Source organism: Ctenocephalides felis, unplaced genomic scaffold (genome assembly GCF_003426905.1).
Source record: "Ctenocephalides felis isolate EL2017-DRISC unplaced genomic scaffold, ASM342690v1 CF-g0.4_SCAFFOLD_01170, whole genome shotgun sequence".
Classification (NCBI taxonomy): Eukaryota; Metazoa; Arthropoda; class Insecta; order Siphonaptera; family Pulicidae; genus Ctenocephalides; species Ctenocephalides felis.
The window spans coordinates 34,951,125-35,062,379 of record NW_020537324.1 but is presented as its reverse complement, the minus strand read 5'-3'; the positions used below and the strand labels follow the sequence as shown (position 1 = coordinate 35,062,379).

Sequence of the window (111,255 nt, the reverse complement as noted above, 5' to 3'; positions counted from 1 at the left end):
TTGCCTTATCTGTCCGCTTTATCTTCTCCACTCGTCTACAGTACCCCATTTCAAAACTCACCAGATAGATTTCTCGATCTTTCTTACAGTCCATGTCTCTGGTCTGTAAAGATCTATGCAACAAATATAACACTTTATTAGCATCTTCCGCAAGTCGAGTCTCAATTTGCTCGTCTAGAATTTTCTTTTCTATGCCGCGCTTGCATTCCTTGCCCTAATCTCTCTCGTGCAGTATCCGTCTATGGTGAGGATGATTCTCAAGTGCTTGAAGTATGTATGATATATGTATATATAACTAGCTGTAAGTGGAATTCTGTCTTAAGGCAATTAAGGCATCGTGCCTTAAGGCAAATTGCTGGAACTTCCCGTACCAAAAATTATTATTTTTTTAAAAACGTTTAACATTTTTGAAAAAAATTTACTTTGAAAAAATAAGATTTTTGAGAAACTATAGATTGGACAAAAAATTACTTTTTTTTGAAAAAAAAAAAAAAAAAAATAAATAAATTTTTTTTTTTTTTTTGAAAAAAATTTTTTTTTCTTTATTTTGACATATTGTGAAAGATCTGAACTTTTTTTCAAAGCAATCGTACTGCTTTAACTGCATAGGGACAAAATATGAAGCGCGTAAGCGCCGCGTCGCTGTCTAACGCATAAGCATTGGTACGGAACCCATAGGAATGTTAACAAAATGTATACTTATTGTTAAAATCTCTATAAAATATCTGATAATTTGATGTGCATATGTCTAATGATCATTTTTGACCGCCAAATGGCTCATTTTGTTTACTTTTTCCTCTATATCTCCGAAACCGCTAGACCTACCTTCATAAAAATTTTATCGATTCTTCATCTTGTCAATACAAGTGAAATGTTTTTTGAATTATTCAAATCGAATGCTCCGTTCTCTTAAAAACTGAGTTACCGTTTTCGGCACTTTTTGCCCCGTATCTTCGGAACGGCTAGACCTGCCTACGCCAAAAACTAATCAGCACGTCTCCTTATCAATACGAATGTTTTTTGAATTATTCAAATCGGTTGATCCGTGTTCCCGAAATCGTCGACGAAAATTTGTATCCGCACATACATACACACACGCACATACATACATACATACATACACACACACACACACATACATCCATTTTTTCTAAAGTATGCCAAAATGTTCAGAAACCTTTGAAACGTAAAGATATATAAAAATTTTCATTTTCGATTTTTTTGCGATTACTATAACTTGCCCTACGGGAAGTTAATAAATAAAACACTCCAATTGAGTGATACTGCCAACGGATCGGAAAATTATGCGATCACTTTAAACAAATTTTAGAAAGAAACTTTTGTTAAAAATAATTATAAGCTGAATTGATAGTGTCTAAGATTCTTGTCTTCAAAGTCCACTGAAAAAGACATTGGCTAAAAATTGTTTCAGTATACAATGAGGCGAATTTTGGGGTCAACAATGTGTTGAAATCGAAATATAACCTTTTTTCAGGACTTGGATAATTAAAAGACTGATTAAATTGGTTATTACTTTATCTGGCGATTCGGGACAATATTTACCAATTTAATAATTATTTATTGATTTTGAGGTAACGTTTCAACTAAGATAATATATAAATCAGTCAACATCAGTCAGTAAATTTAAATTCTGAAAGTTCACTTTTATATCATCAGTTAGTAAGAAGTAATATTGTGTATAATTACACATTTATAACATCATCACGGACCGCAGATTCTGAAAATAAAATTTTGTATTCGTTTTTAATATATTAATTATTCATTAATAATTATTAAAATAAAGTCATCCTACATCGGAATCAGATTGAAAATGAATGTATAAAAATATTTTATACTATCATTAAAATAGTAATAATATATATTCCATGATATAACTTGTTGTTTGATCACAATAACTACTACGTTCAATTTAATGTTATTGTTTGATAACTCGGTTTTTTATAACTAAAAATAGCATTCTAATTAGTTTCTTCTCATAACAATCAAAACATATCGAGCACGAGTACTTCAATTTTGTAAATTTGTTTGTTCTGATAATACGGATTATAAATATATAAATCATTTTCCAACAGAAAAGGTATCGGAAAAAACATCTCGTAATCTTCGGAAGATAAGTAATACTTGAGATTATTATGATACTGATTTAGGTTATGGGAATTTGGAAAAGATAAATGGATTAAATAAAACAAAGACGTAGTACATATTTTATATTTCAATTTATTCACTCGTATTTTTTTTTAAATTTATTTGAAATCGTTTATCAACTGACTATTTTTTTTTTCAATCTTATATTCAGCGGTAGTTTATTCAACTGTTGCAAGTGAATTAGTAAAACATTTTAACCACAGGAATTTGTTATCGGCTTGGTGAATTGTCCTTGTTGGCGTGTAACTTGGAGCGTTTAAGATTTGCCTCGGGATTTTATTTTGAGTACATTGGATTATGTTCAAGTTACAGTACCCCAAAGTTGAAATCCGTAGGTTCACACGGGTTTGATCACCTTCTTATAAATTAAAATTTCGTAGTAAATTCATAATTCTGAATTTCTATTTAGGAGCTAATAATAAACAGATAAACATAATGCATTTCTTTTTACTTCACCTAATATTTACAATTTTATTTACAACATAAATATACAATATTGAATTGTATAGCATTAAGATCTTAAACTAAATTCATAAACTTGAATTATAGAAAGTACCTGGTTTATCGTCACCAGAAGTATTTTTCTATGTCTTTGTTTGTAACAAATTGTTATCAGTTTGACCTGTGCGATGTTATTTTAGTTGGAGGCTTTCTTGGTTTTGGGTCATTATAAATTCATTTTATTAATATTTTATCAAACAGTTGCTGAAGGAATATTGCATTTAGGATTAACAGTTTGATATCATTAGAACTAATAGTTTGATACATTTATAAACAAAGTTTTGTCCAAAATTTACAAGTTATTATCATCTCAAATAAAATTATGGTTAGTTTATAAAATGCACGCCAATGTTTTATAAGATCAATGGTAATACCAGAGATAAAAATCTTTGGTTGTATAAATTCGCGTGAAAATTCGTAAGAAGATATAGTGTTTTTGCTAAAATGAAACTGTTTGTACTTGCTCTTTTTGTGGCTGTAGCATCAGCTGCTCCACCAGCCAGTGGTAAATATTTATAACAATCTCAATACAACTGTTATTGTAATTTTAATGGTGATTTTTAATTATTCTTTTTATTGTTTAAGAACCCCAAGTATTGGGTTTTCCCGATGGATTCCCACGAGTTGTAGGTGGACACACTGCCAATGAGCATCAATTCCCATGGCAAGTATCCCTCCAAAGATTTGGAAGTCACTTCTGCGGTGGTTCCATCATCAATTCTGAATGGGTTCTTACTGCTGCTCATTGCATCAGTGGCACTTCCGGATTCGATGTAAGTAACTCATCTTTTTTAAATTCAATTCCATTGCTCTAAATACTAATGATTTCAAGAAATTACTTTAAAAATTATAAATATAGATGAATAATTCAAATTCTCCACAAAATTATATTTATTGCAATTTAAAGGGCTATATTAATTTTTACAGAAAGAAAATTAAGTTATTTTAAGATAATGATTTTTATTTAATGTATAGAAAAAATTCAAATTTTGTTAAGTAATAGTGCATAGTATTTTTAATTTGATTACAGTCATTAGCTATTATTGAGCTATAGCTTGCCTGCAAAAAATCATTTTCACAGCTGCTTTGTTGCATATATTAAACAATAAGTAGTTTTCTAATGATCTAAATATAGATTCATTAATTTTAAATTTATGACGAAATATATCATAGATGATCAAATATTTTAGTGACTATAAATGATCGCCAGCTCTGGTTTGAATTAATATTTATATTAATCAAATATATAATTTTTTGATGTAATATTATGATTTCAGGCCGTAGTAGGAAAACACGATCTTTCAAAAACTGAAGCTACTGAACAGCGATCTGCCTTCAAGAGAACCATTGTGCACAAATCTTATGCTGGAGGCGTCAATCCTTATGACATCGCTTTGGTAAATTATATTTTATTAAACAAAAAATAAGCATAAAATCAAAGTTCTATAAAAAAAACTATAAAAATATTCTAGATCCAAGTTGCCACACCATTCAAGCTGAACGAAAACGTTAAAGCTGTTAAGCTTCCAACTAAAGATGAGGCTCACTCAGGACAAGTTACTTTGTCTGGATGGGGATCTACTTCTACTTCCAGCTTCCCCAGCTACCCCAATAAGCTACAGGTAAATATATATATATATATATATATATATATATATATACAGGGCCGGTCCTGGGGTCTTCAGCGCCCGCATGCAAAATTTGTTCTTGCGCCCCCCCAATAATTTTAACTGTTTTAACGGTTTATCATTAAAAGTATATAAATATTTACGTACATTTTTTCAATTAATTTTTAATCGTAAGAAAAAATTAGATATAATTTAAAAGCGTATAAAATACATGGATTTTAAATTTATTTACAAAATCGTGACAATTCACGGGTTGATCGTAATCAAACATTTTTAAATTTCCAAGTATTTCTAACATATGTGTAATATTAATGTTTGGGTTTTAAACATTAATAACACTTGAGCATTTTACTTATTTATTGTGCGATTTATTCTGTTAAGCAAATCGAGCAAAAAAACTAGTCTTTCATTTTTAATATAACTCTCGTATTTCACGTAGGATTTTTTAAATTTTATTTTAATTTATTTTTTCAGTATTTACAATATTAAAATGTGCATCGTAAACTTCTCCTTATTGATATCGTAGAGGCCGAATTGATTCATTATTAGATTCAGAGTATTTTAACGTAATTTAAAAGTATTGTCAAAGATCAGTAAAAGATGCAAAGAAATCACATATTTCCTGAATATTGAAAAAAAATCTGATTGTATTTGTATCTGTATTATTTTTGCATAGTTAATAATTAAATTTAGAGTATGGGCACCACTAGATATAAAAAAAGCTCAACGATTTTTGTTCCAAAGTCATTTTTGTATTTTTTTTCATAACACTAACAACGCATGTCTTCAACGTTCAAAGTTCATCAGATGCGAAACATTTCAAACAAAAACAAAAGTTACAATTCAATTTCTCGGAATAAACAATCCATTTTCTAAGCACTGATCCCCATTTTCCATTTTTTCTATTATAATTAGTATATATTTCTTTAATAAGTACCGTTTCAAATAAATCAGCTCGTAATTTTTCATCAATAACGCCCAATAGTTAAATTAAACTTTCGTAGGTTTGCGCTTAGGGGATGTACACTAAATAATGTTTTTTCGATTTCACGTTAACTTCAAACGAAGAGAAAATGTAATAAGTACATTAAACAATAAGCAAAACAATAATTTACTAACTTGTAGAGTTAATAATCGGTTAATTGTCTCTACTGTATCACATTGCAAACTGAATATGCTTTTTGTGTCTCCGTATCCATAGTTAAGTCAGATTGTTTATTATAAACAATTTAAATAAAAAATAAAAAAATAATAATATATTATAAATTTCCGAATCTCGTTTTGGCGCCCCCTAAGGCGTGCGCCCGCATTTTTTGCATGCTTACTATTACTCGGTTATCCATGCGGGTTTACCGCATCACTCGGTTATCCATCTGAGGCAATATGATAGTTTGTTAGCGATTACGGCCAATAAAATTATTCCACGGCATTTTTTCAAAGAAACATTTTTCTGTCAATTTTATATTTTTTAAATGAAATACTTACGAATAAGAAGACCGGCCGATCTTGACCAAAAACTAATCAAAATTTTTTGAATGGTTTTTAAATTCGTTTCAGAATCGTTTTAGGATGTTTTGCACAAACATAAACTTCTCCTTGAGGAACTAACTAAATTTTGTAATATTTTTATGGCAAATTTATATAATACTTTTTTCATTATAATTCTTTAATTGCTTCTAAAATTATACGAGATAATATCACGATTTCTGGATGTACAAGTTTGTTCAAAAGTGCGTCAAGTTGCTGTTAGGTCACTATAAATACATTTATGTACCCCCAACATATAAAATGTATAAGATTTCAAATAGGTACTAAGTTTCTATTTTTGATTTATTAAAAAAGTTTGAAATTTTCAATACTGTCTAACAATTATACGACCTCAATACTTTGTTTTACGGATTAATGTAGTATGAGGGACCATGAGGAAGATGTGAATAATATATATTAATCATATTAAAGCCTTGGTCATTAATTTTTTTCATGATTGTTGTTTATTGAACAAAAGTATGAGTTTTTAACTGGTTTAATTTCTTTTTAGACCGTTGACAAACCAATCGTACCATACCCCGAATGTGAAAAGGCTCTAGGAGGAGCAGGATCTACTCCATTGCACCCAACAAACTTGTGCACTGGACCCTTGACTGGTGGAGTTAGCGCTTGCTCTGGAGATTCAGGTGGCCCACTTGTACAATATAACGGAAGCGAGGTCAGTAATTTTAGAATAAAATTTTTAATCGATATTCATAGTCAAAAGATATTTAATTAAGAAGCACATTGCAAACAAGTTCCAGAAAAAGAGGAATCTTGTTATATGCAGCCCCATTAAATTTTGATGTAATCAAAATTCTTTTTAAGTAAATAATGTTTAACGTTAATAATGTTATATGATGATCTGATACGCGTTTATAGTTAAAACCAAGTTCAAAATATTAAATAAAAAATGAATATTCATTAAAATACACCACTAAACCCATTTAATTACATTATATTACCTGTCTGATTTTGATTGAGTTTTTAACTCGTGTTTGTACCAGAAAAAAAGGTCATTTATAAATTCAGGGAACGCAATATAGTCTAATGTGAGATAGTTTTATTATGTAAGTTATTAAAAAATTTTGTTTCTTTACTGTAGGCTACACTTTTGGGTGTTGTGTCCTGGGGCTACATTCCTTGCGGTGGTGTTGGATACCCATCAGTTTACACCAGGGTCTCTGCTTATGTGGACTGGATCAAACAAAATGCCCAATAGATTCAACAACTACGAAATTTATTCAAAATTTTAATCTCACACGTAACGAATTAATGACTTTCTGATTAGAAGATTTTTTGTACATAAAACTTATTTTTGACCTTTGTTATTTTTAAATAAATTATATACACATATGTAACGATTTTTAAATTTTTGTTGAATTTCATTACAGATATTTAAACACTTTTTAACCTGAAAATTTAATTCGTTTTTAAAGTGAAAATTTAGGGTGCTTCACGTGAAATCACTATGATTTTTGTGGCATTCGATTATTTCCAAGATAATTTATTGACCCTGCGTACATTTTGATATTGCCTTTTTTTCATCATACTATAGGAAAATTTAATAAAGTTTATCAAAATTGACCAGGCTTCTTCAGTAACTTTGCATTACTTATATTTGATAATTTAAATAAAATCAAGAAGTTATAAAATCAGTATAAATAGATTAAAATTTAATTAAGAGAAAAATCTTTTTATAGTGTATGCAGATAACTGCAGAACTGAAAATACAATCATAATGATAATGTGTAAGAGAAGAAAATGATCCATTAATGCTTAAAAATTATACATGTTGGAGAAAGAAATAATAAATAACAAATAGGAATAAATTTCAGACATAATGTTATTGGGCCAGCTAACTAGTCGCGGGTTTGCTGGTTTGATTTCAGCCACGACCAAGGCCGACATCAGGTAGCTTTGATATCAAATTTCCGTTTGAGGTCTTAAATCTTAATATGATCCCTATTGCTGCGAATAAATCATGCCAAAATGTCAACAAATCCTTCGAGTATAGTTGATTAGCTACAATTGGATTGGACAACTTGGGTTGCCATCCTTTCAAAAAGCCTATGGGTTGCCATCCTTTCAAAAAGCCTTGGGTTGCCATCCTTTCAAAGGTTGCCATCCTTTCAAACTAACATATACTGAATGTTCTAGTATGACATATTGTAATTAAAAGTATAACAAAAAAATAAAATAACTTAATAAAATCCTACTTAAGTACTTGATATTCAACAAATTTGTACATATTTCTATTTTTCATTTTACTCATTTTATGACCTTTTATATTCTCAATATATCATTATTGGCTATGTGCGAAGGCATGGAAGGGGAAGTCAAATCGACCGAAGCGTTCGTAGTGGCTAACTTGGAGCACTAAAAGGGGCTATTATAAACAAAATTTTAAACAACAACACATAAAATATTTATTTATTTCAAATTTAAATAAGATAATTAAAAATGAGCCACCATAGCTGTTCTGTAGTGGGCTGTAGAAATACCAGCAGAAAAAGTGACTGCAAATTCTATACATTTTCTACAGCTAAGTGGAAAGAAAATCAACGGGAAAAGTGGATCGCAGCGGTTAGAAGAATAAAGTAAGTATCATAACCTTATTGTTATAAAAATACAATTCGGAGTATTATGAATAGTTGTAAAATTGTTATGTTTAGCAAAAAGAAAAATTATAAGTCAATAAATTGTTGTATTATCAAAATTTAATGCTTACTAAAAAAATTGTTTTGTAAAACAATGTAATTAATACAAGCCTGAAATAATGAAAAATACATATTTATATATTGTATATTGATTATGTATAACTATTATCTATATATTAATTACATTTTATTATATAATAATTGTAATTTTATGATTAAAAGAAAAATAAAAGTTATCACATAGCGAAAAAATGTTTATTTTGCAAACAGTTTAATTAATACAATGCTGAAATAATGCGAAATATATATTTGTAGTGTTGATGGATCACCGTGGGTTCCCAAGCATTTGCAGTGAATCGGTCGAGGTATTGAGTCCTACCTACTTGTCAACAATATTTCCTTCAATAAGTTAATTTCGAAAAGTTAATGTAGTTTTTTTCCTGCAATTTTATTTGATGGGTCTTGTCTTTATAATAATGTCTAAATTATGCCTTTATAATAATGTCTAAGTCTTTAGTTTGACCAAAAAATTGAATAAATTAATTTACTATTTACTTATTCTATTGATAAAATATTATTTATCATTATTATATTGTTTTTATTAAGAACTATTCCGAGTTTATGACATAAGCTTTGAGGCACTTAACCTTACAAATATTTACTGCATTTCTTTAATTAATTAATCATTATACTTAACAATGTTTTAAGTACGTTGAAGTAAATTTAATAATTTCAATAAACATTCAGCGTTCACATTATTACTGTATCTTGTTTATTATTATTTATAACAATTATTTAATATCTTTTTTCTTTAACAAACATGTAAAACCCATGAAAACCACACACTGATAACCCCAATTAGTTCATATTTATTACGGCGCTGCATGGGCGCTGCAGTCACGCTCGGAGCGAATAGAGTTTTTCATATGTTTGCGTACTGATATTAAAAAAAATCTACATTATTCTTTACGTATTTAGGAAATAATTCTTATAGTAATTTTAATTTTATATTAATAAGGTAATTTATATTAATAATCAAAATATGATACGACTCCCAAATTCTGAAATATTTAAAATGCAAATTATTGCCAGATTTTAGAATTCATACCTTGGCAGTGGTTTGCCAGTTAGGCTTCAATGGTAAACCTCATGTCTAGTTTTAGTTTTATAGAAGTAGAAGTCAGCACTGTAGTTAAATACTGCCGCTTTGTAAGCAATGTTGATTTGATGAGTCATAATCATATTTGGTAGTGAGGCTGTTGATTTGACTAGTTCCAATATTATGTGAACAGTTTTATTTTTCTTGTTTTGTGATGTGTGGTGTAATGATGTGTATGTAAAATCATAAAATTGTGATTCTTAAAAAGGAAAATTTGTAATTAAATATCACATCGTAATTTTCATAGTTTGCAACTCTTTTGGGTAATCGATCAATGTGGATAAACTTGGCAAATGCAATAACAAATAATGAAATAACGTGGTAATTACATCACAAACAATGACGTGTTGGTGGTGAGTTTTTTTTTTGTTCAATGTTGAAACAAATTATGTATTTTGTTAATTAACACCCTATGCGTCGAAATAAAATATTGTGAAATTTGTTCTGAACCCATGCGGTTTTCTAACCTAACATTATATAATTTTTGTTCAGAATGTTGTTTTGTTTGTTTTTTCAATTATTGTGCAGTGTTTATAAAGCTCATTTTGTTATCAAAACTATACTACTTTTAATACATTCAACTTATTTTGACGCATTGGGAGTTAATTAATTAAATAATATATAAACATATCATTATATATACTGGCATGTGCGGCCACGCTTTGCTGCGGCTTTTATTATGAACAATTGCATTGAAATTTCAATCTGATCGATAAAATCAGCAATGCTTCAATGCTAATGATAAGAATGTTGTAAGTTTTGTATAAATATTCATATAAAATTTACTATAAATAGCAATGTGACTTTTTTACTTATAAATGTGTTGCACCCTATGTAGCATAATTATTATTTCGTTTAGTAAGTTTTTTTTATAACATTTTAACATATTTATGACGAGGTATTTTGGAATAGTTTTATAGGTTGCATTTCAATGAGCATTTTCAATGGCCTTCATATGTGTGTTTTAGAAACCTTACAACCTATAAGCTTTTGAACTGAAACTTTTCTTACTTCGTATTTTTAGATGGTAACCCAATGTTAACCATCTATATTTTACAATTTTATATCATTAGAATTTATCTAATAGGGCTGATATTTTTTATTGGTGCAGAAATTCCGGGTGAGAGCTCTTTTCACTTGGAAACATATTGTTTTCTGTATTCCAAATGAAAATTGTTGTCACTGTTGCCTCACAACAGGCTGCTCGAAGTGAGTATCGAACCCGGGACCTCTGAATCAAGTCCCATCGCTCCCGCATATCAATTCAGTGCATAATTTATCTTTGTTTTTGTTTTTAACATGATATTGGTATGTACTAGTATTGACTTGTCCTATAAAGTCAACGATTATTACATAATTAAAATAAACATATGCTATCAAACAATTCAAAATTCTGATTATTCTAAGCAGAAGTGTCTTATCTTTTATTGTAAATTAATTTGAAAATATATTATAATCATCGTCAAATAATAATATGAATTATAAATTTAAATAATTAGAAACAATTTATAATTTTCCTTTCAGTTCATGTCTGATGCATAATAGTGCCTTTTGTCATAATAATGAGAGAGATCAAATATAATTTTCAAATTGCGTATTTTGAGAGAATGAAACTTTTATAAGTGAGCACTCAAAAACCAGCAATTGGTTTATCAAAGTTATATCAATAGTTTTCAATTCTGCACTAAAACTGCACATTTTTTCCATAAGTCTATACATTGTGTTTTTGTAAATCATAACTGATAATGTAATTGATAGCATTTAAACTACAAATTCTTACTAGTATTTCAATTAGTATGTATTTTAAATAATATTTTAACTAATACTTCATTCAATAAAATCTGTATCGATTTATTCTGAATAACCCATCTAATTATGTTGGTTAAAGATGATAAGCAATTTTTAGAAGCCACCAAGGAGATTTTTTTTTTATCTCACTGTAATTTGGGCGCAAAATTTTAGTAATCGTCAATGATAGTTTTGATCTTAAACTACTAGAAATAGACAATTTAAGTTTTTTTTTCAAATACTTTCGTTAAATTATTAATAGTATACATGTGAGGTGTATCAAAGACATATTGTGATGCCTATTATGTATATTATATTATTGAAATAATTTTAAATATCTGCACTTTATAATTAGGATTGCGTATAAAGATGTTCTATATTTGTGCAAAAGTAAAGGACACCAAAACTTTTTCAAAAATTAAAATGCATGATTTTTAAATTAATTTATTTTATTCCCGTCGTTAAATATCCATTTTTTACTAACACAATAATTATTACATCACATATATGGTGATCAGAATAATTACGATATATAGAATATAATATTATTATTTAGTGTTTTCCTTAATCCAATCCAAGTATCCAGAAACTCTCGTATAAACTGAAGGTCTGTTCAAAGACCCACAAGGAATGTAACCCCAAGATACAATACCCAGGAGTGTAGCCTATAACAATAATAATTAATTTATAAATTATTCAAAAATACATTGAGTATAAATTTTTAGAGAGATTACCTCATTTCCGTTGTATTGCACCAGGGGTCCGCCGGAGTCTCCGGAGCATGCACTGACTCCGCCGGTTAAAGGTCCGGTGCAGATATTCAAGGGATGGAGCGGAGATGCTCCGGGACCTCCCAAAACCTTTTCGCACTCAGCATAAGATACAATTGGTTTGTTCACGGTCTAACATCAAATCGTATATTGATTATCAAGCACAATCTAATAGATTTTATTTCATTACCTGCAAGAGATTTGGATATGTAGGGAAACTAGTAGACGATGTAGAACCCCAACCGGATAATGTAACCTGCCCTGAGTGAGGTTCATCTCTCAATGGCAATTTCACAGCCTGCACGGCTTCATTAAATTTAAATGGTGGATCCACTTCAATCTGATTTAGTAATAAAAATTTTAACTTTAATTTATTAAACAAATATATTTTTTACGTACCACTGCAATATCATAAGGACCAACGCTTCCTCCGTATGATTTGTGCACAAAGGTTCTCTTGAAGGCAGAACGTTGTTCAGTCGACTCGGTCTTGGACAGATCATGTTTTCCTGCTACCGCCTAAGAGAAGTATTTTAGCACAATCTTGGCACTTGTTATTGCATTACTTTTTTGAATAACTGAGTTTACATCGTACCTCAAATCCATTTATACCCATGATGCAATGTCCTGCGGTTATCACCCATTTGGAGTTGTATATGATGCTGCCAAACATCTGCAAGGACACTTGCCACGGGAATTGATGTGGGTCCGCGGTGTGGCCGCCAACCACTCTCGGAAAACCGTCAGGAAAACCGATTACATCCTCATCTAAAATGTCAAATATTAGATTTTTCAATGTAATAATGATAATGACAATAATTTTTTTGACTGCCTAAATATGAATTTTTGTCTGCCTAAATATTCTTACCCGGAGCAGCTGTAGCCGCTGCTACAAACAAAAAGGCTAATATAACTTTCATTTTTTAAATCTTGCTGTGATGGGAAACTAGTAGACGATGTAGAACCCCAACCGGATAATGTAACCTGCCCTGAGTGAGGTTCATCTCTCAATGGCAATTTCACAGCCTGCACGGCTTCATTAAATTTAAATGGTGGATCCACTTCAATCTGATTTAGTAATAAAAATTTTAACTTTAATTTATTAAACAAATATATTTTTTACGTACCACTGCAATATCATAAGGACCAACGCTTCCTCCGTATGATTTGTGCACAAAGGTTCTCTTGAAGGCAGAACGTTGTTCAGTCGACTCGGTCTTGGACAGATCATGTTTTCCTGCTACCGCCTAAGAGAAGTATTTTAGCACAATCTTGGCACTTGTTATTGCATTACTTTTTTGAATAACTGAGTTTACATCGTACCTCAAATCCATTTATACCCATGATGCAATGTCCTGCGGTTATCACCCATTTGGAGTTGTATATGATGCTGCCAAACATCTGCAAGGACACTTGCCACGGGAATTGATGTGGGTCCGCGGTGTGGCCGCCAACCACTCTCGGAAAACCGTCAGGAAAACCGATTACATCCTCATCTAAAATGTCAAATATTAGATTTTTCAATGTAATAATGATAATGACAATAATTTTTTTGACTGCCTAAATATGAATTTTTGTCTGCCTAAATATTCTTACCCGGAGCAGCTGTAGCCGCTGCTACAAACAAAAAGGCTAATATAACTTTCATTTTTTAAATCTTGCTGTGATATGATTTGTTTGCATTAAAATCGCGGTATTTATAATAAAATGCATCGTGCGACTTTTGATTCATGCGTGAGATCGTATCTTCACCAGACGAACGATTAGATACTGACCTGCGCATTGTCTGGACCGTCTACTAATGTTTTCGAAGATTCCTGCCGATCTTCTTTATCAAATATTTAATAGGTAATTAAAAACATCGTGATAAATTATGCATATTTTTAACATTATTTATATATCAATAAGCCGATATTATATCAGATAATAAAAAAAAATAAAATATATAAGATAAATTGGTTAGGCTTTAGAATCAACTTTAATCATTTACATACACTTAACTTCCATTATTACAAGGGAGACTTAGGTACAAGTCAATAAACTTATCTATTGTTTTAGTCAATTAAAAATTAACTAAAATTAGGGATAAGACTTTTTGATATTCTTATATACTTTATTGATATTCTTGGATATAATTTATTGGAAGATTTTACATATTTATTATTTATAAATAATTTAGTTTTATGGGTTGGAAAATAAATGGTCATTTAAGTTCCACAAGGAAGCAATATCCCATATTCTCGAAATTTTGATGTTGAAATTTGCGTACCTATATGTTTCATGTTAACACATAAAATAACAAGAAGAATCTTTTATAGGATTATAAGTTTTCCTGAATGATTTGGCATACCAACTTATTTTACCTTTATTGGTATTTTGTGTTTAAACTTGATTAGTTTGTAATATATTGACAAATAGAAGGTCTACTAAGTCTTTGTTCTAATTTAAGTCAATTTAAAAAATTATTTGAATAAATATATGATATCAATATTAAATCCGATTCTTTTATCACTATTCCCTTTCTTATCTATGATCGAATTAATAATCAGTATGAACTAAAGTAGCCTTATAATGAACTGCTATGTCCAGCGCAAAATAAGTGCTCAAACTTAGATGGGTATATATGTGAAGGTCTAAGCGAACATAGCCGACGACAATCGCGGACTCTCCCGATTGATTATAACATTTAATGCAATGTAATGTCTATGCAGCCAACTCATACTACTACTCAACATAAATGACTAGTAACATTAATTGAATTTGAATGAATGTTACAAAATCGTTATGTTCTAAATCAGCACCATTAAAGGCACTGTTTAGAAAATAAAGCTATTATAAAATATTTTCATGTTTGAAGTAAAACTTTTTTAGGCGCGACTGTGGTGTAAATCCATACAAATGCAACGGAAGTGCGTTACGGCCGAGTCAAGTTTCAATGATTCGTCATTTGCTCTAGATGATATCATTTCTATACGGGTCAATTGTGATTAGTCGTCTTGTATGTGAAAAGTGATCTGTAGTGGTATGCGTACCGATATCAGCATAAGAAAATCGGCATAGATAAATAAACATTTTAAAGTTATATTGTAGAACAAATCTATATTTAATGAAATATGCCAAAATTAGAAAAATATTTTATTTATTGAAAATAATAAAACAAATTAAATATTTTTTCCGCGAACTAAACGTAAGTTTATTGATTATAAATTATTTATATATTAATTGTAGTTTCTATGAATCTTTAAAGTAATTAAAATGGAAAATATTTTTTAGGCAAGACAGATATTACAGCGTTTCAAAGAATGAGATTATATCGCCAGCGAAAAAGTATGAATGTATGTTAATTTTAATTACATGAAGTTTTTCAAACACAATTAGATGATGAGTGAAGTTGCGAAAACAATATTTGTTTAGGCGTTGTTTAACATAATCCACTGTGTGAACAAATATTATAGAATTTATTAATCAGTAATTACTTCATTTCTCTAATGAAGGTTCATTTCTAAATGCTAATTACAATGACAAACCGATCATGTCATAGAATAATTGTTTTTAAATATTATACATATTTTAATGCCTTTATAATTATATAATTCATAATTTATCATTATATAAATGTGTATAATGGTCGACACTAATAAATGTGTGCATTACGAATGTTACCATATGACTGGTGAACATTATTCAAAATTAGTATATGACGATTTATTTTTACTTAAATGCCATCTTGTACAGTAGCAAACAAGTTTTACTTCAATCGCGTGTAAAACTAACGCGCACTTTTTTTTGTTTGATGTTTGACCTGCAGCATCAATACAAGTCTGAGTACGAGTCACAACTGATTCTGTACATCACAAGGTTGCAATTTTGTGAATGAATTCAGGAGATGGTGAAACGTGAACCGGGATTTATGGGTAGCATCATTTAGCCCCGCACTATCACAGGGACGTACGACTTTACCTGGATCAAAATTTGTCGGGCCAGTGGATAGGACGCAGGGGGCCAATCGAGTTTCCAGCACGCTCTCCAGACCTTACACCACTGGATTTCTTCTTGTGGGGCACAGTAAAAGACGAGGTGTAAAAACGTAAACCACGTAACCTAGACATTCTTTGGAATGAGATTCAAGCAGTGTGTAGAGAAATCTCATTGAAGGTTTTGATACGATGTACAGAATCAGTGGTGACTCGTACTCAGAGTTGTATTGATTATGCAGGTCACCAATTTATACAGTATTAACATTTGTTATTTATGTTTCATTTAAATTGGACTTTCAGTTTTCTATTTTCCTAAAATTTAACTTTGTAGACTGGTAAATAAATTTTCTATGAAAGTTCAAAATGTGTATACATTTTTTTGAAGCACCCTGTAAATATATGTATATATATATATATATATATATATATATATTATCTTGTGTTTATTGGATGTATAAATATGATATTTTAACCCTCCGTCGGTCGGCGTGATCTGGCCAGACTTTTTTCGACTTCAATTAAAAAAATAAAATACTTCTAGTAATCCTATCGACTTGAACTTTCTTGACTTTTCCTAAAATTTCATTAGGTGTCGATCAATGAAAAAATCAGGACAAAAAAATGTACAGAAGGATAATTATAAGAATATTAACTTTTTTATACTTCGAACGGTCGGAAAGGTCTGTCTAGACCACCTATACATTTGTAGGAAATATACGCTTTTTGATATATGTAAACCAGTATTTTGTCTTTTTTCATGGTATTTTCTATTCAAACTGCGTTGTATATATTCTTTGCTATGTGTTGTAACATGAATGTTAGTATTTTCATGACGAGAGTTCTTGGAAAACCTATCAAACTTATTGGTAATCACAAATACTGAAAATCGGATGAGTAATGCGCACATTATCAACAATTTTTCTACCCGTAGTACTGCATTCAAATTTTTTTGGCAAACCTGTAGTGAAATTATATTTTCAACTTGAATTTTACAGCTTATTTCAAAGGCGACGCACCTCATTTCGTTTTCATTTGAATTTCACATTCATTTCGAAGGAGCCAAAAAAGAATAAATATTGTTTTCCATTGATATAAAACAGACAAATAAAAATAATAAAAAAGCAACGATTTTTTTATATTCTTTGATTTTTTTTATATAATATAATATAATATATATATATATATATATATATATATTATAAGCAAGCTCAACACATGCAAAAGATAGTAAGAAAAAAAAATCAAAACTATAAATATTTACTACTAATAATCGTTAATATATAAGACACCAAAAACTCATTTATCCCATATAAATGCATGTAAAATGAATGGTGGTCCAGCCAGACCTTTCCGACCGTTCGAAGGTGAAAAAATATCCGACCGACGGAGGGTTAAATATCCTTTATTTCTAATCCCGTGCTACTTTTATTCATGGGTATTTCATGGGTAAACAACTCTCTCAAGTTGTTGAAATGTTTTATTTTGATTTGCAAGATAAAATTGTTACAATAGTTTTGATAATGACTTCTGCATATTGTTATATCATATAATAAATGAGTATTATTCAGAACAAGTTTCTATTTATATGATTAAATATTCATGGATCAAATATACCTTTGTGTTGAAACAATAGTATAAGTGTTAAAGTAACATAAATTTCGTGTCTTAAATTACTAAATTAAAACTATTTTCCAAAATAACAAATATTTTTGTTCGATACAATAAAACTTTAAATGTAAAAAGATTTTAGTTTTTAAAAAACTATTATAATTTAGAAGTAAATGAAATTGTAATATTGTTTGTATTTCCTTTTTTACTAATGACATTTTTGACGCTCTTAGGTATATTCCTGCAAATTTTGCTTAATGCATAAATTTTATAGAAATAATTTTCAATATAATAGATGTAGTAATTTTGACTATGTTAACAAAACTGATTTTATAAACAAAATGTTGTTGTTGCGCGATCTTGTTAAATTTCTCTTGTTCTAAAATTATAGATACATATAGAATTAAAACTATATTACAAATTATATACAACTGAGACTGGGTTAAAATTATAGATTGGAAAAATTTTAAGCGAAGACAGAGGAGCAATTGTTCTATTATATTAAATGTAACCGAAATTTGCAATTAGGGTTTCGCGTTAGTGAAAAATGAAAACCTAATTTTAGAATGTAGTTTATTTTAGTTTAATAGAAAAATTGTGTCAGATGAATTAAGTTGATGCTGAAATTAATAAAAAGTAATTTTGTTTTTTGTTTTTAGTAACTATTGAATAAAATAAAATTTGCTACTTTATTATAATTCAGTTAATTTGTATATTATGTAGAAGGCTAAATGTTATTAGAGGCCAATAATAATAAAGTAAAACAAATCATTATATACTAACCAACATAAAAATACATTTAGAAATATAAAATTAAATGCATTATATTCAATTTCTACATTTTTATTAATTTTATAAAAATTGATTCACAAATAAAAAATTATTTATGCAATATCATAGAATATTATTATTTAGTATTCTCCTCAATCCAATCCAAGTATCCAGAAACTCTCGTATAAACTGACGGTTTGTTCAAAGATCCGCACGGGATGTAACCCCAGGATACAATACCCAACAGTGTAGTCTGTAATGATAACCCTTGAATTAAGACCCAGAAAAACCAAAATGACTGATGTTTTATAATTATTCTGAAGTTTTAGAGAGATTACCTCATTTCCGTTGTATTGCACCAGGGGTCCGCCAGAGTCTCCGGAGCATGCGCTGACTCCGCCGGTTAAGGGTCCGGTGCAGATATTCAAGGGATGGAGTGGAGATGCTCCGGGACCTCCCAAAACCTTTTCGCACTCGGCATAAGATACAATTGGTTTGTTCACGGCCTAACAACAAATCGTATATTGGTTATCGTGCACAATCTAATAGATACCAATTTATTACCTGCAGAAGATTTGGATATGTGGGAAAAATAGTAGTCGAGGTAGATCCCCAACCGGATAAAGTCACCTGCCCTGAATGAGGTTCATCTCTCAAAGACAACTTCACAGCCTGCACGGCTTCATTAAATTTAAATGGTGGATCCACTTCAATCTGAAAAAGTAATCTTATTTATAACTAATAAAATCTTATTTATAAAACAAATTTATTTTTTACGTACCACTGCAATATCATAAGGACCGACGCTTCCTCCGTACGATTTGTGCACAAAGGTTCTCTTAAAGGCAGAACGTTGTTCAGTCGACTCGGTCTTGGACAGATCATGTTTTCCTGCTACCGCCTAAGAAAAGAAGCATAATCTTGGCACTTGTTATTGCATTACTTGCTTGAATAACTAATCTTACAACGTACCTCAAATCCATTTATGCCCATGATGCAATGCCCAGCGGTTATCACCCATTTGGAATTGTATATGATGCCGCCGCAAAAGTGGCTGCCAAACATCTGCAAGGACACTTGCCACGGGAATTGATGTAGGTCCGCTGTGTGGCCGCCAACCACTCTCGGAAAACCGTCAGGAAAACCGATTACATCCTCGTCTGAAAAGTTAATCATTCAATTTTTTAATGTAACTATGAATGTTGGAATAAATAACTATTTCATAGCTACAATTTTGGAAATGAATAATCGACTGCTTAAGTTTTCTTACCTGGTGCAGCTGTAACCGCAGCTACCAATAAAAAGGCTAATATAATTTTCATTTTTCAAATCTTGCTGTGATATGAATTGTTTTCATTGAAAACGCGGTATTTATAATAAAATGAATCGTGCAACTTTTTTTGATGCGTGAGATCGTATCTTCACCAGACGAACGATTAGATACTGACCTGCGTCTGGACCGTCTTATGTTTTGACTGTAGTCCTAACTCAAATGTAGCAGAGGATTAGTTTAGTATAAATATATATATATATATATATATATATATATAAACTATAACTATATATTTTTATATTTATATCTGTATCGAATATGATTATTATCTCTACTTAATCTATAAAATATTGTATAAGTACGTTGATTATCGACATTTTACTACGGCTATACATTTCTGTATTGCTTTCTGTATTAAAGTTTGTTTTCAAAATTTCAATGTAAATTTTATTTTGGCCAATAATTTTCAAATTATGAAGTCATTTGATGTTGCACATATGCAATATTCCTCTCTTTTGTTTGATATATTATTTAATATTTCCGCAAATCTAATATTTCTACAACTATTACTTTGAAAAGATAATTAACGATGTAAAAATACTATTACTTTGTTAGTTATTTCATAAATAATTTGCAATTTATTTTAAATTACTGTTCATAATCCTTTCAAGATACAAAGTCCTTTAGAAGTTGAGAATTCAAGAAAATTAAAATCAATATGTTATCCCTAATGAAAAGTTATAACTTTTAATTAAATATTTCGTTTCTAGCAATCTATTTAATATAGTATTCTTTGTGACTGCATTTAATTAAATTTATTTGTTATTCTTAAACTTGAGCAAGTTTTTATCATTACACTAAACATTTCTCCGAAGCAGAAAAATCTCGGTATTTTACAATATAATTAATGGCGGATGTGTAAATATTATTTATTTTGCTCTTGAATAAACCATATTTGTAACTTTTCAATTCACATTCATATTTATATATGTTTTATTAGCTGTTGCGATGATGTAAATTAACTACGTCAATTTAAAAGGCAGCATAATGGTTGGACTAAATGTATTTGATAAATTTATTATTACATTTTCTGTAATTCTGATATTTTTATTGATACAGCAATTCAGAGTAAGGGTTTTTTTACATGGAAACATATTGCTATCTTTATCTATATTTCCAGTGAAAATTGATATAACTACTGCCTTATATAAGGCTGCCCAAGGCAGGGGTTGAAGCTTTTGATTGGAATCCTATAGTTCTCATCTTGTAATTGAACACAATATAGTAATAAAAACATACAAATAGCTTTGACCGTTCTTCGATTATTGCTGTATTATAATTGTTAACCAAATTAATAACTTCCCGTAAGATAGTTCTAGTAATGGGCCGAAAATCGAAAATGAAAATTTCCGTGCGTGTGTGTGTCTTGTATGTCCACATTTTTTTGTCCAAGTTTTCGGGCGCACGGATCAACCGATTTGAATGGTTCAAAAAACATTCGATCCCTATTTATAGGGAGATGTGCTGATCAGTTTTTGGCAAAGGCATGTACGGAGATACGAGGCAAAGAGTGCAGAAAATACAAATCGAGTTTTTGAGAGAACGGAGTATCCGATTTGAATGTTCTAAAAAACATTCAGTTTGTAAAGATTGAAAGAAGAGGTGATTAGTTTTTATCAAAGGCAGGTCCAGCTATTTCGAAAATACAGAGCTAGATGTGCAAAAAATGACAGTTTTTGAGAGAACTAAGCGTCCGATTTGAATTATTCAAAGAACACTTTCTGCTTGTTTCAACAAAATAATTAATTGCTTTTGGAAAAAAATGTTTTTAATATTTTTTTTCAAAAGATTTTTATTTAATTTTTTTTTGTGTATCGAAAATAATTCAGATTTTAATTTTCATTCTGTTCTAATATACTTTAAATAAGTAATTTCAACTTTGCAATTCAGTTTATAATTCTTAAAAATATTAAACAATATTACAATATTTAAAAAAACCTATTTGAAAACACTTAATATTCCTCGATCATTTCGTTACGGTGCGGGAAGTTCCAGCAATTTGCCTAAAGGCACGATGCCATATACCACTAGTTGTTAGTTATTTCACAAATAACTATAGTTATTTAGGGAAAATTTTTGCAAAAACTGTACAAACAATACGCAATTAAACTAAGTTTATAAACGTGAGAAATATATTTCATAGAATATTTTATATGAAGTTTTGTATTATTAATTTATTGCTGCTTATTTGAATTATTAATTAATTTTGCTGCTTAAAAATAAGATTATTATATGATTCATATAATGCCGGGTAATATGTAAACAATGCACATTCTTTGTCTTCGCGATATGCAATTTGATTGGAGATAAGTATAAATTTAAAAATGATTGAAACGCATAATATAGTAGATAAGTGATTCATTCTTAGTACTTGATTTTATATAAATAGGAGAATGTGCCCACTTTCCTCATATACGACAGTTATTAACAAACATGAAACTTTATGTTTTTACATTGATCATCGCAGCCGCTGTTGCTGCACCAACAAACGGTAAGTTTTTGAATAATATTTAATCACATCTTATTTTAATCAACTTATATTTTTAGTTTTCTTCATTAATGTGTTTTATGTGAAGTTTGTGGAATAATATTTTGAAATGGTAATAAAATAAATAAAATTAAACTAGTGGTGCAAGGCATCGTGCCTCAAGAGAAATTGCTAGAACTTCCCGTACCAAAATTTAAATTTGTTAAAAACCTTAAAAAAATTATGAAATGTTTGAAAAAAAAAGATTTTTGTTAATTGTTCATTTTTTTAATGAACCTGACATTTTTTACATTTGAAATTTTTTGAAACATTCGAACATTTTTGATCGATCAAACTATCGCGCCAAAATGTTGAGAATCTTTTGAAACGCAAAGATATATAAGACTTTTCATTTTCGTTTTTTGCGAATACTATAACTTACTCTACTGGAAGTTAATTATGTATTAATAAATTATAAAAGACATTATTATTATTATTTGATGACTATGGATCAGAATTTGATTAAACATTTTTTAGTTCTTATATTGTATTGTATTTTCATATCTTTGATAAAATCTCTCATTTATACTTTTTACTTTTTCTTAGAAATCGATTGGATTGGCTTTCCCGAAGGTTTTCCTCGTGTAGTTGGTGGCCAGACTGCCAAACCTCACCAGTTCCCCTGGCAGGTTTCCCTGCAAAGGTCCGGAAAGCATTTGTGCGGCGGTTCCATCTTGAACGACAGGTGGGTCTTGACTGCCGCGCACTGCATAAGCGGAACTGAAAATTACGAGGTAAGACATATTTTTGTCAAAAAGAAAATTTATTTTTATTGTAATGTCGTTTTCGCCATAACATCTATTTTCCAATATAAATGAATATTTAGTTATTTATTTTTGAGCTATTGCTAACATTATATATTTCATTAATATTTCTATTTTATTATATTAATATTTATTTAAAATTCGAGTTTAACTCAGCTCCCAGACCTGTTTTAAGACAGACTACTCATTATTATTTATTTGAATTGACTGATAATTAATTTGTGTAGGCTGTAGTCGGAAAACACGATTTGTCGAAAAGCGAATCATCTGAGCAACGTTGCGCCTACAAGAGGACCATCGTCCACTCGTCCTTCACTGGAAGGGTGGGTCCTTACGATGTCGCTTTGGTAAGTTTTTCATTTTATATATAACATAATCGAGTTCTCATTGATAACGATTCGATCATTGTTCTGTAACTAATCCTATGCTATGTTAATACGTTAACATACTTTATATTCAACAGTAAAAGTTTTTATCAAACAAATTTATTTTGTGAATTGCTTCACTCACATAGTTACCGACCCCTTATATTGTATGATTATGCTTATGGTTTATAATATTTATAATAATTAAGTAGAGTAGTATTAGATTTATATTGCATAATTTAAAATAATAGAAACTCATTATCACTTACGTGATATTCATTGAATTAAATAATCATTAAACTATTTTTGTTACATGAATAAGCGTCTAAAATTTAAAATAATCAAGTTATGCTTCTAAATGGTTTAATAAATAATCAAATCGATGAATTTTATTTAAAATAGTTATGTACATGTTGAATATAAACACTTTTAAAAGTACATATTAATTGTATTAAGAAATTAAAATAGTAGATACATATTATTTAACTACAATGCTATCATGAATATGACAATATATTAGGAATGTGAATATATAATATATTGCAATGTTTACAAAATTGGATCAATATCTTGAATACTTTTCATAATAGTAATAACAATAAACTGTAAATAACTAATTTATAAATGTATATAATTGTTGATTGACTTTTTTTATTTTTTGATAAATCAGATGGCTTGTTAATTATAGCATACTTTATATCATTTAAGATTGAATTAGAAACACCTTTCAAATTGAACGATAATGTAAAGCCAATCAGACTTCCATTGAAAGATGAAGCACATTCTGGACAAGTGACGCTTTCTGGTTGGGGATCTACTTCAACTACCATCTTCCCCACTTACCCAAATGAACTACAGGTAATGAATTATATTATATGTTAATAGTTTTTGTTCATGCTAATTAATATTTCTAATATTTCAGTATGTTGACAAACCGATTGTTCCATATACTGATTGCGAAAATGCTATGGGCGGACCAGGAGCATCTCCTCTTGATCCTTTGAACATCTGCACTGGTCCCTTGACTGGTGGCATCAGTGCTTGCTCTGGTGATTCTGGTGGTCCACTTGTTCAATACAATGGCGACGATGTGAGTTATTATTCTTCAATTAATGGTCATGCAGGTTTTTAATAGTTTGTTAAATTTTCTTCATTATTTTCATGAAGGTTTTCATTTTCATTTTTTGTTTTATAATGAATAGTTTTAATACTAAAACATACATTGGCATCAAACATATTCAATCTTTACGGTGATTGAAACATTGAAACTTAGTGAGGTCTTCTGCGCTGCCTTTCTGAAAGTTAGTATCAAACTTTCTTTCATGTTTCAGTATTTTATATAAGTAACGTAAATTTGTCAACTTTTTTTGTTCGAAACTCATACCCATATCATAAACAATTTTGCGACACCAAAATCAATTCGATGGTACATTTACTTTTATATCAATTTCCACAAAAAGACACATAATACTCAGAAAAAATGATCAATTTTTAATCACGCAAAATAAAAGAAATAATATAAACTATATTCAAGAATCACATGTAATTACAAATTAAAAAATAGTGATCGGACTTGAAGATGAAATAAGAAAGAAATAAACAATTTTTACTTCTCAATTCTAACATTCCTACAGGATATTTCTTTCACACATCATTAGCTAAGCTTTATAATCTAATCATAATTGTTTTATCGCTCACAGTTCATAACTATAAGAATATTACAATCCTATTTCAGTTTTTTATAGCAAATCTTGATAAGTATCTATAAATGTCTGATTCGTATTAGTGTTTTGCGGACTACATGAATTATGTTCATTTTGCCACTTAATTGAATATTAATCAATTTTAATATAATATACTACCGTTTCATATTCATGAATTTTACTGACATTGTCTTACTTAAAGGTTACTTTACTGGGTGTAGTTTCTTGGGGCTATATCCCATGCGGATCTCGCAACAGACCATCCGTTTATACAAGAGTTTCTGGTTACTTAGATTGGATAAGCGAAAATACTAAATGAATTATTTTGACATAATTATATTATAAATAAGTTTAGTAATAATAATTAATAATTTAGTACAATAATTTTCTACTGCATTAAAATATATTTTTCTGTAATATGAATTCGTTTTTTTATTAACTAAAATAATGGCAAACTTTAATGTATATAGTTTTTAATTACCAAGAAAGACAGGAAATGAAGATTATTAGTGCTTATAGTTTCAAAAGATAATTATTACATTCTAATTATATTGACAGAGATTAGAACAGTAATTTTCAAAGTGGTCCATATGGATTCCCAGGGATCCATGTCAAGATTCAGGTGTCTATGGTAGTAGATACACAATACACCACGTTAATATCAATTTACTTGTATATTTCTATTTTTAGTAAATAGTCATATACAATATTTATAAATAAAACTTAAAACTAAATACTAATACTGTTCATTTTAAAAAAATGTGTAAGTTGTAGCATAAGTCGCATTCGATTTGTGGTCGCAATATGGTTGAACTTGTAAAAACCCAACATGCTGACTACTGGAAGACATGGCAATATTCGATGGCGATTGTCAATCGAAAGATAACTAGTGGTGCATGGCATCGTGCCTTGAGACAAATTGCTGGAACTTCCCATACCATGAAATATTTGAGGAGTTTGAATGTTTTCAAATAGATTATTATAAATATTTTAACTTATAAATCGGACGACGGCGTTTATACGCATTTACATAAAAAGTAAGTAAACAGAACTTAATCAAGCGGATTTAAGATGAAAGACTATCATATTTCTAAGGATTAATTCAAGAATTTTAGCTAGAATAGAAATTAAATTCTGAATTATTTAGAGATTCTAAAAAAATGCTTCTTTACACTCTCGTCACAAGCAAAATGTTTTTTGAACTATGCAAATCAGACGCTTCGTTCTCTCAAAAACTGCCATATTGCACTGTTAACTTCGTATCACGTAAAAAGCTGGACCTGTTTTTGTCAAAATTATTTTCCAAAAACTAATCAGCCCATCTCCTGATTCATAAGAATCAAAAGTTTTTTTGAATCATTTCAATCGGTTGATCCATGCGCCCAAAATCGTGAAAATATTGTACCCGCACAAAACACACACACATACATCAATTTTTCAACCTCTGAAAAGTAATAAAATGCCAAAAAGAGTACGCGTAAGGTTCACACGCGATTAAAGTAAACTTATTTGCCAGTGTACAAGATGGCAATTAAGTTAAAATAAATACATCGTATAACAATTTTGAATAATGTTTATTAGTAATATGGTAACACTCGTGATCACATATTTATTACTGTCAACCATTATACACATTTATATAATGAGAAATTATAATTTATATATTTATAATATTGTAATTAAAGTCATACTTCAGATATGACATGATCGGTTTGTCATTGTAATTAGCATTTAGATATGAACCTTCATTAAAGAAATGAAGTAATTGCTGATTAATAAATTCTATAATATTCGCTCACACAGTGGATTATGTTAAGCAACGCCTAAACAAATATTGTTTTCGGAACTTCACTCATCATGTAATTGTGTTTGAAGAACTTCATGTAATTAAAATTACCATACATTCATTGACAGCTTGTATTTTTTTTTACTTTTTCGCTGGCGATATAATCTCATTCTTGAACAGCTGTAATATGTCTCACCTAAAAAATATTTTCCATTTTATAACTTCAAAGATTCATACAAACTACGAATAATATATAAATAATTTCTAATCAATAAACTTACGTTTAGTACACAAATGTTTAATTTGTTTTATTATTAGGAACAGGGTAAAATATTCTTCTGATTCAGGCATTTTTTATTAAATCTACATTTGTATTATGATGTAACTTTAAAACGTTTATTTATCTATGCCGATTTTGATTGAGTTGATATCGGTACGCATACAGCGTTGATGCCGGTACGCATACAACGACAGATCTCTATTCACATACGCGACGACTAATCACAATCGACCCGTATAGAAATGATATAATCTAGAGCGAATGACGCGTTATTGGCACCCGACTCTTATCTTATCCTATCTGCCTTAACGCACTTCCGTTGCATTTGTACGAATTTACATCCTAGTTGCGCCTAAAGAAGTTTTACTTCAAAAATATTTAGGATTTTTGGGCGATTACTGTAACTCACCCTAAGGGAAGTAAATGAATGATTTAATAGTTGATCTCCTAACAAAAAATATGTAGACTGGACCCGGAAATGGGAAATTAACCCTTTCGACTCAGATGCTGCAAGTGGAAAGTGTTAAACTTCACAAAATTGTGGTCAAATGTTGATGGTTAAATATTTACTTTTTGCTTACTTTATTACACAACAAAATAGTTTTTTGAATTATTCAAATTACAGAAACTGCTATTTTTCGCACATCAGAGCTCTGTAACTCTGAAATGGTTGGACATGCCTTTGCCAAAAACGAATCAGCACGTCTCTTTATCAATAGGAATCGAATGGTTTTTGAATCATTGAAACTAGTTAAACCGTGTTCCCGAAATTGTCGGCGAAAATTTGTTTCTGAACACACACACACATAAATTCATTTTTTTTTTAAGGTATGCCAAAATGTTCAGAGACCTCTGAAACATTAAGATATATAAAAAAAATTTGATTTGCCCTACAGGAGGTTGATTAATTGCTGTATTCATGCTTGCTTTTCTTGTTCTTTCTTCCTATAAATTTATAAATTGTATGGAACATACAATAGGAATATATGTATTCAACATTCCATAGGATAAATTATTGAAATCGTCCAAAATCGAAATTGAAAATATTTGCATATCTTTACGTTTCAGGTTTCTGAACACTTTGGCATACCTTAAAAAAATGAATGTGTGTGTGCGTGTGTATTTTTGTATGGATACAATTTTTCGTTCTTGATTTCGGGCGCACGGATAATCAACCGATTCGAATAATTCAAAAAACATAGGCTTTCTAATACTGATGGGGAAATGTGCTGATTAGTTTTCGGCAGAGACAAGTCCAGCTATTTCGGGGTTACAGAGCTGATGTGCGAAAAATGACAGTTTTTTTAATTTGAATGATTCAAAAAACCTTCTTCTTGTGTTGACGAAACTATTGTGTTTGGTGAAAGCAATTTTTTTTATATTATTTTTTTATTTTCCAAAAAAAATTTTTTTTGAATTTTAATTACAGCTAAAATTTTAAAGCTCACTTATAAAATTGAAATAAATAATTTTAACTTTGCAATTTAGTTTATAATTCTTAGAAAAGACAAAATCCTTTTATTCCAATAACTCTCCTTCAATAAATTCTGTTCATTTACTTTTCATGTAAACTTATTAAATGTTATCATCCAGTTTATGTTCCCTTACATCTTGTCTATAAAATACGATTAATAAACATTTTATTACAATATATTTGAATACATTTAATATTCTTCGAAAATTTCATTATGGTACGGGAAGTTGCTGCAATTTGCCTTAAGGCACGATGCCATGCACTAATAGTTAATTATATGCATCAGAAAGCATATAATTAAGCAAAGCAAAAAATTTATGAAGTATGTTCAGTTTTATGATTAGGTTTAATTGAATATAATGAAATATATTTAATAAAATATTTGGTTGATTTGATAAGAATAACATTATGCAAAATTGGTGAAAACACAAATACTTTTAATAATATAAATGAAAACACTTCATATACTGCTATTTAATTTTATTCATTTTCTTTAAAACTAATTCATGAATAATACTAATATATAACAAATGTCATAGAATATCATTATTTAGTATTCTCCTTAATCCAATCCAAGTATCCAGAAACTCTCGTATAAACTGATGGTCTGTTCAATGATCCGCAAGGAATGTAACCCCAAGACACAATACCCAAAAGCGTTGCCTATAATGATAAATCATGAATAAAAACTTTGTAATTATTTAAAATTTTTAAAGAGCTTACCTCATTTCCGTTGTATTGCACCAGGGGTCCGCCAGAGTCTCCGGAGCATGCGCTGACTCCGCCGGTTAAGGGTCCGGTGCAGATATTCAAGGGATGGAGTGGAGATGCTCCGGGACCTCCCAAAACCTTTTCGCACTCGGCATAAGATACAATTGGTTTGTTAACGGTCTAACGACAAATAATATATTGGTTATCACGCACAATCTAATAGTTTTCATTTCATTACCTGCAAAAGATTTGGATATGTAGGAAAACTAGTGGTCGATGTAGATCCCCATCCGGATAATGTCACCTGCCCTGAATGAGGTTCATCTCTCAAAGGCAACTTTACAGCCTGCACGGCTTCATTAAATTTAAATGGTGGATCCACTTCAATCTGATTTAGAAATATTAGTTATAACTTATGAAATCTCATTTATAAACAATCATATTTTTTACGTACCACTGCAATATCATAAGGACCAACGCTACCTCCGTACGACTTGTGCACAAAGGTTTTCTTGAAGGCAGAACGTTGTTCTGTCGACTCGGTCTTGGACAGATCATGTTTTCCTGCTACCGCCTAAAAGAAGAATTTAGCATAATCTTAGCACTTGTTATTGCATTGCTTGCTTGAATAACTAAGCTTACGACGTACCTCAAATCCATTTATACCCATGATGCAATGTCCAGCGGTTATCACCCATTTGGAGTTGTATATGATGCCGCCGCAAAAGTGGCTGCCAAACATCTGCAAGGACACTTGCCACGGGAATTGATGTGGGTCCGCGGTGTGGCCGCCAACCACTCTTCGGAAACCGTCAGGAAAACCGATTACATCCTCGTCTGTGAAATTAATGATTCGATTTTTTAATGTAACTATGAAGCTTGGAATGAATTTAATTGCAACTATTCAATAGCTACAATTTTAGAAATGAATGATTGACAGCTTAAGTTTTCTTACCTGGTGCAGCTGTAGCCGCTGCCACCAATAAAAAGGCTAATATAACTTTCATTTTTTAAATCTTATTGTGATATGATTTGTTTTCATTGAAATCGCGCTATTTATAATAAAATGCATCGTGTGAATTTTGATTCATGCGTGAGATCGTATCTTAACCAGACAAATGATTAGATACTGACCTGCGCTTCGTCTGGACCGTCTACTCTAATATTTTGATTAGTCAAAAATGTATTCGAAAAATATTTTGATTTAAAAAAAATAATATAATTTGTATTCAAATTTATATCTAATACGATTTTTATCTCTATTGAAATCAATCAATAAAATATTGCATAGATTGATTGTAGATTAGCTATTACTGAGAAAATAAACTTTTTTATGTCTACAATATTAGTATTTTTTCTGTAACAAATTTTGAATAGTATTTTTTAGAAAAAAATTGGACTATGAAGTAAATTGTAAAATTTTATGAGCTGTTGTAAACTTATGTTTTAACATAACACGCGGCTTTGGCTTGTCTCTATTTGATGAATTTATAATTGCATGTTATGTATTTATATTAATGTCGGAGCGGTTATTTTTAACTTCCCGAAGGAGAAGCTTATGTTTTCATCAAAAAACCCGATTCGCTAATTTTATGTTTTCTCGACGTTTCAAGCCATTCTGAATCGAATGAGACCAAATTTGAAAAAAGTATGTGTGTGTGTGTATGTATGTGAACAGATTTTTTGCCGTAAATCGACGTTTTCTCGAAAACGGCTGGGCCGATTTCAAAAATTGAAAAGCCATTCGATGTATCTCGACGAGGACTATCGTTTGTCAGTATTGTGAGACGATCGGCCGAGCCGTTTCTTTATAAAAAGCAGACGATTTGTATTATTATTTTTTTGACGGTAGATACTATAGTCTTCTAGATCATACTAAAATATTACGTTCCTGCGACAATTGGTTTAACTTTGAAAATTCGTCAAAGTTTGCAAAAATTGGTATCGTTTTTTTGGCATTTGTCAAAATTAGACCTTTCATCGATGTTTTCTCAAAAACGCCTGAACCGATTTGAGAAATTTAAAAGCCATTTGATGTATTTCGATGAGGACTACCGTTTCTTTGTAATTTGAAAAAATGTGTTAAACATTTCGTCCACATTTGAGATCATCCTACCGAACCGATTTTAAAAAAAATTAGTGATTATATTTAGGTGAAAATCTACCGAGCCGTTTTCTTGTAATTAACTGTTGAAAAAAAAATTTAATCCGATTTTTATGGATTTTTTTTAAGCGATATATATCATGGTCTTATAAAACTTAACTAAAACTAGTTCTTTTGACGTTAGCTAAAATTAAAATTAGACGATTTACTTGGTATAACAATATAGTACTTAGTCTTAATAAACATACTAAACCATACCGGTTTAAATATAATAATAATTGTTGATTTATGAGAAGTTGCTTTTTGAAAATACTCCGAGTTAACGTGTTCGTTCTTTTTCAATTATGTGTAATAAATCTACTCATAAATTAATTTATATATCGGAAAGTTCATGTAACTTGCCTCAAGGCAAAATACCAATACCAACTAGTTATTTTATTATTGATGTCTATATTTTGCTATCACTACTGCTTGATATCAGGCAGCTTAAAACACATGCCGAATTGGAGCTTCTGATAGCGAATTTACTAGCTCTAACAATAATTAGTCACGAGAATGCCAATATTTTTAACTAAATGCATATATTGTTAAAAACAGACAAACAACTTTGTACCATTATTGCCGGTTATTGTTAACTGTAATATAATTGGTAACCAAATTTTTAAAAGGCAATTCAGGATATATAACAACAATTATTCCGTTAGTTATTTCATAAATAACTAGTAATTATAATTGATGAATTTAGGAAAAACTGTTCAATGTTAGCTTTTTAAGTAATATTGCAACATGAGAAATATATTTCATTTCTAATATGATAAATATATTTTAAAAAATATATTGTTTATGAAAATTTGTACTATTAATCTTATTTATGCTGCTCAAAAATAAGATTAGTTTATATGATTCATATAATGTCGGGTAATATGTAAACAATGTATATTCTTTGTCTTTGCGGTGTGCAATTGATTGTAGATAAGTCTGAATCTAAAAATGATTGAAACGCATAATATAGTAGATAAGTGATTCATTCTTGGTACTTGATTCTATATAAATAGGAGAATGTGCCCACTTTCCTCATATACCACAATTACTTACCACAATTAATAACAAATATGAAACTTTACGTTTTTACATTGCTCATCGCAGCCGCTGCTGCTGCACCAACAAACGGCAAGTTTTTGAATAATATTTAACCACATCTTATTTTAATCAACTAATATTTATAGTTTTGTACATCAATGTGTTTTATGTGAAGTTTGTGAAATAATATTTTGGAATTGTAATATAATAATTAAAATTAAACTAGTGGTGCATGGCATCGTGCCGTAAGGGAAATTGCTGGTATACTTCCCTTACCGAATATTCGTTAAAAACAAACAAACAAAATTTTACGAAATCTTTGAAAAAAAATTTTTTTTGAGAATTTTTATATTTTTTTAAAAATCAGTTTTTTCAAAGGTTCAGACATTTTTTTTACATTTTGATTTTTTTTTACAGAAACGCACACATACACATACATCTATTTTTTTTGGAGTATGGCAAAATGTTCAGAAACCTTTGAAACGCAAAGATATAAGAATTTTTAATTTCGATTTTATTGCGAATACTGTAACATACTCTACGGGAAGTTAATTATAAATTAATGAATTATAACAGACAATTTTATTATTATTTGTTAACTATGGATCAGAATTGGGCGATTAAATATTATCGAGGTTTTATATCTTTATATTTTGTATTGTAATGTAGTTTTTATATTTTTGATAAATTCTCTCATGTATACTTTTAACTTTTTCTTAGAAATCGATTGGATTGGCTTTCCCGAAGGTTTTCCTCGTGTAGTTGGTGGCCAGACTGCCAAACCTCACCAGTTCCCCTGGCAGGTTTCCCTGCAAAGGTCCGGAAAGCATTTGTGCGGCGGTTCCATCTTGAACGACAGGTGGGTCTTGACAGCCGCGCACTGCATCAGCGGAACTGAAAACTACGAGGTAAGACATTTTTTCGTCACAAAGAAAATTTATTTCTTTTGTAATATTGCTCCTGGTATAACATTTATTTAATACAACAATATAAATGAATATCTTATGGTTAGTTACTGTACATGTCTCAGAGAAACCAGTTCAATTAGTTTTTGAATGCTCACATTACAAAATTTATTAATATTTTTTATTTTAATATATTGATATTTCTTAATAATTTATTAAAATATATTAAAAAGTAAAATAAATATTGAATATTTGTTTAATTATATTAATATAATATTAAAATGTTAGCTAATAAGCCAAACATAAATAAAAAGTAGACAATAATGAATATTTATTCTATACGACTTGACACTGGACATGTCGTCTTCAGAAGTTTTAAAATAGTTTGCAATAAATATAGAACTAACATTATTCTAAAAAAATATATACTATTCAAAGAAGAGCACATAAAAAAGAATAAAACTTTGTTATCGATATAGTTAAAGTAAAATAAAACTATAACAATTAAAATTAAAAATTATAAAATTAAATATATTCATTATTAATACGATGTTATCATGTTAGTATATTAGTAGGATTTATAAGTAATTTATTTGACCATTTATATCATTGTTACAAACAAATCCTTGGAAAATATTAATTTCATATTATATCATTGAAATTTATATTGGGCGAGTTTGACTTTGAGGTATATTACAAAAATATAAAACCAAAACCGTAATATCATAACAAATAACACATATCAAAGAAACGACTATCTGTCTATGTTCAGTAAAAATTCCAGCTAATTTGTTTTTCTAGGAATGTATCTTTTTTCAAAAAATTGGTAACCTGTTTTTTTACCCCATAGGCGGGGTAAATTCGGACAGGGGCAAACAGGTCCAATATTTTAATTTTAATTTTGAAGTATTTTTACAAAATAATTAATACATCATTCAACTCAAGCAAAATATAAATTTATGGGTGCATTTTTACATAGAGAACACTGTAATTAACTTTGATCTGGTATTTTTTCAGAAATAATCCACGTCGTAAGAATCTTGATGGTGTTTGGTTATATATGTTTTTCCCTCAACTTTCAAATATTGTAGTTAAATTTTTTTAACATTACTGGTTTTTGGTATATATATATATATATATATATATATATATATATATATATATAAACCCCGTCCTACCCTGTGTTTTAAATGAGTATGTAGAACCATATAATTTTTGTACTAATGTACATTTGTAATTGATACAACTTAAATATTTATTATTATACTTAAACGCGATGCTAACCTAGTAAATATCAAATAATCTGGCTTTTTGGTTTATTTTTTTACTTTGTACATTAGTCATATATACTTTATAAGTGAATTTTAAAATTTTATTTTATTTGATTGTATTTATAGCGCACCATATATTTTTTTGTCAATTATGTTATAAAATTGGTTAAAAGGGAAATTGTTTGCCTTACTGATCTGGTTTAAAAGTATATTTTCTTAAATAACTAATATTCGGTGCTGTCTCAAAACGAATAGAATGAGACGAGATAAATCTAAAAGATGGGATTTCATTTAGAATGATCTGTATACAGTTCGCTAATTTTAGCTTAATATCAAAATTAAAATATTTGTTATTATTATAGGAACGTTCTATTTTGTTATATTTAACAATTATATTACAAAGTAGTACTTAAATCATTTTTGAAGCATTCTATTCAGAATAGTAGCTGTTATATGAATATAATGCTGTTATATTTTGCAAACTTATATTTGTGTTATTAATTAACGCAAAAGCCAATTGTATGAATATTAAATTCGATTTGAATTAATTGATAATTAATTTGTGTAGGCTGTAGTCGGAAAACACGATTTGTCGAAAAGCGAATCATCTGAGCAACGTTGCGCCTACAAGAGGACCATCGTCCACTCGTCCTTCACTGGAAGGGTGGGTCCTTACGATGTCGCTTTGGTAAGTTTTTCATTTTATATATTACATAATTCAGTTCTTATTCATAATGATTCGATTATCGTTCTGTAACTAATCATATATTCTGTCAATACCTTCACATACCTAATTTGCAACAGTAACAGTTCTTATCAAAGAAATTCATTTCGTGAATTGCTTCACTCAAATAGTTATCTCTCCCCTTATATTGTAAGAATATGTTCATGATATTTATAATAATTTAGAGTAGAACTAGAGCCTAGTATATATAATAGAGAGTAATAGGAAAACTTATCACTTACGAGATAATCAAATCACTTTTTGTATCATTGAACTATTTTTGTTACTTCGTATAAGTGCGTTTGTATATTATATTTTCATAGTTTTCCATACCTAATTCATATTTTCTAACAAATTAAATATGATGATATTGAAGTGAAATATTGTTTGCAACTGTGTTATTTTATTCGATATAATTTAATTTTGCTTATTTCAAATAAATTTAAACAACCACTTTACGCTTATAAATTTTTCAATAATTAATCAAATCAATGAATTTACAAAAATTTTGTAAAAAATATTTATGTACATGTTGAATAACACGTAAACACTATTAAATAATACACTAATAAAAATACAGTTTAATTGTATTAGGAAATTCAAATAGTAGGTATAATTTAACTACAATGCTATTATGAATATGACGATATATTATGAATGTGAATATATAATATATTGCAATTCTTATAGAATTGGATCAACATCATGAATACTTTACATAATTGTTTTAACAATAAACTGTAAATAACTTACAAATGTACTTGTATATAATTATTGGCTGATTTTAAGTCTGTTTTAATTTTTTAATGAATCAAATGTCCTGTTGATTATCGCATACATTATTTCATTTAAGATTGAGTTAGCAACACCTTTCAAATTTAACGACAATGTGAAGCCAATCAGACTTCCATTGAAAGACGAAGCACATTCTGGACAAGTGACGCTTTCTGGTTGGGGATCTACTTCAACTACCATCTTCCCCACTTATCCAAATGAACTACAGGTATTGAATTATTTTATATGCCAATAGTATTATATTCAGTTTTTTGTTTATGCTAATGAATATTTCTAATATTTCAGTATGTTGACAAACCGATTGTTCCATACACTGATTGCGAAAATGCTATGGGCGGACCAGGAGCATCTCCTCTCGATCCTTTGAACATCTGCACTGGTCCCTTGACTGGTGGCATCAGTGCTTGCTCTGGTGATTCTGGTGGTCCACTTGTTCAATACAATGGCGATGACGTGAGTTATTATTCTTCTATTAACAGTCATGCAAGTTTTTAATTGCTTGTTAAATGTTCTTCATATTTTTTTTGGAGGTTTTCATTTTTATTTTTTGTTTTATAATGAATAGTAAAACATGCTAAAACATACATTGGCATCAAACATATTCAATCTTTACGGTGATTGAAACATTGAAACTTAGTGAGGTCTTTCTGCACTACCTTTCTGAAAGTTAGAATCAAACGTTATTTCATGTTTCAGTATTTTATATAAGTTAAGTAAATTTGCCAACTTTTTTTTATTCCAAACTCATACCCATATTATAAACAATTTTGCGACACCAAAATCAATTCGATGCTACATTCACTTTTATATCAATTCCCACAAAAAGACACATAATACTCAGAAAAAATGATCAATTTTTAATCATGCGAAATAAAAGTAATAATATAAACTACATGCAAAAATCACATGTAATTACAATTTTTTTTAAAAAAAGTGATATGAATATCTTGATCGGACTCAAAGTGAATAATTCTTGCTTTTCAATTCTAACATTCCTACAAGAATTATTACAATTATTTTACACATTACTAGTAAAGCTTATAATCTATTCATAATGGTTCATAATTATGAATATATTACAACTCTATTCCAATTTTTTTCAACAATTTTTGACTTATTACCTAAAAATATCTCATTCTGATTACTTATTAATCTTAGTCTTATTCATATTAGTATTTTGCGGAAATATGAATTATTTCATGTTTGTCACTTCATTGCATTTCAATCGATTTTAATAACACATATTACTGTTTCATAATCATTGAATTTTACTGACTTTGTCTTACTTAAAGGTTATCTTACTGGGTGTAGTTTCTTGGGGCTATATCCCATGCGGATCTCGCAACAGACCATCCGTTTATACAAGAGTTTCTGGTTACTTAGATTGGATAAGCGAAAATACTAAATGAATTATTTCGATATAATTGTATTATAATTTAGTTTAGTAATAATGATTAATAATTTAGTAAGATAATTTTCTACTGCATTAAAATATATTTTTTGTAATATGAATTGGTCTTTTAATTTATTAAAACTTGTTGACTTTAACATATCTACAGTTTTATTGAATAATAGAAAAATATAATTTATTATAATTATGAACCTTTTAAGGTTTTACGCTAATATTTTATTTGATCTCACAAGTTTTATGGGAAAATGAAAAATATAAAATAATCCGTCTATTTGAATATTCAATGAGTCGCATTTAATATAATGTTTGCGTAAAAAAATCATAATAACAAAGTAGCAATCAATGGAATATTTTATTAGACCTTTTATGAATTTTGTTATTGAACAATTTAGATTTATGAGGTTTTTTGATTTATCAACGGATTTGTGAGTTCTGATTTATAAGAATATAAATGTTATAATTTTATATTAACAATTTTATTTAAAACATATATAATATTATAATTTTTCTCAATCCTGAGAACAGTGTTATATTGAGCAAAATCATTTGCTTGAAGTACATTCTGAAACCTTGAAATAGCTTTAAATAGTTACTAAAATAGCATACTTATTCACCAGCTTTCTTATACACTTCACCAAAAATTTTTGGTCAAATGTTAAAGATTTATTTTAATAACTATTGTAATGGGGTAGGGTTAGAATCAATGAATGAACACAGTTTCAACACTACCGTCACTTTATTTTCGGGTATGTAGGTACAGAATACGGAAAGAACAGATATAAATATATATAGTCACTAAGTCAGTAGTTATGCTACAGTACACAAAGAGTAAAATTAACAAAGTCAGAGTTACTTTAACACTAAGAGTTTCGCTTTAATTCACAAAGTTCAAAAAATTATTAAATGCTTCTGCATTCAACTACACTAAGTCCGAAATTATTTAAATGCTTCTGCATTCAAAATCACTAAGTCCAAAATTATTTAAATGCTTCTGCATTCAAAATCACTAGAAAAGTATTAAATGTATCTACACTTAATAACTTTTCAACCGTTTTTGTTAATCTTAACAAAATAATTCTAATATCTTAAGCCAACTTGTTAAGTTTGCTGATGCAGTCAGAACAAGTTCCTTAAGGTATTAGGGCAAACGCGACTAAACACTTTTGACAAATTTCTTAATTTTCTATGACCTTATATACTAATTGAGCTTCTCCTACTCCTGTAGTGGGGTTGATTTCTTGGCGAGGGTGGTGGTTCCTTCGTATCCTTTCGGAGGTCGTCGTCGGTTCATCTCGCCAAAATCTTCGGGGGATGAGACGGTCATTGGTCTATGATGAACTCATCTCGCTTGAGGTCATCGATAATTGGCTATGACAAATTTCTCCTTCGGTGATGTCGAATGTGTATATATGATTATCTTTCTCACACCCTCGCTTGAGTCACAGGGCAAAAGTCGTATCGAGCTATCTTTTATCTTCCTTTTACTTGCGTTGACTCACAGGCTTGGGATGCTTCGTGCAAATTACACAACTCTTTCATCTCTCTCTAACGTTGTGCTGGTTTGAACGCGCTGAGGTCATCGAGCGCCCTAGGATCCTCCGTCCTTATCGCGTGTATGCCAGAGCGTATGCTGCATCGTGCTTTCACGCGAGACCCTTCGTTTATCGTTGTATGCGTAAAACTTTCACTTTGGTGACGTCACGCGTATTCTCGTGCGTTGTTGACAAAATATTTACGTACAGCGAATTTTGTAAATAGATTACGAATATTTTGTAAATACATTTCGAATGTTGTAAAATATACGAATGTTTGTATACTTCGATGTTGTAAATATTACGAATGTTTAGTAAATACATTTCGAATGTTTGTAAATATATTACGAAATGTTTGTTAAAATAATAATTGTTACATGACTAATATTAATTAAATATAGAATGTTACAGACTCCCCCTATGGACCTACAGTCGTCTCGGCGGAGAGTCCATACATAAAACATTCTATTGGGTCGTAGTCCTCTTCTTGGGTCGACCGCGCTTTCTTATCGGAATCACAGGTATGATGTTTTCATTACCTAAGAAAGGTGATAGGGCAGATGTGTGGAATGTGCCTATGATTTCGTCTGTATTATCAGGGCGTCCTACTTCATAGCTGGTAGGTCCTCTCTGTTGTAATATGATATACGGTCCGTCGCGTCGTGGAGCGAGTTTTGACGTGAAACCTCTCTTCGCGTTGCTCAGTGTATGCGTGGCTACCCATACTCTGTCTCCTGGACTGTATGCTTGACCAGACCGCCGTTCTTTGTCCGCATATTTCTTTCTCATATCTTGCTGCTTTTCTTGGGTCTCTCGTACCTGTTTGAAAGTGTCAGCCATCTTAAGTAGATACGGTGTGATGTCTGGTATGGGGTTTTCTTTCTCGATGATCGCCCTGAGATCTCTGTAGACATCGTCTGTTGTTCGAAGTTCGCGCGCCAGATTTAAGTATGCCGGGGTATACCCCGTACTCTTGCATATGGCTGAGTTCATCGCGAATCTTATCGCAGGTAACTTCCCTGGCCAAGTCGTGTGTTTCTCACCCACTAAGATGGCTAGTTGAGGTTTTAGATCGCGGTTGCGTCTCTCCACTGGATTGGCTTGTGGGTGGTACACCGGAATAAGGTGCTGTTTGATCCCTAGGCAGTGCGTCGTATGCTGCATGACTGCACTCACAAACTGAGATCCGTTGTCACTGATAAGCCTTCTTGGGAACCCGAACCGCAAGAAAACTTCATCCACTAGTGTTTTCGCACATTCTTGAGCTGTTGCATTTTCAGTGCGAAGAGCTCCACCCATCTGGTCGTTGGGTCTTCGACGATGAATATCCATTTCAGGTCTTCTTCCGACGCTGGTAGAGGTCCAAATAGGTCTATGGCGATGACTTCAAACCTTTGTTGTAGCGGCGGTGTCTGTATCAATCCCGCCGGCTTCTGATTCGTGGCTTTGTACCGCTGGCACTCCACGCAATCCTTTAAGTGAGCCGTCACGTCGCGTCGCATGCTTGTCCAATAGTACCTTTGGCTGATTCGTCCTATTGTGCGTTCAATACCAGTGTGTCCTGCAGTTGAGGCGTTGTGGTATTCGTGCAGAATATCTTTAACTTCCTGTGCCGGGACTACCAGCTGTGGTTCCTCCGCGTCAGAGTCTGGATTGTACCTGTATAATACCCCTTGATACATTAGGTATCCTCGTTCTGTCCACCTTTGGTAGTCCTGCCGGTCTTCGGTCGTTTCAAACGCATTGATTATTTCTTGCAATTTGCTGTCCTCAAATTGACCCCGTCTTGTTTCAGCCGCACTTCTGCTTGGGTAATTGATTGAAACCAATCCAATCCGTGCGGATGTTACTTCTTGATTTTCGATGTTCGGTCGGGACAACGTGTCTGCTACTACGTTAATCCTTCCCGGGGTGTAGTCAATTTGCAGGTTGTACTGCTGCAGTAGTAATGCCCATCGCGCCAGTCGACCACTGGGCGATTGTAGGGTCATTAACCATTTTAGAGGCCTGTGATCGGTGGCTACCGTTATCTTGGCCCCTTCGATGTACCCACGGAACTTGTTAACGGCCCATACCACCGCCAGTGCTTCGCGTTCCGTGGTGCTGTAATTCCTTTCAGCCGGCGTCAATAGGCGACTTGCATACTCTACCGGCCTTTCGTCGGCGCCTTCTCCTTGTAGTAATACTCCCCCTAGAGCATAGCTGCTTGCGTCGGTCTGCAGGATGTATGGTTTCATCTCGTCTGTCTGCCTCAGGATAGGGCTCGGCATTAATGCTTCCTTGAAGAGATCACCGTTCGAGGGTAGCTGCTGCACCTTCCATCGATCTTCTTCTGGAACTGGATGTCCCTTATTTTTGCGCTGACTCAGCTCCTTGGCGCTCAGAGAGGCTATGTGAATTGTAGGGATGATCATTACCGAGCGAAAACAGGTGTCGAACAGCGCGTCCAAAGTGTGCTGTTCATCCTTCTTCTCCGTTGGCGTAGCTGAGCGCAAACAGGCATCGAACAGCGCGTCTAGTACCTGTCGATCATCTGTTTCATCCGTGTCCATTCTTCTTGTGTTGGTGCCGGAACGCTCATGGCAGCCTCGTTAACATGCTCTGCATCCCGTGTTACTTCGACTGTCCCGAAAATTTCATCCTTTGCTGCGAAAGGGTACTTTTGCGTCTGGTCCGAAAAGTTCCATGTGCGGTGCTTCATGTCTAGCACGAGACCGGCTTTGTGCAAGAAATCCATGCCTAGCAGGCTGTAGTTTCCTCTCGCTTCCGGAATCACGACAAATTCCGTTGGCACTGGTCTGTCTTCTAGCCGCACAATGGTCGTTGTCTTTAATATGGGTCGAAGCTTCGACTCTCCATCAGCCATCGTCATTGTCATCATTGACGGTTCAAATTGATGGTTCGTTGACTGCAGTAATTTGTATAGAGTCTCTCCCGCGATGCTCTTTTCTGCGCCGGTGTCCACAAGTGCGTAACCCATTACGCCTTGGATTTGTGCTTTAATAACGGGCCTGGAGCAAGGATCTTGAGCCGCAGTTCCTCCTGGTTGGCGGTTCCATTTCAGATCACGCTTCTTTACCCAGGCCAGGCGTCTAGGGCAGAATTCTTTTAAGTGCCCGTTCTTCTTGCAGTAGCTGCATTTTCCTGGCTCTTGCGTGGTCAGGCTGAAGAATCCGACTCTTTGCGTTGTTGCTGTCTGTGCGGTTGTTGGGGGAGAGCAGACCGGACACTTGCTGCGGATAACCCCTGCCTTGCCGCATCCATAGCAGTAAATTCTCGCTTCGCTGCGAGTTTCTGGCTCCTCTTTCTTAGGAGTCTGCTTGGTCCCTTGGCGTTTGCGACATTCCGTGACCGTGTGTCCAGTGTGGCCGCAAAAAGAGCAAGTTTTTCGTCTTCCCGCCGGATTACTCTCTCCCTGTTCTGCCTCGGAAAGGTTAGCTTCCACGTCGCGAGCTCTTTGAAGCAGTTCATCAAATGTAGTGACCGTTGTCCGTGGGATGCGTTCACGGATCCGCATATGCAGTAGTCCGTAAAGCATATCAAGCTGTATATCTGTCGCGATATCGTATGGCAACTGCGCCAGCAGTGCCCTCTTTTGGCAAACGAATAAGTCGGTACTCACCTTCTTTTCTTGACGAGTGCCAAAAAAATCTATATAGACGCTGTGCGGGGGTTTACTTGGGGCAAACGACGTCCTTATTAAGTGAATCGCCTCGTCGAACGTATTGGCCTCCGACTTCACACCTTCCCACCACGTAGCCGCCGTGTCCTCGAGAAGTAGTGGTAGCCCCTTTAGCGCATTCTCATCCGAGATGCCTTCCACGTCTTTGTACAAGACGATGGTAGTTGTGAAATCTTTCACCTTTTCAGGAACCCGCGTTCCGTTGAACCTGGCCGTGCACCTGGCAAAGCTGCCAGACACCAAGTCCGTCCGTGTGTTTTGTGTGCTTATCACTCCGATCAGTCGCTGCAACATCTCTTCTGACATGGTAACTGCCATTTTTCCGTTTCTGGCCACTCGGTTGGGCGCCAGTTTGTAATGGGGTAGGGTTAGAATCAATGAATGAACACAGTTTCAACACTACCGTCACTTTATTTTCGGGTATGTAGGTACAGAATACGGAAAGAACAGATATAAATATATATAGTCACTAAGTCAGTTATGCTACACGTACACAAAGAGTAAAATTAACAAAGTCAGAGTTACTTTATTACACTAAGAGTTTACACAGCTTTCGACTTAAATGCCTCCGCATTTAATTCACAAAGTTCAAAAAATTATTAAATGCTTCTGCATTCAACTACACTAAGTCCGAAATTATTTAAATGCTTCTGCATTCAAAATCACTAAGTCCAAAATTATTTAAATGCTTCTGCATTCAAAATCACTAGAAAAGTATTAAATGTATCTACACTTAATAACTTTTCAACCGTTTTTGTTAATCTTAACAAAATAATTCTAATATCTTAAGCCAACTTGTTAAGTTTGCTGATGCAGTCAGAACAAGTTCCTTAAGGTATTAGGGCAAACGCGACTAAACACTTTTGACAAATTTCTTAATTTTCTATGACCTTATATACTAATTGAGCTTCTCCTACTCCTGTAGTGGGGTTGATTTCTTGGCGAGGGTGGTGGTTCCTTCGTATCCTTTCGGAGGTCGTCGTCGGTTCATCTCGCCAAAATCTTCGGGGGATGAGACGGTCATTGGTCTATGATGAACTCATCTCGCTTGAGGTCATCGATAATTGGCTATGACAAATTTCTCCTTCGGTGATGTCGAATGTGTATATATGATTATCTTTCTCACACCCTCGCTTGAGTCACAGGGCAAAAGTCGTATCGAGCTATCTTTTATCTTCCTTTTACTTGCGTTGACTCACAGGCTTGGGATGCTTCGTGCAAATTACACAACTCTTTCATCTCTCTCTAACGTTGTGCTGGTTTGAACGCGCTGAGGTCATCGAGCGCCCTAGGATCCTCCGTCCTTATCGCGTGTATGCCAGAGCGTATGCTGCATCGTGCTTTCACGCGAGACCCTTCGTTTATCGTTGTATGCGTAAAACTTTCACTTTGGTGACGTCACGCGTATTCTCGTGCGTTGTTGACAAAATATTTACGTACAGCGAATTTTGTAAATAGATTACGAATATTTTGTAAATACATTTCGAATGTTTGTAAATATATTACGAATGTTTAGTAAATACATTTCGAATGTTTGTAAATATATTACGAATGTTTAGTAAATACATTTCGAATGTTTGTAAATATATTACGAAATGTTTGTTAAAATAATAATTGTTACATGACTAATATTAATTAAATATAGAATGTTACACTATAAATTTATCAGGATATATCATGAGTTGTAACATTATTTTAAGAAAATATTTTTAAGTAAAACTAAGCCTTTCGAAAATGCAAAAATATTGTGCTTACATCAATTTTTTTTTAGAATGATACAACACTAACTAGAGAAATCTGAAATATAAATTAATTGTAAAAACTGTTTCAATTACTGTTTTCAAATGTTTTTGATGAGTTCAATGATAAATTACAGGTGCAAGAACCAAACTCTTTGTATTACACTTTTAGAAAATCTAAATCAATTATGCTTCAAAATGAAAATTCTAATCACAAATTTTTTTTGCAAAAATTACAATTTGTCATAGAATTTGGAAATTCCCATGGGCCACATTTATCTAATCAAGTCCAAATAAATTACTAGACTTATCTGAATGATACATCACAAAATGTAAAGATTTGATATTAGCTGATGCGAAATCTCTTTCAAACTAGAATTTCCAATAAGGTAAAATATACTACAGTGATCGCGCAATTTTAATTTCGGAATCATCAGATAACCGTTATCTGGCAGCAGCAACTCTTAATCCGTTAATAAATCGATAAGACAAGGGCATGTTTTGCAATAATTTTCTTAGATAAGCCTAGAAAAATAATATAAATAATGAGGGAAATATCCAAACTAAGCATAGTAGTATCAAATACTCTACAACATGAAACTGTTTGTCTTCGTCTTGTTAGTGGCTGCTGCCACCGCAGCTCCAGCCAGCGGTAAGTTAAAATCATTAAATAATTATTTAATTGACTTGAAATATAGAATATTATTATAAATTAATAAAATGGATCAATTTTCTCGGTTTATTAAATAATGCATTTTTATGCGTTGTTGTCACTTTTTTAGTAGTAAGTATTTTTGAAATATTTATTAATTAAATAATTACTGTAGTTAATTGTTTCAAAAATATAAGTTTTTTTTAAATTACGTATGTTCGTATGATCGCTCTCAATAGATTGATTATAGAGTATTTTTTTAACAATATTTTAAGTTTTTTCTAATATTTGTTCAGATCATACTATTTGGATTAAATTAAATACTAATAAATTCAATTTTTTTATTTGTTATTACCAATATACTAGTTGTAAATTACTCATACAATTGGCATATTAAAACCATAACGTGAAATATAAAATTTGCATAATAAATTATTTTTGTGCTTTTTTAATATATTTACCTGATAATATATAAAATACAAATATATAAACCTCAAACGCACTAGGCCAAATTAAAATAAAAAGCTTTTTCTTAAATCATTCTTTTTTCCTACATTTCGATATAAGAGGTTTTGTCATCATCAGTGATAATTAAAAATTTGAGACTCACATTATTACATTACTCCGCAATCAGTACTAACATATGTGGTTACAATTGTCAGTAATCAGAGATTTTGATAACTGTGAGTTTTTCAATATTTTTCTGATGGACACATCTCTTGCATCGGATTTTTCGATTTTTTTCAGAAATATTGCATTTTATTTGTATATATAATATAATTTATTAATTTAGAAATATGAACAAACAACACTCTTTTTTGCACTATTTATTAAATAATAATTTCACCAACGTTTCGAGACTAGGTTTGTGTTATTATCAGTTTGTTATAAATTTAAAATCTAAAATATGGAAACCTATATTAGCATTATGTGTTATCCGTTACAAGTCGTTGACTGTACTGAACTGAATTCTCTATCAAGGTCAAATAGATAAGTCATGGAATATCAAGTAGGGAAGAGAAGGAATAGGGCCCAGTTGACAGATGTCGCTAGGAGAAATATAATTTATGTTTTATGTAAAATATCTAATAAATCTTTCAGAAATTGAGGTGGTCGGCTTCCCCGATGGCTTCCCACGTGTTGTAGGTGGTCACACCGCCAGCGAGCACCAATTCCCATGGCAGGTATCTTTGCAAAGAAACAAAGACCACTTCTGCGGTGGTTCAGTACTCAATGAAAAGTGGGTTGTCACTGCCGCTCACTGCATCAGTGGTACTTTTGGATTTGAGGTGATTAAAATGTTGATATTTTTTATGAGAAAAAATATTGCGAAAATATAAATTATCAATTTTTATAAAACTATTAATTTTGATAATTTATAGGGGAAAAGTCACAACCATACCAATTAAGTATATCATAAAAAATAACACAAATCAAACAAACAACTATCTGACTATGTTCAGTAAAATTCCAAGCTAGGAAAGTGGGTTGTCACTGCCGCTCACTGCATCAGTGGTACTTTTGGATTTGAGGTGATTAAATGTTGATATTTTTTATGAGAAAAAATTATTGCGAAAATATAAAATTATCAATTTTTATAAAACTATTAATTTTGATAATTTATAGGGGAAAAGTCACAACCATACCAATTAAGTATATCATAAAAAATAACACAAATCAAACAAACAACTATCTGACTATGTTCAGTAAAATTCCAAGCTAATTAATCATTGTATAACTGTGTTTTTTTCGTTTTTTTAAATAGTCACCTGACCTTTTACCCCAAAGACGACGTAAAATGGGTTGGCCAATAAGGTGGCAAACGGGTCTAATGTCTTATTTCTAATTTAAAAGCAATTTTACGAAATAATATCTACATTATTCAACCAATGCAAAATGTAAATTTCATGGATACATTTTTTACAGAGATCACACTGTATCTAACCTTGATCGAGTATTTTGCCAATTATTTGAAATAATCATCAGCAGAGTTCGAATATTTATTGATTTAATTTATCTTCTGTTGCTTTTTTCAAAATAATTTACTTTTTTATTTACTATTTTTTATTGTTTATACTTTTACTAAAGTAAATGTTCAGAAGGTTTTACCCCACTCACATATAAGTTTTAATAGAAGCTATATAAAAAAACTGTTGAATCCAACTTAAAATTGATAATACATCTTATAAAATAATTAAATAACGTATAATTAAAATTATATAAGGTTTCGTAAACTAAACAAAAGTGCTCACAATAAAAAAAAACTAACATCAGAGAAAATACTTTTGTTATGGATTTTCAAACATCGCCCTTTATCTTGAGATAGCAACGTCGCAAAAGTCTATGTGAAGGCTGGTTATTCTTCTTTTTCCCTTCACTTTCAAATATCGTTGTTAAACAATTCTTAACTTCACTTGATTTTTTGATATGGGTGTTGGACTTTTTTACCCGCGGACCTTTGAGCCCCGCTCTACCCCATATATATGTATTGTAATTTTGTATGTTTATTGATAATTGAAAAAATTTTATTATCATTTCAACATTATGATATTTTATTCAATTTTTTAGGCTGTAGCCGGAAAACACGATTTGTCTAAATCTGAATCCACTGAACAACGTTCAGCCTTCAAGAGGACCATCGTGCACAAATCTTATTCTGGAGGTGTTGGCCCATACGATATTGCTTTGGTAAGATTTTTTTTAAATATCACTACCGTATACAAATAATTGAATAAAGTCTAAATAATAACATATTATTGTGATCCTTAGATTGAATTGGCAACTCCATTCAAATTGAACTCTGCCGTTCAAGCCGTTAAACTGCCAAGTAGAGATGAAGCACACTCTGGCCAAGTTACTTTGTCCGGATGGGGATCAACATCTACTTCCAATTTCCCATCTTACCCCAACCTTTTACAGGTACGTTGAAATTATTTAAAGTTTAAAACATTAAAAATAAAGTTATTTTTTATACCTAAGTTAATAAATATAAAGATTTATTATTTTATTTTATCGTAGACCGTTGACAAACCAATTGTATCTTATGCCGAATGTGAGAAAGTATTGGGAGGTCCTGGAGCCTCACCACTTCACCCCTTGAACCTCTGCACTGGACCCTTGACCGGTGGAGTAAGCGCTTGCTCTGGTGACTCTGGCGGCCCACTTGTACAATATAATGGAAATGAGGTCAGTATAATGATATTTTTTGTAACAAATTTTGATACGTGATAACACATAGTAAAATAGAATATGTTATTCTTGTAAAACTACTTGTTCACTTATAAAAATATTTTTTATTGAAATTGAGAAACTTTGTTTTACTTAATCTGTTAATATTATGCGTAAACTCTATTTCAGGCTACACTTTTGGGAGTTGTATCATGGGGATACATTCCATGCGGATCCAGGGATAGGCCTTCTGTTTACACAAGGGTCTCTGGTTACTTGGATTGGATTAAAGAAAACTCACAATAAGTCTTTTACGAATTTAAATTATATGTCTGATATCTTTTTTCAATAACATTAATAATAATTATGCATGATCTGTACTAACAACTAACAACCATTTTCATTACTTTCCAATAAACAATTAACAATTATAAAGTTTTGTTCTTTGACAATTCATGTAATGAATATATATATACATATATATATATATATATATATATATATATTATATATATATATATATTCTACTGAAGATATACATACAACATACACACACACACACATATATATATTTATATATATATATATATATATATATATACAGGGCCGGTCCTGCCTTGCATGCGATGCATGCAAAAAATGCGGGCGCACGCCTTAGGGGGCGCCAAAACGAGTTACGGAAATTAAATTTATAATATAATATTTATATTTTTTTATATAAAATCTAGAATTATTTATATAAAATCTAAAATACCTAATAAATTATAATAAACAATCTAACTTAACTAGGGAAAGCATATTTATTTTGCAATGTGATATCAGTAGAAACAATTAACCGATTAATAATTCTGCAAATTAGTAAATAACAATTCTGTTTATTGCTTAATCTACTTATTCAATTTTTTCTTTGTTTGAAGTTACCGTGGAATCGAAACAGAAATTTTCTAATGTTCAATCCCATAAGCGCAAATCTGCAAAAGATTAAATTAATTGTTGGGCATTTAGTTTTAGTTCAGAAACGGAACTTGTTAAAAAATATAAACAAATTATAATCGGAAAAATAAAAAATGGGGAGTCAGTGCTTAGAAAATGACATGTTTATTACAAGTTTTGTCGCAAATGTTTCGCATCTGATGAATTTTAAATGTTGAAGACATGCGTGGATAGGGTTATGAATGGAAAATATGAAAAATGAAAGCAAAATTTACTTTGGAACGAAAATCTTAAGGCTTTTTTTATACCTAGTGGTGACCATACTCTAAATTTAATAATTATTAACTATGCAGAAATAATACATATCAAATATAATAAGTTTTTTTTCCAATATAGTTCAAGAAATGTGTAATTTCTTTGCATTTTTTACTGATTTTTGGACAATACTTTTAAAATACGTTAAAAATTTAACTTTAAAAACAAAACTGAATATGACGGCTTTTACGATATCAATAAAAAGAAGTTTACGACGAAAAATTAAATTAAATTAAAATTTAAAAATCCAACATGAAATACGAGTGTTATGATTGAAAATGAAATACTAGTTTTCTCAAATATTAATATTGCACATACATTAAAAATAATTAAGAATTTAAAAATATTTGATTATAACCCCCGAATAGCCTCAATTCTTTAAATAAATTTAAAATCAATATATTTTATACGCTATTAGATTATATTTTATTTTTTTGCACTAAATCCAGAATAATTACAAATTATTTTTTTTATTTCACTTAATATTTTTGTTAAATTAAAGTTATAGAATTTAAGAAATGCATTTCAGAAATAGGATTTATTATTTTGATATCAAGATCTTATTTCTGAAATGCATTTCTTAAATTCTATAACTTTAATCTAACAAAAATATCAATTTTTTTGCTATGGTAGTCGAATTTACATCTTATAACCAATCTACTACATATTGAATATTACTAAAATGTGAAATTATGACAAGGATTGCTTTATTTATTGATATCGAAAATAATAAATAAAGAATAATTAAAAATAATTTTTTAAAAAATATCTAAAAATTTATATAATTTCAATGATAAACTGTTAAAACGCTGAAAATTAATAGAGGAGGGGGGGCGCTAGAAAAAAAGTTGCATGCGGGCGCTAAGGACCCCAGGACCGGCCCTGTATATATATATATAATATATATACATATGTTATATATATACATGTTGTATATATATCTTCTGTGGACTACAAAAGCAACGAATATTAAAGTCTAACAGTTGAACGTTTAATATTCGTTTCTTTTGTAGTCTACTGAAGATATATACATACAACATAAGTTAGACTCTAACTTATGTGAAAATGAAACAGATAAATAAAGACTTACATGTTAATTGAAATATTCATAATTATTCAACGATAATAATGCATTATTACCGAACAGATAAATAAAACCAACATATTATGAAACTGATAAATAAAACTGGTATAAAAAGAAGTAATATGGTGTAAAGACTTAATTAATAATTATGATCGAATGAATAAAAACATTCCAATTTACATGTAAGTCTTTACACCATATTAGTTTCATTTATGTGTTTCATTGTCGCATAGGTCATACGTCAAAACGTATGAAAATAATAAAGATTTTATTAAATTAAAGGAATAGGAATTTTCAGCCGAGTATATACAACTAACACTTCTTAAGGGGCACACCTAGTGTGACAACCTAAAAAAGATCATTTATGGGTATTAAAAAATAATAAAACTAGTGAATCGATTTATTTAAAATTTTTGAGGGTATATTTATACATGTCTTGAGAATACACAGTAAAATGTTTGAAATAAAATATTAAATATTTTTGAAATGACATGCAATCTCCGGCGGCGCCAAAAAAAAGGTCCTCCACTGCTGCAATGATTGCAGTCTTCTCCGTTGATAAAACATAATAAAAACTAGTGGGGTGCATGGCATCGTGTCTTAAGGCAAATTGCTGGAACTTCTCGTACCAAAAATTATTTTTTTTTAAAAAGATTAACATTATTAAAAAAAATTAGATTTTTAAGAAACTATAAATTTTTGACAAAAATTTACTTTTTTTTGAAAAAAAAAAACTTTTTGAAGAAAAATTTATTAACTTCCCGTAGGTAAACATGAAAATGTTTATATATCTTTACGTTTCAAAACCTTCTGAACATTTTGGCATACCTTAGAAAAAATGGATGTATGTGTCAGTGTGTATGTATGTGTGTGTGTATGTGTGTGTGTGCAGATACAAATTTTCGTCGACGATTTCGGGAACACGTATAAAGCGGTTTGAATAATTCAAAAAAACATTCAATTCGTATTGATAAGGAAACATGTTGATTAGTTTTTGACGAAGGCAGGTTTAGCCGTTCCGAAGATATAGAGCAAAAAATGCCATAAACGGTAACTCAGTTTTTAAGAGAACGGAGCGTCCGATTTGAATAATTCAAAAAACATTTTACTTGTATTAACAAGATGAATAACTGATCAAACTTTCATAAAGGCAGGTCTAGCGGTTTCGGAGATCTGGTAAAAAAAAATTAAAAAAATGCTATTTGGCGGTCAAAAATGATCATTAGACATATGCACGTTAAATTATCAGATATTTTATAGAGATTTTAACAATAAGTATAAATTATGTTTACATTCCTATGGGTTCCGTGCCAATGTTTATCCGTTAGATGGCGACGCAGCGATTACGCGCTTCGATATTTCGTCTCTATGCAGTTAAAGCAGTACGATTGCTTTGAAAAAAAGTTTAGAATTTTCAAAATATTTCAAAATAAATTTTTCTTCAAAAAGTCTTTTTTTCAAAAAAAAGTAAGTTTTTGTCAAAAATTTATAGTTTCTCAAAAATCTAATTTTTTCAGAGTATTTTTTTTCAAAAATGTTAACCTTTTTAAAAAAAAAATCATTTTTGGTACGAGGAGTTCCAGCAATTTGCCTTAAGGCACTATAAACACGGGGTATTCTAATATTGTCTAGGGGCACTATGCCATGCGCCCCACTAGTTTTGAAATATTTTGGTACTGCTTTAACTGCATAGAGACGAAATATCGAAGTGCGTAAGCGCCGCGACGCCGTCTAACGGATGAATATTGGTAGGGAACCCATAGGAATGTAAACAAAATTAATACTTATTGTTAAAATCTCTATAAAATATCTGATAATTTGATGTGCATATGTCTAAAGATCATTTTTGACCGCCAAATGATTCGATTCTGATTGGATTCTGACTAAAGTTCTAATATACTTTAAACAAATAATTTCAACTTTGCAGTTTATATAATTCTTATAAATATTAGACAATGTAACAGTAGGTATGTATAATAATCTATTTGAAAACATTTCATTATATTCTTCGAACATTTCGTTACGGTACGGAAAGTTCCAGCAATTTGCCTTAAGGCTATACACCACTAGTTTTATACTTATACTATATTTATACTTTTTATATTCGTATAGGTATTGTAATGGGAGCTTTAAAAAATTAATTGTGAAATTTATGATTTTATTTAAAGCTCATAAAGATCGACTTATCCATAATATCCTTAAAAACACTTAAAAGTAGTATCTTCGATTACACCACTAGTTATTTTATGTCTGTACGTTTACGTTTGGTTTATATTTTAACTTCTTTACAATTACCACCAATATTTAAATTTTGATAATTACCTATAATAATTATAGTCTATTATTACTTTTTGATACCATTATGAAAAGAAAAAATGTTATCACACGCATCATTTTTTTTACAAAATAACAGTTGCAGATAGTTATTTTTTATGGAGATACATAGTTCACATCTGTTAAATTAGTAATTAATTAAAACAAACAATTTATATTTTTACAATAAGTTAATTAATACAATTCAATGACAAGGAAAAAGATCAAATCAATTAAAAATTATAATATACAACATCAATCGAAGTTTCTTATTAAAAACGACAAAAATAATTGTGTGGTTACCTAATCGCGACTTGTCAATAATAAAACTAAAACCGTGTTTGAATTTTTATCATTCGAGAAGTTAGTAAAAGAACATACATGTCAATTTTATATTATTCATTTATTTCGTTGGTTGCACTGCTTAGATTTTCTGGTGCGCCGAGAGATGTACAACGTAATCGCCATTTTGCGTACAGTTGTTTCGAAGTGTGTTTCAAAGTTATTAACAAACGTTAAAAATGAGTACTAAAACGTTATTAAAAGGATCCCAAACGGAAGTCGATTGTCTAGTAAAGTTTTTATTTTATTGTGCATTCATAAAGCTATTTCTACAAATGTTTCAAATACTTTTCGTTTTTTTCACAGAATACCACAAATATACTCGTGAAGCCTGAACTAGCTTTCAAATCGGAAACTAATTCTATGACCTTAACTAGACAGTTATTTGCAGTTTCAATTAGTGCTATATGTTATCTGCGAAAGATTTATTCAAAGGAATATTTTCGCCCTCGTAAAATTGGAACCTTGACGATGCATATGTTGCAAAATGTCAAATCGGACCCAAAAATAACGAGATTTCTTAAGTGGGTTAAAGGATGCTTTGATGCAATGAAAAAAGGATATGTAATTATATATTGTATATGTATAATGTGTATATGTCGCAAAATATAATTTGGTTTTATAATCTATTGAAGTTGCGAGACATCATTGTCGCTGTACAACCGCCCGGACAAGAAGACATTGGTAAAGCGTTGGAGAGTTATACGTTTAGAATAAAATATAGTGACGCTTGCAATTTTGAAAGTAATACAACGTTCGCCAATAGCCGGTAAGAATTAAAATTTATTATATATACATATATGTGGGTATTAATTTTTTTTTGTTGATATATTATTTGAAGTATTGTAATCATAATAATCGCGCATACTATCAATAAAGAACCATAATTTAAAAAAAAAAAATATTTTACAATCCATACGTATTGGCGATAATCTTAGAGTTAAAAACAGAAACTTCAGTAATCCATGGTATCAGAATATGGTAATGCACTACACTAACAATGAGAAATATAGACATTAATATTGTAACTAATATAATATTTCACAGAATACTAACAATAAAAATATCACAAATAGTAAATGTGCAATATATGTGTTATCTGTAAACTTAGTACACATAATATATGTTATATCTTGCCCTGATTGTAAAATGAATTTTTAAGAAAAATTTGTTTTTTATTGATTTATGCCCTTTGATATCTGAGCTTTTGCCTTTTGAGTTATGAGACTTTGTTAATACATATGTTAACATCAAATGAAAATATAAATATACATTAGGTTGGTCCTTATTATGAACATTTTCGAATTTTCTTGCTCCCAGGGGCTCAAATTGATAAAAAAATTTTAGCTTTTAATATTAACTTTTAGATAGTGCGCAATTAAATCAAAGTTTCGTATGGAATTAGCATGAAAAAAATTCAAAAATTTTAAAAATGTTTTTTAGATATAGTTTGTTAGATATATACACACACACATATATATATATATATATATATATATATATATATATATATATACAAAAGACAAAATTCTTTTCTTGTTAATATTCAATTTCGTGAGTTATTGTAATGGGCGCTTTTAAATTTTTTTGTAACCAATATATAATGCAATATAATTACTTTTTAAGAGAATTTAAGTTGAGTTACTTTAAAAATAAAAGAATTGACTGATCTGCATTCTATTAATATTTTAATATAACATAAATCTTGTAGTACACACACTACATGTATTTAATATTTATTACTTCTAGCAAATATTTAAAAATAAAGTCACTTACATTTTGCGATTCAAAAAATTGGTACCAAAGAAAAATGTTTAATATATTGCTCAAATTATTAGTTAATTATGTGAATTATTTTAGTATTTGTAAGAAGTAATAGTATTTTTTTATAAAATACATCTATTTAGAACATAAAAAATGATACAATATTCATGAATATATGTGAATATATGTAATAATAAAAAAAAATAGTTGTAAAATTTATTATTTTATTTAAGGCTCATAAAGATCGACTCATCCAAAATATCTGCAAAAACACTTGAAAGTGATATCTTCGATTGTTTATACAATTGCTTAGAAATTGTAAAAAATATGCCAGAATTACCGAAGGGTTGCTCATTAGCCATGATGTTAACATACTATGATGGTAAATTGTTATATATTTATTTAGTATTTATTTTTATTTAAAACTCTCGAACTTTAAAATCTATTTTTTTAATAGGAACTCCTGATGAGTATCAACCACCTGGTTTTAAGGCTTGCTCATATCAAGCATTTGAGTATCCACCAGATCTTTATAATATAGAAGTTGGTAAATGCTTCACGCCATACCATTCTATTAGTATGGGAGCGATTGCTAAGGTAATTAATTTTAAAAATATTGTAGTTATATAGCTTTTATTGCAAATGTTCTTCAATTTCTGAATTATATTACTGTTTTAGTGTTTTAATATTTTCAATAAATATTTTTTTTAGTTTGTAGATGTAGATATTCATACCTCGGATGCTGGTAAACAGACAAATGAAAATTGTGAAGTTGTGGAAAACTCTCAAACGGAAAATATATGCAACACGTCGGAGGCCGCTGTGAGTGTTTTTAAACATAAGTCAAAATTTACAATTATAGTCAATATATTCTATAAAAATTTGATGCAATAATAAATATATTTCAGAATATGACAGGCATTGGTGGATCTAAAAGTCCAGAAGTTATGATGCAGTTAAATACAATGACTGAAGATATGGGTATTTATCATGATACTTCTCTTGATGCTGTGGTAAGCATATATTTGCTTTTGTTGTAACCACATAAATTTGCAAATTTTTAATGAAATTAAAAAATGACATTTCTCGAACATTAAGTTTTAGTATTACAATATATTTTGTGATTTTAAGTTTCTTATTTTTAGATAAATAGGTACATATATGTATACTATATATGTATTTAATATAATAAAATATAACTGAAATAATTAATATTTAGTGAGTAATATATTTAGTATATAATAATAATAATTTGTTTGCAATGAAAAACAAATATTTATTAAATAAATCAATTCATTCAAGTGATAATATTCTCTATGAATTAATGTAAAGCACTGCTTTACATTTTGTGCTCAAAAACGTAGTTATATAACTTCTTGGCGAGGTGATTTCAAATTAAAGGCATTGAGATACTATCAATTATTCGTATAATGAAGAATGATGTGCCAAATAAAAATTTTACATATATGGCAGCATTTTAATGAGAAATTGGAATTTTTCATTTCATTTTCTTTTTTATGTTTATTGATATAGTTAAATAATAATTGATATATAGTTTAGAAATGCTAGACAAGAAAAAAGCCAATTTTGATATTTATGCATATTATATATATATATTTGTAGATGTTTTCTCCGGTTACAAATCGCCAACCCCGACCAATCTATGCAAATTCTTGCTCAATGATTCCATCAGCAGTCAGCAAAGCTACTAATCTAACAAACTTCCATAATAAAACAATTAATATTGTAGAGCGGGACGTGCAGAGGTCTCCTATGGATACCAATTATACCTATGATAATAAAAATAAAGCTACTCCTTCAGATGTCGTCATGGATAATGACAAAGGTACGAAGTTCATAATATGATTTGAAGGTGGTTAATTATTATCTATGCTTCTCTATAATTGAAATTAAAAATTTGTTCAAAAATATTAGATTCGTTAAAATATTGGACAAATTGTTATAATAATGGCTTATGTTATGGTTTAAATATTTATTAACTTTCTATATAACTATAGATAGCGATAACATATATGAGGATGTGAAAATATTATGCGTTTGCGAGAACAATGATGAACACGCTGTTATGGTGAGTTTAAATTACTTAATTCAATGTGCTGAATTTTTGCATTTTTCACTAATATCTAAAATATTTTGAGAAACTTTAGTAAAAAAACAAGTAGTTTTTAATTTTTTAAGTTCAACAAAAAAGGTACTATTATTATTTATAGCAGCAAATTGTCTTTTATTAAAAGCTATTTTATATTATTTTAAGCTGACCATTTTTTAATTTTTATTTTATTGAATTATTTTTTAAATAGATTAATGATTTTATACAGAGTGCGTCGGGGCACAAAGTTTTAATTTGATTGACAGTAATTGTACTGTCTTCTAAACCAAAAGAACTCTATCACAACCCTCAACTATTAAATCACGATTAGTAAAATTTCCAGTTAACTATTCCCTAATTATAAAAATATGTTTCCAATGTCTTATTTTCAATGCTAGAGGTATATTGCACAGTTAAATTCTCCATTATTCAACTAATGACAAATATAAATTTCATGGGCGTTTTTACATAGAACACATTGTATATAACCCTGATTTTGCCCAAAATAATTATAATCATAGTAACTAATAATTTGATTTATCTCTTGTAAAATTGCTTATTTTAACTTAATTTATTTTTGTATTTACTATTTTTTTATTATTTACATCTTTAGAAATAATTACCAATTGATGGCAGATTACACAACTTATGTTTTCTACTTTAACATAGTTTCATCAAAATATTCCATACTTTACTTGTTTTTGAGATAATGCTGGTGAATCTTTTTACTCGTAATCCTTTAAGCATTGCTTATAGGGTATTATAAATAATATAAACCTCTTTCCGGACAGATAAAAAACTTTTCATCGATTATTTTATAAACAACTTAAAACTATTAATAATTCAAAATAACCTATTTTTATGATTTTTAGTATAAGAATTTATTTTATTACTTCAAACTTTAGATATTATGTTGTGGGTGCAATTTTTGGAGCCACGGAGCTTGCTATGGATTCCTATCGCGTCTTCCGGCAGACTATGTCCACATCTGTTGCATTTGCAATGATAATCATTCGCGTATTTGTAACGATGAAATGATTATGGCACTAACTAGCAAACATGATAGAATCGTGAGTATTTATATTGAACAATGATATACTGGATTTTGTATATAAAAAAGTATATAATAAAACAAAATTGAGACGTATGTAAAAATTAATAAAAAGTAAAATAATAGAATAATAATTGTATAATTTCTTCTATAAGTATTTATAATATGTATTGTTTTTAGTGTTTAGCCTTCTTGCGAAGAATATTGGCTTTCTGCAAAGATCGTGTTCAATTCTCTTTAGATGGGATGGTACGAGAGCTTGGGATTCCTGAAAATTTTCATAGTGAATTATTCGCTCGAATTGATCAATTCGGAATTCTTAGACCAGTTTCACCAAAACAACAATCAATGACGTAATACAAATAATAATACAAATTCTTTATACTAAATTTATTATATGTAATTATTCATTAATATATTGTTTGTTGAACTACAGGGTCAAAAGAACAGTCAAAAAGAGGGCCCTCGCTCCTTTTTTGAAACAATATTTTCGAGATGGCGAACTTTCAGAAACAGCAAAAAATACGGACTCATGTGTTGATAACTCTCTTCGTGATATACCGGGTAATATATAATATCTCACGTTATACCCATTTGGCCGTTCCCTACAAAAATATGTATTTTGGATTGCAAATTTCAAATTGTTTTTTCGCAAAGGTGTGAAATGGTGTTTGTGAGATATATAAAAATTTTAGCTTGAAACTTATCTATAAAAATTCTGTTAATACACGAAATAAATCAACGTTTTCATTAAGAAGATATCATAGAAAATGTTAACATTTTCTAATTACCTAATTAGGTCTGCAAATATTTAAAAATACGAGCTAATCAATCTGTTTTCAAATTATAGTTAAGTGTCAGTATTTCAATGAAAAAGTCAACTAAGTATTTATTAAATAAATAATTAATGATAATAATTATAATTATAAGTTCAGTTATCCAATTATTCGTAATAAAATCTTACTAATTAGGAAAATAAGAATATAAATTTGTGATACTATTTTTTTATTATATACTTATAAAATTTTTTTAGGTGGTGCTGCGCCTAAAAGAAAACCAACAAACGAGTCTGATGTTCCGCAAATGTCGTCTGTGAATGCTAATAAGGAGCCACTAGCAAAACGGAGAAGGAAAGTTTCTGACGGATATTAGATATATATTTATATCAGATATATATTACAAACAGGATATATTGCGGAAGAATATATCTTCATTTCAATATATTTTCATTTAATCGCTAGTAAAATTATTATTATCAAAATTTTGATGAAAAATTTAATGAAAAATAATGATAGCAAAACATTTCAGAGTATAATAACATTATTTTTTATATTTCCACTAAAAAAATCCACATAAAATAAATATTTTTTTTTTACAATTTTGTAATACTTACTTACATTTTAGTATTAGGATATATGTTGAATTGACAGTTTTAATTTTATAATGAAGTTTGATTTAATTTTCAATAATTTATTTGATTTGTTATACATTTGCTTTTTATATTGAGAATATAATATTTACGAATATATATAATAATACAATACAATTGTTATTATTACTTGATTCGCCTATATGTTAACAAAAATATTATAAATTACCAAAATCAATTGACTGTTACTTAAGTAACAATATATGCAAAAATTATTCCAGGTATAAAACTTTTAAAAATTTTAGAAAGAATTATGATGTTTAACAAAAATTCATCGACACAATTGATGAACAACGAACAAGTTCATAAATGCGTAAACTTTTCAAAGCAAGAGCATGCGCAAATAATGTTTAGATTATCGGTTGGCAAGGTAACAATATTTTGTATTTTTGAGGGTCAATTGACATTTTTGAATAATATTTAACAATAATTATACTTGTATAAAATGACTGAATTTGCATTAGTTTGGGAAGATAGAGAAATTCGTTTTGACATTCCCTACTCGTAAGTAAGATAGATATTCGCTCTACCGCCTACATCGTATATTTTTATTTAATACTAATTAGTTAATATGTATTACTTTCAAAGTCGTTAAAATAAAAACTGGCATTTAATTTATTAATTTCAAATAATCAACAATCTCAATGAAAAAATGATTATAACCGTTTTGGACTATTACGCACAGAGCATTTTTATTACTATTTATATATATATATATTTTTTTTTAATTTCAATAATTATTACAACTGCTAATTTATTAACATCAAGTAATATTGATAAATAATAATATAAATTTAAATTATTCATTATAGTCTCCTTTTTATTGATATTATTTAAATTACTACAATTGGAATTATATTATACTTTTGTAACATAATATTTTGGGCATTTCCACAGCATTCTTAAATTAAGATCCGGTGAAAAATTGGTAGATCGAATGGATGCTGTTGAAGATTCTAAAGGAAATAGCGGAGATAAGGGACGTTTGTTAATAACAAATATCAGATTAATGTGGCATTCTCATGCTACACCTCGTGTTAATTTGAGTGAGCCTTTTTGTGTATATAATGCTCAGAAATAGTTTTTGTTTAATTAATTAATTCGTTATGTTTAATTGCAGCTATAGGATATAACTGCATAATTAACATGAGTATCAAAACAGTTATATCAAAACTAAGAGCAACGACAGATGCTCTGCATATAATGGCTGCTAATGGGTCTTCCAAATTTGAATTTATTTTTACAGATATTAGTTTATTGGACAAAAAACATTTTTCTTTAGTGATTGGTGTTCATAAGTAAGTTAAATAATTTTAATTTTTTAAAGAATGATAGCTCATGATCGAAGTCATGGTGTGAGAATACATATTTTCACAACTTTTAGTCCACGTTGCATTCCTGCATTTTCTTCCTAATTTCTTGGTTCGATTTAATTTCCTTTTGTTTCCACATTTGTATCCAACATAGAAATAGACTGTTTTCTTATACTTTCCATACTTGGGTGAAACATCCGTACCTGTTAAAATGCTTCCAAGCATAAATTCATTCATGGTGTAAGTTTAAAATATGTATTTGTTAACGCCTAAATAAATGATGGTTTATTTTCATTAATCGGAAATTTAGTGATACCTGATTCCGATTTTTAGCACAACATAATTAAAACAAAAATTAAAATTAAAAAACAAAACAAAATGTTTAATTGAAACAGCTGCATGTGCAATCTCATTATTTTAAGTGGGAAATTAAAGAAACTGGGAAATATAGAAGAGAACTTCGATTTATATTATTATAATTATATAAACTGTCTTGAAATATCGCTTAAAGATAATGAATTCGTTCCCTAATGTAATATATTATATACATATGTATAAAATTATTATTAATCCATTAACAATTATTATTATTATTAATCCATTAACCATTATTAAGAGCCTACACGTCGACAAAAATGTACAGAGACTTGAAATTAAGAGCATCCATTCTAAATAGTGGAGCTCTATCAGTCTTAAAAAATGAGCAAGTGTATCAAAAAGTAAATGGTGTTTGGAATCTTTCGAGCGACCAGGGTAATTTAGGAACATTTCTAATAACAAACATTAGAATAGTTTGGTATGCAGATCTAAACGAATGCTTCAATATCACATTGCCATATATGCAAATAGTTACGGTAATAAATTAATTGTGAATTGATATAATGTGTTGATATAAAAACTAACAGTATCTATTTATAATAAGATCCAAGTCCGCGATAGTAAATTTGGTCCAGCTTTAGTCATTATCGTTTCGGAGCAGAGTGGAGGATATTTATTAGGATTCAGAATTGATCCAGAGGATAGACTTGGAGCAGTCTATAAAGAATTAATTTCACTACACTCTGTATATAGCCAAAACCCTATATTTGGTGTAGAGTATTCGTTGAAAGATCAAGTAAAGTATAACGTATACTTAAATAACATATAAGTATATTATTATTAGAAATTAATTGAAACGGTATTAATTTATAGGTTTTCAGTCCACCGCCTGCTGATCCAAATTTTGAAGATGTACAGGAATTAGATAAATCTAAAGATACTCCATCTACACTAACTACGTACATAGCTGAAGGAGAGCATTCTGTTGATCGCGTTCCAATTTACAGCAAGGATTTGGGTTTGGCCATAGAAACTCCAAGAAATGGATATACAATAAAAAGTCTTTGGGAAGTTATGCCATCTTCTTCATAATTACGTTGAAGACTGCATGCCCACCGGTGAATCACAACGCAACTACATTACTACCATAGATAAATAAACATAAATTACTGCTCCGGTCAATGGTGCGTTTTGGGCCTGAACTTTTTTACTGTGCTCCGATTTGCATGAGACTTTGGAATTTGGATCATCTTATCCTTAAGAGCAAAAGTCAAAACAATTTGGACTCCGCCACCACCTCCCGAAGGAATGACACCCCTTCTCAATGGTGTAATTTTACTTTTCCAAAATAACGTCGGATATCGATAGAAGAAATAATTATAAGAAAAAAATGTTTCATAATATTCAAATATTTTTGGCGGTTTTTTCGTTTTTTTTTTGCAAATATCTTCAAAAATATATCTTTCAACGAGAATCATGTAATGAAAAAAATTATCTCAATTAAAATCTTAGTAATTTGGCGTTTTATACAGTGTTCTAGGAAGCAAAGACCAAAGTCGTTTTTTGTTATATTCAAAGGCTTCTAACGGCGAGGTGTTACATTTTATATATTCCGGTGGAATGGGGTTTTATAGTGCTCAAAATAAGCTTTAAAATAAGTGCTTTTACAAGTTTTTCGCTTGTACAATGATAAAGCTATCATGCAAATAAAAGGCATATGCAATGTTTTTTTTTTCATTTCAATCATATGATTAAATGAGCATCATTTCCACCAAAATCATAATTATTCACATTCCATCTAGAATTAACTTCATAATAGAGATCTTGATGAATTTTAGTGGATTCACTACTTTAGTACAAACTCACAGTTTTATGAAAATATTTTTTTTCGATTTTTGTAAAAATCCAACTTATTTTTCATTATATCTCAAAAAATAAAAGATACGTATAAAAGTATAGAAATCAGAGGCCTTTTTCTGGTTTATTATATCGTTTTGTATTATTTTTTTTTCACACAAAAATTGACCAGAACTATGCAAATTTATAATAAAACAGAGCCCTTTTAATTACCTTCTAAATGGTATATTACAAATTGTGATGGAGTCAGAATTAAAGGAGTTATGACCCAAAAACTAAACGCATTTTTGTCAAATTGTGACCATATTTGTAACAATGTGTAAGTACGCAGTATTAGGTACCACCAGTAGTAGAAGACTTATGTATATGATGTTTATGATAAATTCTGATTTCTTATTCTATAATTAAATAATTTTTAAATATGTAATCATAAAAATTAACTGTTATATTTAAGGGTAGTTTTGAGATTTGAAAAAATTATAGATATGGGAATTACCATGTATATGTACTTAAATCTTTTTATGTCATACCAAAATAAATTTTTATAAAAATATACCTACTTATAGAAGTTTTTTTTAACTCAAAAGTGGTTTGCAAGGGTTGTAGGATTTTCAAGAGATTAAACAAGATTTTATTGTAAGGTAAATGTATTAGAAAACACTTTAGAGTTTGAGAGTTTAGAGTTTTCTTGCGATTAAATGTCTCAATGTCAATTTATACATAAAGCGACCTTGGCGGGTAGCGTTGGCATTAAGCCCCCCCCCCCTGGGGAAAGGAGGCGGATTGCAAATTGTTTTTTTTTTTTAACTTAAGTGTAAATTTAGCCTATTTCCAAAACTTTGTGCAAATCGGAGTACAGTAAAAAAAATTCAGAGGTTAACCCTTTTTTTACTCTCCAATTACTGCACTATACCGGACCGCGTGTCTACCGGTGGGAACATATATTATCTAGTCTTATTATGCCTCGATGAACATAGTTCCTATTAAAATTACAGCAGTCTGTTCGACAATTATCAGACTCAGTGAACTCTAGTAGAATGGTGGAAAAATTCTACGCAATTTTTTATATCACAGCACATATCGAATTTATGGATATATTTTTCTGTTGAAAAAATCAATTTACTTAAAAATGTAATAACATGTTATTTATGTAGTTGTGACTACATAGCTTCTAGAAGTTGTTTAAAAAAAATCTGTTTTTGTTTATGCTAAATAATTATATCAGAGGGAACAATGTCTTTGATATGTTTTTGTTTTAAAGTCTTCTAACTTCAATAAAACTATAAATCAAGTATACACATAGTTTTTCTTTAAAATATTATCTAAGCTTTATGCAACTAACAAGTTTCTTTCCTTATGTAAAAATTTGAAAGGTTTTACTTGAATTCGACATGAACTCTTCAGTCAAAGTTGAACACATGATCCTGAATATTGAATGAAGAAGTATCAAAATCCCAACCGGTACCGCAAAAAAATTAATACACTACTGAAGTGAAGAGGTAGAGGTATGCAAAATCTAAACAAATATACTATTTCATAAATAATTTATTTTTCTATTAATATTCTTTGCATTTAAACATAAATTAGTGTACAAAAATTATGATATTCCAATGATCACATTAGTTTTTATTTTATAAAAAAGATATGTTTCTCCATATTTTTAATGATTTTGGCTCCACCGATAAATCATTGCTGTTTTTTGTCAACATCTTGCATAATTATAGGTTTTCTTTTTTTTAGTATTTGGCCTCCAGTGAATCCTAATACTCCACATCCCATTGCTGCTGCTCCACCAACTTTGAAACCAGCTATTAGGCCAATAGGACCACCAACACAAGTGCCAATTAAGGCACCTGCTAATGGATAAAAGGCAGGTTTGAATTTGGCAGCGAGAGCAAGGTGCCTAAGGTAATACGTTTATTCATTATAATATAGACATAAAACATGTCATGTTACGATATATATATATATATTTTGAAATATGTGAGTTTGGTGTTGATATATATTTAGATGAGTTATTTAGAATCGGGCAATAACACCAAGTAAAGAAAAAAAAAACTAAAGTAGTTTTTAAATACTTTATTTATCCATACGTTTCGGTCTTCATCGAGACCGTCATTCAGTGGAAAAAGAATTAATTATACAAATATATATATATATATATATATATATATATATATATATATTAGGAATATTTATATACCTCGCTCCCTGATTTATATTTTCTTGAGCATTTTCAATATTATTCTCTACAACGTTGACATGTTCACCTTGTCTATGGACAACAGAATTCAATTCTGTAAATAATTCTTGTATTTCTTGCACTTCATTTTGTAAATCTTCCATAGAAGTGTAGTACTTTTCTAATTTCTCGATTTCTTCCTCGGCTTCAAGATTACTTTCAGAATTTTTAATTATTTGCAATTTCTCAGTAGATTGTTCTGCAAATTCTTGTGAAGCTGCACTCTGCAAACTTCCATGTTCATTAATTGATGATACACTGTCTTCAAAGTAAATTATTCAGGAATTATAAAATAGTATATTTCATATATGTTTAGTTTTTGAAAAAAATATTTGAGAGCTAATCAAAATGAATAAACACATACACAATATTTTTCTAAATTTAATTGCAGTGCTATTTTTATTAATAATAGTAAACTAAGAATAGAATTATATATATATATATATATATATATATATATATTGAAATATCAGAGTTCTAACATTCCTTTTTACTTTAATTTATACAAACTTTCACCTATATGTCCATTCATGTTACTTCTTGACTGCTAATAGATATAAAGCAGTTTTTTACAATCCTAAGAGAATCATATTTGTACATTATATTTGTATTTTAAACACTATTAATCACTTCAAATACTTTTTTTAATCATAATTATGTTGACTTGATTGTTTTCATTCTCATTTAATTACAGAAATAATCATTTCAAAACCCTGCTAATTTGGCTTTGATAATTATTTTGTATTCAATATATAATTTCATTGGTACTAGAAACATTTTAAAGTAAAAATTAAAATAATCTAACTATAAAGTATTTACCATAATATTCATTTATTGCTGCTTTAGCACATTGAATCGACTTCTCCGTGCTTTTATCAAATTTTGCATGATCGCTTTCTGTTACTTGCTCTTTAATCATTTCAATTTCATACAGGGTTTGTTTAAGTTGCTTGATTACTCGAGAAGCATTAACTTGTTCCTTCTTAACTTTTTCATTATCTCCGACAGCATTATACTTCAATATATTATCTTTGTGTTTATTTAATATATCAACATGATGGGGAACAATAACATCATTAAATTTAATTAAAGATACTTCAACGCGTTTTATTGATAATTTTGATGGTTCAGCCATATTTTGAAGCAAATTGAACACAAAAAATAAATTTGAAAAAAAATTATGTCCTAAATCACTAGAAATAAATTTAAATTGCTATATACGCATGATAAATGACAAATGAATTCTAGATATTTTTAGAAAGCAAAATAATTGATAATTCTAATTAGATGAAAATATAACGTTATAGCAATTAATATTTAATGAACGCATTGTGTGTGTAAAAATAAACACTACACAAAACGATTTAAGTTTGAGTTTAAATTTTTCAGTCACTCATTGAAATTGTTTGTCTAACAAATAAACTTTTGCTTTGCATTGTATTTGACACTTTGGGAGGTTTATGTCCCTGCTTCAGCTGCAGACAAAGAAATCAATAGATGTCGCGACTACAATTCTCAGGAAACTGAATTGTACAATGCTTATTAACTTAACGAAGAAGTTTATGTTTTCATCAAAAAATCCGATTCGCTAATTTTATGTTTTCTCGACGTTTCAAGCCATTCTGAATCGAATGAGACCAAATTTGGAAAAAGTATGTGTGTGTGTGTGTGTGTGCGTGTGCACCAATAGATTTTTTGCCGTAAATCGCCGTTTTCTCGAAAACGGCTGGACCGATTTCAAAAATTTAAAAGCCATTCGATGTATCTCGATGAGGACTATTGTTTGTCACTTTTGTGCGACGATCGGCCAAGCCGTTTCTTTGTAAATAGCAGAGAAATGAAAAGTTTTTTGTCCACGTTTTAGCCCGCAATTCTGAATCGATTTTGAAAATTCAAAAATCGTCCGAAAGATATTGGTTGGGAATCGACCTAATTAGTTTTTGGTAGAGATCGGCCGGGCCGTTTTCTTGCTGCCTGTTGATGTTTGATACTAAATGCTCTGTGTCTACTATGTTTATGTATATATATGTTTGTCTTTTGTTTTTATGTAAAAACAAGTGATTGTTAATGATATTTGTAATGCATGTGATTAGTTAAAGAATATATAATCAGTCAGTCTGTTTTTATCCTTCTGCATTATTATTCACATAAACTTTTAATATAAATTCTACACTGCCATGTTTTTATAGTATGACCAGATTTTTAAAAATTAATCTGCACGATTTCCAACTGATATCTTGCAAATGGTTTTTTAATTTTTTATACAGGTTCAAGATTTTTGAATAAATTTGCACTTGTTCACATAAATTAATAAGTATAAAGATAACGATAAATATACGCTTGTTCATTATACAACGCTTCAGCATAAAACTGGAATCGTGAGTTCTTATCGAGTTTTATCAAATGGATTTATAATTTTAGATATCAGCGTCGACGAAAAGTAGAATTTTGACTCACTCCTTTCCCTTCTTCCTTATTTCAATTTTGGTATTAAACCATTCAGAATGACTTAAAACGTCATTTAGAACTATAAAATTGGCAAATCAGCTTCTCTGCCGAAAGCATAAACTTCTATCCTGTAGGAAGTTGTTAAAAATTTGAAAACATCTATTTATAATGAAATATATATATACATTATGCATCAAAAAGCATTGCATATCAGAAAATATAGGGAAGTTGGGACATGCAAATATCGATATTAATTAAGAATTAAAAGCGACGAGAATTTTTTTCAGATCCGACTTTTAGCTGACTAATGTCATGTGTGCCTAGCCTTAAATTTTATGTTAGTTGACAGTTGACATGCCGGTCATATTATGAGATACGTTGCTTGTCAGTTTGCTTTGGTTAAATGAAAGACAAATGAACAAATATAAATGGTTATAATACATTTGTTTATATCACTGTTAATTACTTAGATTATCATTGAGTATTCTTCATTATGAATTCCGCAAAAGACAGTAATGATGGAGTTGACACAAAGAGAAAATGCTATGAAAATATCACCCCACATAAAATAGCGGTGCTAATATTTATAAGAGAATATTGTAATTTAATACAAAGTAAGCATTAATATATTTATCTAATTGAAAAACATCTAATGCCATAATATTTTTTAGCAAATGCAGATCAACCTTTAAGCCCAAAATGCAGAAGAGCGTTCAATATGCTTATTCTTAAATTAATTCAAGTATGTAGTGATTTTTTATAGTATTTTAAAATTATGTTCAATGATTGTTAATTTAGATACATAGTAATCGTGTATATTTATAATTGCAGTGTCCTGATATGGTGTTTAGAGATTTCTGCTCTTTACTGACTGCTAGTAAAAACAATTTACATCCGGATCACATAAAACTCTTTCATAAGGAAATAATGAAGATTTACACATGTAATGTGGAAAAATTATTGGATATTAGTTTAATGCTTGATAAGTTAATAGTGGATCCTTTAAATAGTACTGCAACATGTATTATAAATAAAAGCAGCTGTTTAGGTAAGCATTCTTTAAATTTAATACAGTAGAAGGCCTCTAGTCTGGCACACACCAGTCCGGAATGTTCGATAGTCTGGCATTTTTCTAAAAAATTCGTTTCTCTTTAAAAACTTGCCTTCATAGCAAATAAAAACGCTCGAGGACTATTAGAACTTTTATGGGGTGGTTTGAAATACTAGAAATAACTAGAAATCATCAAATTTTTATTTTTTGTCACAGTTTTTTGTCTCGTCGGACTAAAGGATTTTTACTACATGTAAACTTTATTTTTATTTATTTTTTTTTTATTTATTTATTTGATATAATTCGTTCATACTGTATTTCAGTCAGACAATTGTTCTGGTATGAGAGATCACAGCAATTATAACAAAAATAAATCTAAATTTTATGTAACAGACTTACATTAAGACATCTATATATTTTTACTTATTAATATTATATACACAAATATACACAGAACGCTTGCGTACATTCATACGTACTTATACTTAATTGTAATTAATATTTTAACAGAACAGAAGAAATATAGTATTTAAAATAAGGAATTTTATCTCATTTATTTCATTTATCTCTTATGCAATTTTTCAATTTGATTTTGAAATTGTTTAGGTCAGTCATTTGTTCGTCCGGTAGTTTATTGTCTTTAGTTCGTCCGGTAGTTTATTGTAAAGGCTGCTTGCTTACTTCTCCGAGGACTTGCGAGTCCTTATCTAGTTTTTGCATGTTTCTTGTGAAAGTTTCGGTTTTGTCTCGTTTGATGGTTATGTATACTTAAACTTAAATTATAGTTATACGTAAACTTAAATAGTTTATTCTGTGTATTTTAGTTTTTTCTACAAATAAAGTTTATTTTCTTGAATTATTGTGAAGATTAAAATTTATAATTAAGATTTTTTAAATTAATTGCACCAAATTCTGAAATTAAAAACTAGAATATTGCCTTTCCAATAATATTGATATTTTAAATGTAAGTATATAAAAATAAAAGCACTTATATATGAGTATGAACAAATTAAATTCTTATTTTCTTATATGGAACATGAACTGTCTTGAAATATTTCAACGTATAGATAAAAATAGTAAATTATATGCTCTCATGCTAGAATTGATTTACACAATGCTTTTATAGTAATTAATAAACTTTGTTTTCAATTTATAGTTCATATTACTCTTGTTACTGAGAGTGAGCAGATTTTTTATTACGAGTTCAATTTTGTATCTTAATGTTGTATTACATTACATTTGACATACATTTACATTTGATAATTTAGAATTTTAATCATGATTTATAAAATTTAATATACATTCTTATTGATTTTTTTTTCTTAAATGTTTTATTTCTGATGTCCACTTAACATATTTAATGATATTTTTCAGGATTGTATATGCGAAGGATTATTCTAGCACTAGATCGAATGAGTTTTCACAAAGTCATTGAACTCAAAAGAGCTTTTGAATCTTATATTGAACGTAATCAAAATCAATTGAATGTGCAACAAGATGATATGGACATTGAAGAAGACTGTAATATTCCAAATACTGAAGAACGATTAAGGTATTTCTGAATTAAATAATGTAGAACAAACCTTATTGCAAATTATACATTTTTTTTTGCAAAGTTCATAAAATGAAAACTTATTCATTAATTTTAAGTAATTAAGACTCTATTTATATGAGACTTCTATTTGATTTCATTTTATTTTAAATTGACTTCTTTAATAATTACTGAGCTTAACAAGTTTTGTATCAATCAGTATAACTCTTTTTACCTTTTCAGTGAGAAGGTCTTATGGTCTCGAAGACAAAGTGATTTATTTCTTGCTCAACAATCCAACCTCATGTTACATAATGAGAAAGAAGCTCTAGATCCTAAAATAATTAAAACTAAAGTTGATGAATTTCTTTCATATGATAAAGACTATGCTGAAGCAGTAAATATCATAAATATATTGATTAAGCTTTAATATTTTTGAACTATTAATAATAAAAATGAATATTTTTAGCATTTCTTAAACTATCTCAACTCTCTTCGAGTTCGTGAATATTGTGGAGCAATGAATAATCTATATCATTGTTTTGATCGGGGAGCCGTTAATGAAGACAGGATAAGAGAGAGCCGTGGTTTTCGATACTCTGCATTGAATTTAGCTATGTTACATGCTGATTTTAATCATAGGTAAAAATAAAGTTTTAACCTTTTATTCCAACTACTATTATTATTTTTAATATATGACTTGCAGAATGCTTCTATGTGTTACAACAAATGCTTTCTAGGTGTTACAACATAGTTCAAATTTAAAAGGATATCATTCAGCAAAAATCATTAATAAGCATATACAAATGAAACTTGAAATGATTGATATTTACATGAAAGTTGATTGACTTTTTAAATTTATATTGCTCAAAAATATTTAATTTTTTTTATAAACAGAAGGCATTCATAGTTTAAAGACAAAATATTTCTTTTTGTAGTGTATTAAAAATGTAATGAAAATAACTAACAATAATTGTTGTTGATCAAAAGTAAAATATTCAACATAATTGCCAATGTATCAAATGAACTTTTGAAATTTTGTAATATAATTAGTATATTTTAAGAAACTCTTTTTTTTTGTTCATTACTAAGAATTAATATAGTAACTTATTTGGAGAGCTCTTCCATAAATAATTTCTTTGTTCAATTTGACGGTTGTGCTTGCAACGCCTTTATTAATTAAATTAGGTGGATTTAATTAAAAATCAATCATTTACAATTCAATAATGATTTTATTAGACATCGAAATTATTTGATACATTTTTGTTTATGTTTAAAATATTATGAAACAATCTAAATTGGAGCTAATTTTCTCCATTATTATATATCTGATAGAGGAGGATGTCATCCATAATTGTAACTGAAAGAATTAGAAAGAAACATTCAGTTAATTATGAAGAACTGAAGGGCATGATTTCTAACTAACATTTTTTGTATAGTTTTTGAAATTTAAAAATTGTAACATGTTTAAATTACAAAAAAAATCATCATTGAGTTTTATCAAATGACTAGATTTTGTGAAAAGCAACCGAACTGAATGTTAGCAAATTTTTTAAAGTTAAATATTATAAAATAAAATTTTGCATGTTTTTTTTACATGTATAAGTAATTGAAACAGTTATGTTTTTGACTTTGTGATTATTTGTTTTTTTTAGTATTTTGTACAAAATTCTGGACAAGTTGTTTACAAATCTATCAACATTGATGTATATGTAACACATATGAATTATTTTTAGAGAAAGTACTTTAAAAGCTATTAAAGAATGCATCATGCTAGCCCAAGAATGCAATGATAATGTTTGTTTGCAGTTGGCTCTAGTATGTCTTGCTCAACACAATTATCTTGACAATAGCAAGGTAAAAAATAGATATTCTATGAAAAAACAACTTTTCTGATTTATTTAAAAACGTATTTATTTTTAGTATAATATATTTATTATTCATTATAATATAAATTTTCAGGCCCATGAGAATTTACTTCAGAAAGCTGTTACCAGATGCTTAGATTTATCATTGAGCCAAACGGCTAGTCTTGCCATGCAAAGTAGAGTACAAAGTTTGGCCTTTTCAGGATCGATGCCTTTTGCTCTGATGGAGGTATGTTATTATTTAATAAGTCATTATTCAATATATAAATCAAGCTAACAAGAATCTGTCTTGAATCGGTTTGTAACTGCCTTGATTCAGTTTTGTAGTGTAAATCTAGTTTTCTATTATATAAAGTTAAAAAATATTAAGTTCATTGTGTCATCTTTTTTAGACTATTTCTAATAATTTTTAATACCTTTCATAACAATAAATACTTGTGAGATTGTGAGGTACATGAAAAGTAAGTTTGCATTATTAGATTTCTTTTTAAAAATATATTTTCAATTTGAAAACTTGATGTGTTTATTATCTTTCCAAGTTTATGTTTTTCCTAGAAAATCCGATTCGCTAACTTTGTTTTCTCAAGGTTTCAAGTAATTCTGAATTGTTTGAGGCCATATTTGAAAAAAGTATGTGTGTGAGTGAGTCAATTTATGATCTTTTGTCGTCGTTTTCTTAAAAAGGGCTAAACCGATTCTAAAAGTTTAACTAGCAGTTATGGTATCGTGCCTTGAGGCAAATTGCTGAATTGCCATAGCGTAACGAAATGTTCAAGAAATATTAAATGTTTTCAAATAAATTATTATAAATACTGTAATATTGTCTAATATTTATAAGAATTATATAAACTGAATTACAAAGATAAAATTATTCACAAAGTATATAAGTGGGCTATAGATCTTTAAATAGAATTAAAATTGAAATCTGAATTAGGGTAGGGCGGGGCTAGTTGAGCAAATTTTTACTTAAACGGACGTAGCTTCTCAATGAAAAGTCTCAATAAATTGGTATACGGCTTGATGGATTTGTTGTTTATCGCTTAACAAAAGTGTTAATACTATTTTTTGGTAATAAGTAAAATTTAAAAGCTACAGCTGTTTAAATGCAAAAAGTCAAGTATGCTCAATGTACCCCATAGGTGGGGCATGTTGAGCACTAAGAAAATATAATGAAATTATAGGTTCAATGTCGATTAGTGATGAAATAAAATAAGTTTTTAATAACCAGCTCTAAATTTATAGTCTTTATTGACAGAGAAAACAAATCTTATAGTAATTTTCTTTGAATAATTAACCAAAATTAGAATCAACAAAACAATATCGTATCTTAGGAATTATTTTACCATTATATCTAGAATTTTTGTTCAAAATCATTATTTCTTTATATTATTACTCATAGACTTAGCTTAAATCTTAAAATTAATAATAAATTCCTGGAAGTTAATGGTAATTGTCTTAGTGACAGAACAAGTTTAGCAACTATGCTCAACTAACCCCAACTCGGAATTTCAAAATAAAAGTGAGTTTATAAAAAAAACGTGAGAATTATACCCAGAATCTCTGTACATATTAAAAGTTCTATAATTATATAGAAGAATAACATTTACCTCATTAAAAATAAATAACATTTGACTAAACCAGACGAAAACTCGTGCTGAATGACTTTTTTACTTTTTGGTCTCAAAATAAACAAAACGGCCGTGAGCCTCACTCATTTGTCCAGCGGCCACTAGCAATCGCGGGATGTTTATTTCTCCCAAACCTCTATCTTTCCGCCATATAATGCCTAAACGGACGGTGATTAGTTTTCGAGATATTTCGATTGCTCAACTTGCCCCTATGCTCAACTAGCCCCGCCCTAACCTATTTTCGAAATACAAAAAAAAAAAAATTTTGAAAAAAAAAATTTAAATAAAACCCTTTTTCTAAAGCAATTTTTTCGTCAAAACAAGCAGAAAGTTTTTTGAATCATTCAAATTGGATGCTTATTTCTCTCAAAAACTGCCATTTTTTGCACATTTAGCTCTGAATCTTCGAAATGGCTGGACCTGCCTTTGCTAAAAACTAATCACCACTTCTCCCATTTATTACAAATTGCATATTTTTTGGATGATTCAAATCGGATTTCTCGCTAAAACCCGATTTCTATTTTTTGCACTCTTTGCTCCGTATCTCCGTAACGACTGGACCTGTCTTTGCAAAAAACTAATCAGCTCATCTCCCTATCAATAAAAATTGAATGTTTTTTTAACTATTCAAACACACACACACACCAATCCATTTTTTCTGAGGTATGCCAAAAGGTTCAGAAACCTCTGATACGTGAAGATATGCAAAAATTTTCATTTTTGATTTTCGGTCCGTTACTATAACTTACCCTACGGGAAATTAAAAACCGTTTCATGTAACTCGATATGGATTAGCGTTTATCAATTATGCGCGACGACCGGCCGAGCCGCTTTATTGTAATTTGCAGAAAAGTGTGATTTTTTGTTCACGTTTTAGTCCACAATTCTAAACCCATTTTGTAAATTCAAAAACTGTTCGAAAGATATCAGTTGGCTTTTTCATTTCTCATCTATTCATTTTCTAATCAAACTTATTCGAGGGCGCCTCATTAATATTTTTATTGATATATCATGTTTAAAATAAAAATTATGAAATTGATAAGCTTTTTTTGGAGAAATCATTTTGGAAAAAACTTTGTTGAGGTAAATCTTACATATAAAACGCTTTAAAATGGTTTTAAATAGTTTCTATTTTATTTCGGGAATTATTATAATATATTGATTGTTATTTTGTGTTAATTTAATTATTTCTTGGTTCGTAAAATGAATTCTATATGATAAAACTGAACCTAAACTAAAATATCTGACAATTTGGTGTGCTTAGGTTCATTGATCATATTTGAACACTAATTGGCATTTCCTTCACGGGTAAGGGTAAGTTATAGTAATTCGAGAAATTAAACGTAAATGCAATTGACTATAAATATTTACGTTTCAAAACCTTCTTAACATTTTGGCATACCTTAGGAAAAATGGATGTATGCATGTGTATTTGCGGTTACGAATCAACCATTGGAATGATTCAATTGTCGGGAAGATGTCCTGATTAGTTTTTAGTAAAGACAGGTTTACCCATTTCGGAATAGGAGGCAAAATGATAAAAAATAGCTATTCATTTTTTAGGGAGCTTCATTCTCTATCCGATTGAAAAGTTCAAAACACATTTTACTTGTGCAACGAAATGAAGAATTGACTAAATTTTTGCGTTTTTGATGATACAAAAAAGTGCCATTTGGTGGTTAATAATGATCAATTTTACACACCAAATTATCAGATTTTTTACAAAAATTTTATTAATCAGTACAAATTTGGTTTTCATTTTTAACTTCTCGCGGGGTAAGTTATAGTAGTCGCAAATAAATCGAAAATATTTTTTTTGCATATCTTTACGTTTTAAAGGTTCCTAAACATCTGTGGCTTAGAAAAAATGGAAGTTTATAAGTGCGAATACTAATTTTCATCCACGGTTTCGAAAGCACGGATCAACCGATTTGCATGATCCAAGAAACATTCGATTCCTACTGATAGGGAAATTCGTTTTTTGAGAGAACGGAGCGTCCGATTTGAAAGATTCAAATCTCTCTCATTTACTCAAATTTACTCATATTGACGAAATGAAGAATTAACTAATTTTTGGGAAGGCTGGTTTAGTGGTTATGAAGATCCAGAAAAAAGTTATAAAAATAACACTTGGTGGTGAAAAATAATCATTGGACATACGCACATCAAATTATCAGATACTTTAAAATAAGTACAAATTTTGTTAACATTGCTTTGCAAAAAAAAAAAACAAAAAAAATCCTTCGGGAAGTTAATAAAAAGTGCTTCTTCGGGAAGTTAATAATAAGTCAGCCCTAGTAGATAATTTCTAATAACGAAGTAATCAAATATGAAAGGATCAACAGTCGGGTTACCATCTACAAAAATACGACATAAGGAAAAGATTCATGGCATAAGGTTCTGATTTCTATTTGTACTTTTTGCTTCGTATTTTTGAAACAGCTGGACCAGCCTTAGCGAAAAACTAATCAGAATCATTGGGATCGAACATACATACACACATACACATTTTGAGGTATACCAAAATGTTCAGAAGGACTTAAAACGTGAAGATAAGAAAAAAATACCATTTTCGATTCATTTACGATTAATATAACTTACCCTACGCAAAGTTAAAAAATTATATTTAAATCATTTTAAAAAAAATCAATTAAAAAAGTAATATTTTGTCTATTAAAATGGGCGCCTGAAGTGATAGGGCCTAGGGCTGCAGAGAGCTTAATCCGCCACTGCCTAAAACTAATTAGTATCATTCCAACCAATCGAAATACATCGATTGACTTGTAAATTTTTGAAATCGGTTCAAGCGTTTTTTCAAACTTCTATGCCGATTTTTAATCAAACTTCTTACTTTGACAATCGCCAAAAAAACGATACTAATTTTTGCAAACTTTGAAGAATTTTTAAAATTAAACGATTTGTCGTATGGCCGTAATATTTTAGGATGATCTATAAGACTATGGTATCTACCGTAAAAAAAAATTATAAAAATTGTCGAAATTTCTTTTTTAACACTTTATTACAAGAAAACGCCCCGGCTGTTATTTACCAAAAACTAATCAGGTCGATTTCCCAACATCTTTCGAACGGTTTTTGATTTGTCAAAATCTATTGGAATTGCGGCCTAAAACGTGGTCGATTTTTTTTTCACTTTTCTGCTATTTATAAAGAAACGGCTTGGCTGATCGTAGCGCAAAATTGATAAACGCTATTCCTCATCGAGATACATCGAATGTCTTTTAAATTTTTGAAATCGGTCCAGCCGTTTTTGAGAAACCGTCGAAACGGCAAAAAATCTGTTTACATACACAAATACTTTTTCCAAATTTTGGTCTCATTCGATTCAGAGTGGCTCGTCTAGAAAACATAATTTTAGCGAATCGGATTTTTTTATGAAAACGAACTTCTCCTTTCGGATGTTACCACTAATCTGAGCAGCTTTTTAAAATTACAATTGTAATTGTATTCTTTAAAAAATACATTGTTTTCCATATGCTTGCTTTTAATTGATATTAATATAAAATTAACCATTTACAAAAAATATTAGTTAATGAATGAAAATTATTTTGATTATACTTTTTTTTCTTAAATAAATTTTATTTGCAGATAATGCGTAAAAGTGATTTACTAAACTGTCAAAATTCAATGGTAGATTTAATGAGTAATAGTTACTCGCAAAAGACAGCTCTGTGGCAATTATATGGAAAGACTGATATGGCAAATATATTTTCCCAACTATTATTACATCTAAATACAAGTTATATGACTCAAGGAAGTTATCCTTATAATGGTGAAGGTATGTATATGAGTATCAACAATTTAAAATAATAGTAATGCAAATACGTTTTAATGTATTTTAAATTTTTATTTTTAAAGTATTCTGATTACAGGTGTTTGTATTGCCATATGTAGGGCCGCGAGTTCTTTGCCATATCATCATGCTAACCTTGTTCTGGAGCATGCTCGTGATAGATGTCGGAGGGAACCTTTAACTTCAAGCTGGATGCAAATGCAATCGGTTTTATGTTTTGAGCATCACGTGCATTCAGGTAATATTGGAACTTATAAATTAAATATTTAGTACCTTTGTTTCTAAATATGTTTCTAAGGCTGTATTTTCAAAAAAAATGTTGTAGGAAATTTGATTCTTATTTTTTCCAATTAGTTTGTTTTCTACAAAAATTCAGATTTATTAATTTTTATGTTTTTTATTGCTTATTTCAGTTATTTTGAGTCATTTAACAACTGGAATAAGTTTCTAAAACGGCTTCACCGATTTAATATATTTAAACGCCATTTGAAAAAACTTATTTAGGACTCGCGTTGATTGGTTTTGCGCGACAATCAGCCCGAGCCGCGTCTTTATAAATAGCGATTAAGTGCAAATTTTTTCAGTCGTTTCGTATGTCTTCGCCGAAAATTCTGAAGGTATTTTGAAAAAATCTTTAGACATAAAATTGACAGATACTAACAACGCTGGTCTTTCGTCTTCAGAAATTTTGAACATATTCAGGAATCCAATTTAAAACCTGACAATTTTTTTGAGTTTATCATAAGTTTTGTTGTCTATTTTAGATCAATGGCAAGATGCAGATATTAGTTCAAATCTATTGGTACCTTTGAATATGTGGGAAAGTTTAGTAAATAAGGCTAAATTAAATATATTTTATGTAGATTTACCTACTGCAAATTTTTATATCAACCAAATTATAGATAATTGTGAAAGCGATATAGAACTAAAGAACTTTGTTGAATACAAAGTCAGAGCTTTGAGGCTCAGTGCGCAAGTGGAATGCAATTCTTTTTATATGCTTGGCGAAACTATTGCAAAACTAAATTGTGCACTTGTGTTATCTTGTAGCAACTACTTAGATTTTAATTCTGCAATGATAGAAATGAAAATTGCATCAATACAGCTAGAAATGAACTTACCAAATCAGGCCTTAAAAATAATAAACAGAGTTATACCATGTGTGCTTGCGAACGGATGCAATTTTGATATAGCCAGATCATTACTGTTATTCACCAAATGTACTATTGCATCTGCTATAATGGAGAACACCACATCTAAAGATTATACATTACGTAAATGTGCAAATATGTTAGACAAAGTGATGTACTATCTACAATTAGATAATGCTTATAGCAAAATTAGAGACATTTTATATCTTCAAGCAATTTTGTATGATGAAATTAATCTTATTAATGAAAGTTTTATGCTTTTGCCAGAAAAGCTTGCTACAATATATCCTTTGGGAATATTCTGATATATATCATATATATATATATATATATATATATATATAATATATATATATATATATAAAATTCTTCTGTAACAACGTAAGTTTCATAATTCCTCCTAAACTATAATTCGGATTTTCATGAATCTTCCTGAAGTTTGTTCGGGAAATTTTTTAGAATGTTTTGATTCATAGAAGTATAGTTAGATTGTAGAAATAAATGGAAAAAATTACAAAAAACCGCTTATCATTGTTTGCCCTTGAAAATATTTGAAGCTTAGTTTGACATTAAAAACAATTGAAGACTGTTAAAAACAATTGAAGACTGTCATTTGCCAAACATTTCTGTTCACTTATAGGCTAAGGCAATATTAAAATATCATAAATTCATGATTATGATAAGGGAAATATAATGTCTACATTATTAATGCCGAAAAGCAGTTGAGATGTGCCAAAACTGATGCAATAATATAACATGCATGTGACAAGTGATGCAGTCTGCGCATGCGTCTGACGCGCACGGCGAATCGTTTTCTCAACGTACGCGTAATCATTTTGTCTGCGCACTTTGCGAACAGATTCGCCGTACGAATTCGTGCAAAGGAGACGAGCCATAAGTGATTGCGCTCAAAAATATTAAATTTGCAGTCGTTTTGCCTTACTATACAAAGTCACAATACAAAAAAAATTATTTAGAAGTTTCATTGTGTCAAAAATTCATATTATTGTCATTGGGTACGGAATATTTACTCAATGGAGCGCTTTCGGTCTGAACTTTTTTTACTGTTTTCCATTTCGTTTGGAATTTTGGAACTAGGTTCATCTTACTCTTCACAAGTGAAAACAATTCAGACTCCTTTACCACTTCTCGGGTGGATGACATTTCTTTTCAGTGGTGTAATTTTACTTTTTTCAAAATAACGACTAATCGATACGTTGGGTATCGATAAAAGAACTAATTATAGAGAAAAATGTGTTTATAAGTTTTTCAAAAAAACAAATACTTTTCAAGTTACTGGCTACTGAAATTTGTTTTTGCGTTTTTCATCATTTTTTGCTAATATCTTCAAAAAATACATTTAACGAAAATCATGTAATGAACAAAATTATATATCAATTAAAATCTTACTAAATCGCTATTTTATAGTGTTTTAGGAACATTATTAGGCTTATATAATATGAAAATCGTTTTTTTTTGTGTCTGTCCGCTTCTACGCCACCGGATGACTGTGCCCCACCCCCCCGCGCGAGTTATACTCTCACTCGCCCTGAGATCCGAGAGAGTTTCGCACATTCTGTGGGCAATCCTCTCATTACATTGCGATCGCAGTGTTTGAGAGGTCCGCATATCCGTGATCCGGAGGACGCGTCGCCTAAATGTTCCAGGGGTTTAATTAAAATTTAATTAAGTGAAAATGTAGTTTTTTACATGTTTGAACCGACTTTATACAAGTTTTTACGGGTAGATGGCTACTTATAAGTTATAATTTTTTCCATTTATAACTCTCGCTGTGCAATACTGCTGATAAGTTATATATTTTTTACAACTTATACGCACGCTGTGCTGTACTGCATCGTAATTATTAATAATTAAATCCCGCAATATCTAACATTTTTCACTCACTTATATTATTGAAAGTGTTAATTATTTCATTTGAATTAATATACTACTCAAATATTTGGTAGTTTTACTTATAAAAAAATTAAAGTCCTCAAATCTTGTGTTGCTTTGATAAGTTATATATTTTTTACAACTTATACGCACGCTGTGCTTACTGCATCGTAATTATTAATAATTAAATCCCGCAATATCTACATTTTTCACTCACTATATTATTGAAAGTGTTAATTATTTCATTTGAATTAATATACTACTTCAAATATTGGTCAGTTTTACTTAAAAAAAATTAAAGTCCTCAAATCTTGTGTTGCTTTTTTCTTTTGCACAGGGAAATTTTATTAATATTAATATATCCCCTATTTTTATTCGCCTAATTATATACATTAATATTCCCTACCATATTTACGCTACATCTCCTACCTTACTTTTCACTACCTTACTAACTTTACACTACCTTAACCTAATGCGTACCTACGTTTAAAAACTGATATTCTTACCTTGCTTTACCCTCTCCATGGCTCGAACCTGCGACCCCGTCCACTCCAGTGACTCCCCTCCCACCCCGCGCCGCCACAACGATCAACATTAAGACCCTGCTACAAACTAGGTGATATTGTATATTTAAACGAAAAAAAAACTAACAGGCCATATGGCCAAAAAAAAGTTGGTTGGTATGGACTGTGTTGGCGTAGTTGGTAGAGTGATGGCTTCGTGCCAAAAGGTACCGAGTTCTAATCATACCTCAGGACAAAAACAGCAGTGATGTTTCACGTTGTGGTATTTACTTATGGTTGAATAACACCAATTTATATTTAGATATAACAAACTAACAAGTCACTAAGGCCGAAAAACTTCAGTTTGATGTGGCCTGTGCTGGCGTAATTTGTAGAGTGGTGCCTTCGTACCAAAGGGTACCGAGTTCGAACCACGCCTCAGACAAAAACAGTGTGTTGTTTCACGTTGTAGTATTACTTCTTATTGGTGAATAACATAAAGTTGATATTTAGATATAACATACTAACAGTCATACGGCCGAAAAAAAGGGGAGTTGATGTGGCCTGTGCTGGCGTAATTGGTAAGCCTGATGGCTTCATACCCAAAGGGTACCGAGTTCGATTCATCCCTCAGAACACAGACAGAAAATAGCCGAATTTGGTCGAAAATAGTTCGAATTTGGAACGCCGGGTATGCTCTCTCGATCGAGAGGAGAGTAGTGAAACCCGCAGCATCCCGAAACAGGGGGGAGATGGGAATATTAAATAGGGTGTGTGGGGTTTGCAAACGCGCCCTCCCCCCGTGGTCCTACCCACAAAAAAAGGAGGGGGAGCCAGGATTCCGCGCGACGACCGAGCCTGGATTAAAAAACTGGGTGAGTCGGTGTGCGAATCCCCCTCTCGCACCCCGAGTGCCGTGAGGGGGAAATGTGTTGTGTAACGGTTGCTAGGCAAAGAAATTCGCGAAATAATTTTGATGAAAATTTTGTGTTAACGGTTACATAGTAACGATTGCTAGGCAAAGAATCGCAAAATAATCAACAATTTTACTGAAAATTTTGTTTTAGCGGTTACATAGTAACGGTTGCTAGGCAAAGAAATTCGCGAAATTTTGCTAAAAATTTTGTGTTAACGGTTACATAGTAACGGTTGCTAGGCAAAGAATCGCAAAATAGTTTTGCTGGAAATTTAGTGTTATCGGTTACATAGTAACGGTTGCTAGGCAAAGAAGTTCGCGAAATTTTGCTAAAAATTTTGTGTTAACGGTTACATAGTAACGGTTGCTAGGCAAAGAATCGCAAAATAGTTTTGCTGGAAATTTAGTGTTAGCGGTTACATAGTAACGGTTGCTAGGCAAAGAATCGCAAAATAGTTTTGCTGGAAATTTTGTGTTAGCGGTTACATAGTAACGGTTGCTAGGCAAAGAATCGCAAAATAAACAATTTTACTGAAAATTTGTGGTAACGGTTGCTAGGCAAAGAATCGCAACAATTTTACTGAAAATTTGTGTTAGCGGTTACATAGTAACGGTTGCTAGGCAAAGAAATCGCGAAATTTTGCTAAAAATTTTGTGTTAACGGTTACATAGTAACGGTTGCTAGGCAAAGAATCGCAAAATATTTTGCTGGAAATTTAGTGTTAGCGGTTACATAGTAACGGTTGCTAGGCAAAGAATCGCAAAATAGTTTTGCTGGAAATTTTGTGTTAGCGGTTACATAGTAACGGTTGCTAGGCAAAGAATCGCAAAATAAACAATTTTACTGAAAATTTTGTGGTAACGGTTGCTAGGCAAAGAATCGCAAAAAAATCTTGCTGGAAATTTTGTGTTAGCGGTTAACGGTTACATAGTAACGGTTGCTAGGCAAAAATGCTAGGCTTTGGCAACGGTTTAAACCGTATTTTTTGTTGCCATAGCAACCCCTTTACCGCTATCTCTGTCAGTTCCTTTCTTTTCTTTTCCCTCTCACCCCTCTTCTCTGTGCTCCCTTCATTTCCTCCTCACACATCCCCGGAGACTCGCACACCGACCCCCCGTAATACACCCAGTTTTTTAACGATAGAGACCGAGGGAGCGTACTTGGGGTTCCAAATTCGAACGGATATGATACCGTGCATCTGTCGTTCCACAACGTTTTACGTTTTGTGTCCGGAGGTATGAGTCGAAATCGGCACCCTTTGGGTATTAGACCATAATGCTACGAATTACGCCAGAACAGGCCACATCGACTGTGGTTTTTTTCGGTCTTATGACTTGTTAGTTTGATATATCTAAATATTTACTTCATGTTTTTTAACATTAAGTAAATACCACCACATCAACAACATTACTGTTTTTTGTCCTGAGGTATGATTCGAACTCGGTACCCTTTTGGTACGAAGCCACCACTCTACCAACCACGCCAGCACAGGCCACATCGACTCCGGTTTGTTTTGGGTATATGACTTGTTAGTTTGTTATATCTAAATATTTACTTTATATTATTCAACATAAGGTAAATATCACTACGTCAACAACACTACTGTTTTTTTTTTCCTTATGGTATGATTCGAACTCGGTATTCTTTTGGTACGAAGCCACCACTCTACCAATTACGCCAGCACAGGCCACATCGGCTCCGCTTTTTTTCGGTCTTCTGACTTGTTAGTTTGTTATATCTAAATATTAACTTTATGTTATTCAACAATAAGTAAATACCACAACGTGAACAACACTACTGTTTTTTGTCCTGATGTATGATTCGAACTCGGTACCCTTTTGGTATGAAGCCACCACTCTACCAACTACGCCAGCACAGACCACATCGGCTCTGCTTTTTCGGCCTTATTACTTGTTAGTTTGCTATATCTAAATATTAACTTTATGTTATTCAACAATAAGTAAATACCACAACGTGAACAACACTACATTTTTTTGTCCTGAGGTGTTAAGGCGCAAAGCTTAAAAATTACTTCAACGTCTAACTGGGTGTTGTCGTTCTACTTTTCCTAACCACTACACTTTTAAAAATATGTTCTATAATTGAACTATTGGTGTGATCGGTGATTATTCAAGTAAAAGGCGACGTTTGATATTAATATGTTTATTATAAAAAAATATGTTGAATATAATGGCATCAGATAGATGGTGTTTCTAAACTCAGCCCTAAACTTATACTGAATAAAAATTATTAAAAATTGAAATTAACAATATTAGCCCCGCCCGTAAGAGGCGGGTTACATTAATTTATAAATCTAAGGGGGATGATTCTTAGGCTTATTTCAAGTCATTTTGCAGACACATAAAAAAAACTATCAACACATAAATAACATAAAAATTAAAAATATCTTATGTTACTAATGCATTTTGCACTTGATGTGTGAAATGAGATACAGACAGTCGTCTGCATCGCCAGGCGACAGGCTATCGTACCAGAATACGAGACGATACGATACCCTTACAAAAAATAGTTCGGATTACCACTATTAGAAATCCTTAACATGAGGTATGATTCGAACTCGGTACCCTTTTGGTACGAAGCCATCACTCTACCAATTATGCCATCACAGGCCACATCGACTCTATATTTTTACTTTAATTAACCTAAAACTTATAACTATAATTTATGACTTGAGTCATCATAAGTAGTTCTGACTGGTTATGAACCATTCACATTTTATGTGCATATGATTTTGGTATTTTGGTTTAACCCATGATAAAAAAAATTCTTAGTGAATATGAAGTAATAGTAAAAATATTTAAACTCAAATTAAAAAAACTGACTTGATTTAACTTTTTTTTAAATTTCTAACACAATCTTTGTATAATGATGTATATAAAGACTTTAATTTTAAATATAAAATTTTATTATGTTATTAAAAATCAATTTTGTACAGCTTATTTATATAAATTAAATTAGTGGTTCAGTCTTACAGCCACTTTAAATTTACCTAATAATACATGCATACTGTTCGTCCATTCTTGATATGATAATAATTATTCGTATATAATAAAACTTGTAAAACAAAGCCTCTAAATTAAAATGTTATATATATATATATATATATATATATATATATATATTGAATTTAAATATCTTGATATTCATCAGCACAATGAGGTTCTACGTGACCTAAAGAAAAAAATAAAACATATTAAGGATAAATAGTATATAGTATATGTACTTGTATATCATAAACTTGAATAAATTTAGAACATTTAAAAAAATTAAATGATTATATTTATAGAAGGTAAAAATTCATGCAACTATGTAATATTAACAATCTATATAATAATGTTTTACGTGAAGACAAGTAATGTAATAAAAAATCGCTATTTTCTATGATTCCAGGCCATATCAATAGGTATCAAACCCAAAATAAATGAACAAACTATTTTAGACTAACTATAAGTTCTATTTTAGTCCAGTCATTATAGTAAGTTTACCTCGGAATTCGAGATACCCAGCTGTAAGTCTGCAAATACTTGTATTTTGACACTAACAAGTTGTCTCAAAACCTACATATGATAGCGTGTATCTACCATATGTAGGTTTTGAGACAACGTTTTAGTGTTAATACAATCGAACTCAAACATATAATAAACAATTATTTATATAATAACTAATACTATAGACAAAATCGAGTTTCATACCAGCGTTCAATATATTATAAATTCTTAAAAAAAATTGTAAAAACTAAAATATACATGTAAAACTAACCCCGATGAATGTTATATCTATCTGATGATGTTAAGAAAGGTGAATATGCGTTTGAATCGCCACTAGTTGAACTTTCACCAAGTTCCATTCGGCCATCTGGAAAGAATCCAGTTGTGAGAAATAAATATATCTCAATTTGTACAACGGAATTTAAAAATTTAAATGTACATATTTAGTAAGTGTAGCTTCGATTAGATTAAGTGGTAACCTGGTATAATATAATATACATATTGCATAAGGTGACCATACGTCCCAATTTGGCCGGGACAGTCCAGAAATTCCACCTTGTGCCCCGAGTTTTCTAAGAGCAATATTTTGCTCTTACATGATAATAAAATTTTTAACTTTAATCAAATATCTGAAAATGTTACGTACAAATGGTATGCTTATATGAAATAAAATGATATGAATGAGAAAATTGCCGTATACAAAATTCCCAAGACGGGTCAAAATAGCTTCTCACATTAATAATTTCGAATTTTTATTTTCAATTTAAAAAAAAAACATGAAAATGAATTTTTCAAAATGAATGAAATTATGAAAAAAATTAAACAAAATTTTATAAAAAAATTAAAAGCCAAAGTTCTTAGTCAGTAATTTTGATTTAAAAAACTTGATTTATTTAATCGCTATTTTATTCTAAGTTTTCTGTATATTTACAATTATTATGCAAAAACGTTAAATTACAAATTAAAATTAATTTTTATGAAAAAATAAAAAGTAGATCTCCATGAATTTAAAAAAAAATCAAGTCGAAAAATAAAAAAATCAAGATAATAATTAAAACTGGTACAATATAAATAAATAGCGATTTGAAACAAATCATAAGATAATTTAAATAAATCATAATATAATTATATCCAACATCGAAATGCGACAGGTACTCAAAAGCATGTTGCGCGGTTTAAATTGGTTTTTGATAACATCAATCAAATAAACCATAAAGGTATGTATAAATATAATTTCTAATGCTAATTTTAGATTTGTGCTATTTGTGTCCCTTTGGAGTTTTTATCGCGCAAACTAATTCTCGCATTTTGTAAGTGAGATGAAAAGAAATATAATGAAATGCACTGATGCTAAACTAAAAAAATGTAATGTGACATGCAAACGTCTTAATGTTAATTTGATGTGAGTAAATATGTACATATAATAAAATTTAGAGCTATATATTTCTAAATTACAAATCACAATCTATTATTAGAAACATGGTTAATAGCAATTCAAATTTGATATTAATTTTAATATACTAGCATGCTTCACGATTAAATGATAAATTTCAACAGAGATCATGTAGATCTTCAGTGAACTTTTTTAAACTTAAGAAGATTTTAAGCAACTAATGATAGTTACTGTTAACCCATGCTTATTCTAAAATTTACACCTATTCCAGGAAATATGCAAGCAAAAACTTCACAGTGTTCTAAAATATTGAACATAATATTAATCAATGGATATATATATGAATTCTACAATACATTGTAATTTTACATATTGAACAACAGCTACTACAAAAGAACAGTTATTTAAATAAAAATAATACAGCATGATCACTAGCCTTCTACAGCCATTTCCGCTTTTGAACGATCTCTTGTTATATAAACAGCAGTTAACAAGAAGAATAAACCGTCAAGAACTTCCACAAAACTGGTAGTGAAGAGAGCGTATTGCATTGAACGAAAATTTGGTCCATCCTAAAATGTAAATTCATTCAGTCATTAATGTAAAAATATGAAAGTACTCAGAGTACTATATAGACCATGTAAAGAGTATAAACATAAATGATGGAGTTCGAACATTTTTCTAAGGATAATGCAACAAAACGAATCATTAAAAATAGTCTTACAGTAAGTAAACATTGCTATAATAAATATTGTGTGTAATAATCTTGAAAAAGATTAGTTCACAAATAATGTTCAGCTGCTATACTAACTATATCCTTCATTTGATTAGACACAAACTTTGAAAAAGCAAAAATACTGAAGTAAAATTGAAGATTAGAATTTAAAATTAATTTCTTATCGATACTGATTGACATCAGGTTGAAAATTATGCAATTATTGATATATAAATTATAAATTAACAGTTTTGTCTTAAAGTTACTCTATTATGAATTAAATTATATTAACATGTATGTATAAAACATGAATGTAGGACTTTATCAAATACATTACATATTCATAAAAATCTTATAAAAGCAATATATAATGATTAATTAATAACCATTTACGATGATCTATTACTTACCAAACTATAATCAGATGAATTATAATTACTATATTTTTCTACCAATGAAATTTTATCAATGCTTGATTCACTTTGTGTATTTAATAATAACGCTGATGCAGTAATAGCTACACCCGATGGACTAAGCAAGGGTTTTAACGCCTCAGAAATCTGTAAATAATAAATATTTACAATAATAAATATAAAGTAAGCCTTTTATAATAAGAATAGCAAATGTACTAACAATCTCAAGTGTTTTTCGAGCAAATTTCATATGCAACGACAGGTATATCACACAAAATGACATCTTTAAAAATAATATTACATTAAGTACTACAGTATATGTGATGATAACTATCAACGTAATATAACTATAGCTTTATATAGCTATATATACATATATATTTTGTAGAGCTTTCAACAAAAAATCCAAAAATAAAACATTTACTTACTTAAGAAGAAACGTGCACAAGCGAATCGATTAGAGAACCACAATGGAAACCGCAGAGGAAAGAACAATATAAAATTAAATGAAATAAATGAAAGAATTATAAAGAAACGAAATGAAAAGGCATAACTGCAAACAAAATGAAATTAAAAACGCACAATCATAATAAAGCTCTTACTTGAACAGAAAATGGCGGACACGACACGATACAAAACGTGTCAAACGCCATATTGTTTGGGCCGCGAGATGCACTTTTTGGCCACCATGAGAAGGCACGGTGTTTTCACTGATAGTCCATGGCATGGTTTTTACTTAATTCAAACATGTCAAAAAATCTACAATTTTTAATCATTTCAATCTGGTTAAAAATTCAAAGTCTATAGTCCATGGGTATTCACTCAATTCAAACATGTTGAAAAATCAAAGTGTGTTGCCAATTCATGGTCTTTCACTTAATTCAAACATGTCAAAACATCTACATTTTTCACTTAATTCCATCTTATTGAAAAATCATAGTTTACAGTCTTAGTGACTACAATGCAATTATGTGGGAAGTATCAACGAATAAAAATATTAGAAGACATTTAAATCTAATTAAGACCAATGTGTGGAAAATTAAATCTTTTGATGGAAGTGCCAAGGAAATAGCCTTGAATTGCAAACCTATTATTTTAGAATACGCCAAGGAGCACTGATTGAGAGCGTAACCAAGGCTTGTGGTGTCAGAATGAATCGTAAGCATGGCATGAATCAAAGGCAACCTGCGCTCTGGAGCAATAAATAAATCAGCTTTCTTCATGAAGAATGTCATAGGAAAAAAAGAATCGCTCAGCGAGGCTATTGTCTTCCAAACTCTAGTAATGGAATACAAACAGGCATGTGAGCAACTAAATAAAGCTATCCAGTATAAATAGATGCTGAATAAAATTGCTGGACGAAGTCGAAGAAAACCCATGAGAAAGGCCTCAAAGGCTCTACACGACAACCTGATTTATACTACCAAGTAACACATGTTGACCTAAATAGTATTCCACCTATAACACTGCAAGAATTGATGGAAGCTTGCCATTGGGTTGGAAATCAAGCACCGGGATCAGATGAAATTCTCAAAATCTCTTTAAAAGCATCCATATTGACATCTCCGACAATATTCCTCGGTGCCTATAATGCTTGTTTAAAAGGAGGTTTTCCATGAAAATGGATACAGCAAAGATTAGTGCTTCTTTCCAAAGGAAGAAAACCACCAGATGAAACATCAGTTTACCATTCGATATACAAGCTAGATACAACGGGTAAAATTTTCAAAAGTTGATCTACTATTAGCAGACAATCAGTATGGTTTTCATAAAGGTTTTAGTTGATATTATACCGGTATTGAATCCGACATACCCAGAGAAAAAAAAACAGTCTGAGGTGTATAAATGCATTTCCTTTGACATACATAAGTAACAAAAAAAAACAAAAACATACATCAATTTTTCATAAGGTATGTCAACATGTTCAGGAACCTCTTACACATAAAAAAATGCAGAAATTTTTATTTTGGATTTTTGGGAAATTAAAAATTTTAGTCAAAATTTATTTATTATAATTAGCGATTAAATAGCTTTCTCAAAAAATCGTAAAGCACTATCGGATTTTATGTTAGGCAGTTTTGTGCAAACATTAATAATAATTTTTGCATTTGATTATGAAAATATAACTATTTGATATATGGGGACTCTTAAAAGCATTAATTACTTTCAGCCTAGAGCAATTGAGATATTTTATTTTTAACTGTAAATATTCCTGTTAGCTGCAGTAGTAATTACAATTTGAAAAAAAAAAACAATTAGAAACAAATTCACATAAACAATTATGCTAAATTTGTTTAATTATCAATATTGAACATATTTACACAATTCAAAATTATAATAGATTACTGTCTATATAGAATACAAAAATATTAAATAAAAATTACCGAATTCAAGTACAGTAAAGTTAATCATAGGACAAGTCGCATTATAAATTTTTGATACATATTTTTTCATATACTTTCCCAGATTTCCATAACTGTACTATGTCCATACCAATATGGATCTTGTCTAACAAGGGTAGTTCAACATTTACATATTCTTCTAAACACTCTAATTTAATGACCAAACTACCAGATTGATTCACTTCCTTACTTCCTATATATTCAAATTCAACAAATCGTTTTTGATTTAATTCTTGCAATGCTTCAGAAAACTGCATACCAAAATCTTCAGTATCTTCTCCCAAGTGAATCACAACATAATTTGACGAAAAAGGAATACTTCTATTGCAGTCTGAACAGGATACCTTTTCCTGATCTGAATAAAACATAAATCAGAGAAGTTATAAATATGAAACAAACAGTAAATAGTAACAGTAAAAGTAAAAGTAAAAAGTACATAACTAATACATTAGATATATATATATATATATATATATTTTATGATACGAGTGAAACGAATATTAAATGTTAAATATGAACAATACAACACTCAGATTTTTAACATACACTTTATTTGGTAATTACAGACGTTTCGAGACCATGGTATGCCTTCTTCAGTGTAATTTTATATTCCATGAAAAAGACTTATTTGAACGAAGCATGGCAGAATCAATGTTAATAGTTCGGACTAACAATAGCGTAAATCTGAGAACCGACACAAAAACTTTACATGACTCTTATATAAACATCATTAATAATTTATATTTTTTTTTTCATTTTATTTTATTATTCTCTTCAATAAATTAATCTGTTTTCACATTTTTTGATTTTATTATAATAATTTATTTTATTATAATAATACTCATCCTGTTTCTTCATCTCGATACTTAAGATTTGTTTAAAATATTTCATATGTTTTAGTACTGTGTCAAGCTTTGCAAGTGATAGTTCGTGTTATTTGTATTTTCAAAAATTAAATGTAATTTAAATAAAATATTAAAGAATGTGTAGTACATAAGTAACTGTTTTTGAAATTACACTGAAGATGAGGCATACCATGGTCTCGAAACATCTGTAATTACCAAATAAAATGTGTGTTAAAAATGTGAGTGTTGTATTGTTTATATTTAACATTTAATATATATATATATATATATATATATCAGAATTTTTTGTTCGACTTTGATATATATATATATATATATATATATATATATATTTTATTGATATTTTTTTTTTTTAATAAATTGATAAGAGTTTCTTTTCCAAACAATTAATCCAATAAATAAAAAACAATAAGTTTTTTTTGTAGATGTTTAATTACGACGTTTCGGAAGTAGGTACTAGGTTCATCAAGTTCATCTGTTCAGAACAATATTTAAATATAGAATAACAATATTAATGATGATGATTACAGAATATTTTTTTTTATAAAGGAAAGGATTATAAACTTTTTTTTTTAAAGAATGAAGCATGAAAAAAGAAAAATATGAGAAGCAAAAATTATTTATCTACAATATTGATTTATATATCCATATCACTATTTTTATATGCATGTAGCACTATGAAAAATTTACTGAACTCAAAATATTATTTGATGGTTTGCAGCCCAATCGTCAAATTAAAAGATAAAGCTGCAAAAATACTTCAAATATGTATCAACGTCGACAAAACTATCAATGTATATATATTAGGTTAGTTTATAGAAATAAGTTCTTACCACATGGATTTTTTAATTTAAATGTACTATGTATATGCTCTGGTAGCATTTCTTTAAACCCAAATGATATTACTCCACAATCTTCACACTCAGATTCCTCAAACTCTAAATCAACATTGGCAGTTTTCTGATAATCAATTAGTCTGCAATTTTGACTCTTATTACAGTTGGTATCTCAGATTAATAATTTATTAATTACATAATATTTTATTCAATTATTTAGAAATCAAAATAACTCATATTACTAATCAAAATGACAAATATTTATAAAAGACATGAATCAACAAATAGATCTACAGTAATTAACAGTATTAAGCTTAAGTAACGCGAAAGAAACAATTTCAGACACATTTAAACCATTGATTCAAAAAAAATGAGCATGAGCTCAACTATTATTTTATGTTATTCTTAGCATTTATAAAAAGATAGCAACTCCTTAGGGTATAATAACAAATTTGCATAAATGTAATCAAAATAATATTTAAGTTAAAGTAGTGAACAAAACCCAAAAATCCATATAGTGTAATAAATATTATTAAATTTGTTCAGTTATATTACGTGATGGAAATAAAAATTCTCTTCTATTTAATAGATATAAAAGTTAAGACATATCCTTGGAAGTTTTGAAATTTTCGAGCCCTAATTCTAAATATAACTAAGTAACTCAACAAGTGATACCTTTCATTGTGCCATGAGTGTAATTTGTGAACTTCATACCAAATTTCATCTTGCATTATAAAATTGCATGGATGACAATAATATCTATGTGATACATCTACTAATGATAAATTATTTTTATGAATAGAGCTCATTAAATGAGATTTTATAGAAGTAGCATCATTACAAACATCAATATCATGTTCACAAATAGTACATAAATATTTATTGCTATGCGTAATTCTGAAAATAATTAAACATATTGAAAATACATCAAACATATTTTATGGTAATAACAATATAGACACTTACCTGAAAAAAACTTTGTTGTATTTATTTTCTTTTTCTACTAGTTCCCATGAATTTAGAATGCCTTCTCTAAAAAAATTAGGTTCTTTATCTGAACAACACATGTTTTGAATACTTGTGATGATATTTGTGTTATCTACATTATCCGGAATATGTAATAAATCTCGATTACTTGAATGATCTTTTATGTGAATCTTTTCTTTATCAACTATATTATTATCTAGTAAATTGTTATCATTACTAGTACTAGAAGAAGTTGTCTGTTCCGCACAGAAAGGTTCAATTTTGTTTTCTCACTTACATCACCCTGTTCCATAATAGTTTCTTCGCCGCTTGGATAATTAATTTCAGAAGTTTTCAAATCAAGTTTTGTTTGAAAATTGCTAGCTGATTGTGTCGGGGTACTTTCATGCTCAATATTCGATTTTAAACCAGGGTCACAATCAAATATGTCAATTTTTGTACTACTGACCTTCGCACATGTTGGAATTTCCCAAAATTTGCATTTTGTTTCAAATAACCAAAGTGGATTTGATTTGATTTCTTGTGGTATTACTTTGAATGCTTTATTTATAATATTTTTTAAAAAATGACCACCAGTAGGAATTGCACTACATTTCTTTTGGCCTAATGCATTGACAGTAAGAAGGTTGCAAAAGTCAATATGAGCAGGTGATTCAAAATGTAAATGCATTTTATTTAATTGTGCTGGTATTACTTGATGGCAAGCCTTGCAATAAACAGTTTTATCAGTACAAGGAAATATAAAATCTCTATTAGAATAGATATTATAGTCAATGTCTTCTTTCAGGAACAAACTAATTAAATTGATAAAAGAATTTAACATATTCAGTTTGTCTTTCTTTGTTATTTCGTTTCTGTGTTTTACTCCTTTTAAATGAGTCCAAACTTGCTCTCTTTTTGGTATATGAACTCTACATAGAAGACAATTAAAGTAAATATTTGTATTATATATAGCCAGACTATTCATGGGATGCAGTGCATTCATTTCCATTTCCAGTGCGTTTATCTCAATTGATAAATCAGAATTAACAACTGAAATTGTTAAAGTTACATTTATATAAAAAAAGACTGCAATAATGAAATATAAATTAAATTTTAATACTAGAAATGATCTATTACACAGATCCAAAAAATAAAATAAGTTGTCTGTATTGTGTGTGCGACATATTTTCTGCTGTTGAACACGAATGCCGAGTCAAAACTGAAACAGATCTAAAATTTTCTCTACATGATAATTAAAAATTTATAATTTCGTATTCTGACCCATTTTTTCTTTAAAATGGCATGGACAACGGATTTCTACAATGCTTTTTTAAATCTCTGTTGTGAATCCTGTTGTAGCTTAATTTGCAAACATATTTAAAAAAAATATATAAATAAGTTTGCAGATTACCTAGGGCCAATGGGGAATAAATATGATTGGAAATTACTGCAGCAATTTGCAAACTTAACAGAGATGAAAAAGCGTTGCAGAAATTCATCGCATTGACAAGAAAACTATAAAAATTTTAGGATTTTAATTATTATGTAGAAAAATTTCTAGGCCGGAGTATTGTCGTTTTTTTTAGTTTAACCCCCCATTTCGATTTTAAATCAGCAGTAAAAATATGAAACATATGTCACACTTCCAATATTTTGTTAATTTCCCTAGAACTTCTGGAAAAGTGATAATAATCTCAATGCTAAACATATTTTTAAAAAATATCTAACAATTGTAAGGCAACATTCATATACTAAAATACTCATATAGTTTTGTTTATAAACCTATAGTTTTTTTTGAATATCCTACAAATTGTTTAATCAAAAATATAATTTAGATTCCATATGCTTATCTCAGATTTATTTTCTTTTCAAATTCGTTAATACTTTCGTTAAGTAAATTCATTGTTAATTTTAAAACCCTTCAAATATGAGAAAAATTATGTAAACAAAAACTTTGGCTATTTATTTTATAGTTCGATTTTATACTCTTGATTGTGTTTATGACAATAACAAATTTAAATTTATAGTTTTACTCATAGATAAAATAAGAGGCTTTTATTAAAATCTACTGAATATGTTTTATTTAATTTTTTCTATGCAGATATCTTCAATTTAAAAATAACGCATATTTGCAATAAACTTGAATATTTTTTTAGAAAATAGTTCAAAAATATTTAATTCTATTATATATAATATCTTATTTTTTTTAATTTAATGGTAATAGTGATGACAAAAAGCAAAATGGTTAGGAGCGTAGCAGTGCCACAGCTATACTATCGAGGCCAGTAGAAAACAAGAAAATAATGATATTAAAACAGTACTAAACATATTGAATATATTAATTAATTGAAAAAGTTCACGTTTTAAAAAACTGCTGTGGTAAAATCGCAAAAAGATGAAGAAGGGCAATTAAAAAATATTTACATTGTTAAGATAGCAGAAGGAAACTATTTGAAAATAGTTTAAAAAATTTTCTTAGAAAAATCCACATTTGGCAATATTATTTTGAAATAGATAAATAGATAATGATCGACTAATAATTGATTGATAATGTAATAACAAAGACATTAGAGAATATTTCTTTCTATCACATTTGTTTATGAAATATGCCACTCATTTTCATACTAATTGAATAGAAATTATCAATTTTAAATATGTTCCAAAAAAATAAGACTACAGAAATCGTTTATACTGAACTGTAGTATAATAAAACAAATTACTTTAAAACATACCATTTTCTTCTTTTGTTTTGCAAACTTGATTGCATGCTGGTACAATGTTGAAATGTTCATGCATGTTTATATCAGCCAAAGATCCAAACAATTTTATTTTGCATATTGGGCATTCTTTTTCAATAAAGTTTCTAAATATATAAATATGCACCTGTATTAAAACTAACAATCAACAAAATACAAATATTTCTATAACATTCAGATCTACTCACAAATTTTTATGAAATTGTGAATCTGCATGAGCCCTAAATGCTGGAGCTTCATAAAAAATCCGCTTACAAAACAGACAGCAAAAGATATCATTGATTTTCAAATTTAAAGAGGTGAATGTATTTGTATGTCGTTTTGATGAAGAATGATCCAATACATTGCAAAAATGTAAAAACTTATTGCACGTCAGGCAATAATAATGCTGATTATATATCCTAAAATATAAAAATTATAAAAACTGAACATTTCTCCTGTATGAAAAAAATTTAGACTATACCATCACAGCTATGGATATTAACAACATAACTTTGAAAGTAATGGAAGTAATTTGATCAAGTCAAGCTAAACTATTCTTAAGTAAGCGATCCACATCTCTTAAAAGCTTCTCAACATAAAATATGAAAAATAATTCACACTCAAAATTGGAAAGAATTACAAGGAATACAGAAAGTTCAAAGTGCATATTGAAATGATTGTAAGCTTTACAATTAGCAAGTGTTATTGAGTAATGGTTAAATTAATAATCCATCTAGCATTCTTAAACTAAAGAAATATAAAAGATTCTCAACATAAAATATGCAAAATAATTCACACTGATTAAATTGAAGGAATGACAAGGAAGACAGAAAGTTCAAAGTGCATACTACGATAAATTTAAGCTTTACAGTTAGCAAGTGTTAGAAGGAAAAGGTTAAATTAAGATTCCATCTTGCATTCTTAAATTATAGAAAATAATAATCCATGTGATTTCATTAGAACTAGAATTTTCAGAACATTATAAACAAAACTTTCTAGACAATCAAACAAATATCTATATTATATAACCATTTCCACATATAAATTATAAAGAATAACAAGACATGCTTACTGTAAAATAGTATCTCTGCTGGATTCATTATTAACCAAATTAATTTCCATTTTGGAATTAGTAGCAGTGTCATTGCAATCCTGTTGGGATTTTATCCCTTTTTCTATTTTCTCTTTTCTAATTTCTTGGATCAAGTGTTTTTTATGGAATAAAGATAATTTATTCAAAATTCTTCTTGGATAGTTTTTTTCCAGAAGCTTTTTTTCTAAATAGCCTAGTTTCAATATATCTTGGTTATCTGATGTATAATTGGAAAACTTACAAACATCTTTATCTTGCAATGTCAACTCATTAGTTTTCAACCTATTCCATTTTGCAATATCATTTAAAAGATCATTATACAATCTCGATGATCTATGACTGTCAAATAAAAAATGTCCATTCCATGTAAAGTATCAAAAGGCAACACCAGGCTGCATGCCGAACAATAGATTTCAGTCATAGAATGTGGCCAAGTAATGTATTTATTTCTATAATCACTTCTTTGATTTGTCCAGAATTTAGAAAAGACATTCAAAGATGCAATTTTAAAATGATCTGATATATTTGCCAGATGTCTTTGTGTTTTAATATGATCAAATAGACTTTGCTCATTTGGAGATTCTTGTCTGCAAATCAAACATGTATAACCAAAATTGAAGTTTTTTATTATTGCTGACCCATTGAAATAATGCAAATTAGTTAGATTAAAATATTCCTTCTCAGTAAAGCTTGGATATTCCTGCTTAATTTGTTGAAGAGCTAAAAAAAATATATATTGTGATAAAGAATAAATTATAAAAAATGTGCTTCATTACAATAAGTAAGGTTAGTGAGACCCGACAATATGAACATGAACAAATATGTTTGATGAACATAACATAACACAAGCTGTAATATAGCAAGGAACAAGTATGATAAATTTAAAACATCAACTTATTTCATCTTAGAACAATAGAATTTATTCAATTGATTAAATAAACTTAAAATACATGCATTTTGAGATATATGTTATTATACACTTACTAGACTTACTACATTCTAAACCATTCACTGAACTGGTATTGGATATACTTAAATTGGTAAAATCATTCAATTCAGCTGCAACATCTTTACACCAAATCTGCTCAAGTGATTTCAATTTCTCAGAAAACTGTTGTAAGTTATGCCGCAATTCATTATTGAAAATAGTTTTGTCAGCGTTATACTTATCATGAAATAATGTAATGGTGTTATCCAGATTCCGAATATCCTGAATAAGCTTTGTTGTTATATCCATGCTGCAAAGGAAAAAATATCAACTAATGTGCAAATAACATTTTAAATGTAACAGAAAAAATATACTTCGTAATTATGAGTTTCTAACACTTCTATTCGATACAAATATATACTATAATACTCTATTCGACAACATAAAAAAATTAGTTTATTAATTACATTATCTCTTTCTTATCTTCAACTGTTTTGGAATATCTTTTGTTAATGTTTATTATTATAATAACTTCACTGTTCTGACATGACAAATGAGCCACGTTCACTCCGATAAAAGTTTGCTTCTATTCATCTATGGTTTTGAGCTTTTATGCTTATTTATCTATGGTTTTGAGTTATAAATAAATAAACATTTCTTGGCTAGGTATTTTGATTTCTAATATGAAATATTTATATTCTACGGTTTTGAGAAGAGTAGGTATAAATGAGATTAAAAATTTGCATAAATAACCCAGTAAACACCGAGCGGCGGTAGTAATCTGAAATCCACATTGATTATTATATATGGGTGTCATAGCGCTGAAGGCACGCTTGTGGATTTCGGGTTGCTGCCGACGTCACATCACACGGTGTTTACTGGGAATAAATAGACGCAAACGTAGATAAATAAAAAAAACATGTACGCAAAATAAAATAAAATCACTTGATAAAAATTTTCATTCGTGCTCCTGTCCATCTAGAGCCAGCAATGTCGGCCTTATGACAAAAAACATTATCATGTATTGGCTATGTGCGAAGGCATGGAAGGGGAAGTCAAATCGACCGAAGCGTTCGTAGTGGCTAACTTGGAGCACTAAAAGGGGCTATTATAAACAAAATTTTAAACAAAAACACATAAAATATTTATTTATTTCAAATTTAAATAAGATAATTAAAAATGAGCCACCATAGCTGTTCTGTAGTGGGCTGTAGAAATACCAGCAGAAAAAGTGACTGCAAATTCTATACATTTTCTACAGCTAAGTGGAAAGAAAATCAACGGGAAAAGTGGATCGCAGCGGTTAAAGAATAAAGTAAGTATCATAACCTTATTGTTATAAAAATACAATTCGGAGTATTATGAATAGTTGTAAAATTGTTATGTTTAGCAAAAAGAAAAATTATAAGTCAATAAATTGTTGTATTATCAAAATTTAATGCTTACTAAAAAAATTGTTTTGTAAAACAATGTAATTAATACAAGCCTGAAATAATGAAAAATACATATTTATATATTGTATATTGATTATGTATAACTATTATCTATATATTAATTAAATTTTATTATATAATAATTGTAATTTTATGATTAAAAGAAAAATAAAAGTTATCACATAGCGAAAAAATGTTTATTTTGCAAACAGTTTAATTAATACAATGCTGAAATAATGCGAAATATATATTTGTAGTGTTGATGGATCACCGTGGGTTCCCAAGCATTTGCAGTGAATCGGTCGAGGTATTGAGTCCTACCTACTTGTCAACAATATTTCCTTCAATAAGTTAATTTCGAAAAGTTAATGTAGTTTTTTTCCTGCAATTTTATTTGATGGGTCTTGTCTTTATAATAATGTCTAAATTATGCCTTTATAATAATGTCTAAGTCTTTAGTTTGACCAAAAAATTGAATAAATTAATTTACTATTTACTTATTCTATTGATAAAATATTATTTATCATTATTATATTGTTTTTATTAAGAACTATTCCGAGTTTATGACATAAGCTTTGAGGCACTTAACCTTACAAATATTTACTGCATTTCTTTAATTAATTAATCATTATACTTAACAATGTTTTAAGTACGTTGAAGTAAATTTAATAATTTCAATAAACATTCAGCGTTCACATTATTACTGTATCTTGTTTATTATTATTTATAACAATTATTTAATATCTTTTTTCTTTAACAAACATGTAAAACCCATGAAAACCACACACTGATAACCCCAATTAGTTCATATTTATTACGGCGCTGCATGAGCGCTGCAGTCACGCTCGGAGCGAATATATTAATAAGTTGAAAAGTGTATAAGTTATTCTAGTAGATTAGATATGATATATATTTAAACCGGCAGTATGTTTGTTGATTTATATTTCGATTTAATTGTATATTTATTCCCAGTAAACACCGAGCGGCGGTAGCATGTGACATAGCTGAAGGCAAGCTTGTGGATTTTGCCGCTCAAATCACACGGTGTTTACTGGGTTATGTTTTATGTTTTATGTTTATTTATCTATGTCTAGTATATTTTTGTTATTATTGTATTATTATAAAACATAATACAATTGTAATACCAAATTTAGTTTCAAATACCCAAATAACTAAAAATCATTAATTTTCATTTCAAATTTTGCGCTATTCAAGAATTAGAAATATTTTTAATAGAATACAAAATAGATATAATGTTGATCTCAGAAACCCACTTTACAAATTTAAACTATTTCAAATTAAACAAATATAATTTTCACAATATTAATCATCCGGATGGAACAGCTCACGGTGGAACTGCTATAATAATAAGAAAAAACATCAAACATTACCAAAACAAATCTGTCAATTTTATACAAGCCACATCACTAACAATTCAACAACAAACTGAAAAAATTTTCGGAACACTTCAGAGAAAATTCATTGCGGGATGAGACTTTAATGCGAAGCATACCTTTTTGGGGATCTCGATTGGCAAATCCAAGAGGGAACAAACTTTATAAAACCGTCCAGTAACACGGGCTAACGACCCTGTCCACTGGCGAGCGCACATACTGGCCAAGTGATCTGCGCAAATTACCCGATCCATTGGATTTCTGCGTCTTGAAAGGTATAGCAAATGAACACATTCAGGCTAAATCTTATCTTGATCTAAGTTCTGACCACACACCAATAATAGTCACCTACAGTACAAAAATTTTAGAAGACAAGAAAAATGACTTTTTAACTAATAAGTATACAAACTGGGAATTATTCCGAAACATTATAGAGCAAAATCTTAACTGTAATATACCATTGAAAAACAAGCATGACCTGAAAAATGTTGTTGATAAATTTAGTGCAATTGTAATAGATGCAGCTAGAAAAAGTACCCTCCCACAAATCATAAAGAAAATCCATACCTGCTCCATAGACACCAAAGCTCTTATTGCAGAGAAAAGAAGGCTAAGAAAAATATGGCAGCTAATCTCCACAAGACAAAACGCAATTGAACAGAATGTATAAATTGATTAAATAACAGATAACAACGTTCAAAAACGACCAATTTCAAAACTTTTTATCCCATTTAACAGTATCAGATCATTCGAAAAACGGAAAGCCACAAAAAACTTAAAACGTCCTGCCATCACTATGCCTCCAATTAGAAAACCGGATAACACTTGGGCACGCAGTAATTTAGAAAAAGCAGAATATTTCTTGACTTACTTCAAGGAAGTTTTTACGCCAAATTCTTCAAAATCCTCGGAACAAAAAGAAAAATTTATTTTTGATTCTTTGAAAGAAGTTCAGTCAAATTTTTCATCAAACATCATAATCAAAGTTCCAGAAATTACAAATGAAATCCAAAGAGCAAAATCTGCAAAAGCACCTGGCGTTGACAACATTAATATTAACATACTTAAAGAACTTTCCTACAAAGCCTACCGTTTCATAACAATCCTGTTTAATGGTATAATAAGACCTAAATCATATCCCGATCAATGAAAAATGCTAAAATCATAATTATTCCGAAGCCTGGTAGAAATCCGAATAAAGTCCAAAGTTACAGACCAATTAGTTTACTTCCAACGTTATCCAAAATATTTGAGAAGGTCCTAATTAGTAAAATAAAACCCTTTATTTATGATAGCAACGTTATCCATGAGCATCAATTTGGATTTTTGAAAAAACATGGCACACCAGAGCAAATTCATAGAATTGTCGACAATATAAACAAGGCTTACCAAAACAAGAACTACTGTTCAGCTGTTTTCCTCGATATTAGTCAGGCATTTGATAAGGTGTGGCACTCCGGCCTACTTTACAAAATCAAAAATGCATTACCGTTTGATATATACCTAATCATAAAGTCCTACCTGAAAGGTAGAACATTCTTCGTTAGTGTAAGGGATGAAACATCCTCATTACATCCTGTCAGATCGGGAGTGCCTCAAGGTAGTGTCGTTGGGCCACTATTATACCTCATATACACTGCGGACCTACCACAGAATGATGACATTTTGACAGCAACAAATGCGGACGACACAGGCATACTGGCAACACATGAAGATCTCATAATCACATCAAAAATGCTGCAAGATCATCTTGACCTGATACAAAAATGGTTAAGCTTGTGGAGAATAGAAGTTAACAGCAGCAAGTCAAAACACATCACTTTTACTCTTTGCAAAAGGACTTGTCCTGCAGCAAAAAATTATAGATCAAACAGATACAGTCAAATATCTAGGTTTACACTTGGATAAGAGGCTAACCTGGAAAGAACACATTAAGTAAAAGAGAAAGCAGCTTGAAGAAACCAGAAGAAGATATTATTGGCTCCTCGGACGAAAATCAAAATTTGACACGCATAATAAAATTTACTTCTGGCGCCATCACGTCTGAGCGGAGGATCCTTTAAGTATCCCTTCTGAACGTGAAAATCAGGAGAGAGAAACGTCTATATGTCCATATTCTAATATAGTCTAGGCATAGATAAAAGAAGAGTATACTCATAGATAAGTAAACAAATTAATAAGAGTATACTAGATAAAAGAAGAGCGTCTAGGACATTATCATTATACGAGTATACTCTTCTTTTATCTATGGGCATTATTTTAATTATTTTAAAATTAATGATAAAAGAAATAATTTTTATAAAGCCTTCATTAATATAATATCTATTATAATTAAAATATCTCTATCTTTATATAACTCTTCAGTATTCTTTGTCTTCAATTTCTTTATAATATTTCTTTATTTTTCTTTTAAATTTATCGTTATCATTGGTCATCTTAATATCGTTTGGCAATTCATGATTTACTTGATATCAAAAAAGTCTTTCTATTGATAGATGTAATTTCTTGTGATATAATAAATTAAAAGGTTTTATGGAGTGGGTAGTAGATTACATAAATGATGCTGCTGATAGTTATGCTGCCATTTATGATTTTTTTCAAAGTAATGGTGTTGTAGATTACAAAGTTCAATGCAATTATGGTGGTGTACCGTATGCTACTGACGAATATGTACATTCGTCACAGAATGGTATCTAAAATTTACTGAAAAACCACACAGAAAACCGTGGTAATCAGACTCTGCACCGAACACTAAGCTACCTTCATGTTCATCATGTATATCAACAATGTATTGCAAAATCCTTTTAACATTAGTACGCACTTCTCCTGCGTTATAATTTGCCAACTCATCAGGTCTAAAAATTCACCTGGTGCTCTGATTGGGTTAATTTCGTGAAAAACTGGTGCTTCATATTCATCACGTTGAGAGAAATATGTCCTATCATCAAAATGCCTATATTCCTCTCCAAATCAAAATATTTTATGCTCTTTCCAGTCCAGATCCTCACCTTCCTGTAATTCCTGTAGAAGATTTTCTTCTACCTGCTGCTTCTCTTCTGCACTATGCCGATTGGCACAACTCTTCTATTAAATTAAATGAGCTAATTGCAACTATTATCTAGAATCTCTTTTTTGTCTAAACTATTTGCTATCCTCTTTTTTAATGATTCAAAGCGTTTGTCTGAACAACAATCTTTAGCAAACTTCAAAATACTCAAGACCAAATCAACTTTTCACCATCGCCAGTACTTTGAGTATCCTTGCTGCTCTCCTGATCTAATCAAATTTTTTTTTTTTTTTTTTTTTTTTTGTTACAATTTATTTTTGTTAATCAAGACTTTAATGTCTTATTTACAAAATTGATATGAGCAAAAAAAATACAAAAACAACAAAAAATGCAATACATTGAATATAAAATGAAAAAAGTTAAAATAAAAATTAAATTAAAACAGTAATACAAAAATAATAACATAAATGAACGATGACGTGATGATGTATGCCGCGTACTACGTCAGGACGCGTGCAGACATTGGGCTAGGTGTTTGGTAGATCGGAAGGCCATTTCTTGCTCAATCTTCTTATCGGTCTCTGAATCGCTTGAATTGTAGGATTTGTATGCTGGATTAATTTGTTGTTGAAAGATGAACTTCTAATCTTGATCATTTCGTTGACTGTTGAGATTTTCAAATCCTTATGTAGGCAAAAATTCGAAATATACCAAGGCGCATTAGTAAGGATACGCAGAATTTTATTCTGGCACCTTTGAATGATGTTTATGTTAGATTTGCATGAGCAACCCCATAGTTCGATTCCATAAGTCCAAATGGGCACTATGATAGTTTTATACAAAAGTACCTTGTTATCGAGAGAGATTTCAGATTTCCTCCCAAAAAGCCAGTAAAAATCTTTTATTTTCAGTTGGATTTGTTTCTTTTTATATTCAATGTGCGTTCTCCATGTCAATTTCGAATCAATGTGCATGCCTAAATATTTAACAGAATTGCATAGTGGAATTATTGAATTGTTCATGATGATAGGTGGACTGTTGTGATGTTTTAGAGAAACAATTATGTGCTGAGATTTTTCGATATTGATTTTGATATTCCAATCTAAAAACCATTTTTCGAGACTAGATAAATAATTTTGTAACTGACAAGTTGCTGTTCTAATATCGGAATTGCATGAAATAATTGCTATGTCATCGGCGTAAGTGCATATGGTTAGAAGATCATCTGTGGGCATATCGTTTGTGAAAAGAAGATAAAGTACAGGGCTTAGCACACTGCCCTGTGGTACCCCGCATTCTATATTTCTGATGCTCGAAGTCACATCTTTAATTTTGATTCTAAATTTTCTATTAAGCAAATATGAGCTTAAGATATTGAAGTAGTTTGGAAAAGTTGTTTTGATTTTATATAGGAGTCCTGAGTGCCAAACCTTATCAAAAGCCTGACTGACATCTAAGAATACGGCTACGCTGTGTTCCTTTCTATTCATGGCTTCAAGAATACGAGACACCGTTCTGTTGCATTGTTGAATTGTAGAGTGATTTTTTCTGAAGCCAAACTGATGGTGAGGAATCCAACTATCATTCGGATGATCTTCTGACAATCTCTGCAACAAAAGTCTCTCTAAAATTTTCGATAATATCGATAAAAGACTGATAGGACGGTATGAACTAGCAGTGTGATGGTTTTTGTTTGGTTTAGCGATCATAATAATTTCTGCAGTCTTCCACGCTGTGGGCCAATAATTGTATTGAAGTATGGCGTTGAAAATATTTGTTATATATAAAATACCTTTTGTAGGCAATTCTTTTAACATCTTTGGAGTAATTTTATCCATACCCGGCGAAGATCTATTTTTTATCCTTTTTATTTCACATAAGACATCATTTGGTGAAAAATGTCCTAACGGTGTAGAATGTATGGGTTGATTTACGAAATTGTTAATTAAATTATTCTGGGAAATATTTCGAGCGCTAAAAATGCTACTTAGATGATCAGCAAATGCCTCCGCTTTTTCTTCGTTGCTTTTTGCCCAAATGAATCCGTTTTGGTTGGTTATTTTCAGAGGAGGGTTTTGTTGTAGGGGTTTACTTTTGTTTCTGATTGGTTTCCATATGGAATTATCGTACCTATTTAGCTGCAATATATACGACCTGAATGTACAATTCTTCCATTCTTTCATTTTTTTCCTCAGCGTGTTATTGAGATGATTAAGCGATGTCTTATCCGTTGGTAGATGAGAATGTTGCCAGGTACGTCTTGCTCTTCGTTTCTGTGCAATTAGCTTCTTAATCTCTTGCGGAATTATTAGATTATCATTTCTTGGAATAATGTTCGGGGTGATCTGCTTGGTTGTTTCACGTACAATCTCAGAAAAATAATCTATATTATTTTCTATATCAATAACGCTTGTAGGCCTAGATTTTGGAAATAATTTTGAATCAAGTATGGATTTGAATTGAATCCAGTTAGAAAGATTGTTGTGTAGAATATGATTGTTGATAACTGGAGTAGGAAATGTGCTAAACGTCACAAGTATTGGAGAATGATCTGAAGAGAGATCGTAACTAGATTCAATATTGAGATTTGAAAGATCAATACCTTTCACAATAAAAAAATCTAAAAGGTCTGGAACTTTAGTAGGGTCAGAAGGCCAATAAGTTGGACTGCAAGTTGAAATAAAGGAGAGGTTATTTTGCCCTATGGCTGCATGAAGAATCTTTCCTTTGGCTGTAGTCAGTCTAGAACCCCAGGCAATATGTTTACAATTAAAGTCACCACCAATGATAAATTTATTACCTAATTGAGAGAAAAATGAAGAAAACTGAGCACAAGAAATTTTGAATCTTGGTGGACAATAAACAGCAGAAACACAAAAATTATATAAATTTGTTTCAACCGAAATTTGAGTTGCTTGTAGAAAATCATCAGAAATATTTGGTAGAACAAAATGCTTTATATTATTTTTGATTAATATAGCCGAACCGCCGCGAGCCCTGCCACTTGGGTTATTTGAATTATAAGTAGTGTAGTTATAAATTTTAAAGTAGTTTTTTTCAGTGAAGTGAGTTTCTGAGATTAATAAGATATCTATTAAGTTTAACTTTAAAAAACATTCTACTTCATTTTTGTGAGGTATTAAACCGTTGGCATTCCATTCAGCAATTTTAATTATTTTTGCCATTGCTTTTGTTGTTGACTAACGTGGATAACATATTTATTATTATGGTGTTCTGTTGCAAAAGCTGATTGAAGATATTTTTAAATTCTAAAATAAGTGTTGCTAGAGAATCAGAATCGGGATTTGAAGGTGAATGATTAGAAGCAGAGTAATTGTTTTTTGCAATGTCTGCATAGGATGAATTTTGAATTGTTGGATTTAAGGCCGGAGAAATGTTGTTTATTTTATTATTAGAATTAGAATTATTAGAATTTTTAAAATTTTGGTTATTTGGATTTGGATTTATGACTGATTGATTTACTGGAGTTTTGTTTCTTTGTTCTTTAATTTTTTGGAAGTACGAGCAACCGCGATAATTAGCTGGATGAGCACCGTCGCAAAAATAACAACATGCCGGAGCATTCGGATCTTTGGTACAAGTATTAGTATTATGATTGTCACCGCATTTTAGGCAAGCAAATGGTCTATTGCAGTATTTTTTGGTGTGATTAAAGAGTTGACAGCGAGTACATTGAATAATGTTATTAGACTTTCTCGGTGGTTCGACGCGTATTATGCAGTTGAATAATTTATAAATGTTATAAATATTTTTGTTATTTCTATTTGGTTCCAGATCAACAAAAAACATATTAAGTGGTTCTTTTGTTATTCTATGTCTAATATTTAGGATATTACGTACTACATGACCCTGTTTTAATAGTTCTAATTTAATTGCATCTGTGCTTGTTGAAAAGTGTACATTTCTAAGAACAACCCTATAAGCCTTCTCTTCTTTTAATTGATATGTATGATATACGGCATTAGTTTCTTTTAGATGTCTGGATAAGTTCGAAAATGGTCGACAGAATTACATAAATTTTAAATGTATTGTTAGCTAAACTTCTCAGGAAATATTGATCGTGCGGAATTATTTCATTTAATTGATTAGACATATCATTAATATCGTCAACTCCGTAAATAAATATTGGAGGGGGCTTACTGACTGGAGCCGGTTTAACTGAGTTGTCATCATTAGCTGTTTCTATTGTGGAAAGGGCCGAAAATCTGTTTTGAATTTTGACATCTAATCCTAATGGTTCAAATGAAGTTTTTCTTTTTTTGAAATTGACTACTTGCCATGAATTAGGAGGTTTCTTGACATCAGAATGTGGTAGAGTGAGGCTTGTAGATGCACTATTACTAGATGATATTACTTCCTGTCTTGAGTCAGAAACTGATGAAGTTGAACGCAGCGAGACCTTTTCCGATGTAAACATATTGGTCCGACCTTCTTCGCGAGGTATCTTGCTGTATTTGCTGGATCCAATAACGGTCTTTCGTAGTTTTGGGATTTCTGATGGTTTACTGTCCGATTCCATATTCGCTTCTATATCTTGATTGAAATGTAAGACATTTTTTTGATTCCACAAACGCACATTAGAGTCTCGATTATGTATGGTTTTTTGTAAGCAATTATTTAATTATCTGTACACTTTTGTAAGCTTTTCATGCAATTTTAATAAACCGTAAAATTCAATCTGACATGCACTTGTTTTTTTTTTCATTTAAATATCTGAAAACACAATCAAATTTGAAATTGCATTTTCCATTGCAACAAAAGCAATCCTATCTTTAAAAGAACCGACAACATTTATTTTATTTTGGTTAAATACACTAGATTTCCAAGGACTGCTAATAGCTGACCTTACTTCCATTATTACTTATGCTTATTTATCTATGCTTACTTCATTCCTGTTCTCCAAGTCATAATCTTTAAAAACTACAACAAATGAAAGCGATGAAAAATGAGCATATCCTCTAGGGGAAAGCATATTCTCCACATCAGATCTTGAACATCCATCCATAGATAAAAGAAGAGTATATGCATCCATCGCTTAAATACTGGATAACATACTTAGTTGTGTGAAAAAAACGTGCTCTACTAAGCAACTAAGAAGACGATAGATCAAACCCCTGTCTTTCTTATTTGGTAGCCCGAGTAGTTAAGGTAGCAGCAAGCATACTCTTCTTTTATCTATGGCAACAAGTTTATAGCTACATTGCAATGGAGATAATTTTGCAATAGCAGAAACTAGCAACTTTTTACGCCCTTATTTTCCTATTTTTTTCTGAACACAGATGATTATAAAAGTGTTCCACTCCCTTACTTTACTTGAAATCAACAGCCTTATTAAAATTATCTTCTGCTTCTGTATTTTCTTTGAGGTCACCTGATTTTTCATCCTTGCAAATAAGTAAGTTTGTCGTTGGCAGCCAACTCCCAATTCTCAATACTCGTGCCGTTATGACATAAATCAAGCTTAAAAGACTCCAACATCTTGTTGAATAGTTACCTAATTTCACTCTTCACACATTCAATACATGTTGTTTCATAGATAGCAATTAGCAAATGGATCCAATATATCTAAACTGGCCAACTCTTTCACCAATCTAGCAGGATTTAACTCTATATTTGACCAACAAGATTCATCACGAGACGCATTATACATAAGAGGTCTGATTGCTCAACGGTTAGACCGTCTACTGTTACAAGGCGAGTCTTGACCTATTTCTCAATAGCTGAAGATTTATCACCTTTAACAACATCCTTTAGCTTACTTATTACTACGCTAGAGATAATCTCTTTATTAACTTCCCGTAGGTTAAGTTATTGTAATCGTCCAAAAATCTAAATTGAAAATTTTTACATTTCTTCACGTTTCGAAAGTTCCTGAACATTTTGGCATACCTCAGAAAAAAAATGAATGTGTGTGCGTGTGTGTGTATATGTATGTATGAATACAATTTTTAGGGCGCACGGATCAACCGATTGAAATGGTTTAAAACCCATTCGATTCATATTGATAGGGAGATGTGCTGATTAGTTTTTGGCAAAGGCAAGTCCAGTCGTTTCGGAGATACGGAGCAAAGAATGCAGAAAATCGAAATCGAGAGATCGGAGCATCGGATTTGAATGATCCAAAAAACATTCAATTCGTAATGACGGGGAGAAGTGGTGATTAGGTTTTGGCAAAGGCAGGTTCAGCGGTTTCGGAGATACAAAGCCAAATGTGCAAAAAATTGCAGTTTTTGAGAGAATTAGCGTCCGATTTGAATGATTCAAAGAACTTTCTGCTTGTCTTACCAAAATAATTGCTTTTGGAAAAATAAATCGTTTCAATTTCATTTAAAAAAAAAGTTTTTTTTTCAAAAAATATGTTTTTTTGTATATCGAAAATAATTCAGATTTTAATTGTAATTCTGACTTAAGTTTTAATATACTTTAAACAAATATTTTCAACTTTGCAATTTAGTTTATATAATTCTTATACATATTGGACAATGTTACAGTATTTATTTATAATAATCTATTTGAAAACATTTAATATTCCTCGATCATTTTGTTACGGTACGGGAAGTTCCTGCAATTTGCCTTAAGGCATGATGCCATACACACCACTAGTTTTTTATAAGATCAGAACTGAGACGAGATCTTTTGCTTGGGTTTGCAATTTTGCATTACCCTTCAAATCTTCCGTTCCTCGTTTAGTTTTACTTTTTGGAATCCAATTACCTGAAAGTCAAATATTCAATAAAGGTATTATATAAGCATTAGAATAAGCAGAGAAGCAGCAGATAGAAGAAAATCTTCCACAAGGTAAATGATTATATATGCTTATTTATCTATGATGATTATTATTAACTTCCCGTAGGGCAAGTTATAGTAATCGCAAAAAAATCGAAAATGAAAATTTTTATATATCTTTACGTTTCAGAGGTTTCTGAATATTTTGGCATACCTTAGAAAAAATGGATGTATGTGTGTGTGTGTGTGTGTGCGTAGTATGTATGTGTGTGCGGATACAAATTTTCGTCGACGATTTCGGGAACACGGATGAAGCAATTTGAATAATTTAAAAAACATTCGATCCGTATTGATAAGGAGACGTGCTGATTAGTTTTTG

The 111,255-nt window shown here is 30.0% G+C and overlaps 14 protein-coding genes across 14 annotated transcripts; 7 read left to right on the top strand and 7 right to left on the bottom strand.

Moving 5' to 3' along the window:
* Positions 1 to 3,089: 3,089 nt before the first annotated feature.
* LOC113365810 (trypsin-like) lies at positions 3,090 to 7,178 on the top strand. Its single transcript, XM_026607355.1, has 6 exons — positions 3,090 to 3,172; positions 3,253 to 3,440; positions 3,945 to 4,064; positions 4,140 to 4,289; positions 6,334 to 6,501; positions 6,928 to 7,178. The coding sequence occupies exons 1-6, from the start codon at positions 3,112 to 3,114 to the stop codon at positions 7,042 to 7,044; spliced, it is 804 nt and encodes a 267-aa protein (XP_026463140.1). The 5' UTR covers positions 3,090 to 3,111; the 3' UTR covers positions 7,045 to 7,178.
* A 4,799-nt stretch (positions 7,179 to 11,977) lies between these two features.
* Positions 11,978 to 13,119, bottom strand: LOC113365813 (lectizyme-like). Its single transcript, XM_026607358.1, has 6 exons — positions 13,068 to 13,119; positions 12,795 to 12,967; positions 12,599 to 12,718; positions 12,390 to 12,539; positions 12,164 to 12,331; positions 11,978 to 12,094 (listed from the first exon to the last, which is right to left on the bottom strand). The coding sequence occupies exons 1-6, from the start codon at positions 13,117 to 13,119 to the stop codon at positions 11,978 to 11,980; spliced, it is 780 nt and encodes a 259-aa protein (XP_026463143.1).
* Positions 13,120 to 13,126: 7 nt separating this feature from the next.
* LOC113367134 (coagulation factor IX-like) lies at positions 13,127 to 13,847 on the bottom strand (the record flags this gene model as incomplete). The annotated part of the gene is made up of 4 exons (XM_026608763.1): positions 13,796 to 13,847; positions 13,523 to 13,695; positions 13,327 to 13,446; positions 13,127 to 13,267 (listed from the first exon to the last, which is right to left on the bottom strand). Coding segments are annotated over exons 1-4 (486 nt in total), but the record flags the coding sequence as incomplete, so codon positions are not given.
* A 4,844-nt stretch (positions 13,848 to 18,691) lies between these two features.
* LOC113367133 (lectizyme-like) lies at positions 18,692 to 19,877 on the bottom strand. Its single transcript, XM_026608762.1, has 6 exons — positions 19,826 to 19,877; positions 19,528 to 19,715; positions 19,337 to 19,456; positions 19,120 to 19,269; positions 18,894 to 19,061; positions 18,692 to 18,808 (listed from the first exon to the last, which is right to left on the bottom strand). Exons 1-6 carry the CDS (start codon positions 19,875 to 19,877, stop codon positions 18,692 to 18,694), a joined length of 795 nt encoding a protein of 264 aa, XP_026464547.1.
* Positions 19,878 to 22,132: 2,255 nt separating this feature from the next.
* LOC113367132 (trypsin-2-like) lies at positions 22,133 to 25,566 on the top strand. The gene is made up of 7 exons (XM_026608761.1): positions 22,133 to 22,139; positions 22,278 to 22,379; positions 22,962 to 23,149; positions 23,407 to 23,526; positions 24,253 to 24,402; positions 24,467 to 24,634; positions 25,450 to 25,566. The coding sequence occupies exons 1-7, from the start codon at positions 22,133 to 22,135 to the stop codon at positions 25,564 to 25,566; spliced, it is 852 nt and encodes a 283-aa protein (XP_026464546.1).
* A 3,767-nt stretch (positions 25,567 to 29,333) lies between these two features.
* Positions 29,334 to 30,505, bottom strand: LOC113365812 (lectizyme-like). The gene is made up of 6 exons (XM_026607357.1): positions 30,454 to 30,505; positions 30,148 to 30,335; positions 29,953 to 30,072; positions 29,737 to 29,886; positions 29,511 to 29,678; positions 29,334 to 29,450 (listed from the first exon to the last, which is right to left on the bottom strand). Exons 1-6 carry the CDS (start codon positions 30,503 to 30,505, stop codon positions 29,334 to 29,336), a joined length of 795 nt encoding a protein of 264 aa, XP_026463142.1.
* Positions 30,506 to 32,714: 2,209 nt separating this feature from the next.
* On the top strand, positions 32,715 to 37,827 carry LOC113365811 (trypsin-2-like). Its single transcript, XM_026607356.1, has 6 exons — positions 32,715 to 32,772; positions 33,403 to 33,590; positions 35,427 to 35,546; positions 36,436 to 36,585; positions 36,663 to 36,830; positions 37,670 to 37,827. The coding sequence occupies exons 1-6, from the start codon at positions 32,715 to 32,717 to the stop codon at positions 37,784 to 37,786; spliced, it is 801 nt and encodes a 266-aa protein (XP_026463141.1). The 3' UTR covers positions 37,787 to 37,827.
* A 7,502-nt stretch (positions 37,828 to 45,329) lies between these two features.
* On the top strand, positions 45,330 to 48,990 carry LOC113366662 (lectizyme-like). Its single transcript, XM_026608306.1, has 6 exons — positions 45,330 to 45,393; positions 46,495 to 46,682; positions 47,962 to 48,081; positions 48,163 to 48,312; positions 48,412 to 48,579; positions 48,751 to 48,990. The coding sequence occupies exons 1-6, from the start codon at positions 45,336 to 45,338 to the stop codon at positions 48,865 to 48,867; spliced, it is 801 nt and encodes a 266-aa protein (XP_026464091.1). The 5' UTR covers positions 45,330 to 45,335; the 3' UTR covers positions 48,868 to 48,990.
* Positions 48,991 to 58,462: 9,472 nt separating this feature from the next.
* Positions 58,463 to 59,625, top strand: LOC113367130. Its single transcript, XM_026608760.1, has 4 exons — positions 58,463 to 58,492; positions 58,654 to 58,826; positions 58,910 to 59,037; positions 59,507 to 59,625. Exons 1-4 carry the CDS (start codon positions 58,463 to 58,465, stop codon positions 59,623 to 59,625), a joined length of 450 nt encoding a protein of 149 aa, XP_026464545.1.
* Positions 59,626 to 60,347: 722 nt separating this feature from the next.
* LOC113367129 (Bardet-Biedl syndrome 5 protein homolog) lies at positions 60,348 to 62,625 on the top strand. Its single transcript, XM_026608759.1, has 6 exons — positions 60,348 to 60,406; positions 60,800 to 60,948; positions 61,023 to 61,200; positions 61,832 to 62,069; positions 62,138 to 62,329; positions 62,407 to 62,625. The coding sequence occupies exons 1-6, from the start codon at positions 60,348 to 60,350 to the stop codon at positions 62,623 to 62,625; spliced, it is 1,035 nt and encodes a 344-aa protein (XP_026464544.1).
* A 2,335-nt stretch (positions 62,626 to 64,960) lies between these two features.
* Positions 64,961 to 66,799, bottom strand: LOC113368038 (syntaxin-17-like). Its single transcript, XM_026609601.1, has 3 exons — positions 66,452 to 66,799; positions 65,594 to 65,894; positions 64,961 to 65,293 (listed from the first exon to the last, which is right to left on the bottom strand). Exons 1-3 carry the CDS (start codon positions 66,765 to 66,767, stop codon positions 65,077 to 65,079), a joined length of 834 nt encoding a protein of 277 aa, XP_026465386.1. The 5' UTR covers positions 66,768 to 66,799; the 3' UTR covers positions 64,961 to 65,076.
* Positions 66,800 to 68,451: 1,652 nt separating this feature from the next.
* On the top strand, positions 68,452 to 79,425 carry LOC113367128 (anaphase-promoting complex subunit 5-like). Its single transcript, XM_026608758.1, has 11 exons — positions 68,452 to 68,694; positions 68,752 to 68,822; positions 68,912 to 69,128; positions 70,506 to 70,683; positions 70,906 to 71,059; positions 71,132 to 71,304; positions 72,399 to 72,519; positions 72,625 to 72,759; positions 77,765 to 77,954; positions 78,049 to 78,207; positions 78,734 to 79,425. Exons 1-11 carry the CDS (start codon positions 68,574 to 68,576, stop codon positions 79,423 to 79,425), a joined length of 2,211 nt encoding a protein of 736 aa, XP_026464543.1. The 5' UTR covers positions 68,452 to 68,573.
* Positions 79,426 to 90,634: 11,209 nt separating this feature from the next.
* On the bottom strand, positions 90,635 to 93,634 carry LOC113367127. Its single transcript, XM_026608757.1, has 5 exons — positions 93,534 to 93,634; positions 93,243 to 93,452; positions 92,565 to 92,707; positions 90,922 to 91,220; positions 90,635 to 90,682 (listed from the first exon to the last, which is right to left on the bottom strand). Exons 1-5 carry the CDS (start codon positions 93,632 to 93,634, stop codon positions 90,635 to 90,637), a joined length of 801 nt encoding a protein of 266 aa, XP_026464542.1.
* LOC113366776 lies at positions 93,587 to 97,717 on the bottom strand. The gene is made up of 4 exons (XM_026608432.1): positions 97,347 to 97,717; positions 96,481 to 96,693; positions 96,269 to 96,399; positions 93,587 to 94,586 (listed from the first exon to the last, which is right to left on the bottom strand). Exons 1-4 carry the CDS (start codon positions 97,394 to 97,396, stop codon positions 93,751 to 93,753), a joined length of 1,230 nt encoding a protein of 409 aa, XP_026464217.1. The 5' UTR covers positions 97,397 to 97,717; the 3' UTR covers positions 93,587 to 93,750.
* Positions 97,718 to 111,255: the final 13,538 nt, after the last annotated feature.

Excerpts from the sequence above, each read along its gene's own strand:
- LOC113365810 (XM_026607355.1), top strand. The coding sequence starts at position 3,112 with ATGAAACTGTTTGTACTTGCTCTTTTTGTGGCTGTAGCATCAGCTGCT. Across the intron at positions 3,173-3,252 it reads AGCTGCTCCACCAGCCAGTG|AACCCCAAGTATTGGGTTTT; the intron begins GTAAATATTTAT and ends TTATTGTTTAAG. Across the intron at positions 4,065-4,139 it reads ATCCTTATGACATCGCTTTG|ATCCAAGTTGCCACACCATT; the intron begins GTAAATTATATT and ends AAAATATTCTAG.
- LOC113365813 (XM_026607358.1), bottom strand. The coding sequence starts at position 13,119 with ATGAAAGTTATATTAGCCTTTTTGTTTGTAGCAGCGGCTACAGCTGCT. Across the intron at positions 12,332-12,389 it reads CATATCCAAATCTCTTGCAG|ACCGTGAACAAACCAATTGT; the intron begins GTAATGAAATAA and ends ATTTGATGTTAG. Across the intron at positions 12,095-12,163 it reads TGCAATACAACGGAAATGAG|GCTACACTCCTGGGTATTGT; the intron begins GTAATCTCTCTA and ends TTATTGTTATAG.
- LOC113367133 (XM_026608762.1), bottom strand. The coding sequence starts at position 19,877 with ATGAAAATTATATTAGCCTTTTTATTGGTAGCTGCGGTTACAGCTGCA. Across the intron at positions 19,716-19,825 it reads TGCGGTTACAGCTGCACCAG|ACGAGGATGTAATCGGTTTT; the intron begins GTAAGAAAACTT and ends TTAACTTTTCAG. Across the intron at positions 19,457-19,527 it reads TGGGCATAAATGGATTTGAG|GCGGTAGCAGGAAAACATGA; the intron begins GTACGTTGTAAG and ends TTCTTTTCTTAG.
- LOC113367132 (XM_026608761.1), top strand. Across the intron at positions 24,403-24,466 it reads CTTACCCAAATGAACTACAG|TATGTTGACAAACCGATTGT; the intron begins GTAATGAATTAT and ends CTAATATTTCAG. Across the intron at positions 24,635-25,449 it reads TTCAATACAATGGCGACGAT|GTTACTTTACTGGGTGTAGT; the intron begins GTGAGTTATTAT and ends TCTTACTTAAAG.
- LOC113365812 (XM_026607357.1), bottom strand. The coding sequence starts at position 30,505 with ATGAAAGTTATATTAGCCTTTTTATTGGTGGCAGCGGCTACAGCTGCA. Across the intron at positions 30,336-30,453 it reads AGCGGCTACAGCTGCACCAG|ACGAGGATGTAATCGGTTTT; the intron begins GTAAGAAAACTT and ends TTAATTTCACAG. Across the intron at positions 30,073-30,147 it reads TGGGTATAAATGGATTTGAG|GCGGTAGCAGGAAAACATGA; the intron begins GTACGTCGTAAG and ends TTCTTCTTTTAG.
- LOC113365811 (XM_026607356.1), top strand. The coding sequence starts at position 32,715 with ATGAAACTTTACGTTTTTACATTGCTCATCGCAGCCGCTGCTGCTGCA. Across the intron at positions 33,591-35,426 it reads GCGGAACTGAAAACTACGAG|GCTGTAGTCGGAAAACACGA; the intron begins GTAAGACATTTT and ends TAATTTGTGTAG. Across the intron at positions 36,831-37,669 it reads TTCAATACAATGGCGATGAC|GTTATCTTACTGGGTGTAGT; the intron begins GTGAGTTATTAT and ends TCTTACTTAAAG.
- LOC113366662 (XM_026608306.1), top strand. The coding sequence starts at position 45,336 with ATGAAACTGTTTGTCTTCGTCTTGTTAGTGGCTGCTGCCACCGCAGCT. Across the intron at positions 46,683-47,961 it reads GTGGTACTTTTGGATTTGAG|GCTGTAGCCGGAAAACACGA; the intron begins GTGATTAAAATG and ends TCAATTTTTTAG. Across the intron at positions 48,313-48,411 it reads CTTACCCCAACCTTTTACAG|ACCGTTGACAAACCAATTGT; the intron begins GTACGTTGAAAT and ends ATTTTATCGTAG.
- LOC113367130 (XM_026608760.1), top strand. The coding sequence starts at position 58,463 with ATGGCACTAACTAGCAAACATGATAGAATC. Across the intron at positions 58,493-58,653 it reads CTAGCAAACATGATAGAATC|TGTTTAGCCTTCTTGCGAAG; the intron begins GTGAGTATTTAT and ends TATTGTTTTTAG. Across the intron at positions 59,038-59,506 it reads CTCTCTTCGTGATATACCGG|GTGGTGCTGCGCCTAAAAGA; the intron begins GTAATATATAAT and ends AAATTTTTTTAG.
- LOC113367129 (XM_026608759.1), top strand. The coding sequence starts at position 60,348 with ATGACTGAATTTGCATTAGTTTGGGAAGATAGAGAAATTCGTTTTGAC. Across the intron at positions 60,949-61,022 it reads TACACCTCGTGTTAATTTGA|CTATAGGATATAACTGCATA; the intron begins GTGAGCCTTTTT and ends GTTTAATTGCAG. Across the intron at positions 62,330-62,406 it reads AGTATTCGTTGAAAGATCAA|GTTTTCAGTCCACCGCCTGC; the intron begins GTAAAGTATAAC and ends ATTAATTTATAG.
- LOC113368038 (XM_026609601.1), bottom strand. The coding sequence starts at position 66,767 with ATGGCTGAACCATCAAAATTATCAATAAAACGCGTTGAAGTATCTTTA. Across the intron at positions 65,895-66,451 it reads AGCAATAAATGAATATTATG|ACAGTGTATCATCAATTAAT; the intron begins GTAAATACTTTA and ends TTTACTTTGAAG. Across the intron at positions 65,294-65,593 it reads AATATAAATCAGGGAGCGAG|GCACCTTGCTCTCGCTGCCA; the intron begins GTATATAAATAT and ends GTATTACCTTAG.
- LOC113367128 (XM_026608758.1), top strand. The coding sequence starts at position 68,574 with ATGAATTCCGCAAAAGACAGTAATGATGGAGTTGACACAAAGAGAAAA. Across the intron at positions 71,060-71,131 it reads ATAAAGACTATGCTGAAGCA|CATTTCTTAAACTATCTCAA; the intron begins GTAAATATCATA and ends GAATATTTTTAG. Across the intron at positions 71,305-72,398 it reads CATGCTGATTTTAATCATAG|AGAAAGTACTTTAAAAGCTA; the intron begins GTAAAAATAAAG and ends AATTATTTTTAG.
- LOC113367127 (XM_026608757.1), bottom strand. The coding sequence starts at position 93,634 with ATGTGTTGTTCAGATAAAGAACCTAATTTTTTTAGAGAAGGCATTCTA. Across the intron at positions 92,708-93,242 it reads CACTCATGGCACAATGAAAG|ACTAATTGATTATCAGAAAA; the intron begins GTATCACTTGTT and ends TCAAAATTGCAG. Across the intron at positions 91,221-92,564 it reads TAAATTAAAAAATCCATGTG|ATCAGGAAAAGGTATCCTGT; the intron begins GTAAGAACTTAT and ends TGTTTTATTCAG.
- LOC113366776 (XM_026608432.1), bottom strand. The coding sequence starts at position 97,396 with ATGGAAATTAATTTGGTTAATAATGAATCCAGCAGAGATACTATTTTA. Across the intron at positions 96,694-97,346 it reads AGCAGAGATACTATTTTACA|GATATATAATCAGCATTATT; the intron begins GTAAGCATGTCT and ends TTTATATTTTAG. Across the intron at positions 96,400-96,480 it reads TCACAATTTCATAAAAATTT|AAACTTTATTGAAAAAGAAT; the intron begins GTGAGTAGATCT and ends TTATATATTTAG.